General features: G+C 50.5%; 1 protein-coding gene across 3 annotated transcripts; it reads left to right on the plus strand.

The window, feature by feature from the left end:
- Positions 1-20,474: 20,474 nt before the first annotated feature.
- LRFN5 (leucine rich repeat and fibronectin type III domain containing 5) lies at positions 20,475-90,024 on the plus strand. Of its 3 annotated transcripts, none has more exons than XM_081196148.1 (4): positions 20,475-20,635; positions 72,956-74,372; positions 83,347-84,362; positions 89,531-90,024. In XM_081196148.1, the coding sequence occupies exons 2-3, from the start codon at positions 72,976-72,978 to the stop codon at positions 84,350-84,352; spliced, it is 2,403 nt and encodes an 800-aa protein (XP_081052274.1). In that variant the 5' UTR covers positions 20,475-20,635; positions 72,956-72,975; the 3' UTR covers positions 84,353-84,362; positions 89,531-90,024. The 3 variants fall into 3 exon arrangements, with proteins under 3 accessions (XP_081052274.1, XP_081052275.1, XP_081052273.1); XM_081196149.1 differs by having other exon boundaries at positions 83,347-84,122; XM_081196147.1 differs by having other exon boundaries at positions 83,347-90,024.
- Positions 90,025-142,423: the final 52,399 nt, after the last annotated feature.

Genomic DNA, 142,423 nt, shown 5'->3' on the forward strand with positions numbered 1-142,423 from the left:
AGGGCAGCGTAGGGGGGTATAGCAGTGACCCGAGAGATTCCATGAGCTTCTCCAGCGAATCAGAAGATTCCCAGAAGGAGGCGCCAATGGTCAGGGCGAGGGGGGTCCCAGGGGGGACGCACCAGAAACAAGGGGCCAGCGGGGACTCCCAAAGCAGCAGCTGGAAATCAGGACCTGCTTCCCCACCAGAGCAGAGTGGGGGGGAAGCGTCCCAGGTGTCAGGTCCAACTAGCCTCCCCAAAGGGGGAAACAGTGACAGGAGCAGTGAAACGGTCAGGAGGAAGGTTACCGGCTGGGCGCGCGCGCCAAGTTCAAATGTACAGGCGCGCGAGACAGCAGGCAGCCCGGATTGGGAACCAGGTCCTAAAGCCCGCCGGAGGCAAGGAGAAGACTCAGGGGATTCAGCGTCAGAAGAGTCTAGGAAGGGCGAGACCCCAGCTGACAGGCGGAGCCAGAGGAGGAAAGAGCAAAGGAAGAGGTGGAGCAAGGCTAGAGTCTTAAACTGGTGTCTGGGGGGAGGAGACTTAGACGGAGCTTCAGCGGTCTAGAGTTTCAGACGCAGAGCTGTACGCCGCGGCTGTAAAACGAAAATGAACTTCAATAAAGACTTTTGTATATAACAACGGACTGGCGTTGGTCCTTTGTGAGCTGGGACCTTGGGCAGCTCTGACAGCAGGGAACAAACATGAAGCCCCCACAAGTGGGGAGGAGACCAATAAGAGCTTAGCATGCTTTGTCCGCACAGGATTCCAGCCAATTAGGGAGCTTACAGAGATCGAGAACAAGCTCAAGTCTATCTGCAAAATGTATAAGTGCCTGCTTACCCCAATGCTCAGTGCGCAGACTTTTTGAACTTATTCACCCTGTGTCTTGATTGGTGCATCTCTCAATAAACTGAATACCTTTCCCACCCATTGTCTCCTCAATTGGCTTTAATGGGGGAGACCCTTTTGAGGGGTTACAATTCTATGATACCCTTCTGTGGGAATGTTTAGGGAGACAGGAGAGGATATATTGTTTATTAATATCCTTCCTAACTTGCGCTAGCAAGTTCCTTTACTTATCAGAGTTTCACATTCCCCTTTTAAACTCACAGCGGATAACTGGATGCAGGCTTATGTAAGCCTCTCACTATTAGGTTCCTGGTATGTTCCCTTATATCCCTATTAAAAGAATAAACACGCCACAATCTTGTGTAAAGTATATAAAAGAAGTTTACTCACACCATCAGTTCACAGTTGGATCCCTGAAGGCAGACTAAGTTACAAAGTATATGCATGTGGAACTATCCCATATGGAGATAATCCCAGTGTCCTCTGTTGGTTGGAAGCCAACAGATCATCTCTAGCTAAAAACTGCTGTTCCAACGGCGGAAAAAGTCAAAGAGAGAGTGGCTGGACCAAACATTCCCTCGCATGTCCACTTTAGGAAAACAAGGAATGTTGCACTTGACTGCTCCTTATGTATCACATCCCACACCTCCCCCCAACCCAGACCCACCTCCTTCAAAGCATGATGCCAAGTCTCTCCCCACACCCCCAGTTTTCCTCTCTAGGGTAAAATACTGAAGGCTGGTGTCAGAGGCTTAGTGCTGTCCAGCTGGCCATAGATAAGACTCCGGGCTCCCAGCCAGTTCCAAACAATTGATTTATTTGACAAAGTTCAAACGTACATCTCCAGCGTTTCCATTAGCGTCCTTCCCCTTGTGCGCAGTTGCTCCCTCTGATCTTACTTCCTCCTTTTCCGCACCCAGCATGCAAGTCTGCGCAAACTCCTCCCCTTACTTCCTCGGTGTACAGCCTGACTTGTCCCAGACCCATCCTCCTCCCCCTCTACGTTTGCCTCTCCCTGACATCCGGTGGCCTGCAAGTCTCCTCCCGCTTCATTTCATTACTGAGTCATTCATTTTCGTGAGTGGTTCAGAACTCCCTCAACTGGTGTGGCTTTCTCTTCGTCCCCCTTGCTTTCGGTGGAAGACCCAGACATGCTCTTGCAGCTGCCGGTGAGGGGTGGATGGGAGGAGTGGCAGCTCTTACCTGACCTCTGGGCACCTGAGTCACTGCCGTTTGCAGTCAGCGCTGTGCCAGTGCACCAGTGGCACCAATCCGGTGCTTCCGCTGGTGTGTTTCCACCAGGCTGGCTTCCGCTGCGCATGGCACTGCCCCCTCCAGGATGCTGGGCCTGTATTTGGTAGGCACTTTCTAAAAGGCTCCATTCCCCCAGCCCAGCCACCTGTTATTTATTTAAATGTTTAAATATGGTCACAAAATGGCCTTTGACTGAGCAAGAGGCCCAGGGAGCCTCTGACCGAAGCAAACAAGGAGCTAATGAAATGAAGGCATTTCAATTCGGAGCCTGACTGCTTGGATTCCTTCCGTAAAAAAACACAAATATTTGTTTCATTTTCTGTCTATTTTGTTGAAGGCTGCTTCTAGGTAAGCAGCTCTAGGACCCAGCACCAAAGGGCGCTGGCAGTGTTGCAACGGGGGCTAGGGATGTGGCTATTAAATTAAGGTTCCCAGATTTATTTTTTTTAATGAATCCAGGGACACTTTTCAACTTCAGTAGGAATGATAGGATTTTGTCTGGGGACTGATTTGCAAATCCGGGGACTGTCCCCAGGAAATGGGGACAACTGGTAACCTTATATTAAATACAAGAAGTTTTGTAAGCAGAACTATATGAATTATTGAGAAAGAGGACTAAGAAGGAGTTTATTTAGGATTTGGATTTAATAGCAATAACTATAATAATAAAATGCAAAATCAGAAAGGAAGTTAGAAAACCATCAGTTGAGGTTGATGGAAGTCCTCGGCTGTGATAGCCAAAGGTTTGTTACGTTGTTTAAAATGGGATGTTATGTTTGGAAAACATGTGTAAAAACCAATTAAAAATATATATATCTAAAAGGGATGTGGTTATTATTGTCCCCCAGTGCATTTTTTTTCCAGAGAGGGATGTCCCCCCCCACCTGTCCTGAGGACCAAGTGTTGGGTTGGGTGGCATCCTGCAGACATAGTAGCTCCCTTCCTCCCAGGGAAGGTTCCTTTGTAGGCTTGCTTGGCCTGATGAACACCATCTGTGGGGAAATTAGGGGTGTAGGAAGCGGCCTCACACTGAGTCATCCCCTTGGGCCGCCTGCCAGGGCTTCAGGGAGGAACCCTAGAGCTCCTGGCCACTGCGCAGACCTGAGCATCCAAAACAGTGAACCTGGGTCTTCAGGGGGCATGGAGAAGCATCACTGCCCTGATTGCATTTTAAAAGAATTTGAAAAATTAATGAAAAATATTATGAAGGGCAAAAAAATGAGAAGAAGATGCTTGAAGAATGGAAAGATTTTGTGGAATATTTGGGAAAATACCACGGTTATGTTAAAACATATGCAGGATGTGTCTAAGCAAGAGACGAATAATTTAATAATTAAGTTTGTTTAATAATTCTGAATTTAATTATTTAGAATTAATGTATACAATGGATAAAATATAAGTAACATAGCAGTTTGTAAAGGAATAAAAGTACATTATGGGGAGACAACGGATATAAGAGATTTGTTCTGATTGCATTTTTAAAGTATTTGTAAAATTTGAAAATTTAATAAAAATATATTATGGAGAAGCACTACTCATAGCTATTGTAGCCATGATTTTGTCTGGCCCTCTTTTGAAAGCACCCACCATGGTGCCCCCACCGCCTTGTTCAAGTCTGCCCTGCATGAAGTGGGGCTTTCTTTTCTCAGTTCAGCTTCTGCTCTGCTCTGGGGCTCCTGGAGACGATGGCCGCCCCCTCCTGCCTCGCTCTTTGAGCAGAGCTGCTGTCTCTGCCAGAACGGCACAATTCGACTTTGCTACAAGTTGACGGGATGCAAAGCCTGATTATGGCTCACATTTGGATGACATTTCATTAATGAAAACAACAAGGCGCATCAAAGGCGAAGAAGAAAAATTAATATTTCCAGTGACATTTTCAGGTTTCGTTTGCATAAGTAGGAAGAGGGCCCTCTGGTCAAACGCTGCTGCCTGGGCGATGGCTGGTCCTGCCCAGACTCCCCCATGGCCTGAAGGGAGGTTTACCTGTATGGCTTTTCACTCAGGTGAGCTTCCCTGAGGAAACACTCATGGCAAACACTCCCCAAAGTCCTTCCACCCTGAGATTTTGCCCTGCAGACCCAGAGATGGCTCCAGTTTCCCCTCCTTCTTGTGTTTATGGCAAGAACTGAGATAGCTGCTTCCCTGCCCCCCGACAAAAATTCTGCCACCTACTGAGGTGTGCTCTCGATTATTTTTTAATTTTATTTCAGTGCATTTCCTCCGAGGAGCTCAAGGCACAGCACCTGGTTCTCCCCCTCCTCATTTAATCCCCACAACAACCTGTGAGGTAGGTCAGGCTGAGTGGCAGTGCCCGGCCCCCTTAGCTTCACGGCCAAGGGGGGATTTGAACCCTGGTCCTAGTCTGACACGCTAACCATTGCACCATGTTGTCTCTTTGGAGAACAACCCACAGGGCACCCAGGCACAGAGTATCTTGAGGGGGTGCAGGGCCGGATTGAGGTTTGATGCGGCCCTCAGCTACTGATGGCAATGGGGCCCTTTCTGTGTCCAGCTGTCCTTTGTCAACAACAAATTGTCACTGTTTTTTGTGTTGAATATATGCTATGCGGTAATTTATGGACCTAATAAGTAACTAAAGCCATTTGCACATGCAGAATGTAGGCACCCTAAATAATAATAATAATAATAATAATAATAATAATAATAATAATAATAATAATAATAATAATTTATTTTTTATACTCAGCCCAGCTGGCTGGGTTTCCCAAGCCACTCTGGGCGGCTTCCAACAAAACGCTAAAATACAATAACCTGTTAAACATTAAAAGCTTCCCTAAACAGGGCTGCCTTCAGATGTCTTCTAAAAGTTTGGTAGTTGTTGCTCTCTTTGACATCTGATGGGAGGGTGTTCCACAGGGAGGGCACCACCACCGAGAAGGCCCTCTGCCTGCTTCCCTGTGACTTCGCTTCTTGCAGTGAGGGAAGGGCCAGAAGGCCCTCGGCGCTGGACCTCAGCATCCAGGCTGAACGATGGGGGTGGAGATGCTCTTTCAGGTCTACTGGGCCGAGGCCATTTAGGGCTTTCAAGGTCAACACCAACACTTTGAATTGTGCTTGGAAATGTACTGGGAGCCAATGTAGGTCTTTCAAGACCGGTGTTATGTGGTTTCAGCGGCCGCTCCCAGTCACCAGTCTAGCTGCCACATTCTGGAGTAGCTGTAGTGTCCGGTCACCTTCAGAGGTAGCCACACATATACCGTATTTTTCGCTCTATAACACGCACCAGACCATAACACGCACGTAGTTTTTAGAGGAGGAAAACAAGAAAAAAATTATTCTAAATGAAATAGTGGATATATGATTTTTGTGGTTCATGCTGTGGCCGCAGACATGTGAACTGACAGTGAGTTTGGAGTAGCCCAATGCAAAAATCCTGAGGATCCATGTGGATCCATGCTTTGTAACCATGGAGGAGGGAAGGAAGGGGAACCATGGATCCTCTGCTCACAACTGCAGCAGATCCCCCCCCCCCCCGCCACCCGCAGGCATTCGCTCCATAACACGCACAGACATTTCCTCTTACTTTCTAGGAGGAAAAAAGTGAGTGTTATGGTGCAAAAAATACGGTATATAGAATGAGCAAACCAGGGATATTTGAGGGAGCAGGCTAGCAGGCGGGGCCCATTACTTACATCATAGGAGCCTACACAACACAAAACACTGTTGCTGGATGTAGGTTTTATTTTATTTTTATTTTTTATCTCATATTTTGAAAATGTGCATCCAGGTTTTTTACCTTTATTTATTTGGGGGGGGGGCAGGAGAGTGGGGCCCTAAACTAGAGCTTGTTTAGCTTATACATAAATCCGGCACTGGGGTCACCATCCCAGGTCAAGAAAAGGGGAGACGGAGTGGCTTTGGAAAAACCGCTTCTGAAGGAAAGGAAAGGATGGGATCAGGATTTGCCCCCCGAGGCAAGTTCATCCGCAGTGCAGTTGTCGTGGCCAGAGAAGCAGAAGAGAAAGAGCCTCTCTGGGTGAGGACTTGACAGGCGAGCAGCGGCAGGAGGGGGCAGAGCCCAGGAGACCCAGGAAAAGCCCTGGACTGGAAGCAACAGGCCTGAGCAGGGGGCTCTTCCCTGTCCCTCGCCCCCCGCCCCCCCCCCCCCCGCCCAGGTGCTTGCTGCCTTGCGCCTCCTTGCGTGGGTGAAGAGCTCTCTGGGCGCACCTTGGCACGAGTGAGCAGGGTGACGTGACACCCCCACCGCCATCCTGCCAGCCACTTAATATATGCAGCTGCGGAGCAAGAAGAACAGATTCCAGCTGACAGCTCAGACGGGCGCCCGGCCCCTTTGCGCACACGGGATTAAACCAAACAGAAAGGTGATCATATTGAGTTTGCGCATCTCTGGAACCAGCTGGGCTGTTGCGGCAGGCAGTTCATGGGGAAGCAAGGAGAGCCGGCTGGATCCGGCCAAAGGCCCTTCTAGCTCAGCATCCTGTTCTCACAAGGGGAAACCAGCGGGCAGGAGGGGAGCACCAAAGACCTCTCTCCTCCTGCCATTTACAGCCATTCAGAAACATCGCTCTCCCTGCCTAGGCAGGGTGGAGCACAGCCGTCATGACGAGGACCATCCCTGCCTCCTGTGGGAGGGAGTTCCACAGTTTAAACTGTGCTGCATGAAGAAGGACTTCCTTTGATCTGCCTGGAATCTTCCAACCTTCCCCTTCATTGGGTGTCCACAAGTTCTAGCAATAGGAGAGAAGGAGAAACATTTTTCTCTATCCACTTTGTCCATCCCATGTCATTTAAAAATAAATAAATGTCTGTCATGTTGCCGTTTACTCACATTTTCTCCAAACTAAAAAGTCACAAACACTGCAAACTTCCATAGCTGAGGTGACCCTTTTCTGAGCCGTCTTCAACTCTACAATATCCTTTTTGAGGTGAGGTCACCAGAATTGCACACAGTGCTCCAAATGCAGCCACACCACAGAATTAGGATATTGACAGTTTTATTTCCAATTCCTTCCCTAGTGAAGCCTGGCATAGAATCTGCAGGGAGCTGGTCTGAGACTTCAGTGCCATTATTCATGGAACTTTTAGTCGATATTTCTTCGCTCACTTTTTTTTTAAAAAAACTAGCACACGGAGCCACCAACACAAATGAAGCTATCCTGGGGGTTATTCATATAGTTGCCCAGAAGAAACCTCGCCTGGAATGATGCTTTAGTGACCAGCTGTGTTGGTATCTTCTTGGTGGCTGCAGCGGACAGAGGCATAGCAAGGTCAGGTGATACCCAGTGCAGAAAATTTCTTGTCACCTCCCTGCCACATTGAACTTATGAAAAGAAGTTCATGCCCCGGAACAGAACCGCTATTGGCGATTGCCTTGGCCTCCGCAGACCTCCATGGGCCACTGCTTCCTTGGCAGGCCACTGCAGCGCCCCAAAACCCCAACCGCTGCTGGAGGGGGGGCTAAGGAAGTTGCCTCGGCAGCATCAGTCCTTTCCTTGCCTTTGCCCTGCCCCCAGCCTGCAGCCGATTGGCCAGCTGGGTTGGGGGCAGGGTGAAGGTCGCAAGGCAAGGACGGTGGCATCTGGGACTCAGGAAGCCCCACCCACCTCTCAGAGAGGAGCTTTAATAAGCTTATTTTAAAAATACTTATTTTTTCCAGTTTGTCACTCCCCTCAATAGGGACACCTGGGGCAGCCCACCCCTACGCAACCCCCTTCCTCCGCCACTGGCAGCGGGTCCTGTTAAGAAGATAAGATGAGCCCTGTCACTGGATCAGGCCAGAGGGAGCCCATCTAGTCCAGCCTTCTCTTCTCACAACAGCCAGTCAGACACCCCATGGGAAACCAGCAAGCAGGAGGTGAGCCCAGGAGTCCTCTCCCCTCCCAGCTGTGGAGGCAGGGCAGGGCCATTGCGGCTAGGAGATCTTGGTACCCCTCTCCTCCTCCATGCACTCATCTAATCCTCTTTTAAAGCCGTCACTGCCTCCTGTGGCAGGGAGTTCCAGAGTTCTATAGGGCAAGGCAATGACTATGGGACACATCTTCTTCTTTTTCTTCTTTGGCGATCACTCATAGCCAAGTAAGATTGTCTTCCAAAAACACGGTTTTAAAAGTGAGCCCATAAGTGAGTGTGGAGGCCAATTCTGGATCCACGCGTCCTTCCACAGTGCAGACATTGGTTTCTGGGCAGGAGTTGATCCCGGTGTGGATTTGCCAAGCGGGCCTTCCTCTTAGCACGATTCTCCCTTGCATCCTGAGTTTGAGTGTCTTCAAAGCCCATGACACCTTTGGTCAAGGCTGTTCTCCAATTGGAGCACTCGCAGGCCAGTGTTTCCCAGTTCTCAGTGTTTATACTACATTTTTTAAGATCTGCCTTGAGAGAGTCTTTAAACCTCTTTTGTTGACCACCAGCATTACGCTTTCCATTTTTAAGTTCGGAATAGAGTACAGTAGTTGCTTTGGAAGACGATAATCAGGCATCCACACAACATGACCAGGCGAACGAAGTTGATGTTGAAGAATCATTGCTTCAACACTGGTGATCTTTGCTTCTTCCAGTACACTGGCATTAGTTCACCTGTCTTTCTGAGTGATGTGTAAAATTATTCGGACGCCCTTCCACCCACTGCTCAGAGCACTCCCTGCACCTGTAGTTAAAGCTCAGCTCAATCCAAACTCTGGAATTTCCATAATCCACATTTTTACAGCACAATGGCATCTATTTTTGGAAGCAATAAAGGCCTGGCTGCCTTTTGCACACAGACACTGGTTTCACCGATGTCAAAATCGCAATAGGAGGAGCAGCTCACCCACCTGGCTTGCAAAGGCAAGTGGAGAAACCTCAAGCAGGTAAGTGGGAGCAGCAGCTGCCACCCCCTTTGGCCATCCTGAGCGACTCACAGAGTGAGTCAGGCATGGGAGGGGATTACTCACGACAACGTCTCTCCCGTTTCATTCATGGGTCCCTCCAGCTGGACTTGCAAACAGTGACTCACTTCTCTTTGGAAGGCTGAGAGAGTGGCAGAGAGAGAAGCCTTGTCTTTCAGTTCTGTCAAAGACCCAGAAAACACACAAAGGATGGAGCCTAAGCAGAGGCTGGGTGGACATCGGTCAGCAATTCTTTAGCCCTGAGGACCAAAGCTGCAGACCCCTGCCAGGCACTCCTAGGCACCTTCTCCTCGTGGTCTTGCAGCAACAGGATTCCTGAGCTCAGGTGCTGAACCTGTCACATGGCAGAGCTGTTGTGTGAACTGGGAGCTCTTAACTCAACAGAAGTATTAAACTAGACTCACATGTAAATAGCCAACTGCCAAGAAAATCCAATACAGTCACGTTTTGGATGTGGCAGCCCTTCAGGTATTTGAAGATGTCTCTTAGGTCACCTCTCAGCCAGCTCTCACCTTCCCTTGGAGAGGCTTTCCATTGGATTGAATGGGAGTTGCTTCTGAGTGGAGATACGTAGACAGGATTGCTCCGTTACTGGTCTGGGCAGGAGGAAGTTCTTAGGATGGGTCTGAAGACTTAGCAATAGACATGTTTTATTGGTAGCTGCCTTGTTAATGTTGGCCATTCCTTTTAGTTCATTAGTCAAATTGCTGCTCTCTTTAATGTCCCCATATATCTCCCTATCACATGCCACAGATTAATTTTCTATTGTTTCTGTATTTACAGCTCATTCTACATTTTTGCATTTTCTTTTTCCAGTTAATCATTTATTGCACCTCAAACGGCACTTTCCCATTTGCATGCCTCTTTCCTTTATATTTTAGAGTTTGCTGAGTTTTCATTGTTTATCCTCTGTGATTTAAATACATCTTGCCAATTGTATTTTTACTCTTAGCCTAACTCTGGCCTCTTCCTGGTCCTGGAGACAAGGAACTCACTGGAGCAAGAACTCCACTCAGCTAGAAATATACTTGTGTTATCAGGAAGGGTGACTCGTTTAATGGAGACACCTGGAGGTGCAAAGGGAAATGGTCCCCCTCTATGAATGGGAGCACTTTTAAATTCACTATTTTTGTTAGCAATTCGCTGTCCGCCAACATGTCCCCAAATTTGCAAATCTATCCCCAGGAAACGTGGCAGCGGTAGCCTCAGCCTGGTAGCACAGTTGGCTCTGGCTGGCTTCAGGAGCTGCTCGCTGCCATTTCACCCATCATTTTTCCTCGCCAGAAGTCCCTGTATGATTTGTCTTGTGTGCAACACATCATATGGGAACTTCTGGCGAGGAAAAATGGTGGGCACCACAGCAGCAAGCAGTGAGCAGCTCCTGAAGTCAGCCAGAGCCAACTGCGCTAGCAGGCTGGCTCCGGGCTGCTGACTGCCACTGCTGCTGCTACCACCGCCAAAGGGGAACTGGGGACATCTGGTGGTACAGATCTCCTGCCCCCCTCCCCCTTTGTTTTGACTGATCGGGGGAGGCTCAGGAGTCATGGGAGCTTGCTGTTGCCCAGTTTTTCAAAACTCTGCACATTTATGTTTCACAGGGTGTGAAAGAAGGGCTTTGCACCTTTATACAATATGCATGTGTGCTTAGGCCCAGGGTCTTTTGCCTCATCTTCCCCACTACTGTATCCCTGTTGCTACTCAGCTTCAAAAAAGAAAAAAGGAAAGAAAAAGGCCCCGGATTCATTGAAAAAAATCTGGTAACCATAAAGTAATAGTCCCTCTCTATTCTGCCTTGGCCAGACCCCACCTGGTGTACTGTGTTCAGTTCTGGACACCCCAATTTAAGGAGGATATTGACAAGCTGAAACGTGCAGAGGAGGGTGACTGAGAAGATCAAGGGTCTGGAAACCAAGCCTTGTGAGGAACAATTGAGAGAGCTGGGGATGTTTGGAGAAGACAGGATTGGGAGGGGATGTGAGCCATCTTCAAATACATGAAGGGCTGTCCCACAGAAGATGGAGCATGCTTGTTTTCTGTGCTCCAGAGGAGAGGATCTGAAGCAATGGATTCAAGTTACAAGAAAAGAGATTCGGACTCAACATCAGGAAGAACTTTATGAGAGTAAGAGCTGCTCAACAGTGGAATGGACTCCCTGGGAAGATGGTGGATGCCCCCTCCCTGGTGGTTCTTAAGCAGAGGTTGGGTGCTTTAGTTGAAATCGCTGCGTTTCTACAATTCTTGGATTCTAGGTTTTGAGCAGAAGAGCCCTTGGTACCTTGGTTCTCAAACTTAATCCATTCCAGAATTCCATTCCAAAACCAAAGCGTTCCAAAACCAAGGCACGCTTTCCCATATAAGCTTTCGTATTTTGTGTACCCAGAACAAACTTAGTTGGTCTCTAAGGTGCTACTGAACAATTTTTTAATTTATTTCAAAAAAGTTTGTTGAGGATAGGGGAGACCAATGGTTAGAGGAAGGCAGACACTGGGCTGCTAAGAGGGAAAAGATGAGCAGGGTAGGGAAGGCAACCAGAACCTTCTTTGGTGCTCCTGGCCTCTCTCTTCTGAGTGCAAGAAACATTTATTCACAAGTATTGCACTCTCTTTTTCATTGATGTCCCCTCGCTGTGCAACACTCTGTCTCTGTGAGGGAAAGCTGAGTGAAATGGCCTAGAGGCTGTGATGTTGGCTGGCTTGTCTGAACAGTTCCTGCTGCTGCTGCTGCTTCTGGTCAGAGGGGGAGATGAGTGGATTTTGGCCCAATTATCTCTCCAGTGAGGAGGTGTGAATGTGAGGACAGAGTCAGAGACTCCCTTGCAGCAACAGACAGCAAGAGGTTAAACAGTTACACTCACCCCTCCTTAATTATTCAAAATACAGATAATTACGTGAGTCATTTACATGGAATTATCTCAGAAAGATGTGCCACAATTCCCATTAATTGCTGAATATCTCAATTTCCCCTAATTAATGACTGTTGCTCCCAGAACATCACAACTTAATCTGGTAAGAGAGATCTCTATTTTTAAAATAAATCCAATTCCGCGTTAATCTCTTGGGGAGGAAGGAGGCGCAGGCAGGCCTTCCTTAGAGGAGGAAGAGGAAGAAACACACCCAAGCTTGCAATTCTTGAAAATATCAGGCAGCCAAGGCTGGAGAGCAGGAAATGTGCCTCCTTCTCTGTGATTTCTACCTCATCCCAGGTAAAACAAGTACAGTTTAGAATCCAAATACATTAAATCATGGAACCCTAGCGATGGAAGGGACTCAAAGGGTCCACAATTCTATGGTTTTATGAAAGGGACTTGGGTTAGGATAATAACCCCATTAAATGGGGAAGAATGTGGAGCAGGGTGCCTAGGAAATCAGCTGCAGCAAAGATTCAAGAATCTACTCTCCAGATAATCTTTAGGTGGCACTGCACACCAGTCATTGTATCACACATTAACCCTGGTTTGTCCCCAAAATGCCGGTGCTGGGGGGGAAAGCATCAAAGAGCACTGTAGTATTTCCACTCACAGTGGGAGTGTCACTCAGGGCAGCTTTTGGGAGGGGATGTTCCTAGAAATCAATTTATAAACTCGACCACAATGGGATGGGTCAAGCAAAGATGTTTGGATAAATAATGGATTCTGTGTTTGTACTGTGAGTCACAAGAATGGCTATTGCAAAAATAATAATAATGGAGAAATTTAGAGGAATAAGGATTTACGATGTAATCAAATCTAGTCCGTAGCTATTGCAGAAAAAATAACTCAAAATTCAAGGCATGCTAGAGGACAAACGGGGGGGAGGGGGGAGTCATTTTCAACTACCGGTACATGGCAAAATATTATTTTGCATATGGGCAATAATAACTATGTTCAAAAGCTTCCGGTGACATATGCTTCCATGTGGATCTTGGAATGATTTTTCAGCTTTACGTGAGAACATCAGACCTCGAGGGCAATTACCCTGATATTTCCAGATGAATCAATATTTTAACAATGTCTCTCTCCCTCACAACACCAACTTTAATAAATAAGTTAATCCCCTTTTCAGGGATCCAGTTACAGATAGGTAGCCGTGTTGGTCTGCCATAGTCAAAATAAAAAAAAATTCCTTCCTGTAGCACCTTAAAGACCAACTAAGTTAGTTCTTGGTATAAGCTTTCGTGTGCATGCACACTTCTTCAGATACACAGGGAGTGTGAGGGAAGCAGCGCAAATTCGTACCCTCTGTGTGCATTTGTGTAGGCTTCATCTTAGTTTTCGCAGAATCATAGAATTGTAGAGTTCAAAGGGTCGTCTAGTCCCTAAGTGAACATGTTTTAGTTAAAATAAATAAATAAATAAATAACTATATATATTTGAAATAATAATAATATAGAGCATAGTTGTTTAATCAGTTATGGGCAACCCCGCGTCCCCCAGCCCAGGTCTTCAGGCCCCTCTCCGTGAGAATATTCCACCCCCAGTGACCGGGTCTGGGGTTAGATGCGGCGGGGCGGGGTGGACACACCAGGGCCTGCAGAAAGGGGGTCCCTGAGCAGAGCAGGATCTGTGGGGCAGCAGGGCAGGGAGGGGAGTGCCAGAGGGGATGCCAGGGAGGGCTCCCTCCCCCGCGGGAGTCTCCTCGGGAGCCGGGCTGGTTTGCGGCTTCACGTCTGTTGGGCAGGGTTTTCTCCGAGGCAGCAGCGGCCCCAGCCTACAGACCGAGGAACTTCAAGATAACGTCGGGGGAGAAGGAATCCGAACTGGGCAGAGTCTTCGCCCCCGGCCAGTCTCACTATTCCTAGCAAGAAGGGGCAGCACGTCCGTCAGGAGGAGGCGGGTGTGTGTGTCGCTTTTTCTCTTTTGGAAGAGAGGTGGTGGGGGGTGGGGGTGGGAAGTATCCTAAATCGCAGCTTTGCAGAACTTGGGTGTGTGAGAGATCAGGGCACTGGCGGGGGGGAGGGCCTTGTGAGGAAAAGAAAATGGGGGGCTCCTGGGGGGGGGGAATATCCAAGATGGGTGAGGGTTGTGCAGGAGGAAGTGCGCCCTGGAAGGATTCTGACAGTTCCTGCAGAGAGAGAGGGGGGGGGGCGCACCTGGCTTCCGATTTCTAGCAAAGCTGGAGGCTCTTCCAAGAGTTTGAAACACCTACAAGGTGTCAAGTCCCTGAGAAGCAGAATATGGAAGGGATTTCCTTTCAGGATAATATTGCAAAAGCAGCAGCTTCTGGTTCAGGTGGGAAGAAGAGCAGAAACACGTGGCTTTCTGAATTTCATCAACAGAAGCACCCCAAATCGCGCCCTCCTTTCGCACCCCATTGAAGTGGTGGCCAGGGCTCAGTTCCACTTTAGGCACAGTGTGGCACTGGGTTCAAAGTTCATAGGACTTTGAGATGGTTACAGATCTATCTATATATGTCTCTAAAATTCAGGGCAGGTTGCAGAGTATTATTGCATCCCAGAGAGAAAAACTATGCTTTTGTTGAAAATATAGGAATGCAAGATTGTAATATTTGCAGAAGCCTGGGAGGGATAGCTAATGCTGAAGAAGACAGAATTTGGGTTCAAAATGACCTTAACAGATTGGAGAACTGGGCGCAAGCCAACAAAATGAATTTCCATAGGGACAAATGTCAGGTTCTGCACTTGGCAGGAAGAACCAGATGCACAAATATAGGATGGGGGGCACCCGGCTTGCTAGCAGTACATGTGAAAAGGATCTGGGGGTCTTAGAAGACCACATGCTTAACATGAGTCAACAGTGCAGCAGCAAAAAAAGCTAATGCTATTCTAGATTGCATCAACAGAAGTCTAGTGTCCGATCAAGAGAAGTAATAGTCCCACTCTATTCTGTTTTATGTCAGACACCGCCTGGAATACTGTGTCCAGTTCTGGGCGCCACAATTTAAGAAGGATAAATTTAGGAAGCAGAAGCTGGAATGTGTACAGAGGAGAGCGACCAGGATGATCAAGGGCCCAGAAACCAAACCGTATGAAGAACGGTTGAGGGAGTTGGGTACGTTTAGCCTGGAGAAGAGGAACCTGAGGGGTGATGTGATGGCCATCTTCAAATATCTGATGGGCTGCTTCATGGAAGATGAAGTGAGAGTGTTTTCAGAGGGCAGGACCTGAACCAATGGATTCAGCTTGCAAGAAAGGAGATTCCCGTTAAACATTAGGAAGAACATTCTGAGGGCAAGAGCTATTAGACAGCTGATTGGGCCACCTCAGATGGCGTTGGACTCTCCTTCATTGGAGGTTTTTCAGGTGGAGTTGGATGGCCGCCTGCAAGGGATTCTTAGGTTGTTCATACTGCAATGCCGAAGGTTAGAGTAGATGACCCTCAGGGTCCCTTCCAGCAGTTCTCTGACTCTCTGCAATCCCAGCCTGCAGGATGCTCCCTCTCATCACACGGAGTCGTGGGCATGCATCACCAGCTCACCACCACACAGAGCGGGTGGTCTTCTTCGTGGACCACACTCTTCCTCTCCAACTCTCTATCTGCGCAACAATGTGGAGAAGCATCCCTGCTCAACGAGTTGAGTCATGCTGCACACAGCAGGAGCCGCTCGCCATGGAGAGGCAGACGGCTGCCACAGCAGGCAGTAGGAATACAGGAAACTGCCTTGGTGCATCTGGCTCAGTATTGCCAACACTGGCTGGCAGCAAGAGCTTTCTGGGGTTTCAGGCAGGGGGTGTTTCCTATCATACCAGGGACCTTCTGCATGCAGAGCAGGTGTTCTAGGGGGGTGGGACTGCATCGCCCAAACAGCAAAGCAGCCTCCGTAGACTGTCTCCTTGAGGCTCACAGTGACTCCTGTGCTGCAAGTTACAGGCAGAGTGAGGAATGGAGAGCCCATAGATTCCTGGCAAAATTCACCCTGGTCTGTGGAGTGGAGCCTGTCTGGTCCTCCTGCTCTGCAATGCAACGTCAGGCATCCTGGGCTGATGTGGATTATGTGGTCCCTTGGAATCAGCCCTGGCCCAGGTCCAAACTCACTCCTTGGCAGAAGGTCCCAGGTGCCCCCAGGCTCTGGGAGGAGAAGAGGGCACTGGACTAGATGTGCCCCCTTTGGCGGCCTGATCCAGAAGGCTCTTGTGCTGGAGTCCTGCTTGGGGGATCCCCCTGGGGGCACCTGGTTGGCCACTGTGAGAGCAGGATGCAGGACGACATGGGTCCTTGGCCTGATCCAGCAGGATCTTTGGATTATGCGTTTACCCAAAGGAAGAAAGAGGAAGCTGGGCAATTGGGGCCAATAAAAAGAGCAGCTCAGTCCTGGAGTTTTGGCTCAACCCGTGATGTGGAAAGCCCCGCTGTGGATTATTTCACATCCCTCTCTTTTGTTCCCCCCGTAACTTGCATGTCGCTTCCTCCAAACTGAAAAGGCCCAAACATTTCCATCTTCCTCACCTTTGGCCATTGCAAGGACAGAGTGCTGGACTAGGTGGGCTCCTTAGGGCTGACCCAGTTGCCTGATGGTCTCATGCTCTGATGGGGGAAGCCCCCCCCCGCATTCTGACCCTGAGGCCCCTCACTTTTTTCACTTCCGCCATCCCTTCCTCAGGCCAGGGAGCCAGAGAGCACACGCCATTCCAAGTGCATTCACACCATCAATGCGCATCAGGGCGTTACGGCACCGACAGGTTTTCCTCGCAGCCCCCTCCCCTGACAACCCCCAACACAGAACCGGCCTTTCTGCAGCTGCCACACCCCACATGGGGGAATGCTTTCATTGAGCTGCCCACTGTAACCCCCAAATCCATTTCCCCATTAGTCACTGCTGGCTCTTTTCTCTATATCAGCGTGTATGTGAAGTCGGGGTCATCCTTGCACAAAAGGTCTGGCCAGGAGAATCTGTCTATCGGTTGCTCTTCATCTGATGGTGCCTCCAGGCACAAGGGATGCAGTGAATGGAAATGCGGCAGTTCTACGGCTCAGGCCATTTCGGTATTTATTTGTTGACACTTTTATGATATTTCATACATTTCATCTTCAAATATCTCCAGGGCTGTCACATGGAAGATGGAGTAAGATTGCTTACTCCTGCTCCTGAGGGGAGGGTCTGAACCAACGAATTTGAATGACAAGGAAGGAGATTCCAGCTAAACGTCAGGAAGAACTTTTTGATGCTCAGAGCTGTTTGACAGTGGAACCGTCTCCCTCGGAAGATGGTGGACTCTCCTTCCTTGGAGGTTTCTCAGCAGAGGTTGGATGGGCATCTGTCAGGGGCCATTTTGCTATGATTCCCTCATTACTTAAGGTTGGACTAGATGACCCTTGGGGTGCCTTTAAACTATACAATTCTATGACTTCACAACAGCTAAATTTCATTAAGCGGCTCAGGAGCCTGGTGGGCTCCGTGTGGACTGCAGAACCTCCTTTTACATCTTGAGTTGAAGAATAAATTTGGGTCTTGGCACAGGGTGTATGGCTTCCCTTCAGCTCAGAATACAGACAATCATTAAGAGTTGGACAGAGGCCGATTCCAAGCCAAATAATTAAAAACTCACTATTCCCAACTAATTAAGAAGCCGGCATCTCTCTGCATGGAAGAGGAGGGCTTATATTGTAACTGATCGAACAGGGAGTTTGGAGATTCAGTGGAGAGAGTGTTGGATTAGGACCTGGTGGCACACATGGTTCTTCCCCTCCTCATTTGATCCCCCCAACAACCTACGAGGTAGGTTAGGCTGAGCTTCATGGCTGACTGGGTGGTGGAGATTCAAACGATGGTATCTCAGGTCCTAGACGAACACTCTAACCCAGGCATGACCAAACTTTGCCCTCCAGATGTTTTGGGACTACAACTCCCATCATCCCCTGCTAACAGGACCAGTGGTCAGGGATGATGGGAACTGTAGTCCCAAAGCATCTGGAGGGCCTAGTTTGGCCATGCCTGCTCTAACCACTACACCACACTGGCTCCCCCACTGGTCCACGGGGAGTCCTGCCTGGCATTAGGATCTGCTGTTGCCAATAGGTCCCCTCCATTTCTCGGAGAAGGAGGTCACCCACTTATGGCTCTTATTCCAGGATCTCCCACTTACTCAGGGAGCAGAGGGTGAGTCACCCAGGTGAGTCACCTGCTTACAAGGTGCATGTAGCTCCACAGTGTCCCTCGGGTGCTTTTGAGTGTTCATAGTGCTTCATATCAGCTGGAACAACCTTGTAGGTCAGAGGAGGCCAGGTCTAAGAGACTTGAGACCTCTTGGCAGAGGCAAGTTTCAAGCCAGCCATTTCCTGCCTCAAGAGGTATTCACCCCCGCCCTGGAAGCCGGCTCTCTTCGGCCCTGTAGAGGCCACAGCAGAACCCCAGGATGAGTTCCTTCACACCTCAGGACTTTCTGCCTTACCCTGCCAAGGAGGACTTGCCTGTGTGCAGGGAGCTGCCTTCTCCTCTCCAGGCTGCTCCATAGTACCATCACCAGTGACCATCACCAGCAGACCATCCATATCTCAGGGGGATGTGGGGAAGTGGAAGGATCTTCCTGGACCTCAGGCCACCATTTGCTGCCCTGTTTGGGGGTCACCCTTGACCTGGGTGTCCTGGCCTTCAATGCAAGCCCTGCCTTGAGCTGTCAAATGAGGGGACAACACTGCAGGGAGAGTGGCTGGCCTAGCGGTTTCAGCAAGCATGTTCCTTGGAGAGAGAGCAGACAGCTGCTTCAGGCCAGCCAAGCAGGCAGGGATGAGGGCTGCACAGAGGCTCTGGAGCTCAGCCTGAGAGACGCTCAGTTATTGCACAGAATCATTATCACAGAATTGCAGAGGTGGAAGGGACACCCAAAAGGTCCTCTAGTCCAACCCCCTTCAATGCAGGGCCATCATCCCCACCAGTGACTTCCAAAGCATTGTGCTCTGAAAGAACTTCCAAGCCCTCTCAGTACTCCTACAACCCCCTGAAAGGCAGGCCCATGATAATGTTTATTATCATTAAATTATTTATTAAACCTGCATGCCACCCTTCCTCTGAAGATCACAGGGGTGTTTGGGACTTAGAAATACAAAATGAGAACAAAACACACATCATAAAAACAAGAACAAATCAATACCCCCCACTCCCACATCCACATTTAAATGGACGTCGCCGCTGTCAGCTAAGAGTCCGGCCTGCTGCCCGCTTTCCCTCCACGCAGGCAGATCGCCTCGCCCCGTTGCCCGGTGAAAGCGCAGCAGCACCCCTTCGCCACCTCCGCCACGGAGCGGAGCTCCCGTCCAGCCTCCCTGCCGTCGGAAGAAGCGCCCGCGCCGCGCCCTGGAGCGGAGCTGGAGAGAGGCCGGCCGAGCGCGAGCCCCGTCGCGAGGAGCGCGTCCCTTCTCGGCTCAGCTAGCTGCCCTCGGGCCCGCTCCGGAGGGCAGCAGCACGTCGCAGAACCGCTGGCCCTCGTGCTGTTGGCCCTGCGCCCCCGCCCCACGCCGGGCACCCCACAAACTCCATCCTCTTCCGACGGGGCGTCCGGCCGGCGTTCCACTCGTCGCTCGGAAGCGCGGCGCCGCGGACCTTCTCCCGCGCCCCGGCAGCTCCGGCGTCGCCGTCCTTGCCATCCGAGAGGGAGCGGCACCCGACGGAGCCGAGAGCCCGCGCCCCGTCTCTTTGTTGGTGGAGGCGGGGAGGAGAAAAGAAGCGGTGGTCGCGGCAGAAGAGGCGGGCACCGCCCGGAGGAAGAGAGCGGGGGCGGGGGGCGCAGGCAGGGCAGCCCCCTCCCCGACGGCCTCGGCGGTGCGTCCCGGCTCAGCCCCGGCCGCCGCCGAGTGGAGGGGCGTCTGGGCGGCGGGCGCCTTTATTGGAGGCCGGGCTAGGCGGGCGCCGCCTCGCAGCTCCTGCGCCGGCGCCGCCCCCTCCCCGCCCGCCCGCTTGCCCGCCCCTCCGCGCCGCCGGACGCTTCCCGTCTCCGCCACTCGGGCGCGCTTCGGACTGCGGAGGAGACGCCGCCGCCGCCGCCGCCGCCACAAGGCTTCATGCGGCAGCGAGGCGAGCGGGGTTCGGCCGGGCGGCAGCCGCCTCGTTCCGGGGCTTCTGGTGGTGCGGCGCCGGGGATGGAGCTGGCCGCGGCGGGCGGCGGCGGCGGCGAAGGAGAGGCTCGGTTCGGCGCGCTCGGAGGAGCCCAGGCGGGCGGCGCTCGGCTGCCACTGTCCCCGCGGCGCCGCCACTAAACAGCGCCCGGCCGAGGCTCCGGCGCGCCTGCTCCTCTCGCTCGCGCTCTTTCCTTCGTGCCTGGCAGCGGCGGCGGCTACGACGGCGGCGGGGATGTGATCGGCGGCCGGGGCGGCGGCGGCGCTGGGGCGGAGGGGCCCGGGGCCAGCGAGGGCGCGGCGCGCCCGGAGGGATCTTTGCGCATCGCGGGAGCGGCTGGCGAGGCGGCGCGCAGGGCGTCGGGGCCGGGCAAGGTCACCCCCGGGCCGGTGGAGACGCTTCCCGCCGCCCGCGCGCTTCCCATGGGGCGAGCTCGGCGGCTTGAGCGCGCCCGCCGAGCCGGGCGCTCCGGCCCCGAGCGCAACCGCTCTTGTGCCGCCGCCGCCCGGGGCCGCCGCCGCCTCTCGCCTCTAGGATGCGGCGCCTGCCGCGGCGCCTGGTGAGCGGCGCACCGGAGCAGGGAGCGGGCGGACGACGACGAGGAAGGCGGCCAGCAGCAGCAGGAGGAGGAGGAGGAAGGCGGCTGCCGGAGACGGAGCGCCCCGGGCGGCCGGTCGGATTCCCCGGGAGGCAGCAGGTAAGCGCCTCGGCTCGCGCTCTCTGCATTGCAGCCCCCGCGCGGGGAGGGGGGGAAGGGGGCTGGGAGACGTGGGGAGGGGAGGGGGCGAGCCACCTCTTCCCAATGGGGGGCCTGTTTCCCCGCGCCTTCCCCGTCGGAGGGAGGGGGAAGGGAGGGGAGGGTCCCGCTGGGCACGGCCAGGTGTGGCTGCTGCGCCCTTCTCCCGGTTTTCCTGCGCGACGAGGGGGTGAGCGTTGCCCCTCCCTATTTCTTCCCGGTTCTATAACAGAAGGACGCCCCCGCCCCCCCGTCCTGTTCAGGGAGAGAATGGAGGTTCCTGCAGAGCACTCCCTCCCCCCACCTGCCAAATCCTCCCCCGTTTTCGGGGCTCCGGAACTCGCTTCTCCGCTTGCCTGCCGCTGCGGCTCTGGCAGGTTGGGGGAGCTCCAGGGTCGGTTTTGGAGGGTCTGGATGCGGGAACGGCGCCCCCCGCACCGGGGGGAAGGAGTCAGCCGACAGCCCCCGATTCCCCGCACGTAGAACCAAGGGCCTGGCGCCGAGTGGGTGGGATTTCTCCGGGGTGGGGGGAGCACCGTTCGTGCCGCCGAATCTAGGCTCCCCCCCAAAAAACCTGGACCCCTCGGGGGACTCGCTCCGCTTCTTGCCTGCGCAGATTTTTTCTCCGCAGCAGCGGGGTGGGGGGGTCCCCTGCCGGTTTCTAGGCGAGAGGGTCTTTGGGCTGCCCCTCCCCCAGCGCTTTGCCCCCCTCCTGCTGGTGCTCTCCGAAGGTGTGGGGCGCCTCCTGGAAAGGAGCGCTGGAGCTCTGAAGCGGGAGGGGGCGGGGAGAATGGCAGGTTTTTGGGGGGTGGGAGGAGGAGGATGTGGACAGAGCCCTCCCCCGTATCCCCCCCCCAGGTCGATGGGCATGGAAATGGCAGGCTCCCTGGAGGAGGAGGGGCAGGGGAGAGGGGGAGCGTCTCTGAGGAAAGAGGTTTCCAGCTGTTAAGTTGCCCTCCTGTTTCTTTGGCGTTGGGGACCTAAACTGCTGCTGCAACTCGTCCCCCTTTTGGGGGTGGAGAGGGGCGTCTTTCTGTAAGGCCCTTGTGAATTGTGCTTGTAGGGCCCGGGTCTCTTCCTCCTGGCTGCTGGTGTGGGGCTTTCAGGGGAATAGGCGGGGGGCACCCTTAATAGTGAGCTGGTGGGAGCTCCCTTCTTCCTCCAGGCCCTGAGAGCAGGTCTGAGGTCTTTGCAGAGCTCTGGAGCAAGTTGGGGGGCTGGAGGGCAAGGGGTCTCCCCATGTGGGGGAAGGGTACTTAGTACTCAGTATGTCTGGACATTGTTTTAGCCTCATGTCCAGCCGGTTTCTTCCTGGCCTGGGGATTTGTGCTTGGCCAGAGGCGGCTCCTGGCCCCCCCACCCCAGGCCTGTCCCAGTTGAGACTCTTCTCTGAGCCATGGAGCTCATCCTGCCCACACTCAGACCCAGTTCGACTTTCTCTTTGCCCTTTTTATTTGCACCAGAGGACAGATGCACAGATTGGTGGAGGGGGGCGTTCTCAGGGGAAAGGCCAGAGCTCAAGGGACGAGCACCTACTTTTCCCCAAAAAGGTTCCAAGTAGGGGCTGAGGGAGACCCTGGACCCCTGGAGAGTCTGCTGCCAGGCAGTGTAGATGCTACAGAGCTCCATGGCCTGTTGGCCTGGATCCCACATAAGCAACTCCCTGAGTAGCGACTGGTTGGAAGGTGGAAGACAGGCCAGTCCTCTGTCCAAATGTCACCTTGGCTGTATGAGGTGGCCTTAGGAAGCCCGTATTTCCTTGGCCCTCGGCTGCGACATAGATAGGACAGGTGGCCCCTTACAGGTCTGTTGCAGGGATTGCTCTGATAATGCATGAGGATAGCTGCTTCATTTTAGGGCCTAAGGCATCAAGGCTTTGCTACTTGCCGTTGTAGCAGTATATTGGAAGAGCTTGGCTGCTGGATCAGACCAAAGCGGAGGCCTGACTAGTCGGGCATCCTGGTCTCCTCACCTGCAAGCAGGACCTGAGAGCCACCTCAGCAGCCGCAGCAGCGCACTCTCTCCACTGGTGCTCCCCAGGATGTGGTCCCATTTGGGGGCCTCCTGAGGGTCCCCGTGGTGGAGCATCTGTCTTGAAAGCCGAAGTGTTTCCAGCTGGGAGTGGGAATGTCCCTGGCCTGAACCCTTGGAGAGCCATCACTGGCAGCCGAGGTAGACAAGACCAAGGTAGACTCAGGAGAAGGCAGCCTCCAGAGTTTCCTGCCTCTGGCAGCGGAGGGAGGACACTGACCGCAAGGCTGGCACCCACATTCCAGCCCCCACCAACCCCCACTTGCCCAAGGAGCCCCAAGGCGGTTCTGGAGGAGGAGACCCTCAAAGCCCCTTCCTTCCTCCTGTCCAAGGAGACCTTCAAGGGGGAGTCCAGCCTTTCTCCTCCTTCTGGGCAAGGAGAGCTGGATGTGGGCAAGTCTCCCGGGCTGCAATTGCTTGCCCTCCCTCTCCCCCAGGGGATCGATACTTCTTCTGCTCGAGGGCTTGATAACAGGGCTGGTTTTATAGGAAAATCTTTGGGGATGCTATCAGAGCAAACATTCTGCTCGGGAAAATCGTTAGACTAGCTTTGTCTTTAGCAGGCTGAGCCGAGAACCAGCTAAGTAGGCGAGGTCTGCTGGCAAGGAGAGCTGGCCCCTTGTGGAGCAGCCATGCCGGTTGCCGGCGGGGTGGGTGTCATTTGGAGCAGGTGTGAGCAGTTTGTGCTGATCCAGATAGGGCAGGGGGACAAGGCCTGGCAAGGAAGTCTTCCCTGCCCCCACCACATCAGAAGAAATTGAAATATGGACATGGTTCAGTCCTTTCCCGGGGAATTTGCCTGGAGAGCGTTTGGCCGCCTTTGGAGGGCCAACTGCCAAATGGCTCAGGGCACTTGTGGGTGGGGGTGGGTGTGCTCAGGCCCACATGTGAATACCCAGATGTGACCATTGCCGCTGGAGGCTGAGGGGCGGAGGAAGGCAGGCAGTGGTTGTCAGAGGAGCGATTCAGCCCAGCAGGACCAAAGGCTGCCTTCGTAGTGGCGGCTGCTTTCTCCTCTCGGTGTCTCCCGTGCCCTTGAGCCTGAAATAGATGCTACTCCAGAACAAAACAACAAGCCTTGCAGGATTGTGCCGGCCTTGCAGCTCCGCATGCGTCTGTTCAAAAGGTGCAGCGGTTGTAGAAGCACCACATGCAGTGGGTGGAAGGGGGAGGTGAGGGGCAGGATTTGACCCCAGAGGTGCGCCTGTGTGTGAGAGAGGGAGAGAATGAGTGGAAAGGGGGCTGTTCTTTGGGCACCTGAGGCCGATTTCAAGGGAGACGAAATGCTTCTGAGCCTCTCCCCTTTATGGGTCACGTGTGCGAGGTTTTGACACACAATTGGCCAGAGCGAGGGAGAGACATCAGGCCTTGCTTCCTGCCAGCGTGGATCTTGCCACTTTTGTGGACTAGCCAGTTCCAACATCATGCTTGGAAGCAGCCTCTAAAGCTGCAGCCTTCAGCCTTTTCAGACCCAGGATGCACTTTGCATAGACTCAGAGTCATATAGTCCAACCCCCTGCAATTCAGGAATCACAACGAAAGCATCCCTGACAGATGTCTGTCCAGCCTCGGCTTCAAAAAACCCAGTTCCCCCAAACATGCATTGGAGGACCCATTTCTTAACCTTTCCCATCTATTTCCATGGTGGCCGTGCTCCTGTTCGAGCTGCTGCTCAAATCAGTCCAAGACCTGCTAGTGGTTCTCTCTCCACCAGCTGAAGACCAGAGCTCAAAAGAAGCCCCTTCAAATGCTGGAACATTTCCTTTTTCAACTGGTGGAGTCCTAGTTTGCGGCTTGGAGGGGAAGAGGGGCCCAAGGCTCTTGGGCATTTTGGTGGCCCTACAAGGCTGAGTTCCCGGGGGGGGGGGGCTATGGAAGCTGCCATTTTGGATTTCTGTTTGGCTGATGAAGATTTGAGCAAAGGCTCTGTGGAGAACTGGAAGGATCAAATGAGTTAAAGAGCATCCTTGGGCTGTGGGGATGTCCCGATGCCCCCACTTCTCTGGTCCTGCCCGCTGCCTGAAATGTTTCACAGACGGGAGGTGGTGGTCTGTCCTGGACAGTGCAGAGTTCCCAAGGCATAGAAAAACCAAAGTCCAGGGTGCTGATGTCCTCTCACCACCAACGGGCTTGGAAACACCCCTACAAGGATCATACCTGTGGGAGTTGGCATGGGAGAGCTGGAGGAGATAAGAGGTTTGTAGAGTTGTAGAGTTGGTTCATCTAGTCTATGCACTACAGGAATCTCAGCAAACATTCCAGCCAGAGAGGAGCGGACAGAGCAGTCCTGGGTCATAGGGTTGTCCTGCTGAGCCTCCCAGACAACCCAGAGAGCTCAGTTCAGCCTGGCAAAATCCCTGGCCTCCTCCTCCTCACTGGTTTTCTTTTCCATTTATGGGAGAGGAGTAGATCTTGAAGCATAAATAAGGGAGAAGCTACACGAGAGCAGGTGCTCGTTTCAATTTGTTATCCTGGTTGTTGATGGATGTCTCTGGACTACAGCAGTACAAGGTATTTGTTCTCAGATCAAAAGGACCCTTTTGCTGAAGAATTAGGGCTGCTACAGATCCTCTGGTGCTCCCCAAAGCAGGATCATTAGAAGTTGAGGCTCCTGCCTCAGCTTCCAGCACCACGTAAACAGTCAAGAGATGCCAACCCAGTTTGCAGGTATGGTCTCTCCGAGAGGAGAATGTGCCCACTTTGCAGCTGAGAGCTAAGTCATGGTTTGGCAGAACTTGTCCTCTGAATCTGGGCTTGTGGGTTGACAGATTCCAGACAAACCAAAAGCAGGTGACACGAAAGCAAACCATGGCTTAGCTCCCAGTGGTGCAACAGAACCTGAGGAGGAAGGAGACAGTTGCCATCTCCTCTCCAGAGCCCATGGCTTTGTGGGTCCATGCGAAGCCATGGTTTGTTAGGTTACGTTACTGTTTATTTACATGCTGCCTTTCCGCCAAAAGACTCCCAGGGCAACTCCCAGGAACAAACAGATACATTCTTCACACACAAATAAAAATATTTATATACCACTCTTTCATGAAAATATATCACAGCAGTTTGCAACAATATAAAAAGACAAAACAATGCAGTAAATTCATAAGGCGTTAGAAGCAAATACATACAAACACAATGATACAAATACAGAAGAATGCAAATCCAGATGATGCACATTCAAAACAGCCATAGATTCAGATAGTTGGAAGGGATCCCAAGGGTCATCTATTCCAATCTCGTCCAGTGCAGGGATCTCAGCTAGAGAATCTCTGATCAGGGTCCCAGGCAGGGTCAGTGTGGCAAGGCAGATGCCCCGTGGTGGGTCCCCCAGGCCACTCAGGGTTGCAGGAGAACAGGTCCCATCCCTTGCGTTGTGCCCGTGCTTCCCTCTTTGGCTCCAGCCTCCCTCTCTCCTTGGCCTCCTACCCCCCTCCTGCCTCCGGGCCCTGAGCCCCTTCCCTCTGGCTTGAGAAGAAAGACACATCTTGGTGAGGAGCCCAGAAGCAGCCGGATCAGGCCGGTGGCCTCCCGGGCCCATCACCCCTTCCCCCCTGTTGACCAACCAGAAATCCCTGTAGCTTCCGAGGTCTTCTTTGGTTTGGAGGGCTGGGCTGAGGGAGAAGGAGCCGGAATTGATGCCAGGGGTGGGGATCCTTCTAGCCAATTGATATTTTGTAATGGAACAGAACAACCATGGCCCCTTCCTTCTCTCCACCTTTATTATGTTCTTCCTATGCCAATAGACTTCACAGAGATCATCTGTCTAAATCGAGTAGCTCCCCTCCACCTCCCTAGCTGTGGCGGAGCTTCAAGCTCCGGCGGGGTAGTGGTGGCGGAGAGCAGGCGGGGGCGTGGCAGGCCACCTACAGGGGTGTGATGTGCATCCTGGGGACGTGGCATGCAGCTTGCAGTGGCGTGGCCCCCAGCACAAGAGGTGGGGAGCCGTGATGGCACCCCACTGGGATTGTGCCGCCGGGGACAGTGCGCTCCCCCCGCACCCCTGTTCCTCCACCAGTGCTCCCTAGTGACTCATTTGGAGAAGAGAAGAGAAGAAGAAGAAGAGTTTGGACTTGATCAACTGCCTTTCACTCCCCTTAAGGAGTCTCAAAGCAGCTAACAATCTCCTTTTGGAAAGCAGGTACCAGACTGAAGAACATCAGAAGAGCTTTCTGGATCAGGCCCATCTAGTCCTCTTCTCACAGTGGCCAACCAGATGCCCTAAATGGGAAACCAACAAGCAGGATCTGAGCCCAAGAGCATTCCCCTCCCCTCCTGGGGTTTCCAGCAACTGGAAGCATCTCTGCCTCTGACTGGGGAGGCAGAGCAGAGTCCTTGTGGCCAGGAACCAGGGAGAGCTTTGTCCTCCATGAATTTGCACCATTCTTTTAAAAAGCCATTCCGGTTGGTGATGCTCGCTGTCTCCTGCAGAAGTGAGCTCCATCTTTTTCAGCAAAGCTGCCTTCCTGGCCTGAGCCTCTTTTGCCCTCTACCTGGGGGTGCCCTGTGAGGGCTCCCCTATCCATGTCCTTGGGCCTCTCCCCAATTCACCTCTGCCGTGTGTGGCTCCTTCCCTTGCTGCTCATGCAAGGGGGTCTCCACCCCCCTTTGTTTAACCCTCCTCATCCTTCTCTGTGGCTTCATGGGGCTCATTCTTCACATGGGGGCAGGGAAGACTTGCCCCCTTTAAATGTGTTGCTGGAAGAGGATTTTAGTTTTTGTTCTTTGCTGTTTCTATCGGATTTCAGCGTCTCCGTTGCGTTTGCTCCGAAAGAAATCACCTTGAGGTACCTGAGCGCAAAAAATGCAGCTTATATTTATTAATAACGTCAGCTGCCGCTACTGCATTTCTAACCTGCCCTGTCTCAAATGATCTCTGGGCAGGTTGCAATCCATAAATATGCCAATACAATGTAAACTGTAAAAACCACAAAAATCAACCATGTGAAATCTAATAACCAGTGGCAAAATCCAATATAGGGCCATTATACAAATCGGTGGTGTGACTGGCTTTGGAATACTGTACTGTTCTGGTTGCCTCCCCTCAAAAAGGACACTGTAGAGTTGGAAAAGTTTCAGGAAGGGGCCACCAAAGCGATCAAGGAGGCAACAATGATGCCAAATACCAGTTGCTCAATTTGCCAACGAATTTGGGACCTACCTGGAATTTCAGTGTCATGTGAGTGAGATGAATAAGCACCCAGCAGTCAAAGACGGTTTCACCCAGCAGTATATCTGTCAAAATTACAAATATCTAAATATAGACGGTCGTTCACCCTCGCTAGATTCAACGTGCTGCCATCTGCCTAATTGCAGGGCAGATCTGTGGGTAAACCGTATGTGGAACGAGTCTGCCCCATCTCTCATGTCTTGCTACGATGTCATTTTTATAAGGATATATGCTCGCTCTTTATCACCCCTGTTATACAGAAAATTCCAAGTGGGTCTGAACCTCAATGCTTAAAATCCCTGAAAGAGGATAAGGATCCAGAGATCACTCTAAGGGGGGGGCCTAATTTTGCGTGGCTGCCATAAAACTCAGGGAACAAGCTGTGCTATTACAAAGGCTAAGGCCTCAGGTGCAAGCTCTAGATAATATTTTAGAGACTAAGACCTAAACCACATTTCTAATGGCTGTCATATTCATATTGTTTATTGACATAGTCGATTGTTAATTCAGACTTAATTCTATTGTGTTTTATGTTCGCTTAGAATGGTTTGTGAATCTGGTCTGGGACCATAATAAATTTCATTCATTCAAATACCAGTTGCTGGAAACCCCAGGAGAGGAGAGAGGAGCTCTTGGGCTAGGATCCTGCTTGCGGGTTTCCCGTAATGGGCATCTGCTTGGCCCTTGTGAGAACAGGAGGCTTGGCTAGTTGGACCCCGGTCTGCTCCACCAGGGCTCTTTTCATGTTCTGAACCTCTAGGCATGCAGCTCAGACACCACAGCTTCCACTAAGAGCCACCCACACCCCAAATTCACTTGGTGCCTGGACGAGACCAATGAACGATGGTGCCAACCGGGCCTAATCCTGAATTCACTGAGAACAGGAGGCACGCTAGAGTAGATGGCTGGATCCAGCAGGCTGTTCTTGTGTTCTTTTGCACTTCCTGGCTGCCTGAATTGCACAACCGTCTAGAATCATGGGTAGGCAAACTAAGGCCTGGGGACTGGATCCGGCCCAATCGCCTTCTCAATCCAGCCCACGAACGGTCCGGGAATCAGCATGTTTTTACATTAGTAGAAGGTGTCCTTTTATTGAAAATGCATCTCTGGGTTATTTGTGGGGCATAGGAATTCGTTCTTTTTTTTCTTTTTCCAAAATATAGTCCGGCCCCCCATAAGGTCTGAGGGACAGTGGATCGGCCCCCTGCTGGAAACGTTTGCTGACCCCTGGTCTAGCTCAAGAGGTGGGGACCCCAGGGCACTGCATGTGTTTCTGGTCTCCTTGTCAGCCCCCCAGCAGAGTGGCCAGTGGGGGGCTGATGTTGCTGGACCCCAGCCCCCCACTGGCACCCCCACTGACTGGCAGTACAGAGAAGGGCAGAGGGGAGGGCCACAAGCGGTTTCTTCATCCGGTGCATGCACATTCCTCCACTGCCGACACTTTCCTCCCTTGGCCTATGTTTTGCAGGGCATCTGGGAGGGCAGCAGTGGGGAGATGGGGGCCCAGAGGAGCCCTGTCGGCTGAAAAGAATTGTTCCTTGATGCTGTAAGGGCAGCACCGCGGGGGCTCCACAGATCAAGAAATGAATGGAAATATCTCTGGTGCCTGCATTCTCTGAAGCCTATTTTCTGAGTTTATCCTCCTCGGGAAAATGGATTGTTTACAATATCATCTGTTTCCTTAGTAAATCTAAAGCCCGTGAAATGGGGAGAATCTCATCTCTTACCTGCAAATATTGTGTGAAATGGCAAATCTGCAGAATTGCGCACCCCCACCCCCCCACTACTGTTGCAGTAGTCATTGTGCATTGCTGAATTACTTTCCAGGGTGTATTTTAGCAATACACTCTTAATAGCTGAAAGGGGAAATAGAAAAAGATATTTCTGCTTATTTCTTTTTGTTTGGGTGCATTATTATTAAACACATCGTAATTCCATTTTTTGATACTTTTGTGCTGTGAGAGCGAAGGAAGGGATTATCCATCTTGGGTGGCTCCTTTTATCCGTTAGAATAATATCTAGGCAGGCATAATTGTCAGTGTTATCTGTGATTCTCTTGTGATTTCTGGGGGCCCCTCGCCTTGGTTCTGCAGTCAAGAAGGGATGTGTCTGTCTGTGCATTTGTGGTCATGCTGGATTCAGCAGGATTTGTCAGCAAACATGCTCATCCATGGCGCGCATGCGGCAGTCCTCCCACTGACCTCTTGAGGCACATGGCTTGTTCTAGAGCTGTGGCTCCCAAAGTGGGTGGTGGGACATGAGTGGGGGGGTATTGAGAGGCAAGGGGGCAGCAGGGGGACGCTTGGGGTGTAAATAGCCACCAGACTTTGAAAAGCTGACAGATCAAGTTCATCCATTTTGTTGCATTAATTTGTTACTGTTTTGAGTTTTGTTGTGTTATTGCCTTCCTTAGTGGGTTGTGCAAACTTCTGTTCTGAAGAATGTTTTTTGTAGGGTTCAGTAGAGGATGAGTTTGTGGAACCAAGGGGTGGGGGCCCCAAAGGTTTTGGGAACCCCTGAACCATAATTAAATTGTGCTTTGAACTGTCTTGCTGGATGGTTGGCTCAGGGTTCCTCTGACTCCTAATTCTTCATGCCAGCTGTGGTTATAAAAAAATGTTGGAGAGGGTCTGGGCTGCACCTTAACAGCCCCCACACTATGCAAACCTCCAGAGAGGAGGACTTGGCTGCTTTGCTAACCCCCCAATTCTCCTCCTTCTCCTCTCACCTGAGAAAGGTCATCTGAACCCAGATCTCGTGGTCTCTCTCTCCCGAGTCTGGGCAGGCCAGGAGGAGCAACCAAGGTTTGTCGAAGTGACAAGAAATTCAGCATGTCAACCCAGCTGCACAAAAGGCAAATTCCATGCTAGGGATCACTAGGAAAGGAAATGGAAATAAATTTGTTGCTATCAGAATGCTGTTCTGCAAATCTATGGTGCAACCAGATCTGGGATGCTGTGTCCAGTTCTGGTTGCCTCACCTCAAAGAGGAGATTGTAGAGTTGGAAAAGGTCCAGAGAAGGGCCACCAGAATGATCATGGGGGGCAGAGAAGGGCTGCAGAGTTTGGGACTTAATCTTAAACAGAGAAAAGGAAAGCAAGAGGATAGAGGCTTGTAAAATTGTGCACAGCATGGACTTCCTCTCACATAACACTGGAACTCATGGACATCCCAGGAAGCTGGAAGATTCTGGTCAAATATATAAAGAAATGACTTATTCATGTAGCAGAGTTAAACTATAGAGCTTACTCCCAAAGGAGGCAGTGATAGTCACCAACAGAGATGCCTTTAAAAGAGGATCAGACCACTTCATGGAGGAGGAGAGGGATATTGATGGCTCCGCTCTGTTTCCACGGTCGGGGCAGTAAATGCTTCTGAATACCCACCACTGGAAGCTGCAAGAGGGAAGGTGGTCCTTGGCCTTGAATCCTCCTGGTGGGTTTCCATAATGCCATCTCTTCGGTCCCTGGGAGATCAGGATGTTGGAGTAGGGGAGCCATTGCCAGGATCCAGCAGGCTCTTCTTAGGTCCCTTTAAATGGGATTTATTCCCCATATTTATAGACTATTGTGTAACCCTTGAGTTAGGCCCGAGAATGGGATTTTTATTTTTTATCCCAGCGGATCAAGACCCACTGCTGCGTCCTCCACACTCGGCTGCCTGCTCAGCCCCCGCTTCCTTCCTTCACTGCTTACCTTGAATATGAATTTGTAAGTTCAGATGCTGTTCCACAGAGAATCTGTGAATTTGGAAGGTACTCCAAGGGTCATCTAGTCCAGCCAACCTTTGCTCAGCAACCTCCAATGAAGGAGAGTCTGCTGCCTTCTGTCTATGCAACTTCCTGCCTTTCCGATCTCTTTCCTGATCACTGGTTTTGTGCCGGTGAGGAAGAAGAACATCAGGATTTTGCTCTGATAAAAATCTGGTTGCAGGGAGATGGCATTGGGGGCCCCCATGAAAGGCCACTTCCCACTGGGGCTTCCAGCAGGAGGTGAATGTGTGTTGCAGCTTCCTCTGGCCATCCTGATAAGGTCCTCTTAGGTGGGTGGCCCTGGGGATGTGGGCTTGCTCTTGGAAGCTGGTGGCAAAGTGTCCAAGCTTGAGCCCCGGAGTTGTGGCCTCGGTGGGTGTTTGGCTGCTGCCGTCCTGCAACCTGCTTGTTTCATGGCTCCAATAGCCACCAGAGGCAGGTGGTTCGTAACACCCTTTCCTAGCATTGGGGACTCTCTAGTTTTAGAGAAAAGGCAAGCGAGAGGCGGCATGATAGATGTTTATAAAAAGCTGCATGGCATGGAGAACTGGGCCAAAACTAACAAAGCGAATTTCAGTAGGGACAGACGCAAGTTTTTACACTCAAGCAGGAAGAACCAGTTGCGCACATAGAAGATGCTTGGCTGTTATGGAAATGACATGCCCCCCCATCTTTAAAGTTGTTACAATGTTACAAATATTATGCCTGAATGTATCCTTTTGACTTGACAGCTCAGGGAAGATACCCAGCTTTATAAATTCGTACAAAATCCATTCTTTAACCAACTCTCCTCATTCCAATGCCATTTTAACCCTTAAAGAAAGGTGAATTTGGGCTCCACCTCCCTCCATGAGCCAAGAAGCAGGAAGTCACGTAGGCAGCAGGAACAGGGCATCCCACCACAATTCTCCAAGTGTGAGAGCACATACACACCAGGGAGCACCCCACCCAGGGAGTGACCAAGGGGGCAACAATGGACATCTGCAGAGGCAGCTGAGCAAGTCAGGTGTTCTGAAAGCCCACCTCCAGATAAGTCCTGAGGGCAAGGAGATGTAAAGAGTTTTATTGTTCTTTCGGAGATACTTAAGAGGTGTTGGGAAAGGTGTCTGAGAAAGTGACCTAATGTTGAACTTGTGTAACCCTTGTAGACCCCTCCCCATTTGTGACATGCTAGTGATGTAGAGGCGATGTGTCAATGATGCTGCTTGAAGGGTATTCTGGGGGAAAGAGGGAAGGTTTAAAAGAGGGTGTCACCTCATGCTCAGGGTTCTTACTCCTGGGGGGAGCTGTTGCACAACAATAAAGATCGTGGTCTACTGACCGCTGTTTTGCTCCTATTTTGGCTGGAACTTCCTTCCTTTCTGACCCTATAGACCCGCAGGCTCCGCCCAATGAGCTGGGCTGTTGAGTATCCTCTCAACCCAGAATTTTCCTTAACATGGCTTACCAGCAGTACATGTGGAAAAGGTCTGGGGGTCTTGGTGGACCACAAGCCTCACCTGAGCCCACAGTGTGATGCAGCAGCAGAAGAAAGCGAATGCTATTCTAGGCTGCATCAAGAGAAGTCCAATGTCCAGACCAAGGAAAGTCATGGTCAGCGGCGTAGCGTGAGTTGTCAGCACCCGGGGCAACGCAAGTAATTTGCGCCCCCTAACCCGGGGCAAGGCACGTAATTTGCGCCCCCCCTAACCCCTAACCTGCGAGTTGCCGCTGGCGCTGCCGCCCAAACGACGCCGCTTGCCCGGAGGAGGAGGGGGGCAGAGAGGCGAGGAAAATGCAACGGCCCAGCAGCTGCAGCAGCAGCGGCGGAGGCGGGGCTGTGAGGAGGGGCTGCCTGGCGGGACCGGACGAGCGCTGAGAGCCGCTGCCTGCCGGACGCCTTCAGCCCGGGCGCGCGCACAGCTTGTCGGTTCCGCGAGACATGCGGCTCTGCTACAGCCTGCGCCCGAGGCTCTTTGGCGACTCCGGAGGCAGCGAGCGCGCCCCCCCAGATGTTGCGCCCGGTGCGGCCTGCCCCCCTTGCACCCCCACGCTACGCCACTGGTCATGGTACCCTCTCTTCTGCCTTGATCAGACCACACCGGGAATATTGTGTCCAGTTCTGGGCAACACAATTTGACCTACCTGACAGGGCTGTTGTGAAGGTGAAATGGGGAGGAGCACGCCACTTGGAGCTCCTTGGAGGATATTGGTGGGCTAAAAGTGCAAGAGGTAAAAATAAATGCCAAAGCAATGGACTGTGGTTTCCCAGTGTGGGTGCTCCGTGGGCAACGAGGTCTCAGACGGGCGATTTCTGCACTCTTGTTTCTCCATCAGAGGGCCTCTATTGGTGGTCCTGCAGAAGAGGTGGCAGGGAGCCCACCCAGGACCCACAAGCTGCCCTTGCCTCCTGCCTTCCCTGCTGTGTCAGGTGCTGGCCTTTGTGAGGTGGGGCCTCACTCTGGCTCTCAGGAGCCATTTTGTCCATCAGTGCCTGTTAGGTTGCCTTTCCTGGACTAGCCATGAGCTTCTCCTTAGCAATGCAAGACTCCGCAGATGACATCAACCTGGCAGGTGGGCTGTGGCTGCCGTGGGTCCCTCCCCACAGGTCTGAGTCACTCTTCCTGGCTTCTCTTTGGGGGAATGGGAAGCGAACGCCATAACCTCCTTTCTGCATGGCATCCACCTGTCTTTGTGCGGGATGGAGAGTGAGAGCAAGTTTCACGGCTGCCCTGAGATCTCCCAGAGGGTTGGACCCGAAGTCCGCTGGGCTCAAATAGCAAGAAAGAGGATTTAGATGAAACCCGAGGGAGAACTTCTTCCTGGTGCCAGCTGCATTGCTGTGCCTCAGGCTGTCTGGGAACTGGGTGGCCTCTCCTGGAGAAGCCAGGGTTGTCATACTGGACTTCCTGCCTGGACTGGGCAACTTTCAAGACTAGGATTGCAAGAGCACCTTGAGGGGAAGCACTCGGTTCTTTTGCTGGATGTAGAAATGGCTGGAAACCCCTTAATCCACTAAGTGCAGCTTCACAGTGACAGTTGGTGGAGGAATTGTGGACCTTGGATCAGAGGTGAGGCCACAGAGAGCTTGGGGAAATAATTGTATTTGGGCAATGGATCTGAGTTCTGGTATTTTAGGTGCAGCTGGACACTGGCTGTTTCCTAACTGTCCTCTACCCCTTTAAGGTAATCCATGAGCCTGAATTCAACTTCTGACTTTACAAGGGGTTCCAAAACAGAATTTAAAAGAGATTTCTGGCTGGCAGATGTTAGAAGGCTTTTGAATTTCACAGCAGAGAACATGCATGTGTAAATTGCCTACCAGAGTTAGTCTTACGGCACCTTAAAAGTTAATTGCAGATATATCAATATATTGATTGATTGATTGATTGATTGAATGCATTTATATTCCACTGTTTTCTCCAAGGAGCTCAAAGTGGTGTACATGGCTCTCCTCCTCCTCCTCATTTGATCCTCATAGCAACCCTGCGAGGTAGGGTTAGGTGGAGAAGCAGTGACTGGGCCAGGGTCACCCAATGAGCTTCAGGCTGGGTGGGATTTGAACCCAGTTCACTCCTAGTCTGACATTCTAACCACCACATCACACTGGCCTGGTGGGCCTCAGGGATCCCTGGTCATCCATGAGAGCGATGTGCTGGGCACTCCCACCTGGAAAAGGGGCACATGGCACAATTTCATGCCCCCCAAGCAAGGGAGAAAGCTTCTTCAATGGTGCCAACTTCTCCTGGTTGTCTCTTGGCCTGCAGGGAGGGGCAGGGGCAAGGGAGAGGGCTATCAAGGGCTCCTCGCTAGGGAAGAGGGCTCTTGCACTCGGATCCTGCTTGCTGGTTTCCCACAGGCAACTGTTCAGCCATTGTGAGAGCAGGATGAGGACCCAGGTGAACTACTGGCCTGTTTCAGCAGGCTCTTCTGATGCTCACTCTCCTTCCTTGGAGAGCAGAGGTTGGAGGGTCATCTGTCCTGGAGGCTCCTGCATCACAGGGGCTGGACTAGATGACGTGGGGTCCCTTCCAACTCTAACCTTCTACGGTTCTATGATTCTCATGGAAACACAGAAGAGCAGCCTCTCCTGGTGCTGTTATGCAAGGGAAATGCCGTCATGCTCCTCAACGCGCTGGAGCAAGCGGCCTTCTTGGAAGCAACGGCAAGAGCAGGTCCTAGTAAATGACAGATGGAGAGAGCTATTCTGGCAGCAGGCTGGGGAGATGCAGGCTGCTCTTCATCAGAGCATCGGAAAAGCCTGCTGGATCAGGCCAATGGGTGCCACCTCGTAAGGCATTCCGTTCTTGCCATGGCCATCGGGTGCCCCAGGGAGAAGCCCACAGGCGGGAGCTGAGCATAAGAGCCCTTCTCCAGCACATCCCCCCCCACCCAGCCCACCTTTTGGAAAATGGAAAGCTGGCTGGAGTCAGTTCCCTCCCTTCCTCCCACAAAGGGATTACCCAGAAGGAGGGGGAAAGGATCGGGCCCAAGAGCGAGCAGCCTCTGTGCCGAAGGAAAGGGCTTGGTGCCAAGTGGTGCTGGCATGTCTGCCCCTTAATCACATCTTGGTTTCAACGCCTGTTTGGAAATCTGACTCGAGGTGTGTGGCACCTTGAGAGTTCTGTGCTCCTAGGCAGCATGAGAAAGCAAGGAGACCCAAGGCAAGCAAGTAAAAAAAGGGTTGTGTTGTTTTCTTTAAAAAAACAACAACTGGGGAATTTGGGTGGCTTGGTGGGAATTGTCACAAGTGATGTTGAGAAGCTGCCGTGTTGGCGTTCCATGTGGCAAGCACCAACGATTCGTGATTTCCCCTCCCTTGCAGGCCTTGGCATACGCCGTCCTGCGAAGTATGGGTAGGCTGACTCCTCTCAAACCACCCAGCCACCTATGAACACCCTTCCAAGAAATCAGGATAAAATGGGCTTTGGATACCTTAACTGCAATGAGTTTAGAGTTGCCCACCAAACCTTTTCCCGAGTCCAGAATGGGTCCCATGTGGGTCACACTTTTGACACCTGGTTGTGATGAGCAGGCCTCTGGGCAGTTGCAGGAAAAAGCATCTTGGACTCGTGACGCTCCTGGTTGGGCAGTTGGCTTTGAGCAGATCTTCCTCTGGTCTTGAGCCAAGAATTGTAGCGGAATCATGAAGGCGAAGCCAGGAGGGGGTGGCGTCTCAGCAAACCACCTCTGGGGGGCTGGGCTGGCGGATGTGTAGCCTAGCTGTGCCCTTTGTGTTTGTGCTGCAGGCAGTGACTTAGTGCCTGAATTTATCTCCAGGCAAAGCTGAGGGTTGTGTAAGTTTCCTAGATAAATAAGGGAACTGGGCCACTCGCCCACACCCTGCCCTGTCCGGCCATCTGGCCAAGGCAGGCCGGAAGCCAGAATTGAGAGCCGCAGCTTCCTGGATTCTCCTCCTCCTCTCCTCTTTCTTCAAGTGGCTCTGGAGTTGAGAGCTAGTGGTCCAGGGACCAGGCACTGCCCCAGCAGGGGACAAAGGCCTTGTCTCCTAGGAGTGAAACAGAGAAAAAGGTTCCTTCGCCTGCATGGTTGGGGGTTTGATGGCCACTCTTGTTTTGGAAAACCTGCCCTGTCACTGGAACATCCTGTGAGAGCAAGGATTCCCCCCGTGGCTCTCTCACAAATCTGTCCTTGGCTTCCCCACAGAGCGAACACCTTCAGAAGGTGGTGGAGTCTCCTTCCTTGGAGGTTGGGAGGTCCTCTGTGGTGGATGCTGGAGATTCCTGCAAGCCTCCCAACCCCACCATTCTATGATACGATGAACTCTCCAGAATGGACTTGAGGCTGTCCTAAGGCACATCTAATGCCACAAAATACCTTCATCAGTCGGAAGGTTCACCAAATCAAGAGCCTGGGGTGAGGCTGGTAAAAGGAAAGCTGTCTTGGCACTGAATCTGCACTTCATTTTTGCCTTGGGATCTAAATAGTGTGTCTGTGCACACAGCACAACTGGCCATCCCATTCCAGCAATCTTTAACATCTCTGGCATACCTGGGTACCAGTTAGTTGCCCAGAGTGGTTGGGGCATCCCAGTCAGATGGGTGAGGTATTACTATTACTATTATTGTTATTATTAGTGTGTATGCCTATGTTTGGGGAAGCAATTCAGGATCTTGACTGAGCACCGGCAGAAGCTGCCCATTTGTGATCAGATACTTAGAGGAGGGCTAGCAAAACCCCCAGAGCTTGTGAAAGAAAAAGTCCTTCTTCATGCAGCGCCTGGTTAAGCTGAGGAATTCACTCTGCAGGAGGCAGTGATGGCTGCCAACCTAGATGGATTTACAATTGGATTAAACAAATTTCTGGACGGCCCTTGATGGCTCCTAGCTGGGGTGGTTCTGCTCTGCCTCCACAGTCAGAGGCCGCCATGCTTCTGAATGTCAGTTGCTGGAACTGCAGGAACTGAGAGCTGCTCTTGTGTTCGAATCCTGCTTTGGGTTTCCCATAATGGGCACCTGGTTGGCCCCTGTGGGAACTGGACGCTGGACTAGACTGGCCATTGGCCTCATCCAGCAGGGCTTTTATTACATTCTTAGGCTGCCCCTTCAGCCTTGAGATGCCTTCTGACCACTGGGCAGGCTCGATCCCTGCAACTGGAAGTGGCCTTCCATGGATCCCTGTTTGAACTGGGAGCTGCTTCAGCCAGTGTTGTGTGGACCCCTGGCCTTTGGGAGGGAGGGAAACTCATTTACCTGGAGCCCCCGCCAAGGGTCCCACCACAAAGTCATCCCTTAGCAAGCCTTTGCCTGAACATCGCCCCCGACCAGATTTCGTCTCTGTGCCAGAGCTGCGAGTGTGTCTCCTATCTCAAAGGCTCAGATGAAGAACATTAGAACCAGGAGGCCCATAAAGGCCAGGCGAGAGAAACACGAACACACAAACAGAGGCCGCCTCCTCCTGCAAGGAGGACCTTGATCTGCCTCGAGATACTAATCTAGACTTCCTTCCTTCATGCAGTGAGAGTATTAGAGGGGGTGGGGACAATGGGAGCCAACAGTCTTGTTTGGGAGGTTAAAAGCATGGTTTGTTAATAATAGAATATGAGTTTATGCTGCAGTTGTGATGTTTGTCCTGTTTTTTAGTTGCTGGTTTGTTTAATAGCATTTTGTAGATTGCAGTTGTTTTACTGATGATTTGTTAATTATATTATATGATTTATGCTGTACTCTTTATGTTGTTCTCTTATAGTTAGTTATTGTTTGTAAGCCACTTTGGGAAAACAGCATGGAAGCATCATCAATCAATCAACCAACAAGCCCCTTTGGAGCAACTAATACTTTTCCTGGGAAAGGGCCTTTCAACATCAGTGGAAGGTTTTCGCGTCCCCCGCCCAGCCCCTTCTCTGTTTTCTGCCTTTTCCAGAAAAGGCTGCTTATTTTTCAAAGCCCTTTGTGGTCTGGCAGCTTGGATGTTTGATCTGCCTCTTTGAAAAAAGGACAGGGGGAGATAGATTCCTTCAGGGTGCAGGGATTGATTAAAATGGGCCTAATAATAATTGGATCGAATCAAACTTGTTTTTTTTAAAAAATGTAATTGGATCTGAGATTAAAGTTCTGCAATGATGATCCTTGTTCTGTTCTGTAATCTCCAGATGGGGTCTGGGCTGGGCTGCCATCTTATCTGAGGTCTGATGGGGGCTGTTCTGGGTGGGGGGAGGGCAGGACACCCCTTACGTCTCTGAGCCCAACTTATGGGGGGGGCTTATGCTGCCAGTGGCTCCCCTGGGGATGAGTAAGGGAACTCTGCCAGGAACATGGAAGCCCTCCTGTCTCCATGATGTGTTGTGTGATGATTAGAATCCCCATCTCTGCACCTTGTTAATAGAATCCCAGACTTGGAGAGTTGGAAGGGATTCTCCCAGCCCCCCGCAATGCAGGAATCACATCTCCAGAATCCCTGACAGATGGCCGTCCAACCTCTGCTTAAAAACCTCCAAGGAAGGAGAGCGCACCACTTTCCATCAGAAAGTTCTTCCTAATGTTTAATCAAATTCAGAAGCCATTCAACCTGGGGAGACCCCTTTAAACAGGCAGGCCAGGGAATGGGGACCAGTTGCTGCTTCATCCAAGATGATGGGCGACCAAGAAGATGAAGGGTCTAGGAAGCAAGTCTTGTGAGGAACAGTTGAGGGAGTTGGGTGTCTTTAGCCTGGAGAAGAGGAAACCGAGAGGGGACACAAAAGCCATCTTCAAATATATTTCAGGCTGTCATATGGAAGAGGGAGCAAGCTTGTTTTCTCCTTCTCTGGAGGGGAGAACCTAAACCAGTGGGTTCAAATGATGAGAAATGAGATTTTGTGTACTGCAGGGAGATGGATTCAGCGACGCTCAGGGTCCCTTCCAAGGCTACATTTCTATGATTAACTGTTGAGAGACCATGTTTCTGAGTGTTTGTCTGCTCCAGACATGCAATCAAACATTCCCCAGAGGACGTTTGAAGCCTTCTCCCTTATCTGCAATTTTTCCGAGTGCTGGTTTTGAACTTCAAGCCTCTTCATGGTGAGGTGCCTGTTCCATAGAATCATTGGAAGGGACCGGAGGGTCATCTTGTCCAACTCCCTGCAATGCAGGAATCACATCTCAAGAATCCCTGACAGATGGCTGTCCAACCTCTGCTGGAAAACCTCAGTCCACCACCATCCGAGGGAGTCCATTCTACTGTTAATTAGCTCTTGCCAGCAGAAAGTTCTTCCTAATGTTTAGCTGGGAGCTGGGGGCACTGTTATACAGTGGTTTTGCTCCTTCCTCCTGGGCCGTGTTCAGAAAGTGGTGGTGGGGGATGAGTGTTCAGACCCCTGGGCCCTCACTTGTGGGGTGCCTCAGGGTTCCGTCCTCTCCCCCATGCTTTTTAACATCTATATGAAGCCGTTGGGAGAGATCATCAGGGGGTTTGGGCTGAGTGTTCATCAGTATGCGGATGATACCCAGCTCTACCTCTCTTTCAAAGCAGAACCAGTGAAGGCGGTGAAGGTCCTGTGTGAGTGTCTGGAGGCGGTTGGAGGATGGATGGCGGCTAATGGATTGAAGTTGAATCCTGACAAGACAGAAGTACTCTTTTGGGGGACAGGGGGCGGGCTGGTGTGGAGGACTCCCTGGTCCTGAATGGGGTAACTGTGCCCCTGAAGGACCAGGTGCACAGCCTGGGAGTCACTTTGGACTCACAGCCGTCCATGGAGGCGCAGGTCAATTCTGTATCCAGGGCAGCTGTCTACCAACTCCACCTGGTACGCAGGCTGAGACCCTACCTGCCCGCAGACTGTCTTGCCAGTGTGATGCATGCTCTAGTTATCCTCTGCTTGGACTACTGCCATGCGCTCTATGTGGGGCTACCTTTGAAGGTGACTCGGAAACTACAACTAATCCAGAATGCGGCAGCTAGACTGGTGACTGGGGGCGGCCGCCGAGACCACATAACACCGGTCTTGAAAGACCTGCATTGGCTCCCAGTACGTTTCCGAGCACAATTCAAAGTGCTGGTGTTGACCTTTAAAGCCCTAAACGGCTTCGGCCCAGTATACCTGAAGGAGCGTCTCCACCCCCATCGTTCTGCCCGGACACTGAGGTCCAGCGCCGAGGGTCTTCTGGTGGTTCCCTCATTGCGAGAAGCAAAGCTACAGGGAACCAGGCAGAGGGTCTTCTCGGTAGTGGCGCCCGCCCTGTGGAACGCCCTTCCAGCAGATGTCAAAGCGATAAACAACTACCTGACATTCAGAAGACATCTTAAGGCACCCCTGTTCAGGGAAGTTTTTAACGTGTGACATCTTAGTGTATTTTTGGTTTCTATGGAAGCCGCCCAGAGTGGCTGGGGAAACCCTGCCAGATGGGCGGGGTACAAATAAATTATTATTATTATTATTATTATTATTATTATTATTATTATTTATTCTCATTTGGATCCATTTAATATTCCGCCTTGGTCAAGCCCCACCAGGAGTCCTGTGTCCAGTTCTCAGCACCCCAGTTGGAGGAGGATATGGAAAAACTGGAAGGTGTGCAACCAAGGAGGGCAACCAAGATGATCAAGGGTCTTGGAGAGCAAGCCTTATGAGGTGTGCTTGAAGGAGCTGGGTATGTTTAGCCTGGAAAAGAGAAGACTGGGAGGAGATATGAGAGCCATCTTCAGAGATATCTCAAGGGCTGTCACATGGAAGAAGGAACAAGCTTGTTTTCTCCTGCTCTGGATGGTAGGACTCGAACCCATGGCTTCAAGTTACAAGAAGGAGATTTCGAGCAAACATCAGGAAGAACTTTCTGACAGCAGGAGCTGTTCCATAGTGGCACGGATGCCCTTGGGAGGTTGTGGACTCTCCTTCCTTGGAGGTTTTAAGCAGAGGTTGGGTGGCCATCTGTCATGGATGCTTTAGCTGAGATTCCAGCATTGCAGGGGGTTGGACTAGATGACTCTTCTCCTCCCTTCTAACTTTACAATTCTAGGATTCTATAACAGACAGTGTCCAAGACTGCTGAATAGAGCTTCCTTGTAGAGTAGCAGTATATCTGTGTGGCTTCTCCTGTTTCCACGCCCTTTTTGTGGCCTTTGCAGAGGCCTCTGACTGGCTGGCTCTTGCTGCTGGGAGCAGCTCTGGTGGGACTTCGTGGTGGTGTGAGGGGCCTGGCTAGCCTAGTGGGATCTAGCTGAGCAGTCTCTTCTCTGCTTAGAAGCTGGTTGTGGTGGGAGCTGAGGAGACTGAAGATCAGGAAGAACTCCCTGAGCTGTTCAACAGTGGATGACCTTGGGAGGTGGTGGACTCTTGTTCCACGGAGTGGTTGGAAGGCCACCTGCCAGGGATTCTTTAGCATTGCACGGGGGTTGAGCTAGATGACCCTTGGGGTCCCTTCCAACTTTATAGTTTTATGATTCTAGGAAACCCAGAGAAGGTGGTGCCAGGGCTTAACTACCCCCCACAGCAGATGCCGGCTATCCTGGGATGAGCTGGAGCTCTGCTCCTGCTGGCGATGAGTTTGATGCACCTCCGGATGAGTTTATTAAAACTCTTCTCTCTTTGCTTGATGAATTTTTCATGTCCGCAGGATGAATTGTACATAGCCCAAAAAATAAATTAAAATAAGTGCACATAAATCATTTACCATTCTTGGCTCCTGGAGAAAATTTGTTTCCGTTGCAGGGCTTGTCCTTTTTTAGAAGGCATTATGATTATCCCCATCTTCTGCGGCGTGAATATTCCTTGAGATGATAAGGACGTTGTGTCTCCGAGAGATCCAAATCACATTCTTTTCCCCCCGTTGAAGATGGTCGGAGGAAGCCTCTGCATCTCTGCAGTGTCCTGGAACATGTTGGATTAGCTTTATCTCACTTTCATACGGATAGAGTATCCGTTAGTGGGAAAGGCTGCAAATAAATCTTGCTTCTTAAAGGGCTGAAAGAGACGCTCTTGTTCTCGCACAATGAGACCCAGATTGTGTCTGCTCTGCACGGAGCCATCAATTTTCTCTTCTGTCCTTGCGGCAGCCTTAGAAGTTTGGTGCCTGTTTCTGGAACAGTGCGCATTACAGAAGGGTGGCGTAGTGGTTAGAGGGCAGGACTCGGATCTGGCAGAGACCAAGGTTCAAATCCCCCCCTTGGCTGGGTTACCTCGGAGGCCAGTCTCTGCCTTTCAGCCCAGCCTACCTCTTAGGGGTGTTGTGAGGATAAAACAGGAAGATGAAAACCGTAGGTGCCACCAACATTTGCGGAAAAGTGGGATACAAGCTATAATAATAATAACAACAACAACAACAACAACAACAACAACAACAACAACAACAACAACAACAATTTATTTATACCCCGCCCGTCTGGCTGAGTTTCACCAGCCACTCTGGGCGGCTCCCAATCAAGTATTAAAAACAGTACAGCGTTAAATATTTAAAACTTCCCTGAACAGGGCTGCCTTCAGATGTCTTTTAAAGATAGGATAGCTACTTATTTCCTTCACATCTGAAGGGAGGGTGTTCCACAGGGCGGGTGCCACTACTGAGAAGGCCCTCAGCGCTGGATCTCAGTGTCTGGGAAGATCGATGGGGGTGGAGACGCACCTTCAGGTATACTGGACCGAGGCCGTTTAGGGCTTTAAAGGTCAGCTCAAGACCTTGAATTGTGCTCGGAAACGGACTGGGAGCCAATGCAGATCTCTCTCAGGACCGATGTTATGTGGTCCCAGCGGCCACTCCCAGTCACCCGTGTAGCTGCCGCATTCTGGATTAATTGCAGTTTCCGGGTCACCTTCAAAGGTAGCCCCACACAGAGTGCATTGCAGTAGTCCAAACAGGAGATAACTAGAGCATGCACCACTCTGGCGAGACAGTTCCTGACCAATGGCCCTCTGGCCTCCCAGGAAGGAGAGTCTCATCCTCTTCGCTGCCCAACATCTCTGCCTGCATCTCTGCATTTATTTATTTCACAATCATTTATTCACCACCCGACTGTGAAGCAACAACACCCTCAAAGTGGTTTACAAAGGGAAGAAGACAATGACATTGTCAGTAAAAACAGCTCTTCTTTCTTAGTCAGAATCTCCTTTTATAGAATCATAAAAAAGGAAAGAAGATTTCCTTGTTAGAGACCATTAGGAATGGTATTTTTTATTTTTATTTTTAAAACGCCCTGTCGTCCTATGATTTTTAAAATACAGCAAAGGTGTCAAAAATATATCTGTCCTGATTTTCTTAAAATATACATTTCGCACCAGTTGACAGAATTAAAAATCGACAAAATATTAATGTCAATAGTAATTAAAAACCTAAGAAAGCCAGGAAGACGGTCTGGGAATGTGGCATAATTCATGAGGCCTCTCTTGAAATCCATAGCAGAGCCACCCTTTAAATACTCAAAGAATCATAATGCTGTAGAGTTGGCAGGGACCCGGGGGTCATCTAGTCCCACCCCCGTAATTCAGGAAATACAGCTAAGGGATCCCTGACAGGTGGATCCCAACTTCTGCTTAAAAAGCTCCCATGAAGAGACTCTGCCTCCTACTCTGGGCAGTTCTGGTTGGTCTGCTCCAAACGGGACCTGGCAGAGCTGGAAAAGCTCCAGAAAGGGGGACCTGGTGGGGCGAAAGCCCTTTCCCTGCCAGGAAGAGGTTTCTGTAGTGGAGACGAGAGATGGGGAGGTGCAGGAGGGGTCTGCCCTGGCACTTGCCCCCCGTCTCCCCTGGGGGAGGGCAGGTCTTTTCCCACCAAGAACTCCTTGGCTTCCCTCTGAGAAGAACAGGGACTGTCTAACCTCAGGCCGACTCTTGGAGGCAACGGGGAGGATGGGGTGGGACTCCAGAAGGGCTCCAAGTCCCTGTTTAGGCCTCACTTTTCCATGAATAATACTCAAAACACCTAAAATCCAAATGGAAGAATACAATGCTATTTTTTAAATTTACAGTATCTTAATATATAGTAAACCTCATTAAGGTTATAACATAAATACAGTGGTACCTTAGTTCCCAAAGTCCATTCCAAAACCAAAGCGTTCCAAAACCAAGACACGCTTTCCCATAGAAAGTAATGCAAAATGGATTAATCCGTTCCACACTTTAAAAAACAACCCCTAAAACAGCAATTTAACATGAATTTTACTATCTAATGAGACCATTGATCCATAAAATGAAAGCAATAAACAATGTACTGCAGTCACACAATCAATCAATCAATCAATCAATCAATAGCTGAACTGGGTTCCACACAGTCACAAAAAAGAGCCGCAAACCAAAAACGCAAAATAAATAGCCAAAACAGACAGACCTCAGCATAACACTCGAAATGGAAGTGTGGCACTCAAAACAGAGCATGTTCGGCTTCCGAAAAAAGTTCGCAAACTGGAACACTTGCTTCTGGATTTACAGTTTTTGGGTTCCAAGTTGTTTGAGTACCAAGGCATTTGAGAACCAAGGGGCCACTGTCTCAAGATACCAAATCATGAAAAAGCCCCTAAACAATTCATCAAAATATTTAAGCCCATGGTCATAGCCTGCTGGGTCAGGCCAGCATCCTGTTCCCACTCTGGCCAGCTAGAAGCCTCTTCTGGGAATCCCAGAAGCAGGAGCTGAGCGCAGGAGCCTCACTTTCCCGGCTGTGCTGTCCAGCAACTGCCTCCAGGTGCACTGCTGCCTGTGGAGACCCAGCAGAGCCACCAGGAGCCGCCTTCTACTCCATAAACCTGCCTTTTATAAGCCATCCAGGTTGGCGGCCATCCCTGCCTCTTGTGGGAGGGAGTTCCACAGTTTAACTATGCTCTGCAAGGGACGCAGGTGGCGCTGTGGTCTCAACCACTGAGCCTCTTGGACTTGCTGATCAGAAGGTTTGAATCCCCGCGACGGGGTGAGCTCCCATTGCTTGGTCCCAGCTCCTGCCAGCCTAGCAGTTCAAAAGCATGTAGATAAATAGGGATTGCCATGGCAGGAAGGTAAATGGCGTTTCTGTGCGCTCTGGTTTCCGTCCAGGTGCCCCATTGAGCCAGAAGCAGCTTAGTCCTGCTGGCCACATGACCCGGAAACTGTACGCCGGCTCCTTCAGCCAATAAAGCGAGATGAGCGCCACAACCCCATAGTCGCCTTTGACTGGACTTAACCATCCAGGGGTCCTTTACCTTTTACCTTTACCTGCATGGCAAAGGACTTTAATCTACCTTGAGTCTTCCAGCTTCACGGGACGTCCACAAGTTCTAGTCTTAGGAGAGAGGGAAAAGGGCCTTTCTCTTCTCACTCTCTCCTTGCCATATATCCTTTGAGAAACTTCTCTGCGCATGGCTTGAGCCCCCTGAGTGCGCTTCCTTTCTCCGCCCGTCTCGCGCAGGCGCCATCTCTTTGCACATTGGGGTGTGTGCATCATTTTGCTGAGAGGAGAGTCACATGCGAGGTGGTGGCAGCACCGCCTGCCCTTCACCAGCTCATGGTGGGCAGAGGTCCAAGCTGCGTTGCGATTTCGCATTGCCATTTGGCGTCCAGATGGTGGTGTGAATCAGCTTCGAGGCTGAGAATGAGGAAGAATATTTGGTCGGCCGAGATGGAGGCCTCTTTGGGTTCTGCTCTGCTCAGTCATCTACTCTCTACATGGCTTAAGCATGTGAATTAAAACTGAGTGAAGCTCGGTGACTAAAAGTGAAAAGGGATGATTCAAACTTGTTTATTGTAATCTTTGTGCCATCAGCTAATTAGCAGAAAATCTTGTCTTGATTCCCCTTGCAGCCTCCTGGTCAGATGGGCTGAATCAGCTGGGCTGACGCTCCGCAGGTTTCCTCCAAAGTTCAGTCCTACTGGGCTCAAGGGAGCTTACTCCCGAGTAGGACTGTGCCACAGAAGACTTAGACAACAAACTAATCATGAACTTTGTCTCTTAAGCAGGACAGGCCTAACTCCACCCAGATACAATTAAGTACAGCGCCGCCTAGTGAATAAATGATACGAAAGCTCTATCCACGCAGGGAGCACAACATTGCGCCCTTGATTTGGTGCCAGTGCCAAGGGGGATTGAATCTTCAATGAGAAAACATTTAAACATTTAAGACTTTTTAGTCGCTCCATCTTCCATGAAGCAACCCTTCAGATATTTGAAGATGGCCATCATATCCCCTCTCAGGTTCCTCTTCTCCAGGTTAAGCGTACCCAACTCCCTCAACCGTTCCTCATATGGCTTGGTTTCCATCCCCTTGGTCACCCTCATCTGCCCACCTCCCAGCTTGTCAACACCCTTCTTAAATTGTGGTGCCCAGAATTGGACACAGTATTCCAAGCGTGGTCTGACCAAGGCAGAATAGAGTGGGATTTCAACTTCCCTTGATCTGGACACTAGACTTCTGTTGTTGCAACCTAGAATAGCATTCACCTTTTTGCTGCTGCATCATATTATTGTTGACTCATGTTCAGCTTGTGATCCACCAAGACCTCTAGATCCCTTTCTGATGAGCATCCCCTCAATTCCTTCATCCAAGTCATTTATAAAGACGTTGAACAACAACGGCCCAGGACAGAACCCTGCAGCACCCCATCTGTGTCCCTGGAAGTGCTAGATAATAACAATAACTATTATTATTATTATTATTATTATTATTATTATTATTATTATTATTATTATTTATTAATACCCCTCCCATCTGGCTGAGTTTCCCCAGCCACTCTGGGCAGTTCCCAACAGAGTATTAAAAGCACAATAAAGCATCAGTCATCACTTCCCTAAACAGGGCTGCCTTCAGATGTCTTCTAAAAGTCATATAGGAGTATAGCATCTAGATCAAGGGAAGTAATAGTGCCACTGTATTCTGCTCTGGTCAGACCTCACCTGGAGTACTGTGTCCAGTTCTGGGCACCACAATTCAAGAAGGACACTGACAAACTGGAACGTGTCCAGAAGAGGGGAACCAAAATGGTCAAAGGCCTGGAAACGATGCCTTATGAGGAACGGCTAAGGGAGCTGGGCATGTTTAGCCTGGAGAAGAGGAGGTTAAGGGGTGATATGATAGCCATGTTCAAATATATAAAAGGATGTCACATAGAGGAGGGAGAAAGGTTGTTTTCTGCTGCTCCAGAGAAGCGGACACGGAGCAATGGATCCAAACTACAAGAAAGAAGATTCCACCTAAACATTAGGAAGAACTTCCTGACAGTAAGAGCTGTTCGACAGTGGAATTTGCTGCCAAGGAGTGTGGTGGAGTCTCCTCCTTTGGAGGTCTTTAAGCAGAGGCTTGACAACCATATGTCAGGAGTGCTCTGATGGTGTTTCCTGCTTGCCAGGGGGTTGGACTCGATGGCCCTTGTGGTCTCTTCCAACTCTAGGATTATATGATATAGTTGTTGATTTCCTTGACCTCTGATGGGAGGGCATTCCACAGGGCGGGCGCCACCACCGAGAAGGCCCTCTGCCTGACTCCCTGCTTGAGCATCTCTATAAAATCTCAGGCATTAAGGAGAAGCAGCTGGAATCTGGTTTTCCTTTGCTCCCTTCTGGGCAAGAGAGTTTTTCAGAAAGCTCTTCCTTCTGGTGACTGTCGGGAGGGGATGGCAAACAGCAAATTATTCCATTGATTATTTCTTGAACATGGGGATGCTGAGAGCTTGATTCAGATTCTCAAACAGCAAACTGGAAGGTTGCGTGAAATTTCACACCTGCTATGTTACAATGGAGGCTAGAAGGTGCTTTTCATGTCGATGGCCCTGGGGTCAATCGTGGGCATCTCAAGGATCCGGTGCTGTCTGGCTGAGAACGGGATGCTGGACTAGATGGGCCATTGGCCTGATCCAGCATGTCCCTCCTCTCCATGAATTTGTCTTTTGAAGGCATCCAAATGGGTGCTCCTCCCTGCCTCCTGTGGGAGAGAGTTCCGTAGTTTAAATTATCTTTCCTGAATATTCCAACCTTCAGTGTCCATAGATGCTCCCAAGATCCAGGGTTAGGCGAGAGGGAGAAGTTCTCCCCTTCCGTTTTCTCCACGCCTTTTTAAATCTTACACACTTCCACTGCACTGCTTCTCCTCTCCTTTTCCTCTGTGCTAAAAAGCCTCAAATATTGTATTTCCCCCCTCAGAGGAGCACTGTTGGGTCCGCTGGATCATTTTGCTTTCCCTTTCCTGCAGCTGCCAATACCTACAGGATCCTTTTTGAGGTGAGAGGGCTGCAAATGTACACATTTGTAGAATGGTGTTAGGATGCTGACAGGGTTATCCTGAGTTCCTTTCCTAATGATTCCCAACATGGAAAGCCCCAGTTTTCCCCCCCGGCTCAATGTTTCCATTCAGCTGTCTGCTCTGGTCCAAATATCCTGGTCATAGTCTGGAGCTCCTCACAATTCCACCCCCTGCCATAATCATGCCAAACAAATTTGACCATCTCACTTCAGAACTGTGTTTGCGGTTCATTTGGGATATCCTGAGATGATTCCCCACCTGGAGGGGGATGTGTGTAAAGTTGCACTCCATGTAAGGAGGCTTTTGGGAAGTCCCTTTTGGCTAGTTTTAGGAGGTCCCCTCTTGGGTCTCCTAGTGAGTGGATGGAAGTTCTCAGGTTTAGAGAGGATTTTGGATGACGTGGATGCTGATTGGTGCAGAGCAAGCCTGCTTGACCATTGGGTCTTCCATATCTCTCGTCTTGCGTAAAGACACGAGCCTTCTTGGATCAGAAGTAGGATCCTGTTGAGAACAGCATCCTGTGTCCTTTCCCAGAGCAGCCAGCTAGATTTCCCAGTGGCAGCTGCCAGTTTACTGGTGGATTCAAATTACAGGAAAGGAGATTCCGACTCAACACGAGAAAGAACTTTCTGATGGTAAGAGCTGTTCTAAAGTGGAACGGTCTCCCTCGGAAGGTAGTGGACTCTCCTTCTTTGGAGGTTTTTAGCAGAAGTTGGATGGTCACCTGTCATGGAGGTGTTTCAGTGCACTCTGGCTTCTGTCACAGTGTCCCGTTGCGCCAGAGGCGGTTTAGTCCTGCTGGCCACATGACCTGGAAAGCTGTCTGTAGACAAACACCGGCTCCCTTGGCCTGAAAGCGAGATGAGCGCCACAACCCCAGAGTCGCCTTTGACTGGACTTAACCCTCCAGGGGTCCTTTCCCTTTTTTATTTTAGTTGAGATTCCTGCATTGCAGGGGGTTGAACTAGATGACTCTTTGGGTCCCTACAATTCTGTGAGTCTACAAATAAAAACAAAAACCACAGCTCACCTTTGTTGGAGGCCATCTGTAAAGGATGCTTTAGTTGAGATTCCCACATTGGACTAGATGACTCTTGAAGTCTCTTCCAACTCGACACTTCTGTGATTCTATACCTATCAGAAAGGTCCATTCTTGGCCTTTTCTCCACCCCCCTGAACCACCCACCCTTTATTATGGCAGAAACCTCTTTTGGGTTCCTCACTGTGCTTCAGTGACTGTATGTGGTGAACAGAAGAGACATGAGTTCTGCGTCCTCATTTTTGGGGTGGTCCTCCTTTGACTGAGTGGGAGATGATGGAGGTGGGAGGAGGTGTGTTGGCAGCGAGGCAGCTCCTCCTGAGCAGGTTGGAGAAGGAGGCAGCTGTTGCTGGGGTGGGGTTGCCATGGCATTGGCTTGGAAACCGCACTTTGGCAGTGGGATTTGCTGGGTGACTTGAGCATCTTGTGAAGGCCTTGCGCAACTGCCTTCTGCCATGTTAGTCCTTCACTGCCCCCGACCACGTGCAAGAACGTGAGAAGAGGCTCTTGGATCAGGCCCGTGGGGCCCGGTCTCATCCAGCCTCCTGGTCTCATGGTGGGCAACCAGGACCCGAGTGCGAGAGCAACTCTCCCCAAGAGCCGTCTCCATTAATGCCCTCTTAAAGCCATCTTGGTTGATGGCCACCATGACTTACTGTGGCAGGGAGTTCCACAGGATAACTATGTGCTGTATGAAGGACTTACTTCCGTCCTGAATCTTCCAACATTCAGATGGTGACGGTGAGGATGATATTAAATTTATATACTGCCTTTCATCCAAAGATTTCAGGGCAAATAGCACAAAATAGTTAAAACAAAAACGAAAACTATAACCCCATCATTGAATGTTCACGGGAGAGGAAGAAAAAAACTTCTCTTTCTCCTTGACATGCGTAATTTTATAAACTTATATCATGTTGCATCTTCTCTAAACTGGAAAGCCCCAAACATACCACCCTGTCTGTTGTTTTTGTTTCCCATTTCCAAACTTTTCCAAAGCTACAAAATTCTTGACGTAAAGCAACCAGGACTGGAGGGTCTTCCAAATGGGGTTACAGCATAGATAAAACTATAATAAGTACAAAACAAGTAAAGTGTTGATATAATTGCCCCCCCCCCCCAATCCCCTGGAGGAACTGTGGCTCGGAAATGACTTCTCTTGGTGGCTCATGGATCTCTTCTGAAAAATCCTGAAAGTTTGCTCTGGGGCTGATCCTTCTGGCGAGGAGGACCCATGGATCCGCCCCTCCTCACCTGCCGCTCTTTGGCTGCCTGGAGAAGAGTCTCCAGAGCTCAGCTGCCCCCTCTGGGGGCTCCAAGATGCTCTTTATTGCAGGCGCGCGACGCCGTTCCGCACCGCCGCAATTAAAAATGAAAAATAAAACCGAGAATGCATAAAAAATTCATAGGCCACAGCAAATTAATATCAAATCAGTGGTGTGTGCTGGTATCTGGAATTAACACTATTATGCTAATCACTAATCTGAATTCAAATTGGACAACTTGAAAGCGGAGAGGCATTAATAGCATTTTAAATCAGATTGGCTGAAACCTGACAATTTAACTACAGTCAGGTGGGCTCGACTGCCCCACTCTCTGCCTCTGCAGTTGGGGGGGGGTGCAAGGAAGGAGAGCCAGGGGAAATGCTGCTGTGTTGGGGGGGTGAGGGGGTTGGGGAGAGGAAGGAGAGCTTTGGGCAGTTCAATTCCCCGCCCCCTGCATTGGATTTCATGTTTGGGTGTGTGAATTCAAGTCCTGCAAGAAGCTTCCATTATGAACCCAAAGGCTCACTGGATTCTACTTGTGACAGCCTTGCAAGGTAGGATGTAGACTCATTCACAAGGAGGGGGAGCAGGGCACCTAGCTGGCCATTGTGGGAACAGGAAGATGGACACCCCCCCCTCCATTTATTCTGACCCGTCAGTAAGAGCTAATTGACAGTGCAGCCGTCTCCCTTGGGAGGTGGTGGACTCTCCTTCCGTGGAGGCCTTTAAGCAGAGATTGGGGGCCATCTGTCAAGGATGCGTGAGCTGAGATTCCTCATTGCAGGGGGTCAGGCTAGATGATCATGGTTCCAGCCAAACTTCACAATTCGGTGATCTGATGATATCCTTCCTCTTCTTTGGCGATCCCTCATAGCTGAGTAAGATTGTCTTCCATGAACATGGTCTTAACAGTGAGTCCGTAAGTGACTGTGTAAGCTAATTCTGGATCCACACATCCTTCTACAGTGGGGACGTTGGTTTCCGGGCGGGAGTTGATCACGGTGTGGATTTGCCAAGTGTGCCTTCCTCTTAGCATGTCTCTCCCTTGCGTCCTGAGTTCGAGTGTCTTCAAAGCCCACTACACCTTTGGTAGATGCTGTTCTCCAACTGGAGAAATCATAAGGGAGTGGACTCTCCTTCCTTGGAGGCCTTTAAACAGATTTTTTTTGGGGGGGGGTTATCTGTCATGGAAATTCTAGCTGAGATTCCTGAATTGCAGGGGGGTCAGACTAGAGGACCCTTGGGGTCCCTTCAGTCCTGTGATTCTATGCTGCTCTTGGCTCAAGGGTTGCAGCTTCAGAAGCAAAAGGTGGCCCAGGTGAGAAGGAGCAGCCTGTTATCTGGACCTCTTGCCTCTCATCTTGAGGAGGGTTTGATCCCCTCACCCCTTGACAGAGAGGCTGAGATGTTGCCCTTCAGCCCTTCAGCCTTCTGGGCTGGAAAAGAAGCATCTCCCCCCCGCCCCCCCCGGTCTGTGCCATGCTGCCTTGTGCTATTTCTGAGCCTGCTGGCCACGAATAGCCCCACGTGGGTCTCATGGTGTAATGTGCAGGATGCTCTGAGTGACTTAGCATAACTGGATTACACCCCGCGGATGCTCTGCACACTCCAGCTTTGTCCCTGCGGACCCTGGGGCTTTGCCGGGTCTTACGTGTCATCGGACCGCGGCTTAGGCAGAATTAGGCCACTCAGGGGCCAACTGTCTCGCCTCGAGGAAGAGCAGGCGGCAATCTCTGAAGAGGAGGCTGGCTGGGAGACACACTCATCCTGTGGAGCAGGCGGGAGCTTCTCCCACCTCCCGGGTTCCAGAGCGTTTTGCAGGTAGCGCACCCGGAAGCTGCCTGATCAGCCACGCGCAGGAGGGGAGCAGCAAGAGACTCATTGGCCTCATTCAGCAGGAATCTCTTATCCCATGTTTGTGTCCTCAAAAATGCATCCTTGCTAGGGCTGGGCGATGTCCGCTTTTCAACATCTTCTTCTTCTTCCTTGGCAATTCCTCGTAGCCGAGTAAGATTGTCTTCCATGAACACAGTCTTCTTAACAATGGGTCCATAAGTGACTGTGGAGGCCAATTCTGGATCCACACGTCCTTCCACAGTGGGGACATTGGTTTCTGGGCAGGAGTTGATCACAGTGTGGATTTGCTAAGCGTGCCTTCCTCTTAGCACATTTCTCCCTTTTGTTCTGAGTTTGAGGGTCTTCAAATCACATGACACCTTTGGTCAAGGCTGTTCTCCAACTGGAGCGCTCACAGGCCAGTGTTTCCCAGTTATCAATGCTTATACCACATTTTTTAAAGATTTGCCTTGAGAGAGTCTTTAAACCTCTTTTGTTGACCACCAGCATTATGCTTTGTCTTTTAAGTTCAGAATAGAGTAGTTGCTTTGGAAGACGACAATCAGGCATCCACACAACATGACCAGTCCAACGAAGTTGATGTTCATAGAATCATAGAATCATAGAATCATAGAGTTGGAAGAGACCACAAGGGCCATCGAGTCCAACCCCCTGCCAAGCAGGAAACACCATCAGAGCACTCCTGACATATGGTTGTCAAGCCTCTGCTTAAAGACCTCCAAAGTAGGAGACTCCACCACACTCCTTGGCAACAAATTCCACTGTCGAACAGCTCTTGCTGTCAGGAAGTTCTTCCTAATGTTTAGGTGGAATCTTCTTTCTTGTAGTTTGGATCCATTGCTCCGTGTCCGCTTCTCTGGAGCAGCAGAAAACAACCTTTCTCCCTCCTCTATGTGACATCCTTTTATATATTTGAACATGGCTATCATATCACCCCTTAACCTCCTCTTCTCCAGGCTAAACATGCCCAGCTCCCTTAGCCGTTCCTCATAAGGCATCGTTTCCAGGCCTTGGACCATTTTGGTTGCCCTCCTCTGGACACGTTCCAGTTTGTCAGTGTCCTTCTTGAATTGTGGTGCCCAGAACTGGACACAGTACTCCAGGTGTGGTCTGACCAGAGCAGAATACAGTGGCACTATTACTTCCCTTGATCTAGATGCTATACTCCTATTGATGCAGCCCAGAATTGCATTGGCTTTTTTAGCTGCTGCGTCACACTGTTGGCTCATGTCAAGTTTGTGGTCAACCAAGACTCCTAGATCCTTTTCACATGTACTGCTCTCAAGCCAGGTGTCACCCATCTTGTATTTGTGCCTCTCATTTTTTTTGCCCAAGTGCAATACTTTACATTTCTCCCTGTTAAAATTCATCTTGTTTGTTTTGGCCCAGTTCTCTAATCTGTCAAGGTCGTTTTGAAGTGTGATCCTGTCCTCTGGGGTGTTAGCCACCCCTCCCAGTTTGGTGTCATCTGCAAATTTGATCAGGATGCCCTTGAGTCCATCATCCAAGTCGTTGATAAAGCTGTTGAATAAGACTGGGCCCAAGACAGAACCCTGTGGCACCCCACTAGTCACTCTTCTCCAGGATGAAGAGGAACCATTGATGAGCACCCTTTGGGTTCGGTCAGTCAGCCAGTTACAAATCCACTGAGTGGTAGCAGAGTCAAGACCGCATTTTACCAGCTTCTTTACAAGAATATCATGGGGCACCTTGTCAAATGCCTTGCTGAAATCAAGGTAGGCTACATCCACTGCGTTCCCTTCATCTACCAGGCTTGTAATTCTGTCAAAAAACGAGATCAGGTTAGTCTGACATGACTTATTTTTCAGAAATCCATGCTGACTATTGGTGATCACAGCATTCCTTTCTAGGTGCTCACAGACTGTTTGCTTAATGATCTGCTCCAGAATCTTCCCTGCTATTGATGTCAGACTGACTGGGCGGTAATTATTTGGGTCCTCTCTTTCCCCCTTTTTGAAAATAGGGACAACATTTGCCCTCCTCCAGTCTGCCGGGACTTCGCCTGTTCTCCAGGAATTCTCAAAGATCACTGCCAGTGGTTCTGAGATCACATCTGCCAGTTCTTTTAATACTCTTGGATGCAGTTCATCTGGCCCTGGAGACTTGAATACATCTAAACTAGCCAAGTATTATTGTACTATCTCCTTAGTTATTCTGGGCTGTGTTTCCTTTGCTGAATCATTTGCTCCAAATTCTTCAGGTCGGGCATTGTTTTCTTTATCGGAGAAGACTGAGGCAAAGAAGGAATTGAGGAGTTCAGCCCTTTCTGTGTCCCCTGTTTGCATTTCACCATCTTCTCCTCTGAGTGACCCCACTGTTTCTTTGTTCTTCCTTTTGCTACAAACATACCCATAAAAGCCTTTTTTGTTGCTTTTTTGTTGATTCTTTTGTTGAGGAATCATTGCTTCCACACTGGTGATCTTTGTTTGGCAGGTGTTTGGTGTTTCCTGCTTGGCAGGGGGTTGGACTCGATGGCCCTTGTGGTCTCTTCCAACTCTATGATTCTATGATCTTTGCTTCTTCCAGTACACTGATATTAGTTTTCCTGTCTTCCCAAGTGATGTGTAGAATTTTTTGAAAACCATTGATGGAATCTTTCAAGGAGCTGGCGTTTATAAGTGGTCCATGATATATCACCAGTTAAACATCGCAATATGTCGATATATCACAATGTCTGAAATAAGGGTGGAGCTATGTAGAGGTATCAGCTGGCGTCACGGTTTTTCCTCCATCGTGATTTTTGCCAGCTTCTGCTCTGGGGATTCACTGCTCCCTGCAGGAGGCAGTGGAGATCTCAGCCAACAGAGTTAGCAGACTCGAAAGAAGGATTGACTCCCTCTGTGTTTCCCCCCACATTGATTTTTGTATAGCACACACAAACAAGCATCATGATTTGCGATATTTTGCCAGGTCAAAAATTATAAACCCTGTATCATGATATGCATCTCAAGGCAGTTTGGGGCGATATATTGAAATATTCCCTAGCCCTAATCCTCGCTCTTCTTTGTGCAGCACAGAGTTAAACTGTGGAACTCCCTCCCACAGGAGGCAGGGGTGACCACCAAACTAGATGGCTTCAAAAGAGCGAAATTCACCAAGGAGAAGGCTTTTGATGATGACTAGTCTCAACGGCTCATCTCTGCCTCCACAGTTGGAGGCAGGAATCTTTCTGAATCTCGGGGTTGGAAACCTGTGCTTGTTGGATGGGTGATACGGAATCTGGTCATGATGCAATTAATAAAATGGAAAATAAATCCATGTCAACAATCTGCTAGGAATTTCTAGGTTACTGTCATGAGCAGCGATGCAGTTTTCTGAAATGCTTGTGCTGACCTAAACAAATGTTTGATTTTTTCTGTTTAGTTGACTGAACAAGTGCACCATCCCCATTTGACCTGCTCAAACTGCCCCTCCTCCCAAAAATAGCCGTTAACTAGAACTGAAATATTTGATTAAGGAGAAAGCATCTCTCCAATGCACTTAACAGTCAAATCCTATGTGCATCTTGTTGGATTTTATGGGACTTATTCTCATGGAATGTGTATAGGATCACAGCCTTAATCTGGTTTCAGAGTAATTTTCAGTAGATTTATCCCTTTCCTTGGAAATTAATATGCGAGTTCTTGTAAATGTTTTCAGACACGGCCAATTAGTTGCATGAGACAGAAACCTAAGGAGATCTTGCACATCATCTTAGTTTATTTTCATGCTGCCTTTCCATCGTTAAAAGCCTCAAGGTGGCTCGCAACATGAAACGATTTGCATATTTACAAAAATAGAACAAAAGCAGTCATAAGCAATAAGGGGTCTCATATCAAAATGTACACAACAAAATTAAACAACCCCCATATAAGTCATAATAAGTTCTCAAAATAAAGATATGAAAAGAAGCTGGTCTCTCTGGAAGCCTCAGCATTGGCAGCTGACGTCCGTCAATCAGTCAAGGGGGGTGGGGCTCTCTGCTCCAGCACCCCAAACACTTCTCTGCATGTTTTCTAGGTTTAGGGAATTTTGCAATTCTATTCTTCCCACCGGTCACCTCCCCAGTCTGGCTTACTAAAAGAACGATGAAACTGGGCCAGCACAGTCCGCTGCCTGTTTGGGGCACCCAAAATGTGGGACTGGAAGGAGGAGGAGCTCAGCCCTGAGCTGGACTCTGTCCAAAGGCAGCAGGAGGGGGGGGGCTGCACACACCGCACAATCCTGATGGAGGAGGACATCATCTCGGGGTGGGTGGACCTGTCAGTTTGGGGTTTTTTTAAGTCCTCATGAATATTCATCAGCATTTCAGTGCAGATTTCTCCTGGTAAACAAACATTTCTGCAAGCAATTTCCCCCACTGCAAAGCATTTTTTCCACGAATGCACGCACGCACACACATGCACACACACACACACACACACACACACACACACCCGCCTAATACTCCAGACATGCACTAGTGTACCCCTTGCTTGGTTGGAGAAATCCAGAGAGGCGCAAATTCCAAAGGGGAGGCTGCATTTCAGTTCTTGTACTGATTTAGAAAGGGCACCTGAGGTCTTTAGAGCACTTCTGGCTGGGCGTCCAGACCTGTCCTGTCTAAAAAGCACAAAAGGGATTTGCACAGATGTCCTCCTGCGCTTCAGGTTTTGCTGTTGTGCTTGGAGTTCTCAATTTGGAAGGGAAGGAAACATCTCTTCCTCCTCCCCTGCCGCCCTGAATTAGGATTACTATTTCTCAAGGACCAGCAGTCAGTTGAAAGGATTGTACGCGGGGGCCAGCGAGCCGTCTGCTGGTGGGGGCTGTGGAGAGAGGCCTCCAACACAGGACACAGGGCTTGGGAGTTAACAGGGCACAATATCACTGATCACAGATGTCAGTAGGTTTGGGTGGACTGGATCCTGAATCTTCCAGCCCAACTGGGTTAAGGATCTCCCTATGAATAAGGGTGACCCCACTGGATCACCCTCTGAAGGTGTGCTGTGACCCACTGAACTCTGACTGGGCATCTGGGCAGAAGCCCCTCTCCCCGGACCCCTTTAATGAGGCACCCCACATCCTTGGAGGAGAGCAGGGCTCCTTCAGGCAAGATCCAGCTCCAACTGAGATGTCAGGTCCTGCCACAGCCTCCTGAAATGCCCCAAGAGGGGACCGCACTGGCAGAAGGGACTGGGAAGGCTCCCCTCTGCTTTGCTCCCCAGCCCACACCCACTGGCCCACCCAGGATTGGCTGGTGGCAGTGCAGGCACCACCAGCGTCCTCTGCTGGCCACGTAAGGCGCAACAGGCTTCCCTGGTACAGCAGAGAGCCGGTCCAGGCCACCAGCCCTGCTCTCCACAGAAGGTAGACAACCCTTCTCTGCTCTGAGGATGGAGGCTGAGTCAGGAGGAAGAGTCTTCGCCCCCACTCTGCCTGCTTGAGGGTGTCGCCAAAGAGGAGCAGCATCTCACTCGCCTCTGAGGCAGGCGGGAGCCAAGGGCAGGACCACTACCCAGCAAAGCAAGGAGATGACCTGGAAGTGGGAGAGGTGGGCTCATGGTGGGGAAGGCGGAATTCGCCCCCTGCCCTGCAGCACAAGTGAAAGGAAAATTGAATGCTTGCAGTCTTCTGGAGAAGACTTACACTTCTGTTCATACAGCAAAGCATGTTGTTGTTGTTGTTGTTGTTGTTGTTGTTTAGTCATTTAGTTGTGTCCAACTCTTCGTGACCCCCTGGACCAGAGCACGCCAGGCACTCCTGTCTTCCACTGCCTCCTGCAGTTTGGTCAAACTCATGTTAGTAGCTTTGAGAACACTGTCCAACCATCTCGTCCTCTGTCATCCCCTTCTCTTTGTGCCCTCCATCTTTCCCAGCATCAGGGTCTTTTCCAGGGAGTCTTCTCTTCTCATGAGGTGGCCAAAGTCTCGGAGCCTCAGCTTCAGGATCTGTCCTTCCAGTGAGCACTCAGGGCTGATTTTCTTCAGGATGGAGAGGTTGGATCTTCTTGCAGTCCATGGGACTCTCAAGAGTCTCATCCAGCTCCATAGTTCAAAAGCATCAGTTATTTGGCGGTCAGCCTTCTTTATGGTCCAGCTCTCACTTCTCATAGGACAGCATGAGCTTTTTTGCAGCTGCCTCACACTGTGGACTCATGTTCAGCTTCTGGTCCTCCAAGACCCCTAGATCTTCTTCACATGTCCTGCTAGTAAGCCAGGTGTCCCCCATCCTATATTTGTGCGTCTGGTTCTTCCCGCCTAAGTGCAGAACCTGACATTAGGATAGTCTTAGGTTCTTGTTTCCTTAAGGCAGGGACAGGAACAGGCAGGTCAGAAGCTGAGCCAACAAGCGGGTCTAGTTTCAGGCATGGAGCCCTTCCCGCCTCCCCACCCCCCAGCTGGAGATGCTGCCAGGGGCTTCTGCAGGAAGCAGAGGGGCTTCTGAATGGCTGGCATCTCTTGCCCCTCTGCGCCAAGACTCAAGTCCAGCACTTTCCCTCCTGATCCGCCACACAAACTCAGCCAGGGGCCACACGCTGTTCCCAGGCAGTGGTGCTGGAAGAATGCCCAGCAGAGGGGGTGGGTGGGGAGAAGGAGGCAGTTGCCCTTGGCTATCACTGCCACAGGAATGTGAGAAGAGCCTGCTGGATCCGGCCAATGGGCCACCTAGTTCAGCATCCGCTTGGTTGGCCAGATGCCCCCAATGGAACACCCCCAAGTGTCACAGCGCTCTCCTCCTCCTCCTCTTCTTTTGCAAATCATCTTTATTGGTTTCTTTTCATTTATATTCATAGAATCACATTATAACATCTCAGTTCTCCTACGGCTAAACATGTATCTCTAAATAATAATAAAGAAAACACAAATAAAAATTTGTCCTTAATCACTTGATTCATTCGTATTCCTTTTATACTTGACTTCCCTCCCCTTCTTACTTGGGTCCTCAGTTTTACTTCTTTGAATGCCTCTCTTAACACATCTGAGAGTTTGTTTTCCTGTTTTTTCCACTATATTTTAGTATTGTTTTTCTTACAGAAGTTATTCTAAACTGGTCAAAATTTTGATTTCCCCGTAACGGTCTTTCAAATATTGTTTGAATATGTTCCAATAAATTTTTTAAAAAAATTCTTTCTCTTATCTGCAAAGTCAGCTTGTCCATCTCCACGCTCTCCTCTTTCTGGATTTCCAGCAACTGGCATTCGGAAGGACTGCCGCCTCCTGCTGTGGAGACAGAGCAGAGCAACCCTGGCCTTATCCTCCTCCTCTGGGAATTTGTCCAATCCTCTTCTGCACCATCCTTGCCTCCTGTGGGGGAGAGTTCCACGGTTTAACTGTGCTCTCCTTGGAGCAGGGAGAGAAGGGGAGGTGCAGGCCTGGCCTCTTCCTCCTTGCACCGGCTGGGGAGGCCTGCTGAGAGGAGAGGGGTGGGTGGGGTCCTCTCCCCCCACCTGTTCCCTGCGCATTATTGCTCCCCTATCAATAATTCACAGGCTGCTGCTGCTGTGGCTCCACCAAGACTCTCCAGCTGCATCCATTAGAGGAGAGATGAGAGATGTCAGGAACCCGAGAGCCGCATCCTGGAGGTGCTGCAGTGGCTCCTGCGAAGCAGCTGACCTGGCGCTTCTCTCTCTCTCTGGCAAAACGAAAGGCAGCAGCTTCTGCTCTCCTCCCTTCCAGCCTCCACATGTTGCCACGGGGTTTCCTCTTCATTTGCACCCCAGCCTTGGGAGGCTTTGCTGGAAGCAGATGGGCTTGGAGCTTTGAGAGCCCGATAAAAAGGCAGCGCTTCAGGAGGCGTTGATGCAGGAGGAAACGTGCTCTCGGGCGACGTGGCTGACTTTTGCACCCGCAGAAGAAGATTGAAGAGCCTGCTGGATCAGGCCAATGGCCCAGCTTGTCCAGCATCCTCTTCTTGCAGTGGCCGACCAGAAGGCTGGAGGTGGGGCCTGGGAGCCTTGGAGAGCCCTCTCCTCCTCCTCTGTGAATTTGTCCAGTCCTCTTTTAAGCCATTCCAACTGGTGTCCCCTGTGGGAGCAAGTGCCACAGTTTAATTCTGTGCTGCGTGAAGAAGTCCCTCCTTTGAGTTGCCCCGACTCCTCCAACGTTCAGCTTCATGGGATGCCCAGGAGTTCTCCGTGTTTGGAGAGAGGGAGGACATTTCCCTTCCCCCACTCCTTGTGGATGGTGTCCTGCTGGAGACTCGGCTCCTACCAAGCTGCCCTTCAGAGCTTTCTGGAAAAGTTCCTTCTTCCCCTCTCTTCTCTCTCTCGCACCCCCCCCCATGCCTTGCAAAGAGAGGGAGTCCGCCTTCAACCCCTGTGAGACTTGCCTTGGTCTCTGTTTCCTGGATCTCCCCCTCCCAATATGATTTAGATTAGGCCTGTGGGAATCTGCCTTATCAGACCAGACCAGGCTCTGTGTCCAGCTTCCTGACACAGGCTCTTGGGGGGGGGGAGAGAAGGAGTTGGAAGGGACCCCAACGCTCATCTCTTCCAAGCACCTGCAATGCAGCAATCACAGCTACAGAATTCTTTCCATCAGCTGTGCCCCTTTGGATCTGCCATTGAGCTCTGGGCTTCTCCCCTGGGAGACTGGAGGCTGGGCTGGGCAGAGACCTTTCTTAGAGGGACAAACAAACACAGACCTATCTTCTTGGTGAAGCCTGGGGTGAGCCTTAGAGGGAGAGGCCCTGCACATTGACGGTGCGGCTTAAGAAGTGACGGCAGTGCAGGGGTTAATCCAACATGGAGCAGTTCAGGAGTTGACGGATGGCTTTCAACTTTTCTCGAGCTTTCCAGGAAAGGTGGGGGTGGCATCTCTGAGCCACTTTCCTTCCAAGCTTGCATGGAACTTGTGTGCCTATTGATCTCTTCCATCTTTGGTCTTGCTACTAAAGGATTCTCAAGGCAGCTCATGATAAATGCCCATAAAATATTAACACTGGATAATTAAAACAATACACAAGCAGCAGGATAAATATACGTGGAGGTCCAGGGAGAGAGCCGCCCACCCCTCTTCTGAAACAAAGATGTCTTTTCCGGAGACGGGGAAGGAATGATCTGCTCTTTCTCCTCTCTCACTTACAACCCCCCCCCCAAGAAGAGACTCTGAGCACCGATTCTCCTCAAGGTCTCCGCAGAGTAAAGGAGTCTGGCTTCACTGAGATGCAGAGGGTGCTAAAAGAAACACCAAGGCTCTCTCCTCACTCCAGATCCCAACGCTTGAAGACTCAGGGCAGGCCAGAGTCCTCTGTCAGGGATGCTTGAGTTGTGATGGAGGGAGGGGGTTGGACTAGATGACTCGTGGGCTACCTTCCAACTCTATAGTGCTGTGAGTCCCACGGTGCAGGGTTAAACCCTGGAATATGTTCCCAGGTGTGGACAGATTCATGGAGGAGGTGGTTAACAGTGGTTAGAAGAAAAAGAAGAAGAGTTTGGATTTGATATCCCGCCTTTCACTCCCTTTAAGGAGTCTCAAAGCGGCTCACATTCTCCTTTCCCTTCCTCCCCCACAACAAACACTCTGAGGTGAGTGGGGCTGAGAGACTTCAGAGAAGTGTGACTGGCCCAAGGTCACCCAGCAGCTGCAGGTGGAGGAGCGGAGACACGAACCCGGTTCCCCAGATTACGAGACTACAGCTCTTAACCACTACACCACACTGGCTCAACTACACCACACTGGTTACTATCCAGAATGGCTCTGCTCTGCAGTTGGAGACAAGTCAATGGTTCTGGATGCAGTGGTACCTTGCTTCTCAAACTTAATCTGTTCCGGAAGTCCATTCTGAAACCAAAGCGTTCCAAAACCAAAGCATTCCAAAAGGTGCGCTTTTCCATAGAAAGTAAGGCAAAACGAATTAATCCGTTCCAGACTTTTAAAAACAACCCCTAACCAGACTCTGGTTCTTAGGACAGGCTCTTCCATAGCTGAGCATCTCGTATCGGGAGGAGTTGACATTCGCTTCCCTGTTGCAAGACCCACCGGTTTGGGGTCAGGCCTGACCTTTGGAGCAATGGAGAGCAGGATCCTGCTCCCTCTTCAGCTCTTCCGGGGCAGCTGCCAGGTCCCCTTTTCACCTTCACCTGAATCATCACCATTGTTTATTTGTGTGCTGCCTTTCCATAGCTAAATCCTTTCAAAATGGAGAGATTCAAAACAAATGAATCAAAACAAACACAGCAAAATTAAAACACTCCCCACATAAGTCGTAAAAGGATTGAAAAATACAGATGCAAAAAATAATAATACCAATAGCAGTGAAATTAGCATCTCCAGAGTTCAATCTTGACCCCAAGATAACACCCTAAACAGCACCCCACCCCAAGAGTCTGCAGGCATCCTGAGAAGAAGGTCTTTCAGGGCTCACAAGTAAGAGGGCCTCTGTGGAAGCCTCAGCTCCTGTAGCTGGAATCAGTCTGCCTGTCAGTCCAGCCATCATCTGTCAGGGACCCAGAGCCCTCCCTTGCCAGGTGCCTCAAGAGGCTCGCAAGGCAGGGAACAGGTCTTGCAGGACTGGCAGCCAAGAATCTTCTCCACTCTGGACCTCCCCAGCTCCTCCAACTCTTCTTCCCAGGACTTCCCTTCCAGGCCCCTTGCCATTCCAGCCTCCGTCCTGGTCTGCCTCCTCCTTATAATGTGGATTCTCATGTGTCTCGGACTCCAGACCAGCCTGGTCAGTGTAGAAGACTCTGTGTGTTTGTCTGCTGGAGACTCTGTTCCCACCAAAGCAGCCTTGGGTTGCCTTTGTCCTTTCAGCCACCTCCTGGTGACCTGCTCAGGTCAAAGACCCTCCTGGCGCCTCCTGCTTGCTGAGCTCACAGCTTCTGCTTCCAGCGTTGGGCCTTTTGCTCTTGGGACCCAGGTCCAGGGTTTATTTTAAAGGGAGGATGTCATCTCCCTGGTGCTGGCCCAGCCTTCCAGCCTGTCAACATCATTTTCCATCTCTGTCAAATCTGTAAGCATTTCTGACTTTTTCCTGTCATCCGTTAACATTTTGCCGTTTCCCCCTAAGCGTCAAACTTCACCTTCCATTGACATCCTCCTCCTTACTCCACGCAGAGCTGGGGAAACCCATTTCTGTTGTTTTCTACGGCCCTTGCCAATCTCAGCTCCTTCTGGGAAGACAGGGCTGCTGCTGCTGCTCTCTCACTCGGGCCCTCCTTGCTTTTGGGTTCTCCGTGGGGGCTTCTGGTAGATCTCTGTGAGAGCCTCATGATGGACATTGTAGTCTGCAATTCTAGGCTGCATCAGCAGGAGGTTGGAATAGATAACCCTCAGGCTTCCTTTAAACAATACAATTCTATGATTCTAGTGTCCCGATCAACAGAAGCAATAGTACCGTGCTCTCTTCTGCCTTGGTCAGGCCATACCTGGAATACCGTGTCCAGTTCTGGGCACCACAATTTAAGAAGGATGTTGACAAGCTGGAAGGTGTGCAGAGGAGGGCGACCCAGATGATCAAGGGATGGGAAACCAAGCCTGATGAGGAACGGTTGAAGGAGCTGGGTATGTTTAGCCTGGAAAAGAGGAGACTGAGAGGAGATAGGAGAGCCATCTTCAAATATCTTAAAGGCTTTCCCATGGAAGAGGGAGCATTCTTGTTTTCTCCTGCTCTGGAGAGTAGGACTCGAGGCAATGGATTTAAGTTCCAAGAAAGGAGATTCTGACTAAACATCAGGAAGAACTTTCTGACAGCAGGAGCTGTTCCATAGTGGAACGATTTCCCTCGGGAGGTTGTGGACTTCTTCCTTGGAGGTTTCTAAGCAGAGGCTGGATGGTCACCTGTCAGGGATGCTTTCGCTGCCTTGCAAGGGGTTGGACTGGATGACCCTTAGTGTCCCTTCCAACTCTATGGTCTATGATTCTGCGCCTGACCCTTCACCCGTCACTTCCTCCGTGGATGCAAGTGCAGGATAGCAGAGTTCCAGGTGTTCCTTCTTTCCTCCTCGGCTTGAGAGATGAGGTTGTCAGCAAGGCATGGATTTATGGGGTGATCTGCTCCTGGCAGAGTTAGATTTCCAGCAGATGCCAGGATAGCTGAAAGCCCCCATCACTACAGTTCTTATCTGCAAAAGTTCAGTCATCTGTTTCAGGAGAGTTTCCTCCTCGTCTTCTGGCTGGCTGACAGGAGATGCCTGTCCGCTCTGCTCTCCTCAGATGTCTTGAATTCCCCTGACTAACATGTTCTAATTGTTATTTTAAGTATTCCCCTCCTCCCTTTTGTACACCGCTTTGACCTTTCTAATACGAAGCAATTAATGAGTTGTGCAAATAAACGAATCAAGCAACTAAACCTTTAGGTTTCAATTAGAAATGCAAACAATGTTGCAAAGGAGTTGAGCTGCTAGCATGAAGCAGTAACCTCATCAAAGGGGGGAAACAGGCAACAGGTTTTTCTTGGTTACAGTGGTGCCTTGGTTCTCTTAATCCGTTCCACAAGTCTGTTCCAAAACCAAAGCGTTCCAAAGCCGAGGCCCGCTTTCCCATATAAAGTAATGCAAAATGGATTAATCCATTCCAGACTTTTAGAAACAACCTCTAAAACAGCAATTTAACATGAATTTTACTACCTAACAAGACCATTGATCCATAAATAAAAGCAATAATCAATGTACTGTACTATAAAATAAATATGACAGTATTGTAGATGATGAAAATTAAATTATTATTATTTTCTTCCTTGCTCTGATGATAGTCATTGTTTGGAGGGGGGGGGGCTTTTATCCATTTCCGCAGTCTCACAATCGTATCAATCAGCTGAACTGGGTTCCACACCGTCGCAAAAACAAATTAACCGAAAAAGCCTCAAAAACAAAAACGCAAAATAAATAGAAAATTAGTGCCAAATACAGAGGTACCTTTGTTCTTGAACTTAATCCATTCTGGAAGTCCATTTGACTTCTGAAATGTTCGAAAACCAAGGGGCAGCTTTTGATTGGTGCAGGTGACCTGGAAACAACAGCCGATGGCCATATCAGACGTTTGGCTTCCAAAAAACGTTTGAGAACCAGAATACTTCCAGGTTTTGGGTGTTTGGGAACCAAGGTACCACTGTACTATCATTATTAATAATATTATCCCTGGTCACCATCCTTGGAGGAGAAGGCTAAGCTCTGCCTCCACAGTCGGAGTCAGCAGTGCTTCTGAATCCAGGAGGGACCAGATCCCTTGGGCTGGGATCCTGCTTGCAGATTTCCCTCTGGGGGATCTACTCTGCTGCTGCGAGAGCAGCATGGCGGACTAGACGGGCCATTGCTTTAGCCTCTCGGCATTCAGAGGCAGCGCCATGCACAAGCGAGATTCTTTCCTGCGCATTTCCTGGTGCCAGTTGCTGGACGTGATGGTCCTGCGCTCGCGTTCCCTGAGCCAGCCTGGCCTCCTGTCCCTGGCATGTGGCTCCTGTTCCTCAGGGGCCACGGGGGGGGGGGACTCTCCCATCTGCTGGCGGGAGGAAGAGCAAGTGCTCCTGTCTGGAATCTGCTTGCAAGGAGTTGTGTAGGGAACGGGAAAAGGATAGTTAGCTGGACTTTATTTCCATGCCGCCTTCTGGCCAGAAAGGACTCCCAAGGCAGCTCTCAAGGAGCAGAAGATAAATAAAACGGAAGCAATAAAATGCAGCTTATAGAAATCTGGGGTAAAATCCGAACATCTCCCCCCACCCAAAAAATAAGGTCACTCTTCCCAAATGCACACAATACTCTTCCTGAGGACAAAATAATTTATGAATGTAAGAAGAGTTTGCTGGATCCGGCCAGTGCCCATCTAGTCCAGCCTCCTGTTTCTGTGTCTGGAGCTTAGCTGCAAATGGCCTGCCTTCCCCAGGGTCAGAGAAATTGGGGGGCTTTTCCTCAAGGATGCGCTTCAACATCACCCTTGGAAGTCTGAATTAATGCAAAAGAATATTCTCCGCAGAAAGGCGTAAATGGTTTTATTCCAAAAATTTATGGTTCCTTCCCAGAACGACCTGCCTCCCTCATGTTCAGGCTGCTGGGGAAAGGGAACAAGTTTAATTGGTACATTTATAGTCCTGGACTGCCTGGCTCTCCGCGAAGGAGCCCAGCCACTTTCTTTCCAACGCAACGTATAAATTGGAGCAATATTGGATTCTGCAGAGAAGAGATTACCCTCTCAGCTGCCTATAAAAATGAATTTGTTTCTGTAAGCTTTTTCCCTTTGTCCAGTGGACACAAGAGTCTCCTGGGCGTCTGTGATGGAGGCTGCAAAAGACCCATCAGTGGCATTGCTCGGCCCCTGGGCTCCTGACACCCTCTGGGTGTGGGGCAGGGGCAGACTGTCCCCCATCAGGGCAGGCCATGGGGGTCCTTGTCTGGGGCTGGGAGGCCGAGCCCTCTGGACATGAAGGGAGTTGGCAGAGGTTGCACACTGACATTTCCTAAACCACAGAGAGCATTTTAATATGTTTTATATCCTGCCTTTTCAACAAAACAGTTTGCAAGGCGGCTAATGTTAAGTGCACAGAACCATGCGGGATGGAAATAATTAAACGGAGGCAGAAGAAAATCAGCAGCAAAGTAATCTTCAGACGTCATAAAGAAAAAAGCACAATCTCCTTCCAATAAAACAGTTTTAACTTGGAAGGAAAGCGAAGTTGGAGCCAAGGAAATTTATCTGGGGGGAAGGGCGATTGCACAGCCTGGATCTTCATCTTGCCTGTGGTTTCAGACATGTGCTCCTAGGATTGCAGAGTTGGGAGGGACCCCAAGGGTCATCTAGTCCAACCCCCTGCAAGGCGGGAGTCAAAGCTGTTTCACCTCTGTGGATGGTTGAGAGGGAGCCAGGAGCTGCCGGGAGACACGAGTTTGGGATGATGGCAAAAACATTGCAGGGGGTCATCTCAATGGTCCTGAGGGTCCCTTCTAAATCTTCAATTCTATGATTCTATGAAAAGAAAAAAGGGACTGAACTCCAGAGGGGCCTCTCCAAAATTGAGGAATGGGCAACAAACCAGCAAAGATGGAAGGGTTGCTGAAAACAAATCTGGACACAGAAGTTGTTGAACTTTTTGGGGGGGAGGCAAAGTTGTTGAGCTATTTTTAAGGAAGTTTGTCAAAAAAAAAATTCAACCCTTCTGACATGGGTTGCCATACGTCTGGGTCTACAAGGACATTTTTACCAATTTTTTGAAATTTCACCCTGACATTATTTCCAATGGACAAATCCTGAACATATGGAAGCCCTAAAATATGGTTCAGTGCCAGCCTGGGCCAAGCAGTGCCCCATTGGGGCAAATAAACTGAATTTCACATATCTACTCTGATGTGGTCTGAGCTGGTGGTGACGGACCAGAAAGAGACTTTGAGTTTATGATCGCAGTTCCCTGTCAGAGGCCATGGAGACACCAGCTCCCCAAAGGCAAAAGTTCATGCGAGGAATCATTGGGAAAGGGGTCAAAAATAAAACTTCTGGCATCCTAATGCTGTCCTATGACACCTTGCATTGTGGGACAGTGTGGTGCACTGGTTAGAGTGTCAGACTAGGGCCTGGGAGACTTGGGTTTAAATCCCCACTTCTTCAAGGGGTGACCTTGAGGGCAGTCACTTACGCATGAAGAAATGTTGCAGCATTTGGTATTTCTTAGCACTCCCTGGCATCCTTTCCACTGTGCCTTCTTTGTGATTGGTGATGCCACTGGGGTAGTTGTATAGGGCCTTTGGTGGCGCTTTCCTCAGCCTGTGCACCTCAAAGGGTTTTGGGTGGTCATATTGTTGTAAGCCAAAAAATAGCTTATCTCTTGAGTTTATGCCAATAAAACCCAGAAACAAGAGGAGTTAGGAGGCCATCGTGGTTTATTGCAAAGCAATAGGTTACAGTCGGATCATTCTGCAAAACTGCAACCCCACCCGATGGTTCAGGCAGTGGTATTTATAAAGTTTCAGACAAAGTATTTCAGTTTTCACCAAACATGTACATCATTAACTCATTTCATGTTTAATACAACATGCACAGTAAACCCTGGAAATTTTGCTGATTCAGTGTTGATTCCCACCAGGATCTGTTACATTGTGTTAGTGTGCATGTTGGGAACCCATGTTACGTGCAGACATTTGCACAGTGTAGCAACTTATGTTCTAGCTTTGAGCTGTATCTTTTTGATTCACATATTACATGGGTAGGCAAACTAAGGCCTGGGGGCCGGATCCGGCCCAATCACCTTCTAAATCCAGCCCATGGACGGTCTGGGAATCAGCATGTTTTTACATGAGTAGAATGTGTCCTTTTATTTAAAATGCAGCTCTGGGTTATTTGTGGGGCATAGGAATTCGTTCATTTTTTTATTCTTCAAAATATAGTCCAGCCCCCCACCAAGTCTGAGGGACAGTTGACCGGCCCCCTGCTGAAAAAGGTTGCTGACCCCTGAATTAGCTGTATTCCTGCCCCAATATTGGGGGGAGGCAACTTGCAAAATCACCAGTTTCATAAAGCAACAGGTTACCATAACTTCAGTATTAGAAGCGCACTCAAGGATTTCCAGGGGTACACATGACCACATTTATGGTGGCCCTTTGGGCCACTGCCACAATATTTCTTCAGCTGCCACTGGTGCCTGCCTCCTAGCTTCCTGCTAAACTCCTGCAACTTTCCTCTGCAAATGCTCCAGTTCTTTTGGTGTTGTTGGTCGTCCTGCTTTTAATGTGCTACGGCACAAGAGCACCTTTGCAAAACACACGGATTCTTTGTGATGGAGCCATCCCCAATTTCCCATTGCTGGAAACCTCAGGAGGGGAGAGGGCTCTTGAGTTCGAATCCGGCTTGCTGGTTTCCCATAATGGGCATCTGGTAGATTCTGTGACAACAGGCTGCTGGGCTGGATGGTCCCCTTTGGCCTGATCCTGCAGAGCTGTGCTTGCCTTCTTAGAATAGAATCATAGAATCATAGAGTTGGAAGAGACCACAAGGGCCATCGAGTCCAACCCCCTGCCAAGCAGGAAACACCATCAGAGCACTCCTGACATATGGTTGTCAAGCCTCTGCTTAAAGACCTCCAAAGGAGGAGACTCCACCACACTCCTGGGCAGCAAATTCCACTGTCAAACAGCTCTTACTGTCAGGAAGTTCTTCCTAATGTTTAGGTGGAATCTTCTTTCTTGTAGTTTGGATCCATTGCTCCGTGTCCGCTTCTCTGGAGCAGCAGAAAACAACCTTTCTCCCTCCTCTATGTGACATCCTTTTATATATTTGAACATGGCTATCATATCACCCCTGAACCTTCTCTTCTCCAGGCTAAACATGCCCAGCTCCCTTAGCCGTTCCTCATAAGGCATCGTTTCCAGGCCTTTGACCATTTTGGTTGCCCTCCTCTGGACACGGTCCAGTTTGTCAGTGTCCTTCTTGAATTGTGGTGCCCAGAACTGGACACAGTACTCCAGGTGTGGTCTGACCAGAGCAGAATACAGTGGCACTATTACTTCCCTTGATCTAGATGCTATACTCCTATTGATGCAGCCCAGAATTGCATTGGCTTTTTTAGCTGCCGCGTCACACTGTTGGCTCATGTCAAGTTTGTGGTCAACCAAGACTCCTAGATCCTTTTCACATGTACTGCTCTCAAGCCAGGTGTCACCCATCTTGTATTTGTGCCTCTCATTTTTTTTGCCCAAGTGCAATACTTTACATTTCTCCCTGTTAAAATTCATTTTGTTTGTTTTTGCCCAGTTCTCTAATCTGTCAAGGTCGTTTTGAAGTGTGATCCTGTCCTCTGGGGTGTTAGCCACCCCTCCCAGTTTGGTGTCATCTGCAAATTTGATCAGGATGCCCTTGAGTCCATCATCCAAGTCGTTGATAAAGATGTTAAATAAGACCGGGCCCAAGACAGAACCCTGTGGCACCCCACTAGTCACTCTTCTCCAGGATGAAGAGGAACCATTGATGAGCACCCTTTGTGTTCGAATCCTGCTTGCTGGTTTCCCATAATGGGCATCTGGTAGATTCTGTGACAACAGGCTGCTGGGCTGGATGGTTAGATTCCACCTAAACATTAGGAAGAACTTCCTGACAGTAAGAGCTGTTCGACAGTGGAATTTGCTGCCAAGGAGTGTGGTGGAGTCTCCTGCTTTGGAGGTCTTTAAGCAAAGGCTTGACAACCATATGTCAGGAGTGCTCTGATGGTGTTTCCTGCTTGGCAGGGGGTTGGACTCGATGGCCCTTGTGGTCTCTTCCAACTCTATGATTCTATGATTCTATGGTTCTGCAGATGCCCTATGCCTGTTCCTGCCTGTTGTGCCTAATGCATTCCTGTTGTGCCTTTGTGCCTGGATTTAAGCAGTGGTCTAGAACAGCAATCACAGCCAGAACATAAAAGCGTTAAATTCTATGGGGGGGGGAGGACATTATGGTAGCCTGGCTGGTGTCATAATGCAACTAACTTTTGCTGCAGGGGAAGGTGGGATTTGTGGATGGGACACAGACAATGGGATGGGCAGAGTTATATGAAGATGATAATTGATTGATTGATTGATTGATTGATTGATTTATACTTGGCCCATCTGGCTGGGCCTCCTCAGCCACTCTGGGCGGCTCCCAACAAAATAGTAAAAATACAATAAAACATCAAAGAATCATAGCATTGTAGAGTTAGAAGGAGCCTTGAAGGTCCTCTAGTCCAACCCCTGCAATGCTAGAATCTCAGCTAAAGCATCCCTGACAGATGTCCCTCCAACCTTGGGGTGAAGTGGGGCTGCAATAATGCAGGAGGGCACCCGGAAAACTTTGCTCAGCCTGGACTGGCAGGACCTCTCCGGGGGTTCAGGTGGGAGTCTTGGCTGGAGATGCTGTTGGGGGGGGGGGTGAAGCCGGGACCTTTTGCGCAGGGAAGGGGGAGCCAGCTTGTTTTCTGCTGCTCCACACAGGAGGACACATTGGATTTCAGTGGCAAGAAAGGAGATTCTAGTGGGGGTAGCCATGTGTCCTCTTTTTCCACGACATGTCCCCCTTTTCAGGGGTAAAATCTCTGCCTGGGTGGATTTTTAAAATTTACCAAAATGTCTCTGGCTATACTTTCTGGAGGAGACATAGACACAACTGGTGGCTGAAGACTTGCTTTCCTCTTCCCTTCTTCTGCCCCCTCAGCAATATTTCACAGCTTCTATAGCCTACATATAGTAGGGATATTTAAAAAGAGAGTTGTCGTAGCGTCCTCTTTTTTGCTCTTCAAAATGTGGCAGCCCAAGTTCTGATCTTATTTCTTGAAAGTTTTAAAGAGGTTTTTTAAAAAAACCTGATAATGTTATTGTCTTATTCAATTTGTAAACCAGTTTGAGGTTGTTGGAGATTCACCCCCCCCCATCAAATGGTGTATAATTTTTATGAAATAATAAATACACAAATAGCTGTTCCATAGTGAAGAGACCCATTGGATTCTTTTGCCGGAGGCTTTTATGCAGCGGTCGGACGACCACCTGATATGGATTCTTTAGCTGTGTTCAGGGGGGAGTCCAGATGGCCCTGGGGGTTCCCTTCTAACAATTCTACACTTTTGTAAAATGAATTGTGCTGGTGGCACTGTGTGTGGGACTCGAACCCGGTGCTCCCCATGTAACCCCTCTCCTCTCTCTCTCTCTCTCTCTCTCTCTCAGCATCCTGACCCCGCTCTACAATGGAAAAACTGCTTCTGTATCTGCTCTTCATTGGCGTAGCGGCAAAGGCTCAGATCTGTCCCAAGCGCTGCGTCTGCCAGATCTTGTCCCCCAACCTCGCCACCCTTTGCGCCAAGAAGGGCCTCCTCTTTGTGCCCCCCAACATCGACCGGAGGACCGTGGAGCTGCGGCTGGCCGACAACTTTGTCACCAGCATCAAGCGCAAAGATTTTGCCAACATGACCAGCCTGGTGGACCTGACCCTCTCGCGGAACACCATCAGCTTCGTCACCCCGCACGCCTTCGCTGACCTGCGCAACCTGAGGGCCCTGCACCTGAACAGCAACCGGCTGACCAAGATCACCCACGACATGCTGAGCGGGCTCCTCAACCTGCACCACCTGATCCTCAACAACAACCAGCTGACGCTGATCTCCGCCACGGCCTTCGACGACGTCCTGGCGCTCGAGGAGCTGGACCTCTCCTACAACAACCTGGAGACCATCCCCTGGGACGCCGTGGAGAAGATGGTCAGCTTGCACACCCTCAGCCTGGACCACAACATGATTGACAGCATCCCCAAGGGGACCTTCTCCCACCTCCACAAGATGACCCGCCTGGACGTCACCTCCAACAAGCTGCACAAGCTGCCCCCTGACCCCCTCTTCCAGAGGGCCCAGGTCTTGGCCACCTCAGGGATCATCAGCCCCTCCACCTTCGCCCTCAGCTTTGGCGGGAACCCCTTGCACTGCAACTGCGAGCTGCTGTGGCTGCGGCGCCTCTCCAGGGAGGACGACCTGGAGACGTGTGCCTCCCCGCCGCTCCTCTCGGGCCGCTATTTCTGGTCGGTCCCCGAGGAGGAGTTTCTGTGCGAGCCGCCGCTCATCACGAGGCACACCCACGAGCTGAGGGTCCTGGAGGGGCAGAGGGCCATTCTGAGGTGCAAGGCCCGTGGGGACCCTGAGCCGGCCATCCACTGGATCTCGCCCGAGGGCAAGCTGATCTCCAACGCCACGCGCTCGCTGGTCTACGACAACGGGACCCTCGACATCCACATCACCACCATGAAGGACACGGGCTCCTTCACCTGCATCGCCTCCAACCCGGCCGGGGAGGCCACGCAGTCGGTGGACCTGCACATCATCAAGCTGCCCCACATCATCAACAGCACCAACCACATCCACGAGCCGGACCCTGGGTCCTCGGACATCTCCACCTCCACCAAGTCCGGCTCTAACGCCAGCAGCAGCAGCAGCAACAACGGGGAGACCAAGGTCAGCCCCGACAAGAAGGTGGTGGTGGCCGAGGCCACGTCCTCCACTGCCCTGCTCAAGTTCAACTTCCAAAGGAATATCCCCGGAATACGCATGTTCCAAATCCAGTACAATGGGACGTATGACGACTCGCTTGTTTACAGGTAAGGAGCCCCAGACAAGTTTGGCCCGTCACCTGCTCCCTTCGCTGGGGGAACCCTTTTCCTTTTGCCTCTTCTTGGCTCTTGAGGGGTCAGGTGGGCTCAGCAGGAGATGGGGAGAAACCCTCTTCATTCAGGTCTTGCCAGCGCCAAATTCAGGACAGTGTGGGACTGGACGAAGGAGGAATGATGGAGACGGCCTTGCCCTCCTGAGTCTTCCAGATAAGAGGAAGACAGTATAGATTTACAGCAGTAGTTTGAGGAAGGTCATGGCTCAGAGGGAGACAAAGAGCAAACTTAGGAAATAATGGGAGAGGAAGTGGGGGGGGAGCAGAGCCGGAGCAGCTGGATGACACATTATCACTAGACAGCATTCCAGCCCCCCCTTTTCCCAGAACCCGGCGGGCAGTGAAAGTAGGAGAGCAAAGGCTTGTAACCAAATGGCCTTAAGCAGCAACTGTAAGGTGGGTGGTGCTGTTGGCGATTGAGGAGAGAAGGGGGGTGGAGATTGCTCAGAGCAACGCCATTGCTCCAAGAGGTATCATTTCTAAGCCTCCCTCTGTGAATATTGAATAAAAGCCATTGGTAAGAGCTTCCTTGTCTTATCTATTCCTGCCAGCCTGCCGTCGGGGATCAGATTCCTTGATGCCTGGCAGCAGGTGGCTTCCCTGAACAGGGCGCTGAGCCAAGGGGGCACAAAATCCAGAAGATCCATAACTGAGACGATCCATTGGTGGAGGGGGCAAATTTTGGCCTCACACAGAGAGCCATATTATGAAAGATTACCAAAGTCCAGCGGCATAGCTAGCTGCTCGGGGGCCCTGTGCCTGGGGTGGGGTGAGCCAGGACGGGGTGTGCTGCACGGAGCCTCCCTGGAGTCTGCCCCCCACCTCCCCCTCAGCTATAGGGTGGCTGAGGGGGAGGTGGTGGGCAGACACAAGCCCCACAGTGCCATTTGGGGCAGCATGGAGCCTGCAGGCACCCGAGCCCTTCGTCACACGCAGGAGAGATGTGTGACCCAGAGCATCTCCCCCCCCCTGCTACACCTCTGCCCAAGTCCGCCCCGGTCTTGCAAGACATCTCCCCACAGGCATTTGGGAACAGACTGCTTTTAACAAAAAGGCTGGCGCTGTGCCAGTTTAACTATAATTATTGGTGTGGCTTCCATCGTTGTTATCTATGCGCTTAGTTTTAACGCTGGCAGTGTTTAATTGTTTTTTAAGGATTGCTTTCCACCTCGTGCTTTTAGAAGTCTTTATTTTTATCTGTATGCCACCTGACAACATTGAAATGCAGAGCCCTGGAAGTGCAAGTGTACAAAACGCAGTTTATGGAAGTCAATCAAAAAATGACAGAAATCAGCAATTTGGGCAAATGGAGAATAAAGGCAATATTCCCATTCTGAAAAAGCAGTCTGGGCATAGGTACATGGAGACACAGCAAGACATGAGTTAACCAACAGTAACATTTCTGGCCCTGGTTTTGCTGCCCTCCAAGGAGCCTGGCTTCAAGGCAAGGGAGAGGTAGCTGGTCTGCAGCTGGCTCCCATAGCCTTACTCCCAAGGAGGCTGGCAGCAGCAAAGGGCAAATGTCCAGAAGGGCAAGGAAGGCAAGTCTCTCTCCCAGCCTCCTAATATATAAAATAATAATAATAAATTGTCCAGTAGCACCTTAGAGACCAACTAAGTTTGTTCTGGGTATAATCTTTCGTGTGCATGCACACTTCTTCAGATACACTGAAGCAGAAGTCTCCAGACCCTTCTATATAGTGGGAGGGTGGGGTGGGGCTTTTCTCAGGAGGGGAGCAGGAGATGGGTGATTGGCACAACGGATATGGTAAACCTGTTGGCGACTGTTAATGACTGCAATTAGTCCTACAGGAAAAAGCAAGGGATAGTATGTAGATGATTAGCATATATAATGAGACAGGAATCCAATATCTCTATTAAGAACAGATCTCTCCATAGTTTTCAGTTTAGTGATAAGTTGTAATTCAGCAACTTCTCTTTCAAGTCTATTTCTGAAATCCTTCTGTAATAAGACAGCTGCTTGGAGATCCAGTATTGAATGGCCTGGGAGACTGAAGTATTCTCCTTCTGGCTTCTCTGTCTTGTGATTCCTGATGTCAGATTTATGTCCCTTTATCCTTTGGCGTAGGGTTTGGCCTGTTTGTCCAATATAGAGAACTGAGGGGCACTCTTGGCATTTGATGGCATACACAATGTTAGAAGATGAGCAATTAAATCGGCCTGAGATGGTATGTGTGATGTTGTTGGGGTCAGTGATGGTGTTGTCCGGGTGTCTGTGGCAGCAAAGTTGGCATCTGGGTTTATTGCAGGCTCCGGTACCAGTGTCCATGTTAAGTCTGGTTGTTGTATTATTGTGGGTGAGGAGTTGTTTAAGATTGGGTGGCTGTCTGTAGGCAATGAAAGGTCTTCCTCCCAGAGCTTGAGAAAGAGAACTGTCATTGTCCAGGAGAGGTTGTAGATCTCTGAGGATGCGTTGAACTGTTTTAACTTGGGAGCTGTATGTGATTACTAGTGGTGTTCTGTTATTTTCTCTTTTGGATCCGCCTTGCAGCAAGTTCTCTCTGGGGATCAGTCTGGGGATCAGTCTCCTGGAAGTCTCCACTGCTGGTGCAAGTCTTGTTGCATTTCAGGGAGTTTTGCAGGGGGTTAAGAAAGTGAGGTGAAAGAGTAGCCAAATATGCACACCTGAAATATGTTCAGTGTTCTCAGCCCAGTCCTCTGGGACTCTCTGCCACTGGAGACTCAGCAGGGACCTTCTGTGCCAACTTCTAAAAGCCTGCTGAAAACCTTCCTATTCTATTCCTCTCGGCCTCTGCAGGCCATTAAAACTGCAACCTTCCACAACATTTTGTTGATGTCTGACTTTTTGTTTTATTTTGTTGTGGTTTTTATGGGATGGTTTCATGGTTTTATTGGTGTAAACCACTTTGATATTTTGTATGGCACAGCAGTACAAATATTCTTCATAAATAAGATGTCTGATGGTGGGAAATGTAGTTCATTTCAATTTTTATTTGGATACTGCCTTTCTGTATCTCTGCACACGAGATGCTTGCAAGCAGCAAATAAAAAAACATAAGCAGCAAAGATCAGACATCTCAAAGCAATCTGATCCAATGCAGATAAGAATATGACCTTCACATAAACAACTTATACCAAATAAAGAAATAGCAAATAATGCATTTAGAATGTAATAACAGCTAATACAGTGGTACCTCAGGTTACATACGCTTCAGGTTACAGACTCCGCTAACCCTGAAATAGTACCTCGGTTTAAGAACTTTGCTTCAGGATGAGAACAGAAATTATGCTCCGGCGGCGCGGCGGCAGCAGGAGGCCCCATTAGCTAAAGTGGTGCTTCAGGTTAAGAATAGTTTCAGGTTAAGAACTGACCTCCAGAACGAATTAAGTACATAACCAGAGGTACCACTGTAATGAAATAGAAATTCACCCTCAACAATTGCAATAAATCATTACTATATTATAATCAATAAACATAACAGTGAGTCAGAATGTATAAAATGCCACAGTACACAAAAGATGTAAAAGGACTGAATTGATCAACAAAGTCAAATAACTTATTTTTTATTTTTTTAAAAAACCCATCAACATCTGGCATGCCAGATTTCCCCAGACCTGCTTGAAATGTGTTGCAACCAAAGTGTGGCCTCAAAGAGGGGAATGGCTCTTTGTACTTTGCCTTGAGTCCCATTAGGGGGAAAGGCTGAGTCTGAATAAATATGTAATGTACAAAATCAGAGAGGTGAGGGTTGAGGGAGTCAGATAAACTTCTAGATTTGGTTTGAATTAATTGTGCAGAGGTCCCTTTGCCACAATGAGCCCGTGGCCAAAGCAGCTGGCGATCACCGTTCAAAACATCTTATAGGAAGTGCAGAGCAGGTCAGTAAATTCAGGAATGACAGAAATCACGAGCTCTCCCAGGGTTAGATTCCGACGAAACATTAGGTAGACCTTTCCGACATTGAGAGCCAGGGCCAGATGGAGGTTTGATGAGGCCCTCGGCTCCTGAAGGTAATGGGGCCCTTGATATGTCCAGCTGTCCTTTGTCAACAGCAAATTGTTGCTGTTTTTGTGTGTTGAATATATGCTATATAGCAGGGATGTCCAACAAGTAGATCCCTGGATGTCTGTGGTAGATCACTGGTAGTTCACTGGCTCCCTGCAAAGAAGCTCGCCAACCTAAAAAACAGGGCTTTCCTCCTCCCTAAAAAAGCTCAACAATTTTGACCCCTTTTTAAGGGGGTAGATCACTGCCAGTTTTTAAGGGGGTAGATCACTGCCAGTGAGTAGATCTCAGCCTCTTGGGGGTTGGCCACCCCTGCTATATGGTAATTGATGGAACTAATAGGTATCTAAAACCATTTGCACATGCAGAATGTAGGCACCCTCTATAAAGAAAGGAGCAAACCAGTGATATTTGAGGGAGCAGGCTAGCAGGCGGGGCCCATGACTTACATCATAGGAGCCTCCACAACACAAAACACTGTTGCTGTAGGTCAGTTTTATTTTATTTGTTTTTTTATCTTGGGTTACCTTGGGTGACAGATGCTTCAGGTTACAGATGCTTCAGGTTACAGACTCCGCTAACCCAGAAATAATACCTCGGGTTAAGAACTTTGCTTCAGGATTAGCTAAAGTGGTGTCACAGGTTAAGAACAGTTTCATATTAAGAACGGACCTCCAGACCGAATTAAGTTCTTAACCTGAGGTACCACTGTATTTTGGAAATGTACATCCAGGTTTTTTTCCTTAAGTTTTTTGGGGCCCCCAAGAGAGTGGGGCCCTAAGCTAGAGCTTGTTTAGCTTATACGTGAATCCGGCACTGGTGAGAGCTGTTCGATGGCGGGACGGATTCCCTTGGGAGGTGTGGACTCTGTTTCCTTGGAGGTTTTCAAACACAGGTTGGGCAGCCGCCCGTCAGGGACCCTTGAGCAGTGATTCCTGAATTGCAGAGGGCTGGACTAGAGGACCTTTGGGGTTCCCTTCCAACTCTGCAGCTCCTTGATTCTCCACCAGCACCAACCAGCCTCCAGGCAGGAGGAAAGCAAAGGCCTTTTGCAGCCATCAGGTTTGATTTGCGCTTTATTTTTGGCTCATCCCCGCTGACCTTTAATCCTTCGAGGTAATCTGATTAGCGCAAGGATTGGAAAGTTAGCCCTACTCAGGAGACACTAACACCCTCTGTTTGGGGGAGGGAACGACAGGGGGAAAGGATATCCATAAATTATTTTTTATTTATATATATCCATGGATGAAGGACGGAAGAGCGTGTGGACAAGGTGTTGGATTTGCTAAGTGGATTTGCTTTGAAGCCTCCTAATGGAGCAGTCACACCTTTCCAAACCGATTTGTCATAAATTATTCCCTTTTTCTCCCCCACTTTTCAAAGCCACCTCCTTGGGGAGAGAGCAGGATCCTGCAGATCATAGCCACCCAGAAGCCCCCAGACTCTTGGCGATGCCGGGGACTCCCCTTGGGGGCTGTGGGGAGGGCTGTGTGTGTCTGTGCTTGTGGGGCTGCTCACAGGGACTAGAAACCAGAGGAGGAGAGGCTGCGGAAGGACGGAGCCTGTCCCGAGAGAGGATGCTCAGCCAGGGCAGTCCTGGGTCTTCGGAGGCATCTCAGGTTGTGTCCTGAATGGGGTCACTGTGCCCCTGAAGGACCAGGTGCGCAGCCTGGGAGTCATTTTGGACTCACAGCTGTCCATGGAGGCGCAGGTCAATTCTGTGTCCAGGGCGGCTGTCTACCAGCTCCACCTGGTACGCAGGCTGAGACCCTCCCTGCTTGTGGACTGTCTGGCCAGAGTGGTGCATGCTCTAGTCATCTCCCGCTTGGACTACTGCCATGCGCTCTACGTGGGACTACCTTTGAAGGTGACCCAGAAACTGCGATTAATCCAGAATACGGCAGCTAGACTGGTGACTGGGAGTGGTCGCCAGGACCACATAACACCGGTCCTGAGAGATCTGCATTGGCTCCCAGTACGTTTCCGAGCACAATTCAAAGTGTTGGTGCTGACCTTGAAAGCCCTAAACGGCCTCAGCCCAGTATACCTGAAGGAGCGTCTCCACCCCCATCATTCAGCCCGGACACTGAGGTCCAGCACCGAGGGCCTTCTGGTGGTTCCCTCATTGCGAGAAGTGAGGTTACAGGGAACTAGGCAGAGGGCCTTCTCGGTAGTGGCGCCCACCCTGTGGAACACCCTCCCTTCAGATGTGAAGGAAATAAGCAGCTATTCTATCTTTAAAAGACATCTGAAGGCAGCCCTGTTTGGGGAAGTTTTTACTATTTAATGCTGTACTGTTTTTAGCATTTGATTGGGAGCCGCCCAGATTGTCTGGGGAAATAAATAATAAATGATGATGATGATGATGATGATGATGATGATGATGATGATGGTGTCTGGGCCCCTTGGACTCCTTGCCCCCAAGTCCAGGCCAAGTGAGGCCAACTTGCGGTGGGCAGCTGGCTGGCTCACCTCTCCCCTTTGCTTTCTCGTTTCCCCTATATTTACAACCCACCCTATTTTCGTGACTGTGGTTTATGATGTTGCTTTCCTGCTGCTGCCTTCCCTGGGACCTTCGGTTGAAGGGAGCGTTGTAAATAAAATTATTTGCTTCTTCCTCCAGCCTTAGGCAGCCAGCAAGGGGCCTCGATACAAAGACAGGCCTGCTGGTCTAGCTAGATCTGTATCACCTGCAGAGACTGGGACACACTTTCCAGGGGTTCAGGCAGGGAGATGCTCTAAGCCAGGCATCCCCAAACTTGGCCCTCCATATGTTTTGGGACTACAACTCCCATCATCCCTAGCTAACAGGACCAGTGCTCAGGGATGATGGGAATTGTAGTCCCAAAACATCTGGAGGGAAGCTGTACGCTGGCTCCCTCGGCCAATAAAGCGAGATGAGGACCGCAACCCCAGAGTTGGTCACGACTGGACCTAATGGTCAGGGGTCCCTTTACCTTTACCTTTACCATCTTCCTTAGTAGGTCCTGCAAACTGCTCTTCTGGATAATGGTTTTTATAAGGAAGGGGGAACTGGGGATGAATCTATGGAATGGGGGGGGGGCGATGGCCCCCAAACATTTGGGAACCTCTGGTTTACAGTGTAACTTTAAGCATTGAGAACGTTGGCCTTGTCTTATGAGCCTCTGCCTGTAGCATACCCTCCAAGTCTCCCAATTTCCCAGGAATTATGAAAGCCCTCCTGGCTTTGGATTTGATCCTGAAATGCCATTTTGCCGCCCCTGATCTCAGGGGGGAGGCTGAGCCGGCGCTTGCCTTCTTCCCTAGCCAGGAAAGCCCTGCGCAGCGTCTCCCGGCAAGGAGACGCTGCGCGGGGCTAAAGGGGAAGGCAAAACAGCGAGCGGGATCCACCCCGCTCGCTGCCTTGCCTTCTTCCCTAGCCAGGAAAGCCCTGCGCAGCGTCTCCCGGCAAGGAGACGCTGCGCGGGGCTAAAGGGGAAGGCAAAACAGCGAGCGGGATCCACCCCGCTCGCTGCCTTGCCTTCTTCCCTAGCCAGGAAAGCCCTGCGCAGCGTCTCCCGGCAAGGAGATGCTGCGCGGGGCTAAAGGGGAAGGCAAAACAGCGAGCGGGATCCACCCCGCTCGCTGCCTTGCCTTCTTCCCTAGCCAGGAAAGCCCTGCGCAGCGTCTCCCGGCAAGGAGACGCTGCGCGGGGCTAAAGGGGAAGGCAAAACAGCGAGCGGGATCCACTCCGCTCGCTGCCTTGCCTTCTTCCATAGCCAGGAAAGCCCTGCGCAGCGTCTCCCGGCAAGGAGATGCTGCGCGGGGCTAAAGGGGAAGGCAAAACAGCGAGCGGGATCCATCCCGCTCGCTGCCTTGCCTTCTTCCATAGCTGCGCGCAACCCCTCCGCAAGGAGAGGCTGCACGGGGCTATGGCTTCTTTAGCCCTGCGCAGCGTCTCCCGGCAAGGAGAGGCTGCATGGGGCTAAAGGGGAAGCCAAAACTTGGCTTGCTCCATAGCTGCGAGCAACCCCTCCGCTGCTCTCTGGGCCTGGGGGGGGGGAAAGATTTTTTTCTTGATTTCCCCCCCTAAAAACTGGGTGCGCCCTATGGTCCGGTGCGCCCTATGGTGCGAAAAATACGGTATATTGGTGTGCGTTTTCCTTTTTGTAAATCTACCAAAGAATGCAATAAAATAAAATTGGGATTCAGGGCTTTTCTCAGGAGTAGGGAGGGCACGAGTGCTGCGTCCCATTGGTGGAGTGATGGTGGAAATGTTCTGTAATGGTGGGGGATGTCAGAACTTGCGTTCGACTGAGCTACTCCTCTGGTTGAGTCCTCCGATGGTGATTACGCAGAGTATACAGCAGCAGCAGAAGACGAGAAAGTTTCTTCTTGGTATAAGCTTCCATGTGCATCTGAATGTATCTGAAGAAGTGTGCATGTACATGAAAGCTTATACCAAGAACAAACTTAGTTGGTCTGTAAGGTGCTACTGGACTATACACCCCACCACCTATATAGCTATTCTGGGACACGGTTGGCGCTCTGGTTTAAACCACAGAGCCTAGGGCTTGCCAATCAGAAGGTCAGTGGTTTGAATCCCCGCGATGGGGTGAGCTCCCGTTGCTCTGTCCCAGCTGCTGCCTACCTAGCAGTTCAAAAGCACATCAAGTGCAAGTAGATAAATAGGTACCACTCCGGCGGGAAGGTAAACAGCGTTTCCGTGCACTGCTCTGGTTGGCCAGAAGCGGCTTAGTCTTGCTGGCCACATGACCCGGAAGCTGTACGCCGGCTCCCTCGGCCAGTAAAGCGAGATGAGCGCCGCAACTCCAGAGTCGGTCACGACTGGACCTAATGGTCAGGGGTCCATTGACCTTTATATAGCTCTTCTAAGATTGTGAGGTTGGTCCTCCCAGTCCAGCCCAGTGACACCTTTTTTCTTTCTGTCCCTCCGCAGAATGATCCCTCCCACGAGCAAGACCTTCCTGGTCAACAACCTGGCGGCGGGGACGGTCTACGACCTGTGCGTCCTGGCCATCTACGACGACGGCATCACCTCCCTGACGGCCACCCGTGTGGTGGGCTGCATCCAGTTCACGACGGAGCAGGACTACGTGCGCTGCCACTTCATGCAGTCCCAGTTCCTGGGGGGCACCATGATCATCATCATCGGGGGCATCATCGTGGCCTCCGTGCTGGTCTTCATCATCATCCTCATGATCCGCTACAAGGTGTGCAACAACGGCGGGCACCCCAAGGCCGCCAAGGTCAGCAACGTTTACTCCCAGACCAATGGGGCCCAGCAGGCCCAGCAGCCAGGGTTCGGCGGCGCCGGCGCTGCCCTGCCGCCGTCGGGCTCCAAGCAGGCCATGGGACGCGAGGAGAGCCTGCAGTGCTGCAAGGTGGGCGGTGAGGGCTCGGCGCGGCCGGTGGACGCCTTTCCCGGCCAGGACTCCTGCTCCGCTTCCGGCGGGGCCGGCGCTACCTCCGCTCTGCCACCCACGTGGACTCCGGGGCCCCCCGCTTCCCAAAAGCTGAAGCGCAAGCCCACGCCAAAGTCCGGCAGCCACGACGCCATCCCCGGCGAAGGCGCCTCCTGCTCCGCCGCGTCCGGCGGCCTCGAGTCGCAGAACACGAACCGCAACAACTCCACGGCGCTGCAGCTGGCCGCCCGGCCGGCGGACTCTTCCCCGGGGGCGGCCCCCGCCTACAAGAGAGTGCCAGGCAAGCCAAGTAAGTTCCTCACCTTGCCCGCCGACCCGTCCCGCGCCAAGCGCAGGTACTCCCTGAACGGAGAGATCATGGAATACCACTGTTACCTTAACTCCCCGAACCCGGGCGGATTTTGGTCTAAGCGGAGCCTGTCCATGAACGGGATGCTCTTGCAGACAGACTCCTCCGAGGCGGATAGTGGTCAAGCAACTTTCTCCAGTTCGGAGTGGATATTGGAAAGCACGGTGTGAGCCGCTGGGGGTGTGTGGCTTTTCTTTTTTTTATTTTGCCAGTCCTGAAAAAGGATGGAGGGTTCCCCCGCCCTCCAAACACTGTCCGAGAACTCATCTCCAGGTGGCGGCAGTGGCCGGCTTTTTCCTGCCTCTCTCGCCTCTCGGCCCAGAGCGGGGCGTGGACCACCGTGGAGCGCCCCTTCGCACCACCTTTTCTCTCTTGGGGTTTCCGTTTAATCTAACAACCGGAGGGAAATATTGGCGAGGAAACAAAGATTTAAGGGGAAAGCACAAAAGCCGAGCGGGGTCTCCGCCTCTGCTAGGATCGGCACCCGGGTCCCACCCTAGCCGATCGAGGACCCAGGAGAGAGAGAAGGAGCCTTGGCCTGGGGGGAAGAAAGAGCCACTGGTAGAAGGGCCTCGTTGCTCTTTCCTCTGTGCCAACGGAAGGCTGCTTTTCTGATGGATCAGTAGACAAAAAAGGGAGAGGGAGCATTTCTAAACGAGCCGAGTGTCTTTTCTGCCCTCTTTCCCCCTGTGACTTTGGTCCTGCCTTCCTTTCTGGGCCAACGCTGTACAAAACCCATCAACTCTGTGCTGCTACGTTGTGTAAAATAAAATACTCCTTCAATACCTTCAGCCAGTGTGGCCGGGCGATGCCCTTGGAATGACCCTCCTTGGTTCAGGGGTGCTGGGGGCGCCCTATCCGGGTGGCCGATGGGGAGAGGGGGAAGGAGGAGGTCTCTGCCCCCTGGCCAGGCTGCCCAATGGGCGGAGGTCGTCTGCTGTAGGAGGCAGGACAGAGCCGGGCTGGAAGTGTCTCTGGTCAGAGAGCCTGTCCATCTCTCTCTTGGTAGCTGTGAGCAGGAGTCTGGGGTCTCTAGCACCAGAGAAAGTGGGTCAGCGGCGCTGCAGGCTGACCAGCCTTGCTTTCCGTGGGTCTGGTTGGCAGCAGGGAGATTTCTCCAGGCTGAGTCAGCAGCATTTATATTTGTGCCAATTTCACTCTTTTGTTCCTTCTATTTGTGCAAGGCTATGAGTCAGCTTTCCAGGCAGAAAAGATGGCCTGTTGCAATGCCATATAACCGATAAAAAGCAGTTATAACACCCCGAAACAGAGCAGCCGTCAGACCTCTGCGATGGTCGCCCAGGAGATCTCTCAAGGCTCCTGCAAATTCCTTCTTGGGCTTCCAAATGGCTTAATCTTGTTTCTGGAGTTGCCCCGGTGCTGGATCGATCCCTTGTTCTCCTGGACGAATCCTAGAAGCTGCTCACGCTTTTCGCCCCAGATTGACGATGGATCCCAGGGAAGGAATTGCATTCGCTCAGTCGCGGTGCAAAGAGGGATCTCAGTGTGATTTCACAATTGCGTTAAGATCCCTTCTTCGTTTCTTCCGTGATAGAATTAATGCATATGAAAAAATGGGCTCGGTTGGCTTGTCCGTTTTGAGAACTTGTGTGGGGAAAAGAAAAAATACAACTGAAACTCAAAGTGTGCCTGTGCCAATTCAGAGATGAATGCCCCCCAACTAATCACCCCACCCATGGGTGCTTCCCTTGGCCTTGCCTGGTTTCTGGGTCCTTCCCTTGGGGCCCCAGTGAGCTGCTCCCCTTGCTTGGTGGGGAAGGAAGATGAGCCTCTGTTGCATTTTCTCCCTCCAGAGTCAACTCCTCTTGCTTGTAAAGCCTCCCCTCCCCCCAACTCTCTTTTATTTATCTATTGATTTTATAATTTATTTATTTATCCCCATTATATTTATTATTCCCCCTGATATGGACTCAAGGCTCCATGAATGGCATTTTAAAAAGTCACTTCTCTGGCCAAGTCCATCCAAAGCAGATTGCAACATTATTATGATTATGATTATGATTATTATTCCCAAATGCAAATTTAAACGACGCAGAGGGAATGCAGAAAGCTAAAAATGTCACAAAGACAATAGTTAAAAAGTAATTCTAATAGTAAGTAACTCTCCCGAGGAGACGTTGATCCCGTTTTGCTAGACTAAAGGCTGCCTTACTCTGTGCACAAAGAATGACGTGTGTGAATGTGCGCTATTGTTATTTTTAACAAAATGTGCTTGCAGCTTCCCTGAAAACAAAAGTTCTAGCAGTTTGCAAAGCACATAAAATATGCTTTAGAAGAATGCAAAAGATACCTTAGAATAAAAAAGCAACATTAAAAGCAATTGGGGGTTGGACTAGATGTTCCTTCCCAGGGGCGTAGGAAGGGGGCAGCGGAGAGGGCAGGCTGCACAGGGTGCCACTCTGGGAGGGGTGACAAGATGGCCCCTGCCTGCCCCCAGCTGTAGAGCGGCAGAGGGCACACGCAGTCCATATGGGCACTGCTCACATGCTGTCCGTATGGGCTGCCGCTCTCTGGCACCGTCCATATGGGCGTCCATAGGGGTGCTGCTCACACACAGCGCCCATACAGCCACCACGTGCGAGCGGCAGCCCATACGGGCAGCACATGTGCGACATTCCGTACAGAGTGTGCATGTGTGGTGCCACCCATGCGCAGTCCATATGGGCTGTGCCTCCCCAGGTGCCAGAGAGGGTTCCTCCGCCACTGTCCCTTCCAACTCCACAATTCTTAAGTTTGTAGAAAAGCAGAAGGAATAAAATTCACAGTTAAAAGCACACATTCTAAGCTAAATAGGCAGATTTTTAAAAATGCATCAACTTTGCAAAATGCACGTACGTTCTTTAGGTCACCATTTGCCCTGAGCACATTGTGGGCCATATATTTCATGGTGCGCTCTCCCCCCCCCCCAGGTGCCGGAAGTTTCTCCACAGAGATGAGAGCTTCCCTTTGTCTCCCGCCTTCTGGGCCATCCTGCTTGGGGCTGGCAGGTTGGAATCAGAAACAATGGTTTGGTGCTGAACTTTCCCAGCAAACCGTGGCTTGTCATTTTCATGCATCACAATAAACTGTGGTTAGTTCAAAGCATGAGGCAGATGCTTCCAAACTCATTTGGGGGACAGGGGACAGGCAGGGACCAACTCAGTGCTGCCAGGCTCCCATTCTGCTAAGCAATGGTTTGGCGTTACCACCAAACTGGGTTATTTTTTATGCCGCCTAAACAATGCTCAAGGTGGCTTACATCACGACAAGATTCACCGTATTTTTTGCTTTATAAGACACACCTTTTCCTTCCTAAAAAGTAAGGGGAAATGTGTGTGCGTCTTATGGAGCGAATGCAGGCTGCGCAGCTATCGCTGAAGCCAGAACAGCAAGAAGGATTGCTGCGCAGCAATCCCTCTTGCTGTTCTGGCTTCAGTGATAGCCGCAAAAAGCCTCTTCAACAACATTTGATTCAGAATAATTTCCCCCCCTTGTTTTCCTCCTCTAAAAACTAGGTGCGTCTTATGGAGCGGAAAATACGGCACATAATTACATAACATAACAAAAGTCATAAACAATCAATAAAACACATCAAAAGGTACACAACCAAATGGAAAACAATTTTCACATTAATCATACAATCTAAAACTAGAAATACAAGATTAATCTCAATAACAATTTAAAATAGTATAGATTAAAAAATATATCTTCAAAAAAGAGCCCTCTCTGTTGAGCAGCAGCAGCAGCCTTCCTTTCTTGTGTCCTAATGCTTGACTTTTCCTGTTCTTCGCCAGCCTGCCTTCAAGGCAGCTTCCAAGAATGAAATGCAGGGAGGCGATAAATCTGGCTGGAGCCAACATGATAAAAGGGCCGGTGCAGAACTAGGTGCAAACAGCCTGGAAAGGAGAAAACATTTAAGAATCAATAGAAAACCACATATAACAGGACCTGCGGGTTTTTTTAGCAGCTATAGCTAAAAGGCTAATTATAGAACGCCTTGGCTTCCAGCTCACCATAGCGGGAAAGACATCTAGTTCTTCATGCAGTGCAAGGATGAACTGCGGAACTCCCTGCCACAGGAGGCAGAGATGGCTTGGAAAGAGGATGAGGCACATTCATGGAAGAGCATCAGGCTGTGTCGATGGCTCCTCGCCCAGGGGCTGATGCTTTTCCTCCACGATTGGGAGCAGTGATGCTTCTGAAGCCCAGTTGCTGGAAGGGAAGGAGGGAAGAATTGTGGCGGGGCTTGGATCCTGCTTGTCACTTTCCCATGGAGGCATCTGGCTGGCCTATGTGACAACCGGAGCATTGGCCTGATCCAGCAGGACTCTGAATGTTCTTGTCTGTCTCCCCGGGAAGAGAATGCCAGAGTCAGGCCACCATCACTGAAATCTTCTTGTAGCGGCCAACCAAGTGCCAATGGGAAACCCCCCATGAGTGAATCCCCCATGAGGAAAGGGGACAGCATTTGGGGCTGCTTCGTGAGAGGAAAGGAAGCCAGAGGGAGCAGGACAGGAGTTTGTAAAATCATGCTTGGCGCAGAGAAAGGAGACAGAGAGAAGTTCCCTTCTCTCTCACACAACACTAGAACTTGAAGACATCCAAGGAGGCTGAAGGTTGGAAGATGCAGGGCAGATAAAGTCCTCCATGCGGTGTGGAGTTAGACTGTGGAACTCCCTGCCACAGGAGGCCGTGAGGGCCACCCGCTTGGATGGCTTGAAAAGAGAACTACACAAAAGGGAATTCTTGGAGGAGGAAAAGGCTCTGGAAGGCCCAGGAAGGGAGAGTGGCTCTGGTGCTCCTCTTCTGCTTGCTGGGTCCCCATGGGGGCATCTGGCTGGACCTGGTGAGGACAGGAGGCTGGAGCAGATGGACCACTGGCCTGATCCACAGGAGGCAGAGGTGGCTTGAAAAGATGCTGAGGCACATTCATGGAAGATTCAAGCAACTGGCCTCCAGCTGTGAAGACAGAGCAGAGCCACACATCTCGCACCCATGGAAAGCCCTTTCCTCTCCCAGCAATTTGTTTCATCCTCTTGTAAGGCCATCTAGGTTTCTGGCCATTTCTGTCTCTGGTGGCAGTGAGTCCCCCAGTTCAGCCAGGCACTGTGTGTCAAAGCCTTTTCTTTCCTGGGTCTGGAGACCTCCTGTGGGTGGGGCGTTGTGGAGACCCGGCTCCATCTTTCCTGAGTGGAAGATGCTTAGATGGGCAGGTGGGCGGCAGGGAGGGAGGGAGCTGGTGGAAGTTCTCCCCTTCCAGGTTGGTTCTGCTTTTGTTGAGGAGCTGAGCCAAGCCAGGCGTTATAGATCTCTCTCTCTCTCTCTCTGTTTCTCTTTCCACCACACAGAAGCTGGCAGCAGCCTGAAGAGTGCTTGCCACCCTCCTCCTCCTCTTCCTCCTTCTGAAAACGTGGCCGCCCACGTTTGCACCCGACAAAAATCCATTCGGTTTCAACTCACCGGAGACTGAGAATAGGGCCAAATTCTGCGCCACCAGCAGGGACGTCACAGCCCCGGTGCCTCAGGCCTGCGCTGGGAACCCACGGAGACTGGAGATGCTGGAGGGATGGATGGTCTCCCCTGTCTCCCCTCCTCCACCCCCCTTTCGCCCCACCCCACCCCCAGGAAACCCTGCCCAGGCATTGCAAGTGTCTTCTTCTGGCCTTCAGGACTTTATTTTTCTTTTGTACAGCAAAGAATTAACAGGGAGAGGGATCTGGGCCCAGCGTGGCCTCCGCTCTTCCTCTTTGTGGTTGCTGGTTGGTGGTGGTTGAATTCACAGACCGTACGACTGATTCTCCATTATGTCACACCACCCCTGGAAATAAATGTTTTAATATGAGCGTTTCCCCACTGGTTCATTGACAGGAGCGGGGAGGGCTGGCGGGCGGGCGGGCGGCGTCTTTGAGACACATCCTGCAACATCTTGGAGCAGCTTCCAGGGGGGCTAGGAGAAGGTCCAGCTCGCTCCCTGCTCACCGAGGCTGGAACAGATTTAAGTGTGTCGTCTTATGAACCCAGCTCCTTCCCAGCCGTAAATGAAGCTCTTTCCTTGTTCAGTAAAAGAGTCCGGCAGCCTGGAGGGCCAGGGGGTCACGAGACCCTATCCAGGAAGATCGTGTTGAGTCAGTGGGGCAGATTTTGGGAGGGAACACAGTGGTTTGATAAGTCTGGTGACCATCATGCACATCCCACCTTTTCCTCAAAGGAGCTCAAGGGGGGAGGATCATGACTCTTCCTCCTCCCCATTTCATCCTCACAACAACCTTGTAGGTTAGACTAAGAGGCACCAATTGCCCCCCAAAGTTACAGCCAGTGAGCTCCATGGCTGAGTAGGGAGATTCAACCGTGTTTTCCCAGGTTCTAGTCCAATGCTAAAAATTATTATTATTATTATTATTATTATTATTATTATTATTATTATTATTATTATTAATTCAATTTGTATACCCTTCACCTGTTGATCTCAGAGTGGTTCACACCATAAAAAATACAAGTTAAAAAGACAACATACATAATAAAACAAGAACCGAAACCGAAACAGAACAATAACCCTCGCCCTTCTACAAACACATTTAAAAGGACAAAGGATGTCAATCAGCCCAAGGCCTTGTTAAAGAGGAACATTTTCACCTGGTGCCTAAAGGTGTACTATGAAGGTGCCAGATGAGCTTCCTTGGGGAGAACATCCCACAAATGGGGAGCCACTGCAGAGAAGGCCCTGCTCTCGTGTTGCCACCCTCCAGACCTCTCAAGGAGGAGGCACACAAAGAAGGACCTCAGAAGATGATCTCGGGGTCTGGGTAGGTTCATATGGAAAGAGGCAGTCCTGGAGGTATTGCGGTCCTGAGGTGTTTAAGGTCAAAATGAGCACTTTGAATTGTGCCTGGAAACGAATAGGCAGCCAGTGCAGTAGGGCCAGGGTCAGTGTAATATTCTCAAACTCTCTTGCCCGTCTTGCCTGACTGCCAAATTCTGCACCGGCTGAAGCTTCCGGACCGTCTTCAGAGGCAGCCCCACATATAATGCATTGCAGCAATCTAACCCAGAAATTACCAGAGCATAGACAACAGACATTAGGCTGTCCCTGTCCAGATGGGGGCACAGCTGGGCCAAGGTGATGGAAGGCACTCCGTGCCATTGAGGCCACCTGAGCCTCAAGTGACAGCAAGGGATTCAGAAGGAACCCCGAGTTCCGCTCCTGCTCCTTCAGAGGAAGTGTAACCCCATGTAGAGCAGGCAACCCCCCCCCCATCACTCTAGTCTAAGGGAACCGGCCACTAAGAGTGCCTCTGTTTTATCCAGACTGAGCCTCAGTTTGTTGGCTCTGATTCAGTCTCTTACTGAGTCACAACAACAGTCCAGCACATCCGCTGCCCACACTGGCTCTCTGGAATGGCATCTGGCCTCCACCCAGAAGAGAGAGAGTTGCAGGCGGCAGCCCAGTGGACAAGAAGGACATCAGGATGCCGGACTCCACACTAGAGCGTGACCAAGGAGCCTTTTGTTTCGGCATGTGCAGTCTAGCAATCTGCCTCGTGAATCGGACGGGGCCCTTCTTTGGCGCTGCCCGGGGGTGGCCTCCTGTTGGGATGTTGCCAGCATTTTTGGGGGGTGGGCCTGCCTTCCTAGATGCCGGGTCACAGAGAGAGGACGGCGCTGGAGACCAATCTTCTGGGTTCCTGCCAAGCATGTGCAGGGGTGCAAAAGGTGTGCTTGTGTAAAGAGGAAGAGGGTGTGCTTTGCACCCTCCCCGATGGATTGGCTGCTGGGCCACTTGCTCCATCCTGCCCAAATAGGAGGTGCCTTTGAGGATCTGCTAAAGGCAGGCAGGCCTCTCTCTCTACTTTGGGCCACCTTGTGGGCATCTCAGAAGCCATGGCTACCAGGGAAGGAAGCACAAGGCCAGGGGCAAGAGGACAGAGAGACGTTCTTCTCCCTCTCTCCTAACACTGGAACACTCATAGGCAGCCAGTGAAGCTGAACAGTGGAAGATTGAGGACAGAGAAAAGAAAGTGCTTCACGCACTGCGTAGTCCATCTCTGGAGCTCACTCCCGCTGGGGGGAACTAGCTTGAATGGCTATAAAGGAAGATTAGGCAAATTCCAGGAGCAGAGGTCATTCATGGCTGCTGGCCAAGATAGCTATGTTCTGCCTTTCTCAATGGGAAACAAGTAGAATAAGGAAAATTAAAGGCATGTCTTAATTATGCATTCTCAATGTATTTTTAATTTTAATTTTCCTTGTTCTATTCTACTTGCTGATTCAGTGCAATTCTATTACAGTTGATTTTGACAGCTTGATGACTAAGATCTTTGGTGACGAAACGTCAGATAACTGGAATGACGTCCAAGCACTAAACCACTGGAATATCACAAGCGGGCTCTTTATTATTGTGTTTGCAATTGTTCAAGATAAAATCTATTTTGGAAAGAGAAGCAATGAGCACTGAACCACTGACATATTACAAGTGATCTCTTTATTTACTGCGTTTGCAATGGTTTAAGATAAAACCTATTTGGGGAAGAAACTACTTTTGCCATTTTTATGGACATTTATTGTTTGTTTACAGATAGTTGCCTTGGGGCTATTGCCTTGTGTCGATTGCACTCCTCCTTGTATCACCACCTTCTCAACGGGAGGCAGCAAAGCTTCTTCTGAATCCCAGTGGCTGGAACCCACCAGAGGGGGGGGGGCTGCTCTTGTTCTTGGATCCTGCTTGCTGGTTCCCCCCAGGGTTGGCCTTTCCAGAGCAGCCTTCGTAGCATCCTTTGAAGAAGGTCCCAAGAAGAGCAGCTTTCCCTTTTGCCCTTGAGCGAGAGAACAGTTCATATTATTTATGATAAATTTTATAAAGTTATATATACCACTTTTCTCCAAAGATCATAGGGCAGTTTACAACATGAAAGCACAACAATGTAACGTTATAACAAACACAACAATGAGCCTTCTTGCTCAGTTTTGAAGACCATAGACTGTTTAATCGGCCAAACCATCTTGTCTGGGAGAGGAACTTGGCCGCCAAATTCTGCAACAGCTGAAGTTTCTGAACTGTCTTCAGAGGCAGTCCCCTGTATAATGTGTTGTGATAATCTAACCTGGATGTTATCAGAGCATAGACGACAGAGGTTAGGCTATCCCTGTTAAAACTGATGGAAGATCCTCACCACCACTGAGGCCACCTGAGCCTCAAACGACAGCAAAGGATCCAGGAAGACCTCCAAGCTATGTACCTGCTCCTTCAGAGGGAGTGTAGCTCCACCCAGAACAGGCCACCTCCCAGCCATCTGCTCTAGGGAACCACCCTCTAGCAGTGCCTCCATCTTATCTGGACTGAGCTTCAATTCATTTGCTCTTCTCCATTAGTGAGCCAAGGCAACATTATCCTTCCCAACCTTAATTAAAAGTGATACAAGCTCCTGCTACATTTGAGAGCTCTTTTAATTTGCAAAGAAAATGTTCTTCACCTATCATCATAGAATCGAAGGGTTGTGAGGGATCCTAAGGGTCATCTAATCCCTGCAATGCAAGAACCAAAGTGAAAGAATCCAACCTCTGCTTAAAAACCCTCTGATGAAGGAGAGTCCACCAGCTTCAGAGGGAGTCTGTTCTGCTGTCAGACAGCTCTTGCCATCAGAAAATTATTCCCAGTGTTGAGTTGGAACCTCTTGGAACTTGAAGCAATTGGTTGGAATCTTCCCCTCCAGAGCAGGAGAAAACAAGCTTGCTCCCTCTTCCATGGGACAGCCCTTGAGATATTTGAAGATGGCTCTCATATCTCCTCTTTTTCTTGTTAAACATAGCCAGCTCCTTCAACCATTCTTCATAAGGCTTAGATTCCAGACCCTGGATCATCTTGGTCACCCTCCTCTGCAAACCTTCCAGCTTGTCAACATCCTTCTTAAATTGAGGTGCATGGAATTGAACACAGTATTCCAAGTGTGGTCTGACCAAGGCAGAATACAGTGGAACCAAATACTTCCCTTAATCTGTTGCCTGTTGACAGCTTCTAGGAGCTACAGGGGAGAACTTGCTTGCTCCATCTTGCATCTGACAAGGGGGGGCTGAGAGTGGAGCACCTGCAGGCAATGGGTCCTCCAACACCTCAGGAGCCAGAGCGGATACATCTGGTGCCTGCACCTGAGGATCCAGCACAGCTGAGGACCCTTCAGTCTCATGCCCCAGGCCCGGCTCAGCTGGTTCTGGAGGCGGGGACTCCTGTGCAGGCTGGGATCCCTCAGGTTCAGCATCCAAGTCCGAATCCCAGGCCATCACAGAAAGCTTGCAGTTGGGGGGTTTCCTGGGTTCCTGCTGGGCTGTCAGGACAGCACTAGGTGTGCACAGGCTCTCTCCCGAGACTCCCCTCGACCCCAATGATGGGTGTGCCCCTCCTGCCCCATAAGGGTGATTTGGTCAGACCTCAAATCATGAGGGAAAATGCCAGCCAAGAGCCAGCCTTGCCTCTGGAGATGCTCCTCTCCTGCCCAGCTGCTTCTCCTGAACACCTTGGCAGCCAGACAGAGCTCTCTCTGCCCTGCAGACGTCTCCTTGCCAAACCAGGCTTCCCCAGAGCCTAGATCAGGCCATATGAAGGCAGCCCTCTTTAGGGAAGTTTTTAATGTTTGATGCTGTACTGTTTTTAATATTCAGTTGGAAGCCGCCCAGAGTGGCTGGGGAAACCCAGCCAGATGGGCGGGATATAAATTAATAATAATAATAATAATAATAATTATTATTATTATTATTATTATTATTATTATTATTATTATTATTATATGCTCCCACTTGCACCCTGGCAGCCTTGGAGAGATTGCAGAGAGACATTTCAAGCCAGAAAGCTCCCCAGGAAGATTTGCAAGCAGCAGGGCTTCCATTTATTTCATGTTATTTTTGCAGAGAAGCTGCTCTGCCCCGATGCTTCGATGGAGGGGCAGGCTTGCCCTGAGCCAGAGCTGGCCCTACTGCGAGGCAGAGGGAGGCGGTTCTATAATCCTGTGAAATCTGGTGCCCTTTTCTCAATCTCAGCCCGCAGAAGAGGAGACGGAGAAGAGAAAGGATAAGCATCTCCAAATATCTGAAGGACTGTCACCTGGAAGATGGAGCAAGCTTGGTTTTCGCTGCTCCAAAGGTGAGGACCCAGATCAAGCATTCCTACATTGCAGGGGGTGGAGAAGACGACCCTTTGGGCCCCTGCTAACTCTGTGATTGTATGATGATTCAATGGATCCAAATTCCAGGGAAGGAGATTCCAACTGAACATCAGGAAGAACTTTCTGACATCAAGAGATGATCAGGAGTGGAACCAACTCCATCAGAAGGCGGTGGGCTCTCCTTCCTAGGAGGTTTTCAAGCAGAGGTTGGATGGCCATCACTCAGGAATTCTTTAGCTGTGATTCCTCCATTGCGGGGGGTTGGACTAGATGACCCTGAGGGTGCCTTGCAGCTCTGTCATTCTATGTTTCTATGGTAGGGCTGCCATGTTTCAAAAAGGAAAAGCCAGGACATCCCAGAATTCTTGAGCTTTTTAATAGGACCCCCCCCCAAAAAAAGTTGTTGAACTTTTATTTACAAAAACACCTCCCCAAAAACCATGCAGTTTTTTGATTGACTTACCTAATATCCAGGGCAAATCCCTCCCCCCCCAGATGTCAATTCCGCCTTTGAAATCCTGATGATATCCAGGAGAATCCGGATGTATGGCAGCCCTATTCTGTGACTCCTTGGGGAGCAGAGAGAGAGAGAGAGAGAGAGGGAGGGAGAGGGAGAGGGAGAGGGAGAGGGAGGTGTTTCAAAGAAAGAGGTTCCTGCAGGGACAGGACCTGGTTTGCAAGCACCAGGGGTTTTTCTTTTGCAGAGAAGCTGCTCTGCCCCTCTGCTTCCTGATGTGGGCTTGGGGGGGGGGCTTGCCCTGAGCCAGAGCCGGCCCCACCATGGGGCAGAGGGAGGCAGCCACCTCAGCCATCTGTTCAAGAGTGTCCAGAAAGGGCAGCAAACAGTTATTCAGTTTATTAATGTTGGTTCATCCCCCCCACCCGCATCCCCCCTCTCCCGCCTCCTGGTGCCTATGCATTAGGGAGGCTTAAAATAATTCTAAAACTGCACTACAATAAGGAATATATTTAAATGCAAAGAATGCAAACGAGAACAATGCACAAGACGTGCAGCATTGGAAAACAGCAACAGCAACAGCCACAATGAATGGAATAAGACGGGTCTTTTCTGTATTGCTGGGGGTGGGGAAGGCACTTTGGGGGTTTTCCAGCTCAGATGCCCAAATAACTTGGCTGGCCTTTAGGGGTCCCCTGTGGGCACCTTGACTGGGGCAGGGGAGGGGCGGCCCTGTTGGGTGCTGGGCATTTATATCCCACCTTTTTCTCCCAGAAGCTCAGAGTGGCACCTGTGGTTCTCCCCTTATCCCGTTTCATCTTCACAACAACCCTGTGAGGTAGGGTTGGGCTGAGAAGAGGTGGTGACTGACCCAAAATGTCAACTGGTGAGCTTTGTGGCCAATTGGGGACCTGAAGCCTTCACATGGCCAGGATTTCTTCAGCCTTGGAGTCCTGTGTCTACTTCTGGACAGCACAATTTGAGGATATGGACAAGCAGGAAGGTGTGGTGAGGTGAGGGGGGTGACTGAGATGATCAAGGGTCTGCAAACCAAGCCATGAGGAATGGTTGCAGGAGTTAGGTATGTTTAGCCTAGAACCGTGGAATTGTAGAGTTGGAAGGGAACCCAATGGTCATCTGGTCCAACACTGTGCAATGACTGAGAGGGGGCATATAGCCATTTTCAAATATCAACAGGGCTGTCACATGGAAGAGGGAACAAGCTTGTTGTCTGGTGCTCCGCAGGGTAGGACCCGAACCAATGGATTCAAGTGACAAGAAATGAGTTTCCAGCTCAACCTTTGGAAGAACTTTCTGATGGTGAGGTGTTGGACAGCGGAATGGACTTCCTCAGAAGGTGATGGACTCTTCTTCATGGGATGTTTTTCAACAGAGATTGGGTGGCCATCTCTCCATGATTCTCTAGCTGTGATTCCTGCACTTCGGGAGTTGGACTAGATGGCACTTGGGGTCTCTTCCAACTCAACAATTTGATGATTCTACCCTAGGTTGCAGCAATACCTTTCCATCACAGGACCCTCTTCCCATGGATGTCTATGAAGGCCATCCCAGTGCTGTAGCAAAATCTGAGATAGCTCAGTGGGTAGAGCATGAGACTCTTAATCTCAAGGTTGTGGGTTTGAGCCCTACGTTGCAGGGGGGAAAGATTCCTGCATTGCAGGGGCTGGACTAGATGACCCTTGGGACCCCTTCTAACGCTACCATTCTATGATTCTACCTCTGCTTTGAAACAGTCCTGGGAACATAAAAGTCAGGAGCTATCCTCCCTCCGCCCCCAGTAACCCATCTGTGTGCAGTGGGGGCTCCAGTGCTGCGGATCTGAAAGGGCAGCCTGGAAGTTGGGCCTGGAGCTCTCTGTGGCGCTGGCTGATCTCTCCACGCTCTGAGAGGATGTAATGACAAGTGAAGCACAAGAACAAGACAAGATGGTTTCGGGCAAATTCACAAGTTTAATTAAACGTGTTATCAACCAGCTTTCTGCCCTTGGAAGAGGTTTAGCAAGGAATGGGGTGTGGGGGGGAGGAGAGGGATGTGTCTCCACAGAGGATGATGTCACCTGCTGTTGGTAAATATTCAAGATCCGTGTTGTGAAGGCAGCTGGAACTTCTCCACACCTCGGTGGGAGAAGCTGAGAAGGCAGGCTGCTAATCATACCAGTAAGTGTCACAAGGAAGCTGGTGGCCTCAGATGGTGCTTGGTGATCTGTAGAGCTGTGGGGTGTGTGTGTGTGTGTGTGTGTGTGTGTGTGTGTGTGTGTGTGTCAACTGGGAAGTCATGGGGTTAAGAGCAACACACCCAGTGGGGTGGGGAGAGCAATGCTTCTCATCTTCCATTTCTGCCAGAAGTGTTTTCTGGATTCCAGGTTGACCTCTTTCCTCGTGTGTCTCTGAAGAACACAAATACCTCTCTAGAAATAGAAAAGAGCATCTCCGGGGCAAGAGCTTTGGGAATCTACTGTGTCCATTTCTGGTGGCCTCACCTCATAAAGAAGAATGTGGAGTTGAAGAAGGTTTAGGAAAGGGCCATCAAAATGACCAAGCGGGTGGAGAGACTCGCCTCTCAAGAAAGGCTGCAGTGTTTGAGACTTTTCAGTTTAGAGAAAAGGAGACTAAGAGGAGGAAAAGGAGACTAAAAATTTCATCTTTGAAATTTATAGAATTATGCGTGGCCTGGAGAAAGTGGGCAGCAGGAAGATTTCCTCCCTCTTTCATAACACTTTCTGAATGTCATAAGATGATGAGCAGGTATCTAGAGAGAGCTATTGGTGGCTGCTGGTCACCATGGCTCTGCTCTGGCTGCTCTTGTGTTTGGGTCCTGCTTTTGGACTTCCCACTGGGACATCTGGCTGGCCTCTGTGAGAAAAGGATGCTGGGCTGGGCGGGTCATTGGCCTGATCCAGCAGGGGCTTCCTGTGTTCTTAAGAGCATCTTTTCCAAGAGGCCTGGAGACTCTCCCAGGCTTGAGGGCTCAGGAACCCAGGGAAGTGCCTGGGGCCCAGTTAGACCACTGCTGGTCCATGAAGAGGTTGAAGCTGGGACCTCCTGCAGGCCAAGCAGAAGCTCTGCCTGGCCAACCACACAGCCAGAAGGAGGCTGCCGTGAAGCCCTGAATATCCCCAGCCATTCACAACTGCAAAGTCATCCCTGCTCACGGAGTGTGTGCAGAAAAGCAGGTTCGGTCCCTGCCAAATTGCAGCTACTGCTATTTGCATTTCATTATCTCTGGAACTATAAATACCCCCAACGTTATTTTCACAGCACTCGCGTGTGGTATTTGAACATTTTGCCAGTTAGCAGGAGAACGGGTGGCAGAAGGGATACTGGGCTCTGTGTTGCTCACTTCTGCACACATACACAGCACATTTGATATGAGAGACGGGAGTAAAGTGTGTGTGTGTGTGTGTGTGTGTGTGTGTGTGTGTGTGTGTTGCCCTTGCATGTCTGAAGGGACCAGACACGCACACAGAGGCAGCTGCTGGGGTGTGACTCTGTGAAGCTAGGAGAATGAGCTCCCCAAATACTGATCAGTGATCACAGTTGCCAGCCAGTCTCACTGTGAGAAACCTGCAAGCAGGATTCGAGTGGGAGCAGTGGCGTAGCGTGGGTTGTCAGCACCCGGGGCAAGGCAAGTAATTTGCGCCCCCTAACCCATGGATTTTAGTACGCCTGGCACCCCCCCACACACACAGTGAGCGGCGACCCGGCGGCTCGGATCGGATTCGCACAGCCAGCACTGCAGTGAGAGAGAGTGAGTGAGCCAGGTAGGGGCAGAGAGCTGTGAGTGTGAACGTGCCCCCCCCAGATGTTGCGCCCGGTGCGGCCGGGCCCCCCTGCACCCCCACGCTACGCCACTGAGTGGGAGTCTCCTCTCCACCCATGTGGCTTCCAGTTCTGCTGGTTTTCCACTGGGGCATCTAGCTGGCCACTGTGAGGACAGAACTGGCTTTAGAAGAATGCAGTGCAAGTTCCCTGGCATCCAAGGAAGTAGGGCTGGCATTGTGAGTGCAGCTCAAGGCATGGGAGAAGAGGGATCCTGCCCACCCCAGGATGGGGCCTTGGCCCCTTCAGTGGGAGCTGCCCCCTTTGCCCTGATCCCCTCAGCCAGAAGCTGGAGACATGTCTGAGGAGGGAGAGAGAGTGTGTCGCTGCTGCTTACTATGCAGAGGTGTTTCCGGATTCTCTCCTTCCTGATAAGGCAGAGAGAGCAGAGGGAGAACTTGCTGCCTTCATCCAGATGGTCAGATGTGACTGGGCAGGAAGGGCAGGTTGATTTCCTGTAGAGGAGGAGAGGAGGCCCTTGTTCCAGGTGACCTTCAAAAGGACCTGGAGATTGCATGACACTCAGTGGAGGGAAATTCCTTAGGCAGCTGCAGATGCTTTGGACAATCGACAAATTAATGGAGGAGAGGCCTATAGATGGGGCAGCAATGCTTCCAAACCCCAGTGGCTGGAAACCCAAAGAGGGAAGAGGGCTCTTGGGCACAGATCCTGCTTGCGGGTTCCCCATATGGGCATCTGGTTGGCCTCTGTGAGAACAGGATCCTGGACTAGATGGGCTGCTGGCCTGATCCAGCTTCTGATGTTCTTATGTTCATCCTCTCCTTTATCCAGGCATCCTGAGGGGGTGTCAGGAGCCTGAGAGCCACAGGGGGAGGGGGGGACTCAGGAGACCTCCATACTCAGCTTTTGAAAAGGAAAGCACACATCTTTTGCCTGCAGCTGAGCAGTGGGGAGTCTGTGTTCTGATGCCCCACCCACTCTGCCTTGGGGGGCAGTTCCCAGGGCTGGAGATTCCCTGGACGACCCTTTCATCTGCAGATATATCTTCCTCCCAGGATTAAGGGGTGTCTCCTGCTCACACTTAGGAAGGTTTCTGCAGGGAACCAGGAAGCAGGGTTCCCCTCCTGTGGTTTCCAGCCACCAGTGTTCAGAAGCAAAGACTTGTCTCCCTTCCCTCGAGTGAGAGGCACACGCAGGATTGATTCTTCTGTGTGTCATAACAGGCAGCGCTAGAGTTTTAAATGAAACCTTTGCCAGGGCAACCAAGAGGTGAGTGAGAGGGGGGAAATCAACTGGGTTCCCTACCGAAAACCCGGCTCTCTCTTTCACCACCTGGCCCCCGCAGAGCTTGTTAACATTTCCTAGCAAATTCTCCTTCCCTTAATAGCCTCTTTCCATGGCAAAACCCAAACACCTCCTGCCCCTCTTGCCGTCCTTCAACTCCGCACATAATTGCATCCTTGCCCTGCTAAATGTTTCCTTCCTGCTTAATCTTTCCACTCGCTCGGTTCCCTTCATTACAGAGCATCTGAATTAAGAGTCCTTAATGGCCTCTTGTGGGGACCATTATTGAAGGTCTTGTGAACCTTCTAAAATGTGTTTCTGCCACCCCTGAGGAGCTCAGAGACCGAGCGCCTGCGTGGGCTCCCTGGGATCCTTCTTCCAGTCACAGGTGTGGACCAGGTTTCTCCTGGGTGGGGGGAGGAGGCCCTGGGAGGGGCCAGGAGTTTTGGCAGGAGGTCAGACAAGAACACTCAGCTTCGCTTTTTCAGCTCCCAACACTGGATTGTTGAAAGGCGAACTAAAACTGGAGACGGTTTTCACTAACAGAGCTGAAAAGGTCTTTTTGCACATCTTTGCACCCTTTGCAGAAACATGGACAGGTGACCTCGCTGAAGTGCCCTCCCTTGCTCACAGTGAATGGCTGAAAAGCAAGAAGAATACGAGAAGAGCCTGCCGGATCTGGCCAATGGGGCCCCATTGAGTCCAGCATTCTCACAATGGCCCACCAGACGCCTCTGGGAAATCTTCAGGCAGGATTTGAGGACAAGAGCAGCTCCCCCTCCTGTGGCTTCCAGCAACTGGGGTTCAGAAGCATTGCCCTGTGGAGGCAGCGCATAGTCGTCGTAATCAGTAGCCACTGAGTTCTCTTTTAAAGCCATCGAGGGAGGGGGTTCCATAGTTTAACTATGCACCGTGTGAAGGCCTTTCACTTTGCGCAGGGTCTTCCTGCACCTTGATGTCTGCTTCCTCGCATTCCATGGGCATCAGACACCCATTTCCGGAGGGTGGTGCTTGTGGGGTGTGATACATAAGTAGCAGTCAAGTACAACATTCCTTGTTTTCCTAGAGTGGTCATGCAGGGGAATGTTTGGTCCAGCCAGTGGAAGACTTCCTGTTTCCTCCTGACTGTGACTTACTTCCTTTGCATGTGACTAGAGGTGGGAGTGACCTCACCTGTCCAGGTAACAAAAGGACAAGGCACTCAGCACACTCTCTCTTTTTGACTTCCTCCATCATTGGAGCAGCTTTTTAGCTTGAGATGCTCTGTTGGCTTCTAGCCAGGCACTTTGTCCTGGATCTTGGGCAAGTCAGTTGGGGGGAAATGTACTTATTTGGTGGTTTCCTAAAGAAAACAATTCCAACAATTTTGGTGGGAGGAAAAATAGGGGACTTCCTAAAATGCTTAACAACTTTTGGGGTGTCCTGGTTTTTAGCTTTTGAAATATGGCAACACTCGTCTCCATGCACACAGGAGGCAGGGAGGTGGGTGCTGCACCCAGATACAAATCCACCACCCAACCAAGTGTCACTTGAGGCAGCTGCCTCAGAGAGCCTCATGGGAGCCCTGGCCAGAGGTTGCTTGATACGCCACAGCTAATAATAGAGGCTAATTGAAACCAGCCAGAGAAGGAAACCAGCCACAGGGGCTGCGGGGCCATTAGAGAAGGAAGGAAAAAGCCGAGAAGTGAAGGAATAATTGAGGGAACGGCAGGGAAGCCAAATTGTGGTTTCAGCCATGGAAGAAGAAGACGTTGAAAGGAGACCCATGCTTGGAACATTATTTTTGGAGAGGGCCTCTCAAGTGGAGGTGACAAAAGGATGACATTTCAGAACTTAGCTGACAAATGAAAAAATAATGAGCCGCTGAGGCCAGATGGCATTCACGTTGCATGAGAAAATGCAAGCTGCGCTCAAGTTATTTGATAGTTCATAGGACAGCCTACACACACACACACACACACACACACACACACACACACACACACATGATTGCTTCTGGGTGTTGCTGGACTCCAGCTCCCATTAGCCAGAACAGCCAATGGTCAGGGATGAGAATGAGGATGTGGAAGGAAGTCCTTCTCCGTGCATAGCTAAGCTTTGGAACTCACTGCTACAGGAGGCTGTAGTGGCCACCAAGCTGGATGGCTTTAAAAGAGGGTTAGACAAGTTCATGGGGGAAGAGAGGCCTGTCGGTGGCTCATAGACATGGCTGAACGCAGCAGTGCTTCCAAATGCCAGTTGCTGGAAACCATAGGAGGGGAGAGGACTGCTTATAGAATTATGGAACTGTAGAGTTGGAAGGGGACCCAATGGTCATCTAGTCCAACCCTCTGCAATGCAAGAATCTCAACTAAAGCATCCATAACAGAAGGCCACCCAACCTCTCCTCTCCAAAGGAGAGTCCACAACCTCCTGAGGGAATCAGTTCCACTGCCAAACAGCTCTTCCTGTCAGAAAGTTCTTCCTGATATCCAGTTGGAATCCCCTTTCTTGAAACTTGAAGCCATTGGTTTAGGTCAGGGGAAGGCAACCTAAGGCCCGGGGGCTGGATGCGGCCCAATTGCCTTCTCAATCCGGCCCACGGATGGTCCAGGAATCAGTGTGTTTTTACATGCGTAGAATGCATCCTTTTAAAATGCATCTCTGGGTTATTTGTGGAACATGGGAATTCATTCATTCCCCCCCAGAAAAATATAGTCTGCCCCCCCACAAGGTCTGAGAGACAGTGGACTGGCCCCCTGCTGAAAAAGGTTGCTGACCCCTGGTTTAGGTCCTCCCCTCCAGAGCAAGAGAAATCAAGCTTCTTCCCTCGTCCATGTCCTTGAGATATCTGATGATAGTGTACCTATGGAAGTGGAGTCCCCCCCCTCCAATGTAGGGTGCTTACTCTGCCTCTAACACCCCTCTGGAGTGTAGGGTACAAATGGGGCACTGTCTACTCCCAGATGTGTGGTTCCTCTGAGCAGGGGCGTCTTGCCCATAGAGGCAAGTGGTGCAGGGCGCCATGGCACCAAGTTCTGGAGGGCTCCAGGGAAGAGGCGGAGGCTGGACGCGGTGCCTCCTGGCATCAGCTCGCCTCCCTTGCCCGCCTCCACCATGCGCCCGGAGCCTCCTTGCCACGAGAGGAGCTGCTCTCCAGCCACTGCCCGCCCAGAGGGAAACGTGGAGGTGGGGGGCACCAGAGGGATCCTTGCACCACGGCGCCAGATATGCTTAAGAGGGTCCTGCCTCTCAGTCTCTTTTCCAGACTAAACATAGCTCCTTCGACCATTCCTCACCAGGCTTGGTTTCCAGACCCTGGATCATCTTGGCCACCCTCCTCTGCACACCTTCCAGCTTGTCCACATCCTTCTTAAATTGTGGTGCCCAGAACTGGACACAGGACTCCAGGTGGGGACTGACCAAGGCAGAAGAGAGTGGGACTTTTTTCTTTTGGCTGGATCTCAACAGGGAAAGGGTGCAAAGTGTTGGTGCTGCCACACTGAATGGTCGATCCTTTCGAATCTGGTACAGCTATTATGTGGCTCTTGTAACAGTGCTGATTCTGCTGATCAAAGTGGTCACAGTGGGTTCAGGCGAAGTGGTCTCAAGTGTTTATGGGCTTTACATATTAATAGTGACTCCTCCCCTCCCCCTCCCAGCACCTGCCTCTCTGCCCCCCCCCCTACACACACAGCAGAGGACGAAGATTGCCAGAGGGAGCAGAAGCAGAGGCTGCAGCATCTGGGTTGCTGGAGGATGCTGGCGGGGGCGGGGGGGGCACAGTAAATTAAGCCTAGAGTTCCAGCAAGAGAGGAAAGAGCCTCTGCTCGTTTCCTGCTGGGGTTGCAAGGGTTAACCTGCTGCGTCTGCACATCAACCCTCAGCAGACCATGGAGGGGGGGTTGGGGGCTTTCCTGGGGATTCCCGCAGCAAAGTGCCCGCTTGCCTGTGCCATTTTGGAGGCTGGGATCTGTCTGGGGGGGGGAGTGGGCGGGGAAGGGGCTGCAAAGCAGAGGCCAACATCTGCTCGCCTTGTCAGCTAAACTGGGGCAGTTCCGGAGGGAGAGCGAATCCACACACACTGAGTTGAGGAGGGGGGAAGGGAAGGCGGGCGGAGGGGCGGGGGGGGGACGCTGGTGCAGAAAAAGGAGCTCCGCACTCCGCTCCTGCAGGGAGGCTGGTGGGGAAAGGAAGAGGCTTTGCTTCGCTGACACTCAGAAGCCGGGAAGATTCGCTCAGGGTCCTCAGGCGCCTGCCAGTCCTAAGAACATCAGAAGAGTTGATGGATCGGGCTCCACGGCCCATCTAGCGCTGCTTCCTGTTCTGACGGTGGACAGGGTCGTGAGAAGCCGACAAGCAGGAGATGAAGACAAGAGGACTCTCTGCTCCTGTGGTCTCCATAAGGGCATCCGCAGAGCCCCCTGGACCAGGACAATCAATGGTTCCTCTCGTCTCCTCCTGTGCTTTCTAGCAACCGTCATCCATCAGGCTCTCCTCATGATGTGCTTATGTTCTTAAGGGCAAGAAAGGGGACCTCCTCTTTGCACACAGAAAACTCTTCTTCTTTGGTGATCCCTCATAGCCGAGTAAGATTGTCTTCCATAAACACGGTTTTAACTGTGAGTCCGTAAGTGACTGTGGAGGCCAATTCTGGATCCACACGTCCTACCACAGTGGGGAGATTGGTTTCCAGGTGGGAGTTGATCCTTGTGGGTTTGCCAAGCGTGCCTTCCTCTTAGCACGCCTCTCCTTTGCGTCCTGAATCTGAGCGTCTTCAAAACCCATGACACTTTTGAACACAGAAAACTAACCATTCAGGGACAAAAGATAGAGAAAAGCCCTTTCCTCCCTCCCTCCCTCCCTCCCTCCCTCCCTTCCTTCCTTCCTTCCTTCCTTCCTTCCTTCCTTCCTTCCTTCCTTCCTTCCTTCCTTCCCGTACCCCCATCTCTCCATGAGAGCTCTGCTGGATCGTGCCCCCTTCCATCCCTTTCCCTACCGGTAGATTTGTAAGAAAACCAGAGTGAGGAAGAGGTCTCTCTCTTTCTCATGCGCATCCAGCCCGCTTCCTCCAAGGGCGCCTGGCGCAGAGCCGCTTCCCGGCCGAGGAGGCCTCTTGCTGAGCGTGGAGCCCTTGGAAAACGAGCCATTTTGCGTGGAGCAAGGCTTGCGCTTTACAACAAGGCGAAGCACAAAGGCGTGTGCCAACGCGGAGGGCTCTTTGCCAAGAATACCAGGGCCTCGCTTGGAGAGAGAAAAAAGTTCTCGGCGGCGCAAGGAGTCGTTAATTACCCAACAATTAGGAGCAGATTGAAGCGGAGAAGGAGACGAGAGCGAAATGTCAGTATGAGCCGGGCTCCGTGATTTCCTGTTTGCTCATCGTACACCTGGCCTATTCTTCCAAATGTTCCTCCCTCATTAATTATGATAAAACCTTTCCAAGGCAGAGCAGAAGCATTTGTGGCTTCCAAAAATAAGTGTTTTGAAAATATTTAACTTCCGTGCGTCAGGCGTGATTGTGTTGGGAGACGTTCCCAGGTGCGGCTGCCTCCGTTGTGGATGCCTCCTCCCGGCAGGAGGGAAAGGAAGGCGTCTTCCAGGAGCGGGAGAAGCGCAGGTGAGGCTGCCCGCCCACCTGAGTCAGGCCATTCGCCCTTCCAGCCTGGAACCACCCAGTATCCCGGCGCCCCCTGGCCTGGAACAAGGCTGAGCATGGCCGCTGCCTTCAGGAAATAAGAAGAACTGTGCTGGATCAGGGCCAATGGCCCGTCCATTATTGCCTCCTCCCAGTTGCCAACCAGGCGTCCCAATGGGAAGAAGCCCACGAGCAAGATCTGAGCACAGGGGAGTAAGAGCATAAGAAGAGTCCTGCTGGATCAAGCTCAGTGATCTATGTAGTCTAGGACAGTGTTTCCCAACCTTTTTTGGGCAAAGGCACACTTGTTTCATGAAAAAAATCTCGAGGCACACCACCATTACAGCCCCATGACGTCAGCGCGCAGCGTCATGCCGGGAGGGACATGAATTGCTAGCAAATTACATAATCACCTCCTTGAGGGCTGGCTCATCTTCTCCGAAGGCAGAACCCCATTAATTAACAGCACAGACTCACACCATAGCCAAGACGAGGGGGGAAAACCTCAGTCATGCACAGTCATGCACATGTGGGGGCTAAATTAGGACGAAGACCGGGCAGAGAGCAGGGTTCAAATCACCCCACCTGGCCAGGACAATCCGTGGGTGCTCCCTTGGGCCACTCGCCTGACCCACCTCGCAGGGCTTTTGTTGCGAGGATAACACGGGGAGAACCACGCGCGCCCCCGGGAGCTCCTTGGAGGAGAAAGCGGGCGATGAATGCAATGCACAAAATATATGAGAGGCGACCAGGTTTTGCAGGTGAGGGGCCCCCGCCAGCCTCCGCTTCCAACACCCGGCGCAACGACGCCGAAGTTTCCCCCCGGGCTCGGCTCGGGGAGCAGCGCTGCTCCCCCCCGGCTCCCCTTCACCCTCCCGGCTCTCTCTGCCGCCCACTGGGGACCCCCCTCACCTGCCAAGTCCGGAGCGCCGGTGGAAGTTGCATGCATGCATGCAGGGCGCCGCGTTGCCATTGCATTGCACTGCACTCCATGCAACGCCTGCACGCATGCATTGCCTTGCACGCCCGCCAAGGGGTCTCCCCGTGGTCCGATGCGTCCCCTCCGGCGCGGATGCAGCATTGCAAAAATAACCCCCCCCCGACGCAGCCCTACCTGGGGGGCAGCCTCCGCCGCCGCCACTCCGCCTCCGCGGGGATCCCCGGGCTCCATCCTGCCGCCCGATCTCCGCGGGGGCGCAGGCAGGCTGCGCGGGGTCTGCGCGGAAGAGCCCCTGCCCGCCCGGCCGCCACCGCTGCGCTCATTCCATGGCCGGGAGAAGAGCGCTTCAAACAAAACGCCCGGCCCGCCAGGCCACGCTGGGAAACGTAGTTCGCGCACCCCGCGCGGGCGCAGAGCCCAAGGGCGAGGGGACTACGGATCCCGGCAGCCCCCGCGCCGGGGACGGAGGGGGAGAGGCCGGGTGCAGGGATGGAGGGACGGGTGGGCGAGTGAGTGAGTGAGTGGCAGCCGCCAAGCCTTGGCCGAGAGCCAGGAAGGGCCTCCCCGGAGGAGGAGGAGGAGGAGGGAGGCGCAGAGCGGGAGAGAGGGAGGGAACCCCAGGGGTCATCTAGTGACGGCGCCCCAATCGAAAATTTGACTTTAAAAAAAAAAAATCTTTCGAATTTTTTAATTTTTCCCGCGGCACACCAGGCAACATCTCGCGGCACACTAGTGTGCCGCGGAACAGTGGTTGGGAAACACTGGTCTAGGATCCTGTTCCCACAGAGCCAACAAAATGCACCTCATGGGAAACAGCAATCAGGATTTGAGCCCAAGAGCCCTCTTTCCTCCCAGGGTTTCCACCAGCTGGTATTCAGAAACACTGCTGCCTCTGACCACCATGGAGGCAAAGCGTAGCTTTTGGGGCTAGTGGCCTTCAATAGCCCTCTCCTCCTCCAGGGATTTGTCTAATTCTGTTTTAAAGCTGTCTAGGTTGGTGGTCACCACTGTCTCCTGTGGCAGGGAGTTCCATAGTATGCACTGTGCAAAAAGGGGCTTTATTTTATCTGCCCTGGGTAAGTGCTGGAACCCCTGGCGTCTCTCATCACTCAGAGACTGAAGGCACCAATGGTCTGAATCACAGAATCATAGAGTTGGAAGGGAACCCAGGGATCATCTACTCCAACCCCCTGCAATGCAGGAATCAACTTCAGATTAATAATAATAATAATAATAATAATAATAATAATAATATTTATACCCCACCCATCTGAATTTCTCCAGCCACTCTGCAAAGCTTCCAGCAAAATAAAAATAATAATAAAATGTTAAATATTAAAAACTCCCCTGAACAGGGTTGCCTTCAGATGTCTTCTAAAAGTTGTGACATTCTTTATCTCCTTGACATCTGAAGGGAGGGTGTTCCACAGGGAGGGTGCCACCACCAGGAAGGCTCTTTGCCTGCTTGCCTGTAACTTTGCTTCCCGCATTGAGGGAACCACCAGAAGACCCTTGGAAGTGGACCTCCGTGTCCAGGTTCAGCATCTTTCAACACCACAGGTGTGCCTGGTTGTTACCTGGAAAGATGAGGGGGACCCCCAAACGTATGCTTTCCAAGTTCCTTCCTAGATGCTCCCTGAGGAATACCAACTGTGCAGACACAAATCCCACACCCCATGGTTTGACTATGCTGTGTGAAGAAGGATGTCCTTTGTCTGTCCTGAACCTTCCAACATTCAGGTTCCTGAGATGTCAAGGAGTCCCAGAGCCATGAGAGAGGGAGGAAAACCTCTCTCTCCTTGGCTATGCAACCAGTGTTGATGGATTGTCTTGTCAGGTTGTGTACCGCCTTGTGCTATTTTATGTAAAAGTGCCGCTTTCGGATATTGAGAAAAACAAGCGAAGAGAGACCCAGCAACCCACTGCCAACAACCGCAGATTCCTCCTCCCGGCCTCCCAGTTTCACTGTAACAACCGGAAGCGGATCTGGCTTCCTCCCAACACAACCCCCCCCTCCCCAGGTTTTTGCGAGGTCATTTTTGTTTTTGCATGAATGAGCCAGAGCTCAAATCTGGGGAAGCAAACAAGCCCCTGGTGAACTGGTAAGACAGAAACACACAAAGGGCAGGAGATGGAATTATTCCATCTGGCTGAATCTCTTTTGTGGGCTTCTAAACTAATTTTGCATTGTTAGGACACGAGGAAACTCAGTTATGACAAGAGATTGAGAGAAATGGGCCTGCCTCATCACCAAAACGCTCTCCACTTTCCCTCCAGTCTCCCTCTCCCCTTCAGCTGCACTCATAGAATGGTAGAGTTGGGACCCCGAGGGTCATCTAGTCCAACCCCCTGCAGTGCAGGATTCCCAGCTAAAGCATCCCTGACAGATGGCCATCCAAAGTTGAGAGAGCCCACCACCTTTCCAAACAGTCTGTTCCATTGTCCAACACCTCTTAGCCCCAGAAGGTTCTTCTTAATGTTTCGCTGTAATCTCCTTTCTTGTCATTCAAACCCATCCTCTCTCGCCTTTGTATACCTGAAGGAGCGTCTCCACCCCCATCGTTCTGCCTGGACACTGAGGTCCACCCCCGAGGGCCTTCTGGCGGTTCCCTCATTGCAAGAAGCAAAGCTACAGGGAACCAGGCAGAGGGCCTTCTTGGTGGTGGCACCCTCCCTGTGGAACACCCTCCCACCAGATGTCAAAGAGATAACCAACCACCTGACATTCAGAAGACATCTGTTCCCTGTTCAGGGAAGTTTTTAATGCGTGATATTTTAGTGTATTTTGGTCTTTGTTGGAAGCCTCCCAGAGTGGCTGGGGAAACCCAGCCAGATGGGTGGGGGACAAATAATAAACTATTATTGCTATTACTGCTATTATTGCTATTATTGCTATTATTGCTATTATTGCTATTATTGCTATTATTGCTATTATTGCTATTATTGCTATTAGTACCCGGGCTTACTGCCTGGAGGCTGCAGTTGCTCTCTTGCAAAGCTGGGCACCTGCTCTTCGGGAGCCAGCTGCACTCACAGCTCAGAACTTGAGCAGGACTGTGAGCGAGGAGTTTGATAGAGGTGTGGAAAGGAAGGGAAAGGAAGACACCATGAAATGCGGAGGAGAGAGAAGAAGTGGAGAAGGAGGAGAGGGAAAACAAGCAACGCTTCCCCTCTCTCACCTCCCTTTCCCTTCTCCATTCCTCCCCCTTTCATCAACACACATTTTCCCTCTCTTCTTCCTCCTCCCCTCCTTTTCCCTTTTCCCTTTTGTCTCCCTTGTTTCACTACCAACTTGGAGGGCTTCAAAAGGGATTCAGACACATTCGTGGAGGAGAAGGCTCCTGGCCACAAGGGCTGTGTTCTACTGCCACTGTTGGAGGCTGTGTGTTCTCCAACATCCTGCTGATCAAAATCAGGACACTTTCTTTTTGGTCCTGAGCTCTTGCAGGAGCTAGCTGACTTGTGCAAGAGCACGAGACGAAAAAGGGGCGTCGACTTCTGGGGTGGCGCCATCGGACTAGCTCCACGCGAAACGGGTCTTTTCCGCTACGGCGAAGTGGGGACCCTCGAAAAAATCACAGGCGGATGAAGCCTGTGACCATGGGACTCGGCGGGCACCTTTAGCACCCCCCCAACCCGCAAAGGAACCCACTAACGGGCTCCGGAGCGAAGAGGGGGAAGTGGCGCGGTGCTGAGAGTCAACTGCTTCTTCCGTGGAGTGAAGCCGCACAGCCGTTGCCGGAGAGCGCTGCCTTTTTCCTGGGACAATTTGGCTTCTAAAATAATCACCTGTGAGTACTTAAATCTCAGACAATTGGACTTTAAATAAGGATTTGCGAGCAGAAAGGAAAATTTGACTTAAAAGTTTACTGCAATTTGGCACTGAAACGGGAAGGTCTAAACAGGAAGTCAGCCTTCCGTTTCTTTGTAGATAGATAAAAGCAAAGACATGGCAAACTAGAGCTCAGAAAATCGCTTGTAAAAGGTTAACTTTCATCATTTAAAATTGTTGAACCCCCTTCGGAAGCAGGAGAAGAGGGGGGATCTTTTTTTTGGACTGTTTAAACCTGCAGAAGTGAGTGCAAAATAAAGTAACTTTCCACCGTCTTGATCCTGGAGCGGGGTGTCAGGACTGACGTTTTTTGAAGCTCATTGACCAGAGACAAACGTTTTTGACAGATAGCTAAAAGAAGAGAAACATAGTGATTCCATTGTTCCCTTTCACATTTTAAAGGAACAAATATTGACAAAATATCTGAAAAAGGAAACTTTGTTGTCAGACTTATCTTTAAAAGAAAGAACAAATAGAAGTTTTCCCCCTAGAGGGAGACTGTGAAACTGTAACCAGCTTGCAGCCGTTACTGATTACAATCGTGGGAATAGACTCTGACCTTGCAGGACAATGTATTCAGAAGCTCTGTTGTGTGTTCTCTGTAAAACAAGTGCCCTACTGGAACAGCTACACGAGAAGACGGACTTGATGACTGATGCGATCAGAAATTTTGAACAGGCAGTGGGAAATTATATGGAGCCCACCCAGGAATTAAATCAGGAGTATGCCCTGACAGAACAGATGAGGGAAGAGGATGTTGCTGAATCTGGGGCGCCAGAGATGGAGGGAGCTGTGGCCCAGCAGGATCATGAGCTTTTGGATTTGACAAATGAACTTGGAAAAAAACAGATTTGGAAAGATAAAGTTTGGTTTGGTTTGTAAATGGGGGGTTGGATAGACCCGCCTATGCAGGGATGTTTGGTCTTTTCGAGTCTGGCAATGGGCCATGAGATGTTTGGGGTTGTGGGGGGCTCTTAAATTTGGAGGGACTTTGAAACATGTTCTTAAATACCATATGGAGTTTAGTGTGGACTATGGAAAAGGGGCTGATTTGTCGAGAAGGGTCAAAAACATTGTTAAGCTGGAGTTCCCATGAGTGAAAGGAGCAGGAGACAAAGGAAAATACAGCTATAAATATGAAGAAGAGCCGTGGAAGGGACATGGAAGAGACTTAAGGGCCTTGAATACAAGATTGCCAGGTTAATGCGCTAGATTGATGGGATAAAAAGGACTGACAAAACCCGGGACCAGGAGGAAGGGACATTGGATGAAGATTGGATTGCCTTTATTTTCTTTTTATTACTATAAAATTGATGAATATTAGAAAAATGTTGGAACGAAATTACTTGGCTTTAGCAAAAATGTTTAAAGAATTATGTAAGAATATCATGGTTATGAGAAGTTGGTAAAAATAAGACTTAAGTTTTAAGCTTTAAGGTTTTCTATAGTAAGATAAGATTAAAATAGATTAAGGTAATGTAATGACAGAATATTATGAAATATGGAAAGGATTTGCTGCGACAATTAATAACCAGGATACAAAAAAAGGGAGGAGGAGGAGGTCAAAGAAAGAAGGTAATGACAGTTGAGGATTTGAGAATGATGGATTTGTTTTTGAGTGTTTGTGGTGTATTTTTGTTTTTTGAACTTGTATTGTTTGATGTGGTTTGTTTTTTCTTGTTTTTTCTTTTTCTTTTTCTGCCTTGTTTTCTTTTGTAAGTCTAAATTTTTCCCCAATAAATATTATATTTTAAAAAACACAAAAACAAACAAAAAAGGGGCGTCTTTTGGCATGAGCCAGAAAACTCACGCCAGAGTGCCAGTCCTAAAACCGGGACATTCCAGGATCCAGCTGGAAGCCAGGATGGCTTCTGTAATTCTGGGCTGTCCTGCTCAGATCAGGATGGTTGAGGGGTCTGAGGTGAGGTTGTTGTGGTTTTGTATCGCAGTTGCTGGAAGCCACAGGAGGGGAGAACCACTCTTGCTCTCCGGTCCTGCTTTGGGTCTCCCGTTTGGGGCATCTGCGCGGCCACGGTGAGAGCAGGAGGCTGGACTGGGTGGGCCTCCTTTGGCCTGGTCCATCTGTTTTTATTTTCACTGCTCAATTGCCACTGGAGAGGCAGAGCTGAGTTGCACCACTCTCTGGATTGTGGTGTTGGCGTGGAAGAATCCTGAGCAGCTCAGGTGCATTTATTTCCCCCAGGGAAGATTTTCCTCCTGTGCAAAACCTTTCCAGTTCCAGGAGACAATTTGGTTGCAAAACAGCACGAGCCTCACCCAGAGCCCTGATTACAGCCCTTTGCATTGTTGCCACCCGGCCGTGACTCCTTTCACGGGTGTATTAAGAAATAAATACCATTAAATGCGGTTGTCATCACTGCAATCATTCCTTGCCTTACAGAGCCTGAAATAACAAGATTGCCCTTTAAGTGTCTGATAGAAGTCTAGCACGGAGGTGTGATGCTCCTGAAAGGGTGGGCGAAGAAAACATTATACAGTAAAATCAGCCCGAGGAGTTGGGAAAGTTTTGGATGTGAAGAAGGGGTGAGAGGCACCCTGGGGACCTAGTGGGAATAGGTTGGGTGGAGGTCACTGGGCAGGCGAGAGGGCACTTCCTTGCTATTCTTGGAAGACCCTCATTTTTTGCGCAGTGTCAGATTTACGTATAAGCTAAACAAGCTATAGCTTAGGGCCCCACTCTCTTGGCCCCCCCCCCAAAGAAATTCAAAGAAAAAAACCCTGGATGTACATGTCCAAAATATAAGATAAAAATGCATAAAATAAAACCTACATATAGCAACAGTGTTTTGTGTTGTGTTGGCTCCTATGATGTCAGTCATGGGCCCCGCCTGCTAGCCTGCTCCCTCAAATATCACTGCTTTGCTCCTTTCTATATACAGGGTGCCCACATTCTGCATGTGTAAATGGCTTCAGATACCTATGAGGTCCATCAATTACCATATAGCATATATTCAACACAAAAAACAGTGACCATTTGTTGTTGACAAAGGACAGCTAGACAGATAAAGGGCCCCATTACCTTCAGGAGCTGAGGGCCTCATCAAACCTAAATCCAGCCCTGGCTCAATGGCAAAAGAACATCAAATTCACACAGGATTGGGTGTGTGTTGAAATATTGGTGGACCCAAGAAGAACTCTCCTGGATCAGGCCAATGGCCCCATCTGGTCTGGCATGTTGTCCTCACAGTGGCCAACCAGATGCCTGCGAGAAACCCACACGCAGGATCCTAGCCCAAGAGTCCGCTCCCCTCTTCCAGTTTCCAGCAACGGGTATTCAGAAGCATCGCTGCCGCCTCCTCAGCATCCCAGACAAGGGAGAGAAACTCCTAGCTGGGAAAGGAGAGGGGACCCCGGCCCCCGTTTGGGCTCCAGCTAGAGGACCCCCTGGGTCCCTTCCAACTCTGTAATGCTATGATTCCATGATTCTAAGTTCTGCCCTGCCTTGGCTCAGCAATGGACACCGAGAGGCCCACTCCATCTGTGGGCTAGACTTCATCCTTGGACAGTGAGATGGCTCTGCAACCTCTGAGGCAGTCAGGATCTTGCTCATTTCCTAGAGTAAGACCAAGTTCATATTTCCGCCAAGGCAGGCAGGTTTCTGGGCCCATTTGACTTAATAAGCACCACAGTCTCTTTGGAGCGCAAAACTGCATGCAGCTGGAAATGTGCCGTGGGTTTCTGAAGCATCCCAGAAAAGGTTGTCTTTGTGTATCCTCCTGGCTTGCCAAATAATGTCACTATTCAAAGGGAAAAACAGCCTGGAGGCAAAGGGGCTTTGAAGAGTTTTGTCCCTTCATGTCCTGCCAAAAGAGGCACGGATCCCGCTTAACTTTTCAGACTTGGGAGTTGCAAAATGAAAACCTTTCTGTTTTCTCACAATATCCTCGCACCTTATTAACTGTAAGCCAGCCCTTAAGGGTGTGCTGATTCCTGGTTTTGTTTTTCAGGAGCTGTCTCTCTGTCCTCTCTGTCACACACTTTCACACAGCTGGGGGCCACTGAATTTTGTAAGCCAAGCTCAGCTGGGACCTCAGATTTCAAAAAGAGTCACTCACAATTCTGTTCAGGCATTCTGAGTGGTTTGGAGTTGGAAGGAACACTTGCTAGAGAGTGTGGCCTGCCTGCCACAAGCCGCAGCTTCATCTTCACAGGAGGGTCTGCTGTGGCCCCCAGCCAGGAAGGCATTCATAGAATCATAGAATTGCAGAGTTGGAAGGGACCCAAAGCTTCATTTAGTCCAACCTCCTGCAATGCAGATCTGGGACAGGATTTGTGAGGTCACAGAGTGAGAGAAAAGACCCCACAGTACGGCGCCTTGCTCAGCCCCCTCCTGGATTCCTACCTCCAGTTCTGGGCACCCCACTTGGAGGAGGATATGGAGAAGCTGGAAGGTGTGCCAAGGAGGGCAGCCAAGACGCTCAAGGGTCTGGAAAGCAAGTCTTGTGAGGAGCAGTTGAGGGAGTTGGAGATGTTTAGCCTGGAAAAGAGGAGAGCGAGAGGAGATATGAGAGCCATCTCCAGATATCTCAAGAGCTGTCACATGGAAGAGGGAACATACTTGTTTTCTCCTGCTCTGGAGGGTATGACCCAAATGTGGGATGTAATCCACTGGGAGCAGACAAATACAACATTCCTTGTTTTGCTAGAGTGGACATGCGAGGGAATGTCTGGTCCAGCCAGTCAAAACTTCCTGTTCCTCCTGGCCTGGAACATCCTTCCTTGCATGTGACTAGTGGGTGGGCGTGACCTTTCCAGACCTGGTCAAAGGCCAAGTCACACAGCCACTTCCCTCTCTTTGATCTTCTTTTTCATCCTGCAAACACCCTGATTTACGTAGACTGTGCTGCTGGTTGCCAGCCAAGCCGCCCCCCAGGGTATCTCCTATATGGGGTAAACCTGTTTGTAACTTCAGGGATCACACTGCGCTCTGCCTGATCATGACTAAAACTACTATTTGTTACGTATAAATAAGACTGTGGTGTCTTTATTCTTTTAGGAGGGATCAAAGGGGTCTTACCAGGAATATCGGAACATATCTCAATCTGGACAAGCCAGATTGAATTGATTATTGTTTTAAGAGGCTCACACCAGTCTGCAACCAGTTTTCTGCTGCGTAAGAAGGGGAATACACTCTGCTAAGTAAAGAAACTTGCTAGTGCAAGTTAGGAAGGATATCAATAATCAATGTATCCTCTCCTGCCACCCTCAACATTCCCACACCAAACTCATGGCTTCCAGTGACAGGAAAGGAGATTCCTACTAAACATCAGGAAGAGCTTTCTGACAGGAAGAGCCATTTGACAGTGGAATTGTCTCCCTTGGGAGGTTGTGGACTCTCCTTCACTTGAGGCTTCTATATAGAGGCTGGATCACTGTCTATTGGGATTCTTTAGCTGTGATTCCTGCTTTAGGAACTCCATCCTTACCTACATTTTTGTCCTCAAACTGCGAAGCAGGAGAGCATCCCTGTTGCCCTGGGGAGCAGAACGAGGAAGGGCAGAGAAGGATAGAGATGGTGTCCAGGTGTCCTCAATGGTGGGGAGCATCTGTGTCCCTTCAGATGTTTCTGGGCTGCTTATAAACCCCATCAGTATCCGTGGCTGATCTCCATCTGCTGAGACTGCTGGGAATTGAGTCCCACAAGATCTGGGGGGAGGCACAGCTGTTCCTCACCTCCTGCATGGCGCACATCTAGGAAGATCAAGATGTCCAAAATCCAAGGTCTTGGTTTGGGCTAGTCTAAATGGCTGGGCTCCAATAGGAAGCAACCTGTGTTTTCAGGTGCAAAACAATTTCCAAGCAAATGAATTTATTCCTTCTTGAATAAATTCCTTCTTGAAGTGTCAGATGACAGTCGTGACATTCAGCATATTCATGTGAGTACTTGTTTTTATTAGGGATTTTGTGATGGACACCTGTCTTCTCAGAATGGCCTTGGTGACCCTGCAGGCGTCTTGGGTGGTTCAGGACACACCTGAACACCCCTCTCTGGGCATGCTATTTTGGGGTGGGGGGAGGTTTGGCAGAGGCCCAGGCAGATCCATAATTGGCTGTTTGGAGCATGGGAAGCATTTGTGACTTCACATAGCACCGAACAGAAACACACCCCAGCCCTCTTTTAGCATTGATAGCAAAAACTGTGTTTCTGAAAGACAGCTCCATTTTAATACATGAGCCAACAACTTCAATATATTGTGGAAATAAATTTACATTTGAATCAGCGGAGACCCATGTTAATTATGCGGGCACTGCAAAGTTAATCACCTTAGGCAGGGCTTTGCCATGTTAACACTTTCGAACATCCTTTTGGTTCTTGTTTCAAATAAGTGTAAATATTTTGCATTCCGGATCCTGCCATTCCCCTCAAATTGCTCCATGGAAGAGGTGCATGTAAAACATTTATCTTCTCAAAGAGAACCACAGGTTCTTGTTTAAATTATCAAGCCAGCGCTGTGCATAATTCCAGCCTGATTTACTCCTGTTAATAGTCATTTGCATTTCATGTTATCACTTCTATGTTCCCAGTCCATCATCTGGAAAGATCTGAGTGACCGTAAAAGGGGAAATGAATAATCTGCACGAATGCATTTGTAGCCTCCACCTCACTGCCTCCTCCAATCTCTTTACCCACCCTCAGAAAACAGATACGCCTTGCGGTGCCCTGTGGCAGTTCTGGGAGGTCCAGTAGCCAAAGGAAAAAGGGGGTGTGCTGGCAGGCAAGGGTCAGGGCAGGATCCAAGTGGTGTTGTGGACTTGGGGGCTGAGACCTCTTTGGGCAGGCAGGTGTGAGGACCAAAGGCAAGGCTGGATCAGGACCATGGCCCAGCTAATCCAGGGGCCAAATAGGAGCCCATTGTGGCCTCAAGTAACTGGTGCTCAGAAGCATGGCTGCCTCCAGCGGTGGAGAGCAGAGCAGAGCAGAGCAGAGGCAGCCATCAATAGTCCTCTCCTCCTCCATGAATTTGTCCAACCCTCTTTCAAAGCCATCTTGCTTGGTGGACATCACGGCCTCCTGTGCTGCACGGACTTCCTTTTATCTGGGCTGAATCTTCCAACATTCAGCTTCATTGAATGTCCACAAGCTCTAGAGCTCGATTAATTTGCTGCCCAAAACAACCCCATGAATTTTGACACCACCACCATTATTGCTTGTTATATGCTTTCCCTCCCAGGGCAACCCAATGCGACTCACAAAAAAAACCAAAACCAGCATACATTAATGTAATAGTAGACACAACAAGGATATAAAAATGTGAGGCAGTTGTCCATAGAAGAGACTTTACTTTTTGAATAAAGCCATGCAATAACTTTGTAAGAGTGTGGTGTAACAGGCCTACAAGCAAGCAGGGATATTCCCTGCAGAAATACCCAGAGCTGCAGCAGTGTTCAGGGTTACAGCAAAGAGCAAGGTATTCCATTTGGAGATGCTAGCATAGAATTTGGTTGCCAGATATCCATTGAGGATCAAGGCAGCAACTCTTAAGTGCTTCAGATTCTGGAGATGACGCAGGTGGCCACTCCTCTTCTGGCCTGGTCCCACTCTTTGCATCCTCCCGGTCATGTCTGTCACCACCTGCGCGCCTGGACCTCTGGTGGGCTGTGTGACGCTGCCTGGGTGCTCGGCTCGTTCCCTCCTAGTACTTACATCCCATTCTCCATCCCAGGGCTCTAAGCAAGCAGGAGGTCTCAGAGGAGCAAGGACCCACAGCGAAGGTGAACTGATGCTGGAGGGGTGCTGAAGGGGGCCACGCAAAGGGCAGCACCAGAACGAGGGTGCTGTACTTGGTGGAATGTGAATGGCTAGTTTTAGCTATTTAGTTTAAGTCATGGGTAGCCAAAGTAAGGCCCGGGGCCCAGATCAGACCCAATTGCTTTCTGGATCTGGCCCGCAGACAGTCTGGGAATCACCACGTGGATCGGCATTGGGATTCTGATCGTTTGGGCTGCACCATTCCCCCCCCTTCCTCACACACCACAGCAGCGCCTCCTCCCTCCCTCCTCCCGGCTTCTCCCCGCCCTGCCTAGAGGAGGAAGGGGGCTGGGCTTTGTTGAGCCATGGTTGGCTGAGCGCCATTTTAAGTAGCCCCTCTCCGGAGCCAGCCTTTTCACGTCACTCATCACCCCACCGCCGCCAGCCCCTGCCCCTCACAAGGCTCAGGTGAGCAGCCACCAGGGCTCATCTGGTGCTGTGTAAAGGGAGGGGAGAGTCGGGGGGAGATTCCCCCCCAAAAATATAGCCTGGCCCCCCACAAGGTCTGAGGGACAGTGGATCGGCCCCCTGCGGAAAAAGCTTGCTGACCCTTGGTTTAAGTAATCCAGGATGCTTTAAGGCAGACTGGATTCTCCTGGCATGTCACCCTTTTCTCCCCCTTAAAACAACAACCACACAGTCTTCTAAAAGGTAAAACAAAAATATTTACTCACTCAGAATACTTGTTGAAGAGTAACAGATACAGCAGTTTTGTTCAGCCAGGCTTAAAATGGCAATACTAAAGACATACTAAGTCTAGCTTAAAATGGTGTCTGAGCACTGGAGCTCAGAGATGCAAATGTCCTCACATTGTTGGCTTGGTGGAAAGTGCCAAAAAAGACATGATGTGCCCAGGCAGGCAGAAGAGAACATAGCTCTGCCCTCCCCTTGTCAAGGCACAGTGGGAGTGTCTCTCACAGAAATCTCTCTAGCAAGTTTATATGAAAACTCTGTGAGCTCCAGCCCCTAGTATGTGCCTGTCTAGCAAAACAGGAATTGTTGGTTTGACTGTACTTTAAATATTCCACACTGGTGGCGCTGTGGTCTCAACCACTGAGCCTCTTGGGCTTGCCAGTCGGAGGGTCGGCAGTTCGAATCCCTGCGACAGAATGAGCTCCCGTTGCTCTATTCCAGCTCCTGCCAGCCTAGCAGTTCGGAAGCATGCCAGTGCAAGTAGATAAATAGGTACCACTGTGGCGGGAAGGTAAATGGCCTTTCTGTGCACTCTGGTTTCTGTCACCAGAAGCAGTTTAGTCCTGCTGGCTCCCTTGGCCTGAAAGTGAGATGAGCGCTGCAACCCCATAGTCACCTTTGACTGGACCTAACCACCCAGTGGTCCTTTACCTTTTACCTTTTAAATATTCCACACTGCTGACCCCTTGCAACAATCTATGGCGTATTCTCTGCCCAGTACAGTGGTACCTCGGGTTACAAACACTTTGGGTTACAGACTCCGCTAACCTGGCAGTAGTTAACATCTTGGGTTAAAAACTTTGCCCCAGGATGAGAACAGGAATCATGCGGTGGTGGCAGCGCGGCAGCAGTGGGAGGCCCCATTAGCTAAAGTGGGAAGAGCTTTCTGACAGTAAGAGCTGTTCGACGATGGAACAGGTTCCCTCAGGAGATGGTGGACTCTCCTTCCTTGGAGGTTTTTAGCAGAGGTTGGGTGGCCATCTGTCATGGATGCTCCAGCTGAGATTCCTGCATCGCGGGGGATTGGACTGGATGACCCTTAAGGTCCCTTCCAAATCTTCCATTCTATGCTTCTAAGATTTTGGTGGCAGGGCTCTGGGCCTCTTGAAGATATGTCTGTGTGCAAGTCACTGGGTGACTGGGTGGGGGGAAGGGCCGTCCTGCTTGTCTCTCCTCTGGGGGGCAGGGTGTGGGGTTTTTTGTGGGGGGGGGGTTCTCCCCAGGGTAGAGCTGTCTGAGCAGACTGCCATGACTTGCAGCTGAGTCCTCTTGGCGTGTTGTGTAAGCCTGTTCTTCTCCTTGCATGGATTGCTTTTATTGCCGTCTTTAATAAATGTTCACATTTTACATTGCTCAAACAGCACACTGGAGACCCAGCAGCCTCTCTGTGCAGAACAATAAAAACATCCAAAAAACACAAAACTTGCATTAGTAAGTGAAACTCAAACTGTGATTCCGCATCCCCGTCTCTTGGAATTGCCAATGAAGAAGCAAATGCTTGGTGGCCCCTTTTCTACCGGGAGGGAGAAAGCAGCCCCCCCCCCCGCCCACACATGCACTCTCAACATTTCATGAAGGCTCAGAAACTCAGCTTCTGGGAGATCATAGAATCATGGAATGGAAGAGCTGGAAGGGACCATCAAGGTCATCTAGTCCCATATTTTGGAATGCAGGAATTGCAGCGAAAGAATCTCTGACAGCCATCCAGCCTCTTTTTAAAAGCTTCCAATGAATCATACAATTTTAGCATTGGGAGGCACCCCAAAACCCACCCAGCCCCCTGCAATGCAGGAATCACATCTGGAGAATCCTTGAGAGATGGTCCCCTGAGCTCTGTTTAAATTCCTCCAAGGAAGGAGAGCTCACCATCTTCTGAGAGAGACCGTTCCACTGTCAAACCACCAGAAAGTACAGTATTTTTCGCTCTATAACACGCACCCGACCATAACACGCACCTAGTTTTTAGAGGAGGAAAACAAGAAAAAAATATTCTAAACAAAACAGTGGATGTATGATTTTTGTGGTTCATGCTGTGGCGACAGACATGTGATCTGACGGTGAGTTTGGGGTAGCCCAATGCAAAAATCCTGAGGATCCATGTGGATCCATGCTTTGTAACCACGTTTTTTGCACCACTGTGGCCCCAGGCAACAGTGGGTGCGTGATTTTTTTGGTGCAAGCTGTAGCCATGGACATGCTATGTGATCTGATGGTGAATTTGGGATGACCAGTGCAAAAATCCTGAGGATCCATGTGGATCCGTGCTTTGTAACCACGTTTTAAGTGGGGAGGGAAGGAAAAGCACTCAAGGGACAAGGAGCACGCGTGGGGTGTGTGGAGAAGGATGCTGCTAATAATGAAGAAGAGGGGTATAAGGGGAGAAGGCTCCTCTCCTCTCCCGCTTTGCTCCTTTAAAGCAAGCAGGCTCTCTGTCCCTCTCTCCTCCCCACTCAGCGGCTCTTCTCCTGCTTTGCTGTTTCAAAGCGAGCCACGGAGGAGGGAAGGAAGGGGAACCATGGATCCTCTGCTGACGACTGCAGCAGATCCCCCCGCCATCCGTAGGCATTCGCTCCATAACACGCACAGACATTTCCCCTTACTTTCTAGGAGGAAAAAAGTGAGTGTTATGGTGCAAAAAATACGGTAATTGGAATCTCCTTGTAACTTGACTCCACAGGCTTGGATCCTGCCCTCTGGAGCAGGAGAAAACAAGCTTGTTCCATCCTCCATGCGGCAGCCCTTCAGATGTTGGAAGGTGGCTACCATGTCTCTTTTCAGTCTTCTTTTCTCCTTGCTAAACATACCCAAATCCCTCAACTGTTTTCAAAGTGTTTTGCATTGGCTGGATTGTACCCAAAAAATTATGCTGATTTTTAAATGTGAAAACAGTTTTAATGACATGCCTCTGATGTGGAAGCTCTTCAGATTAAGCCCAGATGTCCCTGCAGTGGAAAGTCCTGTCCATTCCACCAATTTACTTATATGCATGGTTTTTTAAAAAATAACCAGCATGATGGGAGGAATAACCCTAACTGAGCAAAACGTCTGCAGCCGCAGAGGAAAAGAATACTATTACTGTTTTTCAAATTCCCAAGAAACTACCCCTCCCCCCATCTCTCTCTCTCTCTCTCTCTCTCTCTCTCTCTCTCTCTCTCTCTCTCTCTCTCTCTCTCTGCCTCTCTTATTCTGGCCAGAGAAGTCTAACTCTTCATTTTCTTTTTCTTCCATCTCTTCACAAATTTTAAGCCATTGACAGACAACCTCTTTTGCCTCTTTTTTTTCTTCCCTGTCATTAAACGCAACATTGCGAAAGTTGAAGCTTTAAAGTGTTTCAGACTGAATGTGACTTCTAACATGACAGATTCTTTCCTCCTTTGGAGGAGGGGGCCTCGATCCCAAGGCAGACGCAGCTCCTCTCAGCTTCCCCCCTTGCAATGCATTCAAAAACTCTTCTACCCACACCCTTATAAAAATGATAATAATTAAGCACCGGAAGAATGATTCCATCCTGATTCAGGTGAACTGGATGAGACTGACCGGGAGCAAGACCTCAGGGTTTTGGATAGCTCAATGAAGATGTCAACCCAGCATTCGGCTGCTGCAGAAAAGGGAAACTGCATTCTAAGGGCCATCCAGAAAGCGATTGAAAATAAAACTTCTGATATCATAATGCCATGGCACAAATCTATGGTGTGGCAGCATTTGGAGTAGGGTGTACATTCTGGTGACCAGCGGCTTAGCATGGGGGGCAAGGGGGCTGTGTCTCTGGGTGCAGAATCTTGGGTGGGTGGGTTTGAAGCAGGTCCCTCCAGCCCCCCCCCAGCCTGGCCTTGGTGAGAGCAGAGGGTGAAGAGTACCCTCCTCTCCCTGCCCCCTGCCAGTGTGTGAGCGCCTGCCCAGCGATCCTGGCGAGGGCAAATGTGCTGCGCATCCCCACAGCACCAATGAGCAGCACTGTACCCCTGCTGGTCGCTTCACCTCAAAAAGGACAATCAGTAGAGTTGGAAAAGCTTCAAAAATGTGCCAGGAAGAAACATTCCTCTTTTCCCAGGCCATAGACTAGCTAACTAATATGGTTTTATTTGTACATATGTATAACCTGAGCAGTGGGACGCGGGTGGTGCTGTTGGTTAAACCACAGAGCCTAGGACTTGCCGATCAGAAGGTCAGCGGTTTGAATCCCCGCGACTGGGTGAGCTCCCATTGCTCGGTCCCTGCTCCTGCCCACTTAGCAGTTCAAAAGCACGTCAAAGTGCAAGTAGATAAATAGGTACCGCTCTGGCGGGAAGGAAAACGGCGTTTCCATGCGCTGCTCTGGTTCGCCAGAAGTGGCTTAGTCACTGGCCCCATGACCCGGAAGCTGTACGCTGGCTCCCTCAGCCAGTAAAGCGAGATGAGTGCCACAACCCCAGAGTCGGCCTCGACTGGACCTAATGGTCAGGGGTCCCTTTACCTTACCTATAACCTGAGCAAGAGATGGAGGGGCTCACAGCATCAACACCCCCCACAGATCTTGCTTCTCCATTAGACACAGCTTTGGATGCAGAACAGAGCAAGGTCTCTGCAGCTCCAACTCCCAGCTTGTTTCCAGCTCAGCTCCTTCCTTCCTTCCTTCCTTCCTTCCTTCCTTCCTTCCTTCCTTCCTTCCTTCCTTCCTTCCTTCCTCCCTCCCTCCCTCCCTCCCTCCCTCCCTCCCTCTGCCTCTGCCTCCCCCAACTTCTTTCATCTTGCTAATCATGGTGCTTGACTAGCCAGCCCCAACCTTTGCCACGAGAAAGGGGCTGGTTGAGCAGGCTTGCTCTAGTACCTTCTACCCCCACAAGTATAGGAATCCATTAACTGAAAGAGACTTAGGAAGTTATACAGACTGACCCCCAACTCCCAACAGTACACTGGACAGACCCTCAAACCCTGACCGACTCTCTACCTAGATACTTGTTATCCTTGTCTATAGGTCACAAAGAGAAGGGCTTTGCCTGCTCTGGCCTCTCCATCCTGCTGCCAAACTCACCCAGCTGTCTAACTCAGTGTTACCCAGACTTGGGTCTCCAGCTGTTGTTGGACTACAACTCCCATCATCCCTAGCTAGAAGGACCAGTGGTCAGGGGTGATGGGATTTGTAGTCCAAAAATTGCCGGAGACCCAGGGTTGGGAAACAATTGTCTAACTCACTTGCCTGTCACTTTGTTAGAAGGGCTGAGATACTGCACCAGACAGGTCTCTTCTCTTTCCCCCATATCCATGACGCGGTAAACCACCACAGGTTTTTGGGGTGTGGTGGGGTGTATAAGGTGTTTGCAGAAGCATGTTATGAAAATTCAAATGAACTCTCTAGTGAGCCCACCAACGGAGAAAGAGGAAGGGAGAGGAATCTTCCAGGGATTGTGCTAAACTAAAGCGCAGTGATTTGAAAAGCTATTAAAACGAAAGAGGAAAAATTAGAAAGGTGATCCAAATAGCAGAAAGTCAATCCCAGAGTATAAATTCCAGTGAGTGAAATGCAATAAGGCAGCTGCCTGAGAGAGAATGCGAGGAGTGAGAAGCTAAAGCAATGAGAGCCAATAACAAGAATTTATTTTGAAAATACATTAGAAAGACTAAAGGCTGGTGGAGAATCTGAAGTGCCATTACGGAAGCAAAGTGGGAGCAGAGCACTTAAGGAAGAAGGAGCCAGCGAGAGAGTGATTGCCAGGAGGAACTAATTGAACCCTTTTCCATCTCTCTCTCTCTCTGAGAAAGTGAAGGGGGAGGTGAATTGCACACCCAGAGCAATGATGGTTTATAGGTGACAGCAGAGCAGTTGCCACAAAGGGAGCAGCAGAAGCCAAAATGGTGTGGATAATCCCCTCCAAGGGGCTGGAAGAAGCGGAGACATAACATCATCTCTGTTCCCAGAAGGTGGGAGGTTTGCAAAAAGTGCCTGTCCTGAGCCTAGAACATGGGTAGGCAAACTAAGGCTCGGGGGCAGGATCCGGCCCAATCGCCTTCTAAACCCGGCCCGCGGACGGTCTGGGAATCAGCGTGTTTTTTACATGAGTAGAATGTGCCCTTTTATTTAAAATGCATCTCTGGGTTATTTGTGGGGCATAGGAATTCGTTCATTATTTTTTCCCCAAAATATAGTCTGGCCCCCCACAAGGTCTGAGGGACAGTGGACCGGCCCCCTGCTGAAAAAGTTTGCTGACCCCTGGCCTAGAAAGTCTAGGCCAGCAACACTCAGGGAGGCCAGGAGGAGTGTTTCATTTGAATTTCTGTCCCAAAACCTCAGGAAGGGGAGCAGCAGGGTTTGGAAAACGTTAAGATACACCATTAAAAGTAGTCAGAATGGCACCAAGAAGCTTTTTCAGTGGCGTGCAGTGAAATTTTTTATAGAGAAACAGTTAGGGCTAGTTTCTTCCTTGAGCAGCAAGCTGTAAGCCCAATTGCAGCGTTGAAATATCCCATCTTAAAATGCCAAACGTAATTATTCATTTTTGTAGCTATACGTATATTCCGGTGCCAGCCTATCTTTCACTATAATGTCAGGTTTCTCTTGAAAACACAACACTGTGGAAGCAGGCGCATTTCACTAAGTTCCCCTGGCCTTGGCACAGCCTTGTGGCTTGAGAGCACATGTGCAGACATGCTCTCTAAGGAGGGGAGTGCTTCTTCAGCTGAGTCCCTCTCCATACTTTCTAACTAAAGTGCAGACATACAGTATAGTCTTTCTGATAACCTCACACTTCACTTGAACACTTGAGACGGTACGTCTTTAACTGGAGACACATTAAACATGAAGCACAAATTCCTGGAGGAGGACAGAGCTACTGATGGCTCCCAGGCAGGATGGCTCTGCCCTGCCACCACAGTCGGAGGCAGCCATGCTGAGGTTTTTTGTGTTCTCTCCTGGCTAATCCATTCCCCACCAGCTTCCGTCGGCCTGCCCTCCTGCCCTCCTGGCGTATTGGGGAGGAGAGCCTGGCCCCTGCTCTCTTTGGCTAAGTGACTAATTACAATTTCCATATTTAATTCTTGTCAGCAAACCATTAAACATCCACTGCAGACGAGCGACGCTCCGTGCCTGCCTGCCTGCCTCCCTGTTTGATGTTCTTCCCATCAGTATGCAGCTCACTCTCCCGCAGAAACAGAGCCGGCTGCTTCGACACCAAAACGACACCAGGACGACGACCTCCAGATAAACAGGATTTATGATGCTTAAATGGCCTGGCGCAATCGCTTACAAAGAGCCTTAACCTGTCGGAGTCCAGCACAAGAGGCACGGAGGCCATGCTGCTTTCTCTGCAATCCCTCACCCCAATTCCCAGTAGCGTCATCCGCCAGCCCACGGTTGTGGGTTTCTCACAGGCTGGCCACTGGGAGAACAGGATGGGTGAGCCAGTGGCCGGATTCAGCAGATGCTCTTCTGTTGTGCTTAGGAGGACTTGCCTTAAGTAAGGTCTGTCCTGCTCATGGGCTGCTTAAGGAAAAGCCAAGTCTGGTGCTTTTCTCCCTCTCCACAGAAAGAACTCTTCCTTCTTTCATCGTCCTGTCCTTCTGCGCTGCCAACTTCAGCTTCACAGCAATGCACAGCCTGCCAATTTCTGGCTTATTTTGCCTCGAACAAATATTACATCTAATTTCCCACTGTAATCCGTTTAATTGCTGGAAGAATTGAAACAGCTGGCTGGCAAGACTTTTAAATGCAAAGCATCCATGTCTCACTGTCAATGATAGCTTATTGCTCTGTGAGGAAGAAGAGGAAGAAGAGGAGGAGGAAGTATTGGAGACAGTTGATGTGTCAGCTGAGAAGAAAGTCGCAGGGCTGTCAGATGATCAGCAGAGCTCCTTGCTTGGCCACCTTGTCAGGGAGTGAGCCTGGGAACGGTCTTAATATTTGCCTTCGTGGTTTGTGCTTCCAGGAGGAAAAAGTACCTCACTATTGCTGCTTCTGTATGCAAATGGAAGGAAGAGCACCCCTTCTAAGAGGGCTGGAGAAATGGCTTGATGGAGAGGAGTGTGTGTGTGTGTGTGTGTGTGTGTGTGTGAGAGAGAGAGAGAGAGAGAGAGAGAGAGAGAGAGAGAGAGAGAGAGAAAGTCTCTCTCCTCTCATAGACAACTTGGTTGGTTAGAGCAGTGTTTCCCAACCACTGTTCCGCGGCACACTAGTGTGCCGCGAGATGTTGCCTGGTGTGCCGCGAGATGTTGCCTGGAGGGAGGCGGGCGAGTCGGGCGGCGAGAGGCGGGGCGGCGGCGGTGAGGAGAGGCCGCCCAGCGCGGGGCTCTCGCCGTCTGCCTGCCTGGCTGCCTGCGAGCTTGGCGGGCAGCGCCTCCGTCCGCAGCGCCCGCCTCGCAGCTCTCATTCCCTGCCAAAGCTCACCCAGCCAAGCCGCGCTCTCCTTCCTGCCTCGCTTTGCTGCCTCCCCCCCCCACCCCCAAAGCTTGGAGGTTCCCCAGCAAGGGGGAGGGGGAAAAATTGAAACTTACACTTTCGTGCGTCCCTCCCGGCGTGACGCTGTGCGCTGACGTCACGGGGCTGTAATGGTGGTGTGCCTCGAGATTTTTTTCATCAAACAAGTGTGCCTTTGCCCAAAAAAGGTTGGGAAACACTGGGTTAGAGTATTATGCTGATAATGCCAAGGTCACAGGCATAGGCATAGCCAGGATCTTTGTTGGGGGGGGGGGGCAGAAGCTCAGTTTGCTATGTATTTGTATTGATTTTTATTGATTAGGGGGGCAACTGCCCCTCCATGTGCCAACTTGGCTATGCCCATGGTCACAGGTTTGATCCCCGTTGAAAACCTCCACGGAAGGAGAGCCGACTGCCTTCGGAGGTTACCTGTTCCTCTGCCGAACAGCTCTTGCCCTCAGAAATAAATTTCATTTGCAAAACACCTTGACAAATGAGCCACAGGTGTAGCGTGAAGAACACAAATAGCAGCCGCAGGGGGTCCATCAGGATGCCACTTCTCCTCAAATGAGAGAGAGAGAGAGAGAGAGAGAGAGAGAGAGAGAGAGAGAGAGATATGAAGCACTGGAGCTCACGGGAAAGGACTTTGTGCAGTTGCAGGTGAGGGGGGCAGGGAGGAGGAGAAGGCCCAGAGCAGGAGGGTCATTGCAAGGAAAGAGGGCATAAGCGATGGTGGTCCTTGAGAGCTTGTGTGGCTGAATGCATGGCCGTAGAACAGAGTAACAGCCTCCTGAATCCGGCCCATGGCCTATTTTGCTCAGCATCCTGTTCTCACTGTGGCCAATCAGAAGACCATGATGGCAAACCTGCAGGCAGGATCTGTGCCCAGCAGCAACTCTCCCCTCCTACAGTTTCCAGCAGCTGGGACTCTGAAGAATTTCTGTCTCCATCTGTGGAGACCAGAGCAGAGCCATCCTGGCTGGGGGTCAGCAATGGCCTTATCCTCCTATATGTCTACTCCCTTTTAAAAGCCACCCAAGTTGGTGTCCATCTGAGTGCTTGACGTGCGTTTATGATCTGGTGTCCAAGCCACACAGCACTCAATAAGCCGAGAGGTGTAAACTGTGTGGTCCAGTCTCCAGATCCGCTCCCCTTTCTGCCCCTTCTCTCCTCCAGATTCGCCCCAGGAAGATGCTGGTTCTTCCTTGGTGAGGAATCTTCACTGCAGCCCAGAGAGATTCCTCCAGACTCTTCCCTCCCAGCAAATTTCATTTGCATGCAGGAGAGAGGCTGGCTGGCCGGGTCCTGGAGCCTCTTTGATGGACTATGTGGGGCCACAGCTTCCCCCTAACGCCTCCCCACTTTGAGATTCAGCTAAGAATGGATCCTCTTTCCAACCATGACCCCAAGATGAAGGGGGTGGGCTTCCCTCCCCTTCTCCACAGTGCTCCCCCCTCTCCGCATCTTCCAGCTGAACTCCCTGCTTCTGCTCAGCCTTTGGGGGGTTTTCTCCATCATTGTGACAGCTGCAGACTTGCTCTTTCATTTCTGGGGAGAGAGACGCCACATCTGCAGTTGTTCCAGGAAAGTGCCAACTCACCGAAGCCTCTTGGAGCAGCTGCTTCAGATCCCCAGGTGGATTCGGCCCAGCAAATGTATTAATCTGCACTTGCGACATCCATTCAGATCGTCTCCAGGGTCCCCGTCAAATCTCTCCACGAGAGACACTATTTGGAATGACAACCTGTGAAGCTGAGAGGGTGGCCTGCAGTCTTGGGCTCGGCCTTGTCACTCCACGGCCTCCTCAGCCTCCAATGTGGGTCTCCAGCACACCAGGCCCACCCCGTTGTGTAGGGCAGAAAAGGCCAACTCCACGCCAGGGATCATTGGGAAAGGAATTGGAAATACATTTGCCGGTATCGCAATGCCATTATTCAAACTGATGGAGCTACCACGTTTAGAATACCAGGTGCCGTTTGGGTCGACTCACCTCAAAAAGGATATTGTAGAGTCGGAATAATAATAATAATAATAATAATAATAATAATAATAATAATAATAATAATAATAATTTATTTATTTATTTGTACCCCACCCTCCCCGGCCAGAACTGGGCTCAGGGCAGCTAACACCAGTAAAATCACAGTAAAAACATAATAGGAAAAGAAACCAATTTAAAATACAGGTTAAAATGCAATTTAAAATGCAGCCTCATTCTAAAAGTCAAAACCCTAAGGGGAGGGAAACAGAAGGGTCAGACTGAGTCCAAACCAAAGGCCTGGTGGAACAGCTCTGTCTTGCAGGCCCTGCGGAAAGATGTCAAGTCCCGCAGGGCCCTGGTCTCTTGTGACAGAGCGTTCCACCAAGTCGGGGCCAGTACTGAAAAGGCCCTGGCCCTAGTTGAGACCAATCTAACCAGCTTTTGACTTGGGACCTCCAAAATGTTGTCATTTGTGGACTTTAAGGTCCTCCGCGGGGCAGACCAGGAGAGGCAGTCCTGTAGGTACGTGGGAAAAGGTTCAGAATGGGTCTCTAGAATGGTTCAGGGGATGGAGTGAATCCCCGATGAGGAAAGGTGACAGCATTTGGGGCTCCTTCGTGAGAGGATAGGAAGCAAGAGGGAGCATGACGGGAGTTTGTAAGATCATGCTTGGTGCAGAGAAAGGAGACAGAGAGAAGTTCCCTTCTGTCTCTCACAACACTAGAACCTGAGAACATCCAAGGAGGCTGAAGGTTGGAAGATGTAGGACAGTTAAAGTCCTCCATGCGATGTGGAGTTAGACTGTGGAACTCCCTGCCAGAGGAGGCCGTGAGGGCCACCCGCTTGGATGGCTTGAAAAGAGAACTACACAAAAGGGAATTCCTGGAGGAGGAAAAGGCTCTGGGAGGCCCAGGAAGGGAGAGTTGCTCTGGTGCTCCTCTTCTGCTTGCTGGGTCCCCATGGGGGCATCTGGCTGGACCTGGTGAGGACAGGAGGCTGGACCAGATGGACGACTGGCCTGATCCAACAGGCTTTTCTGATGTCTCTGCCGGAGGAAGCCAGTGCCTTCTGGGCAGCTTCCCTCTCCTTCAGAGTTCTTGGAAAGCTCCCCTCTGCCTCTTCCCCTCGGAGCCTCTTGCCAAACTGAGCTCAGCCCAGCCCTCCAAGGCAAGGAAGTCCTAATTGCCATGTCAGGCCACTTTCCCAGGTCTCTGAGCTGCTTAGCGAGAGCCTTGAGTCTTGATTACAGGGCCAGAAATAAAAACCCTAAAAATCATACAGCAGCAGCAGGCAAAGGAGACAAACGTTTTGTAGAAAGCAGGGGGAATGAGAATGAGTGCAGAGCCTTCCGATTCATTTCCAGGGACTGGGCTGGGCTCAAGCACATAGAATCATAGAACTGCAGTTATGGAATGGATCCCAAGGGTCATCTAGTCCAACCCCTGCAAAAGAGTGATCTCAGCTGCAGGATCCCTGACAGAGAGCCATCCAAGGACTGGGGGAAAACCTCCTAGGAAGGAGAGTCTCTTACTTTCCAAAGGATTCCCTTCCACTCTTGAGTGGCTTTTACTGGTTCTTCCTGATGTTTAGCTGGATCTCCTTTCTTGTTACTTGTAGCCATGGGTTCGAGTCCTAACCTCCAGAGCAGGAGAAACCAAACCTTGTTCCCTCTTCTACAGGACAGCCCTTGAGATATTTGAAGATGGCTGTCATATCTCAGTCTCCTCTTCCCCAGGCTAAGCATCTCCAACTCCCTCAACTCTTGCTCATGAGGCTTGGTTCCCGGGCCTTGAACTTGACCTCCTCTGCACACATTCCGCATGTGTAAACAATCCAAATGTTCTTTTGAGCATGCGAAGAGTGCTTTCTGCATTTTCCAAGGCCACGTAAGGCAACCGGCGGGCCTTGAACCAGGATCCCCAGCCCCAAACATCCACTGGGACAGCTCTGCAGACCTCACCAAGAACTGTACCTCAAATGCTTTATCAACAATTTCTTTGCTGACTTAATAGAGAATTAGGTTTAATTATAGTGCTGTGAAGTGGAGAGGGAGGGAGGGGGGGGGGCTTCTGGAAAAGATGGTCTTTTAATGGACTTTGCAGAACTGGTTGTTAAACCTGAGCACTTAAATGAAGATCAATGCCGTGCCCGACTCCCTTGCAAAGACCATCTGTTCCTTGATGCCTCTCTGGGAAGCTGGCGTGTGTCAGGCTCCTCACATCATCATCAAATGAAGCTTTAGCACCTCTCATCTGCCTAACATTTGTTTTCTCCCGGTTATTAACCGATACCTCACCTTGCTCCTATTTATCAATTTATTGTGAAAGGAAGTTGGCTTCCTCCATCTTCGCGGCATCTTGCATCCAAATCCAAAACATCTTCATATCTGCTGAGCTGGTTCCACGTGTTGCTTTTTAGAGAGAGCTGCAACCGTCCATATTCTGGTGTAAATGGCTTTGCTGGGGCTTCAAATGTTCTAGCTGATCTCCCAGCCTCAGCTTCCCCTCTGCAAAGAGGAAATGCTCATGATCTGCCTCTTGGGGCTGTTGTAAAAAAAGTAAAGGACCCCTGACAGTGAAGTCCAGTCGCGGATGACTCTGGTGTTGCGGCGCTCATCTCACTTTACTGGCCGAGGGAGCCGGCGTTTGTCCGCAGACAGTTTTCCGGGTCATGTGGCCAGCAGGACTAAACTGCTTCTGGCGAAACCAGAGCAGCATGCGGAAATGCCATTTACCTTCCTGCCGGAGCAGTACAACAGAGAGCCAGTGTGGTGCAGTGGTTAAGAGCGGTGGACTCGTAATCTGGTGAACCGGGTTTGCTTCCCTGCTCCTCCACATGCAGCTACTGGGTGACCTTGGGCCAGTCACACTTCTCTGAAGTCTCTCAGCCTAACTCACCTCACAGGGAAAGGAGATTGTTAACCACTTGGAGACTCCTTCAGGTAGTGATAAAGCGGGATATCAAATCCAAACTACTACTACTACTACTACTACTACTACTACTACTCTTCTTCTTCTTCTTCTTCTTCTTCTTCTTCTTCTTCTTCTTCTTCTTCTTCTTCTTCTTCCTATTTATCTACTTGCACTATGACCTGCTTTCGAACTGCTAGGTTGGCAGAAGGGCTGTTATACAATCATAGAATTGTAGTGCTGGAAGGGACCCCGATGGTCATCTAGTCCAACCCCCTGCAAGGCAGGAATCTCAGCTCAAGCATCCCTGGCTGATGACTATTCAACCTCTGCTTGAAAACCTCCAAGGAAGGAGAGTCCACCACCTCCTGAGGGAGACCTTTCCACTTTTGAGTAGCTCTGACTGTCACAAATTTCTTCCTGCACTTTAGTAAGCATCTCCTTCCTTGCCATTTGCCTGGGTCTGTCTAGAAGTCTATAAGCAAATCTATAAGCATATAGATTTTATTGTTTCCTTATGATTGCCATAAAACCTCAAACTGCTTTACAAACCTAGACCTTGGCATTATCAATAAAAGATAGCTAAAAGCAGGCATGGAAAAATATTCAAAAACAAATTAAGAGTCCATAATAAATTAAAACTGGATTAAAACACATACAAACCGCATGTCTGGATATGCTTGCAGAAACAAAAAGTGTTTTAAGCAGGCACTGGGAAGAACACAGCGAAGGTGTCAGTAGGCAAGGAGTTTCAGAGGGTTTATTTAGATGCTGGCAGACCCAAAGAATGATTTCTTCCAAGCGCCAAACATGCTTGATGCAGCACCCAGGATGGTGGCCGTTCCACAGATCAAAGCCGTCTTACAGTATGTGGGGCGAGGCAATCTTGCAAGTAAAATCCTGCCAACTGTCCAGGATTTCATATGCCAACAGTAACACTTTGAACTTGGCCCAGTAACAAATCTGCCGATCTCTGAGCCAGAGGCTTCTGTGTTGACAGGGCGTGACAAGCTGCGCTGCTGCTGCTGCTGCTGCTGCGTTCTGGGTTAGGGACCTCAGCTGACGCTGCATGTTGGGAGATTCAGGCCAGGCAAAAGGAACTCCTTCTTCATGCAGAGCAAACTGAGGGCCACCAGCTTGGACGTCTTTTAAAGAGGATTGGGGTTAGGGTGAAGCCCTTGCAAAAATGCGTACAAGGCAAAATGATATATAAAAATGGTATTTAGGTGACAAATCCACGGAGAATAAGGCTATCAATGGCCAAGATTATAGCCAAGATGGGTGTAGGTCCCTGGTGCCATTGGAGGCAGCAATGCTGGGCATCTCGGGGGGGAGAGCTCCTGCTTGTCGGCTCCCCAGGGAGGTGAATGCTTGAAGAAGGCGCCATTCGTTTGGTTCTTCTTGTGACAGCCTTGCGAGGTGGGATGTGGACTCAGGCTCAGGGAGGGGGAGCAGGGCAGCTACTCGGGGGCATCTGGTTGGGCACTGTGGGAAGAGGAGTAAGAAGACTGGATGATGATGATGATGATGATATTTATACCCTGCCCATCTGGCTGGGTTTCCCCAGCCACTCTGGGTGGCTCCCAACAGAATATTAAAAACACAGTAAAACATCGAACATTAAAATCTTCCCTAAACAGGGCCACCTTCAGGTGTCTTTTAAAAGTAAGATAGTTGTTTATTTCCTTGACATCTTTTTTTTTAAAGTATTTATTGAAGTTTAGACATTGCAAAAAAGAGAAAAAAACAAAAGAAAGATATGAGCAATAAACAATTGCAAAGCCTCAAAAGCAAAAATAAATACAGTAGTACAAAACATCAACAATACAAAAAGAAAAGGGAAAAAAAAGAAAACAAAAGCTTTTAACAAAAAGGAAAAACTAAAAAGAGAACAAACAAACATACAAAAGAACCTCATATTTCCATATCCTTATCTTTCATTTGCTTATTTCCTCGACTTCCTCACACCTCCTTTTTTGTATTCTAGTTCAGTTAAATATTCCAGCAAGTCCTTTCCCTCTTTTTCACAAATTTAGTTCCATGATTTAACTTAACACAATTTTAGACTTAAATTTACATCTTTACCCAATGTCAATCTATTCATACTTGATTCTTTATAATATTTTTACTAAAGTCATATAATTTCTTTCCAGCATCTTTCTAACATTCATTAATTTTAGAATATTTCTGTAAATAAGCTTTGAATTTTTTCCAATCTTCTTCCACCGACTCTTCTCCCTGGTCTCGGATTCTGCCAGTCATTTCCGCCAATTCCATGTAGTCCATCACCTTCATCTGCCATTCTTCCCTGGTAGTTAGGTCTTGTGTCTTCCAGTGCTTTGCAAAGGTTGTTTTCTGCTGCTCCAGAGAAGCGGACACGGAGCAATGGATCCAAACTACAAGAAAGAAGATTCCACCTAAACATTAGGAAGAACTTCCTGACAGTAAGAGCTGTTCGGCAGTGGAATTTGCTGCCAAGGAGTGTGGTGGAGTCTCCTTCTTTGGAGGTCTTTAAGCAGAGGCTTGACAACCATATGTCAGGAGTGCTCTGATGGTGTTTCCTGCTTGGCAGGGGGTTGGACTCGATGGCCCTTGTGGTCTCTTCCAACTCTAGGATTCTATGATTCTATGATTCTATGATTCTTGCTGCTGTTGTTGCATACATAAAAAAAAGTTCTATCCTTCTTTGGCACCAATTGGCCGACCATGCCCAGGAGAAAGGCCTCTGGTTTCTTCAGGAAGGTATATTTAAATACCTTTTTCATTTCATTATAGATCATCTCCCAGAATGCCTTAATCTTTGGGCATGTCCACCAAAGGTGAAAGAAAGTACCTTCAGTTTCATTGCATTTCCAACATTTATTATCGGGCAAATGATAAATTTTTGCAAGCTTGACTGGTGTTATGTACCACCTGTATATCATTTTCATTAAATTCTCTTTTAAGGCATTGCATGCCATAAACTTCATACCTGTGGTCCATAACTGTTCCCAGTCAGCCATCATAATATTATGTCCAACATCCTGTGCCCATTTAATCATAGCAGATTTCACCATTTCATCCTGAGTATTCCATTTCAATAACAGGTTATACATTCTTGACAAATTCTTAACTTTAGGGTCTAACAATTCTGTTTCCAGCTTTGATTTTTCCACTTGAAAACCTATTTTTTTATCCTGATTATATGCCTCCATTATTTGATAATAATGGAGCCAATCTCGCACTCTGTTTTTTTTATTTTTCAAAGCTCTGTAATTTTAATCTGTCACCCGTTTATTTCCTTGACATCTGGTGGGAGGGAGTTCCGCAGGGCAGGCACCGCCACCAAAAAGGCCCTCTGCCTGGTTCCCTGTAACCTCGCTTCTCTCAGTGAGGGAACTCCCAGGAGGCTCTCGGAGCTGGACCTCGGTGTCTGGGCAGAACGATGGGGGTGGAGATGAGCCCCCTTTGGTCTGATCCTGCCACCTTGCTCTCCCTGTGTTCTGACGTCCTTGCACCTTTGGTGCAAACACTTCTGGAGGGAGCAATCACCCAGCCTATGTGGAAAAAACTGCCAATGAATCATAGATTGTAGAGTTGGAAGGGGCTCTGAGAATCACCCAGTCCAGCCGCCTGCAAGGCAGGAACATAGTTGTCAACTCTCCCCCCCCTTATTCCCTTATTCTGAATAGGATTCCTCGCAAGGAAAGGGAAAAGTTGACAGCTATGGGCAAGAATATGCAGCTGTCTCATATGGGATTGAACCAGCAGCCTTGGCATTATCGGCACCATGCTGTAACCAACGGAGCTATCCATCTGAGGGGGGTCCACCACCTTCAAAAGTCTCAGGAGCATAGAATTGTAGAGTTGGGGGGGAACCCCAAGGGTCATCTAGTCCAACCCGCTGCAAGGCAGACGCAGACGACCCAAGTGGCTTTGCGTATGGGGCAGGCATGGGGCCACGAGCGGCAAAGCCGCACATCATCATCAACAACAACGTTTTACGTTGAGCACATTTTCCATTTCAGCTTCGGGTAGCCAAGAGAAGCCGGCGGGGAAGTAGAAGATGACTCAGGAGAAGGGAGAGCGAGCGCATTGCCCCCGCCCGTCAAGGGGTGCTGGTGGAGAGAGTGATAATTGGGGCAGAGAAAGTGATAATCAATTAACAGATATTCTTTTAACCTGCAAGGAGTTCAGCGCCAGAGCTATTTGCGGATGCTTTTGTTATTCAAATTTCCCCCGAAATAGCGGGTTTTTTTATGTCACAAGGGGCGCCTTTCATCCTTTTTTCTGCTTGCCTCAGTGCTTCCCCTTTTCAAGGAGCGGCGCGGGGGGAGGGGAGAAGGTGATGAAGGAAGCTCAGTCCAGGAATTCCCAGGAGTTTCTCCCCCTCCCTCCCCCTCCTTGGAAGAGCTTTTCCCTCGGGAAATCAGCGCCTGCAGCACTTGAAATATCTGCAATAATCCATAATAATTTGCACTGCTTTCAAAGTGCTTGGAACAGTGGCGTAGCGTGGGGGGTGCAGGGGGGGCCGGCCGCACCGGGCGCAACATCTGGGGGTTAGGGTTAGGGGCGCAAATCTACGGGTTAGGGGGCGCAAATCCACGGGTTAGGGGGCGCAAATTACTTGCCTTGCCCCGGGTGCTGACAACCCACGCTACGCCACTGGCTTGGAATACTTTGCGGTGAGTCTAGAGAGAGTCTCCTGGCTGAGTCTTGTCAAGGTGGTGGGGCTGAGTATTTATTTATGGGAGGGGGGGCTGGTGAAGGCTGAGCCTGGCGGGGTGGCTGAGGGGCTGGCTGGAGGCAGAGCCCTCATTCTGCACCCCATTTTCCTTCCTTCATGGAAATCAAAGTCGCTAAGATGGGAGGCATTTTAAAAAGCAGAGATATCACCTTGCTGACAAAGCTCCGTATAGTTAAAGCTATGGTTTTCCCAGTAGTGATGTATGGAAGTGAGAGCTGGACCATCAAGAAGGCTGATCGCCAAAGAATGGATGCTTTTGAATTCTGGTGCTGGAGGAGACTTTTGAGAGTCCCATGGACTGCAAGAAGATCCAACCTATCCATTCTGAAGGAAATCAGCCCTGAGTGCTCACTGGAAGGACCGATCCTGAAGCTGAGGCTCCAAGACTTTGGCCGCCTCATGAGAAGAGAAGACTCCCTGGAAAAGACCCTGATGTTGGGAAAGATGGAGGGCACAAGGAGAAGGGGAAGACAGAGGATGAGATGGTGGGACAGTGTTCTCGAAGCTACTAACATAGTTTGACTAAACTGCGGGAGGCAGTGGGAGGCAGGAGTGCCTGGCGTGCTCTGGTCCAGGGGGTCACGAAGAGGCAGACACGACTGAACAACAGCAACAAGATGGGGGGGGCCACGGGGGGTGAGCAGATTCAGGAACCACTGCTAAGGTATATCCCTGAGAGCCAGTCCAACAACTTATGCTTAAAAACCTCCCATGAAACGGAATCATTGAATCGTAGAATTGCAGACTTGGATGGGACCAACCAGTGGCGTAGCGTAGGTTGTCAGCACCCGGGGCAAGGCAAGTAATTTGCGCCCCCTAACCCGTGGATTTGCGCCCCCTAACCCCCAGATGTTGCGGCCGGCCCCCCCTGCACCCCCCACGCTATGCCACTGCTGGTGAAGGCGCTGCATTTGTGCTTAATTGCGCGGCAAGGTAAAACCAGAGTCCCGAGAACAATAAGCGAGGCTGCCACAAACCCCCGAGGGGTGTTTAGCTGGAGGGTCGCCGCCGCCCGAAAGAGAAGCAGCCGGAGGGCCCCGGAAGAGCCCGGCTCGGAAGAATTCTCGCCACAGAAGGGCGACTGGCGATTGGGAACTGCGCTAGAGGGAGCGTGACTATCTCTCCAGAGGGAAAGGCTGCAAAGGGCGCCCCACATGCTGGTCAAGCAAGGCTTCCCTCCTCCAAAGCAGACCCGATCCAGGCGGCTCCATAAAGCTCCTGGAGAGAGGCGGGGGGGGGGGGGCGCGAAGAGACAATGCCAAAACTCAGGGGGCTCCTTGAGCAGAGACACTTGCGGCAGCTTAAGACAGTTGCCAGAGATGAGCCCCTCGGGGAGAGGCAGGGTCCTCTATCGCCCCCCCAGCTGCCCTTCTTGTATCTACAGCCAGTTTGGCAGGGGGCGGTGGAAGGGTCTGGAAGGAGCGGGGACCACCGTGGAGCACACATACCGGGAGCTGGAGAGGCGAGGCCCAGCTGAGAAGGGGCCAGCCCGAAAGGCGCAGCTTCACAGCCGAAGCTGTCCTCGGCTTGGGGAGCCGGAGAAGCAGTCGGGTCCGGGCCCTGGCGCAGGCCTAGCCGCTCCCGCGACGCCTCTTTGCTCCCGGGATCGGGGCCGCCAGCTCAGCGGTGGAGCGGAGGGAGCCCCCAGGCAGGCCTGCGAGCAAAGGCAGAGCCGCCGGGCGGTGGCCGCTTCTGCAAGGCGGCCGGAGAAGCGGGGACCCCCTCCCCTCCCCGCGCCCCCCCACTCGCTCCCCCCTCTGAAACTTTGTTAACACTTCCACGCTGAGCCTCTGACAAACGCGGCTGGGCCCTCTGGACTCGCCCCCCCCCCAGATGTTGCGCCCGGTGCAGCCGGCACCCCTGGCACCCCCCACGCTACGCCACTGGGACCAACCCCCCCCCATCCGCAATAGAGGAATCTCAACGAGATCATCCCTGCCAGACGGCCAGCCAACCTCTGCTTAAAAACCTCCAAGGAAGGAGAGTCCACCACGTTTTGAGTGAGCCCCATTGCACTGTCGAATGAGCAGCTCTCACCATCAGAAAGGTGGACATCAAGCAGAAGAAGACACCTTCGCCCCAGTGTGGCTCCCCTTTATCACATACACAGCCCAACAAGACAAAGACAATCATCCACCAACAGCATACAAATCAATATGGCTAACCTGATCCAAAACACCCACCCACCTCACTGACACATGAAAACAAAGATCACCACAGCCAACCACAAATGAATAACCACACCCTGGGCCAACCCCAGCCTCTCTCACCCCAAAGGAACACAAGTGAACAGCAGAGAACCGGCACAAGTAACGCTGACACCAAACCCTACATACATTAGGCAAAATAAAAACATCGCCACCCGACTCCACCCATCTCCCCCCTTTTTTTCCTAATGTCTCAACAAATGAAACTGATTTGTAAAAATGTTACATAGAAAAAATACAAGAGAGAGACATTACACATGCTTCTGTAAATCAAGAAAATCTTTACTAAATATGAAAAAGAAAAAAAGAAAGGTGGACACCAGAGGACCATTTGTTCCATTGGAAGACTGAAGTTTTAACCTGCTTTTAATCTGATGCTAGGGAAATGTTGTTGTTAGTATAATCGCCATCCTCTAATCAATAACACGCTATTCAGAATTTTGCTGTGCCAGTCCGTAATTGTGAGGTAGGGACGAGTTTCATGTCTCCGGATAATAGTTCTGAAATTACAGGTTACGATGAGAGACGGGGGGAGAAAGTCGATTCACTTCACATTCAAAGGCACACCTACTTAATTCCCGTTTTCCGGAAACAAAGGGAGAACCTAAACACAGAACCACCCTCCAAAGTCTGCCACATGCCTCCCACTTCGCTAAGAAGTTTCTCCAGCCAAGCAATGTGTACAGGGGGAGAATGTGCATCAGAATGTAAATATTAGTCCAAATAACACACCAAAAAGACATTATTGTTGTCTTGCAAGTGATTTACAGACAGTTAGAAGTGTTACGTGGCAGGTAAAGATATCACATAATAATAAAATAACTATATCAGTGGAAGTTGCTTTGCCAAAATGTGTTTAATAGGCAATATTGCATCCAAAAAATAAAAATAAAATAATTATTTCAGTGGACATTGCTTTGCAAGTAGGCTGCATTGCATCCATGTATGCATATATTAGAAGAAATGCAGACTAAAATACAATTCTATGAAAATGCTGATGAATTTTCATGAGGACTTAATAATACTAATAATCACCAACTGATCTGCAAATGGTGGGGGTTTTTTTTTTGGGGGGGTGGAGTCTTGAAAAAAAGAGAAACCAGGAGAATCCAAAATGGGCAGATTCTTTCATTCCTTGTTACAGTCCATAAACCCTCTTCTGTGTTCCAGAGCAGAGAAAAACACCCCTTTGTGGGGAGTTGTTCTGCCTCCCATTTCCCCACCACTGGACTGAGGAGGACTGGCGACAAAGTGGGCTGGACTAGATGCCCTTTGGGGTACCTTCCAAATGTCTGATTCCATGATTGTGAGTCAAGGCGGGATCAGGGAGGGGGGACCTGCCTGCCAGGAGGAGGTCAGCAACGCACTTTTTGCTCCTCAGCAGGAAGAACACTTTGGTCCGGCCAGGCTCTCAGCCCAACCTCTTCTGGGCTTCCCAACAGCCAGAATCCTTGCCAAGCTGTGAAGCTCAGAAGAACAACCTTGCCTTGAGCTTTGCGGAGTCTTCAGACGATCAGAGCAAAGGTCATCTTGGGGAGGGGGGTCAGAAAGGGCGGCTGGCCTGAGTGCCACATGGCAGGAGAAAATGGAGCATTTTTCCACTTAGCTCTTGCACTTATGCTTGTCGTAAAGGCACAGGAGCCCCACCAGAATTGGAAGTTGGCAACTCCTACTTGCATAATAATAATAATAATAATAATAATAATAATTTATTATTTTGACCCTGTCAATCTGGCTGGCTTTCCCCAGCCACTCTGGGCAGCTTCCCACAGAAGGTTAAAAATACATTAAAACATCAATCATTAAAAACTTCCCTCAACAGGGCTGCCTTCAGATGTCTTCTAAAAGTCAGATAGTTGCTTATTTCCTTGACATCTGGTGGGAGGGTATTCCACAGGGAGGGTGCCACCACCAAGAAGGCCCTCTGCCTGGTTCCCTGTAACCTCACTTCTCACAGCAAGGGAACCGCCAGAAGGCCCTCGGATCTGGACCTCAGTGTCCGGGCTGAATGATGGGGGGGGGGGGGGAAACACTCCTTTGGGTCTACTGGGCCGAGGCTGCTTAGGGCTTTAAAGGTCAGCACCAACACTTTGAATTGTGCTCGGAAACGGACTGGGAGCCAATGTAGGTCTTTCAAGAGCGGTGTTATGTGGTCTCTGCGGCCACTCCCAGTCCCCAGTCTAGCTGCTGCATTCTGGATTAGTTGCAGTTTCTGGGTCACCTTCAAAGGTAGCCCCACGTAGAGCGCATTGCAGTAGTCCAAGCAGCAGATAATCAGAGCATGCACCACTCTGGCGAGACAGTCCACGGGCAGGGTGGGTCTGCATGATCATCTTGCAATTCCTAAGTGGGAAATATGGGGGTGGGGTGCAATTTTTAGTCACTGGTGCTCCACCCTCCTCCTAACCCTAACCCAACATTAGGGACTAGAAGCTTGAGGTCATGCAAAACGCTGCCAGGAGTCGGAGACTTAAGGAGAGAAGTACCAAAG

This window comes from Podarcis bocagei (assembly GCF_964188305.1).
Source record: "Podarcis bocagei genome assembly, chromosome: 1".
In the NCBI taxonomy this organism is placed as follows: domain Eukaryota; kingdom Metazoa; phylum Chordata; class Lepidosauria; order Squamata; family Lacertidae; genus Podarcis; species Podarcis bocagei.

Bases quoted from the DNA above. Each gene is read 5' to 3' on its own strand.
- LRFN5 (XM_081196147.1), top strand. From the start codon at position 72,976: ATGGAAAAACTGCTTCTGTATCTGCTCTTCATTGGCGTAGCGGCAAAG. The intron at 74,373-83,346 runs GTAAGGAGCCCC...GTCCCTCCGCAG, and splicing joins GACGACTCGCTTGTTTACAG to AATGATCCCTCCCACGAGCA.